This window comes from Haemaphysalis longicornis, unplaced genomic scaffold, assembly GCF_048455015.1.
Source record: "Haemaphysalis longicornis isolate Haplotype H1 unplaced genomic scaffold, Haemaphysalis longicornis Haplotype H1 scaffold_4, whole genome shotgun sequence".
Classification (NCBI taxonomy): domain Eukaryota; kingdom Metazoa; phylum Arthropoda; class Arachnida; order Ixodida; family Ixodidae; genus Haemaphysalis; species Haemaphysalis longicornis.
Genome location: NW_027526361.1, coordinates 119,701,007 through 119,845,185, shown reverse-complemented (window position 1 = coordinate 119,845,185; position 144,179 = coordinate 119,701,007). Strand labels below are relative to the sequence as shown.

The 144,179-nt window shown below is 46.6% G+C and overlaps 1 protein-coding gene across 1 annotated transcript; it reads right to left on the bottom strand.

Annotated features, from left to right (window-relative positions):
• Positions 1-86,900: 86,900 nt before the first annotated feature.
• Positions 86,901-141,647, bottom strand: LOC144180533 (uncharacterized). The gene is made up of 6 exons (XM_077708863.1): positions 141,134-141,647; positions 102,451-102,819; positions 94,721-95,059; positions 94,470-94,490; positions 92,867-92,961; positions 86,901-89,120 (listed from the first exon to the last, which is right to left on the bottom strand). Exons 1-5 carry the CDS (start codon positions 141,183-141,185, stop codon positions 92,870-92,872), a joined length of 873 nt encoding a protein of 290 aa, XP_077564989.1. The 5' UTR covers positions 141,186-141,647; the 3' UTR covers positions 86,901-89,120; positions 92,867-92,869.
• Positions 141,648-144,179: the final 2,532 nt, after the last annotated feature.

Below are 144,179 nucleotides of genomic sequence, written 5' to 3'. Positions count from 1 at the left end.
GAGCCTTCATAGCATTCACCAGACCGCTGATATTGCGCTTTCCACTAATGTATTTGTGTATAGTAGTGAAGCAACCCTAAAAATGGTCCCCTGTACAGCCCCGCATAGGCCATTGTGACCCCTGCATTGGTTCATAAAGAGGCATCCAAAAACAGGCGGTCGGGCCTTGATACTTTCACGGCGGAATGACCATATATCATATGCAGACTGCTTCTAATGTAAACCAGAGTGCTTAAAAATACCCTTCTAGCATTGCACTTAAGTCCAAACGTCAAGCTGATTTCACAGAGGCCCTCTGTATAGAAGCGCACCTTGAGTACTTATCAACAATTTTCTGCATATTTTGCTGTCTCATACGGGATCGACATTTTGGAGAACATCGGCACGGTTTTCGGTGTCAGCGTTTTGGGGTGTTTCACTGTGGTGACAATTTTTTGTCATCGCTTTCTTAAACCGATTTTTTCTTGCGCGTATTGTGCAGTTAAAAAAACTGCTATGACAGTACCTATGAGAACGACATATACAGGCAAACAAACTTTACCAACTACTAATACCAGTTACACTGTTCATGTACCAGCTTGTATAGAGCAAGAAAAATTTTCGGCACGTTGTAGGCTAAGCATAAGTACATAAACAAACAGAGCAGCGTTGTTAATTCTACAATACGGTGCATTGGTGTTCAAGAAGGACAATTGCAACGCCGAATTTGGGTTAAAAAAATGTCTCTGCATAGCTCAGCGAACCTGGGACATGCAAAGTGACAGCTTGGCTTAGTCTGGGTGAGTATTCATTTCGCTTGGATGAACCTCGATGTAGCTGTATTGCCAACCACGGCTCAAAGCCATTCAATCCCGTGCAACGCTCACAGAAGGAAACCCGCGCTCGCTTTTATTATCCGCAAACGTGACGTTCCTGTTTCACGGCGAACACGGCGCAAGATGAGTCATGTAGCCCGAGACGACCGCGCGGTGCATGCGTGGGAGGCTGTCCGTTCGGTCGGCGACCGATCAGCTTAGCGACCGCTCGCGTCGCGGCCGCCGCCGCTACGTGAGCAGAACGACTGAAAACAGCGCCTTGTGCGGAGCTCCGTTAGCGCGCCCGGCGAATCACGTGATACCCTTAGCGCGGTGTGTCGCCGGTGGTGTGTCTCCGGTAAAAATGTTAACTTGTGCATCCTCCGGGAAACCACTGGACAAAAGAAGTAAAGCTTTGCTTTAAAAACTGTGCACAAAGCGGCCACATAATTCAGACGAACCTGTCCCGGCCATTCGCACGAGCCGCTCAGTTAGCATCCCGTCGCGTGCCCCATCGCACCACTGCAAATAGCAGCGTCTTATCATCGATGTGCTCGCCTATAGCTCCGGCCCCGTCCGCACGCTTGACTGCTTCCATTTGTCCGTGCATTCCGATTTGCTTCGTCCAAGTATGCGCCAACTTAACTTGGATCTCGTGGAAACGAACTCGTAGTAGCCGCATCATAAAGACTCGCTTTATAAATTTATCGTTCGTAGGGAGTAGAAGATATAGGCTTCGTATCAACTAAGAAGCTATAACTTTTATCCAAGCGCCCATCTCCTGTATTAGCCCGCCTTGGGCGGGAAACTCAAAGCAATGCACACACGTATCATCGTAGAAAGCTTCTTCAAAGCCTGACGACAGAAAAGGACGGTGGCACAAGCGTCACTAGCCATTGACATCAATTTCGCTACAGCTGCTACAGCGCAGGCATTCCGGCGATGGCGTTGGTAGTGTCGTTGCGAGACTGCAGGCCCTCTGGTAGTGATTGTGCATACATTTATTGACGTCCTTAACAAAATAAGGTAGTTATGTAGGGAAAAAGCAGGGTATCAAGGGTATTCACGGGTATTCAAATTTAGTATAATTTGAAAAGAGAGTATTGAACTGCATTTCACACAAGCAACGATTAAAAGTGCAACACAAGTTTAATACATTTTTATCATCAGGATCTCTGTTTTGTCGGCATTTTCCTACGGCGGTTCCTCGATCACGATACGGTCTCCTGTGACATAAATAAAAGGTCAGAAATAAATCAAAACTGAGCTGTTTTTCCGTTTAACGCCCGCGAAAAATATTTGATGCTTTCATTTTCGTACTATCTAGCAAATACACCTGTCCAAGAGATCACACAATGCGGATGCTAATTTAGCTGGTGGCCATAACCCAATAAAGCTGCCTAACCATTTTTTCGACTTTTGAAGTTGCATTAGAGACTGTGAACCACATCTCGCCTCATCCCCACCGAGCTCTGTTGTACTTTGGTTTAAATCAATATAGCCAAGCAACTTGGCGGTTATGGCAACAGCACACTTTAACAACCCAAACTGAGTGGAAAAGAGAAATAAGGGCTGTTTTGAGCAGTATGTGCGCTGAGGTAGCATGTGGCTTTAATGACCACGCTCCTTTAGTTCAGTTAGAAGCGCGATTCAGCGCGGCGCAAACCAGGAAGCGATGGAGAGAAAAGAGAGAGTAAGAATATTTGCAGAAATCATTAAAGAAAGTAAAAATTCACCTCACCGTGGGTGCGGGCGACGAGACGTCGCTTCGGTAAGAAGGTAACCGGAAATGTAGTGCTGCGGTGGTCATCTGGCGAAATTGACCAAATCAGGCAAGATAGAAGCGGGAGAAGGGCGCTCGAATAAAGCTCCACAATAATAAAGCCTTTATAAGCGTGATTACAATACCAGCGAGTTTTTTGCATTATTCGGCTTTGAAAAGATGACATTGTCTGTTACTGTTGGCGACTAAACTACTTCCGCTCCGACGCCCTCATCTTATCTTTCCATCTCACCAAGCTTTTGCGGAATTAAATTACCCGTCGAGCTAGCGTTCTTTTTGGCCTCCCTTTTCTGACACACTATTCCTTTTTTTCTTCAGAAGCGCGTAGTTAAAAACTGAAAATCGAGGCAGTTTTCAGGAAGTTCTCGTTAGGACCAAATAAACTAACCAAAGCTTACTGGCAGTTTTTGTTCTCAAGTCCTAAAAAGATTTACCACCCGTTCTCGAAGAAAGTTGAGAGAAGGGCGAAATACTTCTGACGCTTAAACTGCGTCAAAATCGCAGTCAAAACCTGCTTTAAAAGGGAGTCCACCTTTCACTGAAAGAGCGTCTGATCCATCGCCAAACGTTCAAAGATTCAACTGGCAAACGAAGAACGAACCGATGCGAGCATTTTTCGCGCACTAAGTACCAAACGCATCTCCGAGCGATGTAACTGTATACCAACACGTGGTTTATGAGATAAAGGCGTGCTATTGAACGCCTTCTTCATCATCGATGCGTGTATTGTATAATATACAACCGTTCCTTTATCGCAATTTTCGAGTAACCGTTTTTCACACGACGGAAGCCTGGTTTCACGCATGCGCCGTGGGTCCAGAGATCTTATTAGAGTTTTTCCGTCGACCAACTGGCCTAAAGAGAAATGCAGCAGTTTTTGGGCAGGACGCCATCGGCCCTATTAAGAAAGCTTTGGCTTTAATAACACAATCAAAACAAAACAATTCGTTGAAGCAAATTTTCCAAAGAGCAGGTTTCAGTTCGAAAGCACGTGCAAAAGATCGCATGCATTTCGAGTCTGTGCTGGCGCTGCTTGAGTTGATTGAGTTGACTAGCTCGTATGGCTCGTTTTTGAAGTATCATAAGGTTATTTAGGTTTGCATGCGTTTTGGTAGACCATACTAGAAAACAGTAATTTAATCGCGAATAAAAAAGCGCGTAATGAACTTGACGTTTTACACTCGTAGGCACGTAGTATCTCAGCCGGTTTAATGCACCCACAGCTCGGCAAAGGTTTTTTCTAAGGGAAGCTATGTGTGGTGTCAATTAAAGGTTTTCGTGAAATGCTACCCCAGGGAAACGAATTGTCTCAGAGTATAAGATACTCTCGTCGTTAAAGTTTAACATCAGGATTGTAGGTATTTGTGTCTGTTTTAACGTGAATACGAGGTATTTTGTTTTATCTACATCTAATTCTAGCCCATTTGATCTCAGCCAAACACCTAATTTTACCAACCAATGATTCGCTTTTCTGTAGAGGCATTGAATATGCTTACCAGAGAAACCTGGAGAATTGGGGCAGAATTGGGGCAGATTGGGGCAGAGAATTGGGGCAGAAACCTGGAGGCTCACTAAGAGGGATCAACTTAAATTGAGAACGACTCAGCGTGCAATGGAGCGGAAAATGATAGGTGTAACATTAAGGGACAAGAAGAGAGCGGAGTGGGTCAGGGAACAAACACGTGTTAAGGACATATTAGTAGAGATTAAGAAAAAGAAATGGACGTGGGCAGGGCATGTAATGCGAAGGCAAGATAACCGCTGGTCATTAAGGGTAACAGAGTGGATCCCTGGAGAAGGCAAGCGTTGCAGGGGGCGGCAGAAAGTTAGATGGGCAGATGAGATCAAGAAGTTTGCGGGGATAAATTGGTCACAGTTGGCACAGGACCGAGGTAATTGGAGAATAATGGGAGAGGCCTTTGCCCAGCAGTGGGCGTAGATTGGCTGATGATGATGATGATGATGATGATGACCAGAGAACAACACGTTTGTGCCATCACCGTACAATAAACGTTTTTCTGTGCCCGGCAGATTTGAAATGCCATTAATATACAAGAGAAACAGAACTGGACCGAGAATCGATACGTGGGGCTCCTCATATTGAATGTACGTGGAGCCCCATTTAATGCCATTTATTTCTGTATACTGGAACGTGGACGATAAGTAACTTTTAATGAGTGACCATGCCACACCTCTAACTCCATAACACTAAAGTTTCCGTAAAAGCACATCATGCTGAATGCTAACAAATGCTTTGCTTAATACAAGAAATATGCCTAGTGTGAGTACTTCCATTTCGATGTTTTCTAGAATTTGCTATTTTATTCCGAGCAGCGCCACCTGAGCGGTATTTTTTATTTTGAATACCAAATTGCTGAGCTATTAATATATCGCTTAGTGGCAAGAACGCTATTAGTCTTTTGTTTGTGAGACGTTCTGGAATTTTTGCAAGCACTGAGAGCACGTAAATCGGTCGATAGTTATTTAAATTCTTCATTGGTCCTCCTTTAAGTATAGATGTCGCTCGAGCAGGTTTCATTTTCTCTGGGAACAGTCCTTGCGAAAGAATAAGTTTGCATATTTGTACAAGGGGAATACTTCACCAGCAGCAACAGCCTTTAGTTGATTAGTCTCAGAAGCTCTCGTCCACGCCGCATGGTCCTCCTACGGCAAGCCAACGCGGACTAAAACCTCCACAAGCCCACATGCTCGCGGCGGTGTGAGCGAAAAATAATGGTAGGGAGGAGTCTTCGCCGGAACATTCGTTTACACGTAGGCACTGCGGGGCCCATTCTATCATCACGATGCTCTTTTTCGTGACACAAAACTAACTCTAGCGCACTATTTGTTATCCCCTCCGTCTATCAACCCTTTAGCCTTATTTTACTTTCAGTTCTCGCAGCGCTTTAAGAGTGGTAAGATAAATCAAGTTCAGCTTGTACAATGGCGCAGGCCTAATGTCACGTCACAGCTGTGTTCGTCTCACCAAGCTAAACTCGACGAGCGCCGTATAGGTCACTCGAAACCAGTATATAAGGCACCTGTCAGCAGAAGACCAAATCAAACGCAAATTAAAATATATAAGTGACTATCGATAGTACCTCTCTAAGCCAGGGAGGGCCATTATAATAATAAAACTAATAAGTATAACATGTCTTCAGCCACTTGTTTGTTATTATATTGGGCAGTTCATCGTGAAGTGGTACATAATTAAGAACTCCTGCCTGCTGACAATACACGGACTTAAACCGGAGACGTGTCGTAGTATTGGGAAACGTCTGGAGCTCGTGTTCTACGGCAGCTCTCGCTAAACAAATTGCACCAAGATGGTGTGCTCAAGTGAGTGAGCATTCTATTCAGCCGGTGAAGTGGAGTAGTTACCTATTGCAGGCAGCCTCGTGATGAGCGGGCAGCTTCGCTCTCGAGGCCAACAGAATTTGGACATCCAGATAACTACTAGTCACCGCGTTCTCCCACAGCTCAGGGGTGGGAAGGGAGATGGAAGAGGGAGGAGATTGTGGTTTGCTTGCATTCTGTTATGATATGAGTAAGGCCGGGTTCAGGCTGCTGTCGCAACTGTCGTAATATCTTTAAATAATGACGTCATTTGACCTCCCAGCCACCCGAACTGCGTAAAACGCCGTTTTTTACGTCCATAGCGCACGATATGGCTGTTACGTCGGTAGTCTGAACATAGCCTAAGAGTGCCGGTTTGTAAATAGAACTTGCAGTCGCAAGGAGGTGGCGTTGGGAACATACGATGAAGGCGGACTGGGTGAGGGAAAATATTCGTACCCATGGGAAGTGTTATGTACGCAGGTATGAACATTGCTGGTCGATCACAGTTTATGATAAATGTGATCGGCTCGTACGGGAGGCGCATGGTTGCAGAGAGTGCCAACTGATGGCGAGCGCAATGCGAACGCGGGAAAATTCAACTGAATTCCCCGCCCAGCGGGATGCAAATTAAAAATTCTCGCGGACCTTTTAAATGCAGAGCATTTCTTTAACTCACGATGTCACCCGTTCTAGGCGTCCGTAGTAGTCCGCACCCCTCCTCCTACAGTATATAAAAAATAATACTTACCGGCGCCTGGTTTCGATCCCACGACCCTGCGGGCGGAACGCAAGGTAAATGGTGCTCTACCCACTGCGCCACAAAGCCGACACAGAATGGAAGGCTACGAACGCGCCTTATATCATTGACTCATTCAAACTACGTCAAGAAGCTGCTGATACAACGCATTCACTACCTGTTGGCGGAACGCAAGGTACATGGTGCTCTTCCCACTGCGCCACAAAACCGACACAGAATGAAAGGCTACGAACGCGCCTTATATCCTTGACTCATTCAAACTACGTCAAGAAGCTGCTGATACAACGCATTCACTACCATCAACTCCCCAAACACTAAACGTTAACGCAATACACCCACCCCCTATGCGACGCATTTACTCGAGTCCCCCTCGCGGGGAGATGGGCCCAATTTTTTTAGTCTCATATTAGTACAAAATCCTCACACCAAATTTTGGGCAACTGTATCGGCACCATTTGCAAGCGAAAACGAAGTGGATACTCGATCCCCCTCGCGGGGAGATGGGCACAATTTTTTTAGTCTCATATTAGTACAAAATCCTCACACCAAATTTTGGGCAACTGTATCGGCACCATTTGCAAGCGAAAACGAAGTGGATATATTAACGGGCTGTGTGGCTGTTGAGTAACGTGTAAAAACACCGCCTTCCTGAAATCTTGATTGCCTCTATTAGATGGGTGTCACGGGCATATGTTGTGTTACAGTGTTTAGATACCTGTGTCTCAATGGGCGTGCGATAATGAATGAATGAATGACATTTATTAAGATGGGGGAGGCCACATGGCCGTAGTTGGGGAAGGGGAAGAAGGGAGGAGGGGGAGGTGATCACTCAATCGTTAGAGATGAATTGTTGGAGATAGATGATCAGTGATTTCTTTGGGAGGGGGATTGTAGACCCCATCTCACACTACCCTTGCCAGGCCACTCTTAATGGAAAACACACCTAGAGCATGCAGAAAATTTGGATCTTCGTACGGGGAATCATCAGGGGACGAGTTGGGGGGCAGAGCACTGAGCAAAGAATCGCGAGAAGATGCGAAAGCTGCACAGTGCCAAGTGAGGTGCTTGAGGTCTGAAAAAACATTCTGCTGGCAATGCGGACAGTACGGGGTGCGATAAAAAAAATAAAATCTGAAAACATATTTCACCGCTTTTCACTCCCTCCGTGATGACATTTTTAACATTTTCAGCAATCTTGAACTCCAACACCGTAACCACAATGTGCTTATGAAATCTTAAGCCCTTTGTAGTAGCAGTTTGGCTAGATGTGGGCATCACCTGTTAGGCCTTTTCGGCTCGTCAGGTGTGTCATGTGGAAGAAAGGAGACCAAACCACAGCAAAAGAAAAAGTAACTCTATTTACATTAGGCTGACTTCCTTGATACTATCAAGTAACACGGCGTCCGCAGATCCTTTTCTTCATCATCTTTTTTCTTCTACAGAGTCCTGAAGTCATGTCCTCTTCATCTCGGTTATTTTGCTATGTGCGACACAATAAAATTTCACATGTCATTTGTAAATAAAATTTGGCCCTTTCACTGGCGTCGCCGGGCAAAATCCTTAAAATTGGTTTTCTGAATTCTTGTGAGTAACATATGTGAACAAAAACCATTTGGATAAATGAATCAGTGAAGCATTTATTGGAGAATATTTAGGAACACCCATTTTGTACCGGAACACAGAATCACCTCGATTGTGTTGGTTAGGGAAAAACCTTAAAACTACTATTTAGATATTCTGATAGGCTCCAGATATCAGCAAAAAGCAATTCTATATCTCAACAGGTGACCGAGATAATCAAAAGTTTACGAAAACAGAATTTCGCCTTTTTCCTCGGTTAGGAGTGAGATTTCCGAAAATCCCGCCTTAGTGGGCGTCTACTCTGTGACACAAATGTACTCACGAAATTTCGAGCCTCTAGACCTAACAGTTTTTGCTCGGCACTGATGAGTCAGTCAGTCAGTCAGTCAGTCCGGCACTTCTTTTTACAGGTATAGATTTATTTGTACAGTGCCCTCTTCAATCTTCGTATGCTTCATCGTCCACTACCGCCGCAGTCTTCGTCGAGCGCTCCCTCGCCATTGAATACCTGCACTACTTCTCCTTGTACTTCTGGGCGATTGCATTCTGGCTTGCCAGCGCGGTGCGCTTCCTGATAAACCGCTTTCTGCCGTCCGGATCTTCTTTGGTCGTCTTATCCTCAATGTGCGCGGCACAGTCGGAGAAAGTTCTGCCGCCGCAGCCGCCGCGGCGGCCCCTAATTTTATGAGTGCAGGTCGTTCCCCTAGCAACTCGGAGCGAGTGACATCAAGAGCAGACGACAGTCGTTTAGTCGGCAACGCTGTTGGATCATAGGGTGATTGCCATGCAAGCTCGGTATTTTTTTCTTTTATTTTTTGCTAGCCATTAACGTGGCGCTAGCCCACGTGCAAGCCTGCACGACGCCGGGCGCTTCTCACAAGACGCACGCTCACGTGCGCTAGGTATTTTCATGGTATTTTTTTTTCTGTTTATGGACGGCGCAACCAAGAGCTTAAACAGCTCTCGTGTTCATAACGCGGTCGTTAGTTTACATGCTCAGCCACATCCTTTTTTACACATGATTCAGGTGTCGCAGTTCGGCTGCCCAGGTTTTAGCCTCGCTTATTTGATTTTTACTTTCTTCAATCATTCTTCGCGTTCACGTGTCATCGCCGCGTAACTTGCGATTTATAATACTTACTTCCTAAGGGCCGTGGCGAGAGCATGCTTTGATACCGTATACATAGAAACTACACTGCGTAACCTGACTCTAAGCGCAGCGTAAACAAATGCCTTTTTTTCCTTTACCAAAACAATGCTTAATATTTTATTCCGGAAATCAGAAGAATTAATTTTACCGTAACACCTGTCTAAGTTTAGAGAAATTTCTTCTACTTTGAATAAGGCAGATATTTAAAAGAAATACAGACTGGTAAATATCCTGGCACCGAAGTTGCGACACTAGAGGAACAATTGACGTATAGTGCTCAACACAATACATAAATTAATCGCAGCTTCCCTATCACGTATGACGCGTTTTCAAAGTTAACACTTAGAGACTATGAACCAGGAACAACGATTTTTTTTGAGAAAGCGCGAGTGCTATTAAAAGGACGAAGAAACTTGGCGCTGGTTTATTCAGCGCGGAATGAACGATACACCAGAGCTTCCTTTCGTGTACTATGCAACTTTCTTTATTGAAATGGCAGCTAAGACTACTAGGAAGAAAATATGAATATACCGGGACACCAAGCGCGGCGAGGATTCTTGGCCTTGTTAATTAAACAAAATTTCGAGGTGAAGCAACGACCACATGGACGTGTAGAGCCGAAATTGGGTTGCGCGTACTGTGATAGTTTTAACAGTGGAGCTGCTGTAGGTCGAGCATTTTGTCCGTCTGCTGTATGCCTTGTGTCACGCAGTGGTAGGAGCAGTTCCCAGACCCGCCTGGGTACCGTCGGCCAGGCGGTTCTCAGAATTACCAATAGAGGGCGCAGCGATCTGGCAGGGGTGGGTTTCATCCCTCCCGTTAGTGGAGGAAGAGGGAAGGGAAGCTCTCGCGCCGCTGACGTTGCGTTGCCGATTCCTTCGCGCGACCCGTACAATTTGCGCGATGACGGCGCTGCCGTTCCCCGGCGAACGCTCGTTGACGTTCGAGCCGACACAAGAGAACCACAGGTCCACTGCTTCAGCAGATTTCACACTGGCTGGAACTCGGTTTTCTTGTATTACTTGGTAGAACATATACTATACAATCATGATTCATAGCTTCAAAGGGTGAAGGTTCTACTGGTCTAATTTTAGGCGCACCCCGAACAGATAGCTACGACTCTACGAACAAGCACAATCCTTTCTGTAAGTTCAATTCGCGGTGTTTTGAATTATACTTGGCATAAAACACCGCAGACTCGCGGCTGAAGACAAATACAAACAATAGTTGCCCGCAATACGCCTAACTTACGCATTCATCTATTGAAAGCTGTTGTTATTCCTTAGCTAGAACTCCCCCGTTTTCAATCTTTGAAACATTCTGGAGGATTTAATTACGTGAGAGGGAACAACTACGAAGCTTCCGGGCTGGGCGGAAGTAATATCGAGTCCCGTTAGGCTCAGCAGCTTCCTTTTCCCTATTTTTTCCTCCTGTCCGAAACTAGGTCGAAGCGTTGCACGTGTGCTCGGAATTTAGCTTGGCCCCGAAAGCGTGTTACCGGAACCAATAGGGCGAGAGGCGTACATAGCAGGAGAAGCATGTTAGAGAGCCTGCGCACGCTATTATTATGTTATGGAAGCGGCGCACGCCACGAACGCGCCGGGAACCAACATTTTGTCCCGCCGACGCGCTCGCTTCATCGTTGCATTAGTTGCGCGCAGTATCGACATTCCCCGCAAACTCACGGGTGAAACAACGGAGAGAGACAGATAGAACTAACTTTATTGAGCATCAGTTGAGGTAACTATGAGTGGTAACCAGCGCTTGGAGGGCGCCGGTGACCTGGGCTGCTCGTTCAGCGAGTCCTTGCTGGACCCGAGGCTCCAAGCTGTCTAACGATATCCCGCAGTGCTCCACAGAAGAGATGAGAGTGGATGAGTTGTGAGGTAATTAGAAGGATAAGAATGGGGTGGAGTTCATTCGGCAGGCATTCGCAGATAATCAACGGCAGCCTATCATTGTCCCTGAAGAGGAAAGTGTATGACAGCTGCTTCTTACCAGTACTCACCTACGGGGCAGAAACTTGGGGCTCACTGAGAGGGTTCAACTTAAATTGAGGACGACTCAGCGAGCAATGGAACGGAAGATGATAGGTGTAACATTAAGGGACAAGAAGAGAGCGGAGTGGGTCAGAGAACAAACGCGTGTTGAGGACATATTAGTGGAAATTAAGAAGAAGAAATGGGCGGGGGCGGTGCATGTAATGTCAAGGCAATATGCCCGTTGGTCCTTAAGGGTAGCCGAGTTCGTCCTCACAGGAGGCAAGCGTGGCAGGGGGTGGCAGAAAGTTGGATGGGCAGATGAGATGAAGAAGTTTGCGGGGATGAATGAATGAATTAATTTATTGATACAGGAGAGGTAGCACGCCTCATGTTGGGAAAATGGAAGAGCGGAGAAGGGGAAAAAATGCTTGCAGGTGGCATGGATTCGTTTCACACATCCACCCCGCACACGAACCACTTAGTGAAGGTCATTCGTTGGAAAGCAACTTTCCGAGGGAATAAATAAGTCGCAGTTAGCACAGGACCGGGATAATTGAACCGGGATAGTTGGAGATCTATACGGGAGGCCTTTGCCCTGCTGTGGATGTAGACAGCTGATGATGATGATCATGATGAGTTGTGAGGGCATAGCCAAATGATATGAGTGTGGTCGGGGCATGGTGGAGAGGGAAATGTAGAGAGATAAGTTGACGCTTGCCTTACTATATGGAACTCTACAGTGTTTTTTAAGATGCCTAATGATCATGTGTGCTAATGCGTATAATTCTTGTCTGTCGCATTCTAATGTGAATTATCGCATGAGATTTTTTGTGTGATTGCTTATGGAAGTTTCTGGCCCAGTGTATTGTAATATTTCTAACCCCTTCAGCGATTGTTACCTGTGAAACAGCCAAAATCCTAGACCACTGCTGTTGTTCATGCGTTGCTGTCTGCTGTCCTCGTAAACAGGGGGAGGGAGCTACTCAAGCTGCCAAAAGCCGCTTTTTCTTACTCCACCTCATGCCCTACTTCGGACACAAAATAAAGACTATTATTTTATATAAAGACTGTACGTGTTTCTATAATAGATTGAGTTCAAATTACCGCTCCGGGTTGTCTTTTATCTTCTTTATCCTTGTACCCATGCGGTATGAATTTTTCAACAGTGCACCACCAAATAGCCCAGGAATCGGTACTCGGGAACTCTGTTAAGACGCCTTGTAGTAGCCTTAACGACGTGCTTGCTTACTCCGTTCCCTAGCTCAGACCCGAATATGTAAGGCTGCATGCACCCACTCCATTCAAGACGGCTATCTTTCCCCTTCTCCCCGAACTCGTCAGTCTTTTTTTTTTCGGGGATAGGCGTAGGGGGGGTGGGGTGAAATGGGCGTGGTGAATGTGAATGGGGCCACTGCCTATCATCGAGCGAAGACTAGCGACAACGTTCTCTTTGTCACACGCGACTCTTTGAGCTCAAGCGTTGATGTCCACCTCAACCATGAAATTCAACCATTTCGCAATTCCCTGCGGAAAATGAAGATTAACAAAATAAAGCAAAACATCCGAAAAATTTTATAGGTAGGGCTTACTCTTTCCAAACGTGTTGTGCCTAAACTTTATTTTGGTGCTGGCAAAGTCTGTTTTATCTTTGTATCATGTTATCCCTTTTAATTTTTTAGGTGATTGAAGCATTGGCAGCACCAAGATGTTTCTTCCGGCTATTGCTACAGTTATAAATACAAGAGCATAAAATTCTCCGCAACTCGAATATCCATTGTTCCACGAAAAACGAGAATCTGATAATAAAAAAAAACTAGCGGTTTGCATCCCTCGAACTGCGGACAGCACTAAGGCCAGGAAGGGAAGTACTCATCTAGAACAAAAACTACGGTCGGGAAATTACAGCGCCGACTGAAACAAGCCCGGAAAGTTTCCATAACTGGCGTACACCACGCCACATCGAGCTGTGAACATGTAATGATTTCCGGAGGCACTCGATATGTGAATGAAGCAATAAACCAACGAGGAAGACGACGTACGCTGTTTTTTGGGCACTCATCGGCTGCCAACCTCGCTTTTTATCGACCAATACAGGCTTTCTTCTTACAACTGTGCGTTCCGCCGCTGCGCTCGTGAGCCACTTTTTATACGACTGCCACTTTCAAGTTCGCGTTCTCAACTTCATTTTCGTTTACTTCAACCGGAAAAGTTTCGGTGACGGCGCGAAAATCGTGGCAGTGGAAGATAGTGTTGTGTTGCGGGCAGAAACAATGTAATGCAATGCCAGCTGCTTGGAGGAGCTTGCTTTTGTTTCCTGCTTATTCTTCCTCTGGCGAAGCAGGTGGTGTTAGCCCACACCTTCACGTAGGGAAAGAAAAAAAGAACAGAATGATTTGCAAACAAGAACACCATTCTGCTCATTTACAGAACCGTGAAAAACTACGCCGTGGAAACGAAAATATGTTGTTGGTGGTTGTGTGAGGGAAAGGAAAAGAAAAGGAAGTGCACTGGGGATGTTTTCCTGCATACAACCCACTGCGTGGCAGGGAAAGTTGAAGGAGAGTAAAATGATGAAGCAGGGGGCGTAAGAGAGAAAAAAAAAGAGAAGAAAGAATAGAAGTAAGGCTAAGCCAGTTCGGGCACATCAGTCATTAACACGGCCGTCTCCAGGTAGTGGAGAAGCTGGGCGAATAATTCCTGTAGGGTGCCCGGGGTGTCTTCGCCCAGCTATGACTGCAATAGGGCAGCAATTGATCACTCCCTGAGATCGCAATCGAGTGCAGGCCAGGCGAAAACGAACCAAGAATATTTGCAATTGTAGAACGGTGCACGAAGAAGCCTTATATTGACAATCCAGCGCGCGAAAACACGGCACAAAAAGAACGAGAGTTAGACAGGACAGCGCTGCCTGTCCTGTCCTGTCTAACTCTCGTTCTTTTTGTGCCGTGTTTTCGCGCGCTGGATTGTCAATCATGAACTTTCACCAACTCGCCCAAATCACAGTCCTCTTGAAGCCTTATATGTTTGCTATCAGCAAACAATCGCGGCTTATCGAGTATGACCGTAGCACTAGGTCTGGGTTACATTCCGGGAAGGCAAAAAAAAAACAATGTTTTTTGCACATCTGTGAAACATCCAACGCACGCACTGAAAGAAGAAACTGTGAAGGGAGTTTGGGAACCGCTGAAGCCACTGTAGGAATGAATAAGACTAGAAAACGGCCTTTTCACTCACTCAGCCATCTATTGAAGTTGTTGCTCTGACCATGAAAACACTGGAATCTAGCGATGTCGATGGAGTATTTTTTTTTTTTTTGCACGCAGGCAGAAAACAAATGATGGCTCCCAAAGGCCAGTATGTCTAATGGAACACCGCGAAGCTTTGTCAATGACTAATACCAGCAGTTCTTCGTGGGTGAATATAAATCAAACATTTATCAAACATCGTGTTCTCGCCGGAACTCTCTCATCCGAAAGAACACCTGCTTTCACCATCTCCCAGAAAGCTTATTGCCGCTCGCCTGAAGCGACTTCTCTTGTTTCCTTCTTAATAATTCATCCAGAATCATCTGCCTGAGGCCAACACGAAGGAGAGGCTACAGAACAGTTCCTCTTTATTTCTTTCAGCCAGCACAAAGCCTGCGTACTCCATAGAAGCTGTCAGAAAGCTCAGTTTTTAGTTGGGAGCAACAAGTCTAAAAACGAGCTCGTATAGGGTTGGGAATTACTAATAGGAGTCGCCACAAAACAAAGGCGTACGCTATATCGTTTCTTCGTTTATGCATAGTAGGGTTTTACGCCCTTCCCGCCCTCCCGCCTTAAACCTGTTCGTCAACGCCAGACACCGAATGTTCCGTAGCTTCCAATAAGCACACCTACCCCCTGGCTCTATCAGTGCCTGCCTGTACAGAAATCCTAGGTATGAAACTGACCGGCACCCACCTTACACTATACGCTCTTCAAAAAACGCTCCCCCGGACGTACCCGGTCTTACTGTCCACGACGTTATATATGCGCATCCAGAACACGCAACCTCTTCATCTGGCGCTGTTCCTAGTTGTCCCTGTACCACCCTACCTTCACCAATTGTGTGGTTACGCATGCCGCTGGAGACGATTGTGGTGGTGGTGGTGATGTTTATTGACGGGTGGACCTAGCCTTGCGTGGTATGCCGGCAATTGCTCACCCGATGAGCACCTTTTACCGCTATGCGCGAGAATTCACCATGATTCGCTGAGGCTTGTGACCCTTAAAAATTCCAGCATCAAACGCAAGAAGTCCCTCCTCGTGATCCAATGGCTTTCCAGGAAAATTAAATCGTTCAAAGAGGCATGCGGAGCGGCTTTCCTTCGCAGTTCTTTAAACAAAGGTAACCGCTCCTCCGCATGCTCTCGGCAGTCCATAATTAAATGGTCGATGTCGCCTGTAGCACCACACGTTCCGCACAGAGGTGAAGGGATAATGTTCAGCTTATGAAGCCACGCCGGTGTCCGCGCTGAGTGGTATTAGTTTCTTTGGCTTGGTATGTTGGTCCCAGAAAGGTTTGATCACTAATCCTTCAATTTAGCCCGTGGCGATGAGGGCCCGTTGCCGCAGACAAGCCAGTGCCGTCGGGGCGTTGACTGTGGGTGTTGGGGCATCCCATGGGGGCCGGAAGGGGCGGCGCCAACAGGCGGCGCGCGAGCAGGAGCGGAAAGTTTTCACCCCTCGAAGTGATTACCAGCAGACGCTTCGCATCGATTAGAATGGGTAGTTTTGTCGGGGACGTGCAGTTGCAGGGCCTTCTGTGTTCAACGGCCGCTGCCTAGTCCCGCGGTTCTTTATCTTGCCTCCAGATTCCTCCCGCGGGTCTTCACCAGCTTTCGAACTGCAGACAGCTTGGGTTGTGACCTTGCAGTAGTGCCACACGTCGGGCATCCTTTTTTCTCGCGGCACATATTTTCTGACACCGCACGCAGTAGCATAAGGCTCGCTTCCGCCACGAACTGCCACTAACTTTCACCGTATCTCCGATTTGTTTCTTTGGAATTATTGGCACTGCGTCTTTTTCCTTCCGCTGCAGTGTGCTCCGCTAGCCGATTTTTGCTCGCACAAACTACTACAAACACTCTTTCTTCCATCGTACTATAAGTGAATGAAATGCGCTGCCTCCCGAAATGTTTATGTCAAGAAATGCACGTTGCTTCAATGAACGGTTACAAGACTAGTTCTTTCACTATATTTGTAAAATGATCACTCACGCTAACCCCCCCCCCCTTTTTTCTTTTTTTCTTTTTTTCTCTGGCGTGTTTAATCACGTGGGCATCTCTTGGTGTTTCGCCCCCCCCCCCCCCCTTGCCTTTGCATTTTGTGCAATGCACTTCTGTATGTTTACCCTTGATGTGTATTTTTATCCCAATGTAACAATTCGTGTACACTCCCACTCCTGCCTGGTCAACCTGTGGCCTGCAGTATTGAATAAATAAAATAAGTAAAATAAATAGCCCCATGGAGGCCAACAACACCCCCCGCAACGCATCAAGCACACATGTATGTAAAATATTTATGAAAAAATTAACATATTCTTCGGCTAGGCACGTATCATCCCTTCTTCAGCAAAAAAGACGGACGCTCAAAATATTCCCTTTTATATTTTAGGGTTTTTCCCCAAAACTAGAGTTGTTCGTCCGCTTTTCTAGGTTGTTATCCCCATTTTATGCAGTCTTGTAACCTCCGTACGTGTCCTATTCGTGGTTTCGAAATAAAGTTCTCGTGTCTTGCGTGTGATCAAATTATAGGTAAACAGAGGTGAACGTTCGAGCAGAAGATGCGTAGGGGAGTGAGAACGAAACGACGTGACGAGAGGCCCTTGAAAGTGAGTAGGCTGGGCTGTTCGGGTTTGCAGACAGTTCCAACCCGCGGCGTCTCTCCGACGAGAGGCACGCGTGCACGCATACGCGAACGTGATCCCACGGCGGGTGAGCGACCGTGGCACCGCGGTTGCGACACGTGGCACGGCAAGCACAGACGCGGGAAAAAAATTATAATAAAACATACACGCCGCAAGCGCATCACGACGCCAAACAGTGGCTTTTAGCCTCGGTGGGCCCGTGTCAAGCACGTACGCTTATGCAATTATCTGCGCCGAGAGAGCTTGCGCATTGGGAGGGAAGTTCACTGCGCCGCCTTTCTTACGAGCCTAGCTGAGTAGATGAGCCCGTGACTGGGCTAGAAGAAAGAATCAGTGTCACAGTGAACACTCTTATATAGACTTTCGAGCTGCTTTGACGGGTGGCGTTGCAACTGTGAGGTTTTGTTATGTCGTCATACAAAACGGAGATTACACAGATAACTTGTACCTCCAAATCGGAACTGACCGTATAATACTCCCATCGCCTTGGAGAAAAAAATTCATGCGCCCCACCGTCAAACGACGACGATGGTTGAACGCGAAGCTTTCTCGTCGCAGATTCTTTGGTTGTCGTCAAAGTTTTCCAAGCCGCTTCGATCATGTCGGGATGGCGCAATCGGGTAGACGCCGGCTTCATAACGCGAGGGACCCCGGTTCGACTCCTGCCACGGGAAGCGCTTTTATGGGCGAAGCACCTGAGGGGCTCAAGCTGTCGGCGTCTTCTGTAGTTGTATCGCGCAGTCACGGTAATAAAACACCTGAACACTTGATTTCCATCGCCTTGCACTAGAACGTAACGCGTACTAAAAGAAAAGTGTGTAATGGATAAAAGCAGTTCAAAAAGAACTGGTCGTGCGTTCACCACGTAGAAGAAAAGTTGAGGTGACCTCTACGTATGGGCCTTAAGATGCAAGACACGATAGCGTTATCTCGACTGCCAGGGAGCATTTTCGAACGCAGTTACGGTATTTACGATATATGCTTCACGAGCACTGAAGGTCAGCGAGGAGAGAGATTAGCAGCGAAGGGGTTTAATCGCATTGGCCCAGGAGAGACATAGTTCCTCTGCGTTTCTATTGCTTAAGATGTAAGCGTAAAAGGTTGCGCCTCTGGGTTTTTGGAGGTCTGTTTGAGAGAGAAGGTGTCACCGTCAGTCTTTCAAAGTGTTTATTATGTGATTCTTAAGCCGGAAGAAACGTTTTTCCGTTTTGCGAAGCGAGGGAGAGTGAGTGAGAGAGAAAGTGTGTGTAGGAAGATATTTATTACTGAAGAAATAGTTGAGCTTTAGGAAAAAGGTGGCAAAGAGTGGTAGGGAGCTCAAGGGTGAAACCTGATGTCTATAGAGCGCCAGATGCAGCAACTCGTCCCCTCCCCTCTCATCAGCTCGCGCTGACCTTAAGGTAACGAGCTGGTCAAAGATGCCTTCCATATCTTGATAGAAATGGAATATGCAATGTTTGAGTTGTTCTCCCCTGAGCATATCCTTGGACATAGCTAGGTTTCGTGGAAGAGGATGAACGTTTCTGATTTTAGCAGTGTTAATTTAATGTGTAATGTTCCCACCAAAAATCTTCGCCCACATATATTTCTAGATACTTGTGTTGGTTTATCCTCCACAGAGTTTGCGATTAAGGGAAAAAGTGTGTTTCTAGGCGTAGGATGACGAGTCATTCTTGGCGTTTTTCGCAGAGGGGAGTGTGGTAGTCGTCGTCGCAAGGAGCATGGTATGTGAGCTGCCGCGCCTTTTGGTCAATGCCTCGTACTCCTCCAGACCGTTGTGTCTGGGCGTCCAGGTGACGTTAGTAATTTTCTGAATTCTGGAAGGGAGATTATCTTACAGAAGCGTTTAGGTAATCTTTATGCATAAAACAGCCTAATGGCCTTTGAGAGCCTGTAACAATGCTGACGCCTCTATTGGATACTTCCGCTAGTCGGGAGGCCAAGAGGATGTCTCCAACTTCCATTTTTTGTTCCTGTACGTATAGGGGTCATGTAATCACAAAGATTGCCGAAGTAGTCAACTACGACAACTGCTGTCTCGTACTTTCGTACATGTCGAAGCCGGCGCATACTGTTGTCTCATGAGTTTGAAACATTCCTCAACTGAACTTGATCCTGACATACGCCTGTTTTTGTGTAGGTTTTGATCCACGTTTTTGGTGGAGGAGAGTTTTTATGCGGCGTAACTGAATCGGCGACCTGTCTATCAAGGCGCGCGGGTGTTTCTTTTCAAACAGGTTACCTGTGTTTCACACGATGGTCCGTCCTAATCTTGTTTTCTCAGCCGCTCACTTGGCGCTAATAGAGTGGTCTCCCAGATCTATTCAAGAGTGTTATGAAGACAGAATTTGAGGGCCTGTTCATCGTCATCTTCATCAACATCCTATTTGTCGACTGCAGGACGAAGGCCTCTTCCATAACCCTTCACTGCTCTTGTCCTGTGCTGCCCGAGTCCATTATTTGCCTCCGGACGTTACTATTTCTTCCCTCCATCGAATTAATGGCCTTCCCCTTCTTCTAGACCCATATCTGGTTGTCCATTCTTGTTACCCTGGTGAACAACCGGTTGTCAGTTCATCTCACGGCCAAAATTGCGAGGTTGAGGACTGCCCTATATGCTGTCCCGATGATGGTGTTTTTTTTCCTTCGGTGCGGGAAAATTTGTGGCACGGTAAGCTCTGCAATGTCCAGCTCATGATCAATGGCTGAATGAGCGCTGCCGCTTCTTTCTTTCCTGCCTCCTCTTGGTTAGGCGTTTGATAAAGTGCGCAATTGGCTACAGAGTTTCTCTTTTCTGGCGATTGTGAGTTAGGCTCTGCCACCCTACTTCAGAGCCACGCCCAGCACCCTTACGTGACTATTCTTTTGGAGGACATCCGCAGGTATTTAGGGCGATTTTTAATTTGGCCACGCAGCGCGCCCCGTCGTCTGCCAAACGGAGACAGGACCACGGGAATGTTGTAACGTAATTAAAAAATTCATGTTATTGGGACCCTTGGGTTTTATTTCAGTGCGTTTCTACTCATAGTCAATGCCTTCCGTGAATGCAGAGAGACTGGCGTTAATCCTCTGCCCACGTTTTCGTTAGGGGACCCAATGCTTGTTCCGGCATCAGTCCCGGTGGAAAACACTCCGGGGTGGCCCAGTGGGTAAGGTGTCGCGCTGCGGAGCCCAAGGTCTTGAGTTTGATTCCCGGCCGCGTGGCCGTCTTTCTAATTTAAGCAGAAAACCGAAGCGCCCGTGTGTCGACGTTTCTGGGCACGACAATGATCGCCAGCTGGCCGAAATTATTCGTGAAACTTCTTTGACGCCATGCCTCGTATCCCTGGTATAGCCTCGGCTCTTGAATTACCGTAATATTATTTTTATCTTCCGGTGGGAAGACGCTTTGATATGGTGACGTCAGTTGCGGGCAATGCTGGTAGTTATGTCTGTCGAGTGTGCTACCACCCATAGAGTTTCTTACAGTATACACTAGAGAGGAATCTGGCGCTAGCGTCTATGCGGCTCACATAGAAGCCGTCTGTGTCGTCATGTACCGCCATTATACACCGCGCTCGCCTTAGTTTCATAATTGGCTTGGATTGAAACGTTTTAGTGACCGCAAATATAAACAAAGTGCCACAAAAACGCGAAGAACAGTGTGCAATTATGTAAGTGGAAAATAAAAAGAGGCTGTTTTAAAACTAAGGAAAAATGAAGTAAAGCCTATTTTTACCAGAACGGTTGTGCCTGCTATTCCGCAAGCCAAGTTCGCAGTTACGAACAAGGTTAATATTTGGGGTCAAACTCATTAGAGACTCTAATTTTATTATTTTACCTATATTTCAAATAAGTTGCTCTAAGAGTTCGGAAAGTTTTTGAGCGTGCCTATTAAAACGTTGGCTTCGTGGTGGACTGGTGCACCAACCGCCAACTACTTTAACAAAAAAAAAAAAGAAAACGTGGCGTTAAACAGTCGTGCACGATGACAAGATGGGACGCATACAAGCGCCCGTGTCCGTCGTATCTTGTCTTCGTGGAAGTACGTGTGGTTTGTTCTTTTCGTCGGCTACAAGTTTCGCGGCGGCATATTACCCGCTCAGTGATGCGTCCTTCGACTGCGGCATGAGCAACGTCAGGTGCGATCACGAACTGCCTGCTGTTTCACCGAACACGGCTACCACAGAACAGGGATGATTTCGGCTTCCTTGTATAACGTGTTAATGCATTGTGAAGAAAGCTAACCCCAAAAACCGCTTAAGAATCCAATTGTCATAACAAGCCCAAGACACAAAAAAAAAATGTCCGCGCCTTCCCGCGAGGGGAACACGAGTAAATGCAGAGCATTGGGGCCTCAGTACTGGTTGAAGGCAGTGTTGCTTCCATCGCTTCTTCCGTGATGCTGGAGTAGCAGACACGAGTAAACGTGGGAGCGAGCGTCAACCAAGGAAGGAAGGAGCAACGCAGTGACTGAAGCACGAGCGACCGCTAGCCGCTTTATATTTGCAGCGCGCGCAGTAGAGGGAGAGCAGTACGGCGGGGAGAGCGCGCATGCGCAAGCAGCGTGCGCCCTTCCACGCCCCACCGTGCTGCTATCACGCACCTGTTACGCCGAGACCGCGACGGAGCGAACGGGCTGACTACGACGCATGCGCGCGCCAGCTGCTGTTGAGAGAGAGGAGGGGAGGAGGAGAGGCGCTCCTGCTGCGGACGCGGAGCTGTTGGCGCCGTCCGACGCAGGAAGAGGCAAGGCTAAGAAATGCTCTGCATTTAAAAAAAGGGGTCTTCCCATGAATCCCCACGACGACATGGCTAACGAGGGGAGGTTTCCTCTCTAGTATATTTACTAAGAAACTCTATGCTACCACCGACTTCGCGTTCAATAAACTTCACTGCGCAGGCGCGGCACATCCTGGAAGTGCGTGTCCTTTCTTTCCTCTCCACATAGTATCCCTATTCTCCTTTCCACAGTTCAGTTGCGCCTATTCAGGCCAGCCCTCGAATCTTGCTGCTTCAGTCGTAGCTTCCGGCTGGCAGCGATGACATATTTCCGTGGACACTTAATGAGCACGGCTGTTAGCGGACGGCTAGCAGCCACAAGTGAAATAGAAAAATGAGCCTGTAACGCTATCGCGTTAATAAGCCAGCATGATTTAAAGATTGCTAGAACGCTCCCTGTCTGCTTCAGAAATCGTCAAGCGCAAGCAGAAGCTGTTTGTAGGCAGGTTATGATTCGTGTTGCACTCAAATACCCAACGGCTCTCGACGGTAGGCCTCATCGTGTCGGGTGGTCGGCCGAAGCAAGCTGCATATGCTGCATATGCAAGTGATGGGACGCGTAAGCTTGAGGTCAAAATTGATTTTTTTTAACGGCGTGCGACCTTGATGGTGACCTCATGCCGATTGCGCGCACACTGGGACGTTTGTTTTCCAACGCCTCGATCTCCAGAACACCACGCGCTTCAAATACACGGCGCATTCTGTCCGCAAACGTGAAAAATACATGGAACCGTAGCCACATAAGCTGGGCTTCAGATGTTTCCCGTGTGTCTCCGGGTCTCAGAGTACCCTGTACTAAGGGAAGATCAAGGCTCCCTAGGATGACCGAAAATGACGGCCCATGCTGCCAATACACGCCCCCCCCCCCCCCCCCCCTTTAAAGCCCACACGTCCATGTATTTCCGACTTCCAGCCACCGTAGGAAAAGAGGAATACTAAAAGGACGGTTAGAAAGGAATCATTCGATAAACCACACTACGTAAAGACTGAGCCGTCTCTACTGTACTTGATACGGCTTCGGAAATCATTAAATGCACCAGCGTCGCCTACTCCCCTAAAATATTGGAGGCACCTCGATGGATGGCCGTGTTTTTGATTCCAAGATAGAAAACCAGGGTTCCGCCCTACAGTGTCTCAAACGGGTCAGCCTGACGGATTATGTTTTGTTTTGGGTATTTGCGCAAAGACAAGACCACCTGCACGCAAGATTTCTATCCTAAGTGCTTCGCTTTGTCTTTTGCTAGAAGGCAAACCACGCTCTTGCCCAATGTATTGATTGAATCTAGGGTTTAACACGCCGACGCAACGCAGGCGATGAGGCGTGCCGCAGTGGAGGGCTCCGGATTAATTTTGACCACCTGAGGATCTTTAACCTGCGCCGAAATCGCGTACACACGGGCGCTTTTGCTTCTCGCCTCCATAAGAAAAACGGCCGCCGCGGCCAGGAATCGCACCCGCGACCTCGTGCTCAGCAGCGCAACTCCTTAGCCACTGAGCCACTCTTGCTCAATGTATCTTGTTAAGGCTGCATATGGGGTAACCCCCATATGCAGCCAATGTTCTGTCCAATGAAGGGTCGTGCTGGGCATGGAATCGTTTGCAAGTTGTCAGCCAACCAAAATTAATGGTGGCCGCTGTCGTGTTTATATTCTTTGATTTCTGCCTGCACCATCGAATCGCTCACATTTTGGTCTTGTCGCTCAGTCTGCTCGCGTCTATTCCAAGACGGCCGCTCAGCCCGATCGCGTGAGACGACCGTTTGTAACAGCGATATCGAACGTGAACTACTGGCGAATAAACTAACATTGCAAGGCTTTTACAATTTTTTATAGTTTGCACATCACAAAGCGTCGCACTGCAACAGAGTTCGCTCAAAATATCTGAAAGTTTGTAAGGCAGCTCGCCGTTTTCCCGGCGCTTATCAGAAAAAAAAAACAGGGTTTAGTATATTACTTCGTCATGACATGGAACCAAACTCACGCGACTATAATAGATGCTACATAAGGTGACTTGTTGCATGGACATTATTAATTTACATCAGTGATTGATATATCGATCAATACGAAACAAACTCAGATAACTGTGGTAGACATTACGTTAAGCTAGTGCTCTCCTGCACATTATATATTTACCTAAGCAAATAACGTATCGATCAATACAATGCCACCAAGCACAACAATGTGTAATGTAGTTAGACTCCCAACTTCAGCATTGAAGGATAGCGTTGGTGCGAAACGCTAGTAGGCTTTTTCTTTCACGCCCGAACAAAACCTCATCGGGACCTGGAGCCAATGAAACAAAAGAACGCAGCGAGGGGCCCCGAGGTGCCAATGGTGCCAGGAAGGCAGCTTGAACAAAAAATAGGGGCGGGGTGGGGAAACGACAGATGGCGGCGAAAAAGTAAAGGAGTACAATGAACCAGACCCACGTGAAAAAAATGGAGTTGCCCTTTACCTGCCGTCTGCATCGAAGGAACTAAGAGCTGGTTCCTGAAGAGACCAAAAAATAGACGAGAGCGAACACATGCAATAAGTATACAGTTCCACAATGACATGCTTATTTTCTTTCAAAGCTGCGTGAAGCGAACTGTTCAGACCACCAGCACGCAGTCAAGCAAGAGCGCAGGAAGTCAGACATGAAGTCGCCCCTGCATTTCCCTGCAGATTGTCGGCAGGCTGGAAAAGACAGCCTGCCTGCCCGTCCCGAATCTTGTTTTCTATTCCGATGCCGAGCAGAACACGACCTCCCAATGGAGGCAACCGGAACACCATTAAAAGTTGGCGCGCCTTTCTGCAGGCAGGCATGGCGGGAAGCCTTGCAGCGAGAAAAAGAAAAAAAAAAGAAATAAAATTCAAAACGAGTTGTGGCGTTTACAAGAGAATGCGTGACGGTTTAGTCGAAGCAAATGGGAATGTGTGCGGGGAAAAAAAGAATGGGGAAACAGGAGACAAATTGTGTGCGTACACGCATACGTTGAACGGTGTGCTGCTTTCATCTGCCAAGTTGAAAGCCTGCACAGATGCAGAAATGCTTGGGATTGCACAACACAGCGAAACAAGAAAGACCACTGCTCCTTTGAACGGTGCGTTCAGCGTTTTGTGTTCCACGTTGCACGTCTTATTAAAAATGCGACATTCCTTGTTAGTTGACGAGGTCTGGTCTCGAGGAAGAGACCGATTCTTGGTATCGCTATTGGTATATAATCATCATCATCATCATCATGATGTTTGTGGAATCCCAATGATTTCCAGCAGTACGCAGGCGGTTGTCGTATTAGTTCCCTTTCACGTCACTCTTCCTGGTATTCCCGCTATACTCATCAGGAGTCCTTGCTTAGTGTGTCCTAGTCTTAGCGCTACGCGCACTAGTTCGGATAGTGCACAGCAAAACAGATGATCAGGCTTAGCATACGGGCATTTCCAAAGCCCCTTTCTTCCACCGAACCATTTTTATTCACGCCTTTTCTCTGGAGCTGCGTAAGTTCTGCGACATAGTTTGCTCTGGTCATAAAAATGACACCACCTTTGCTAAGAGAAAGATGATTAAAACAAGCGCAAAACTTTCTCCCGCGTAACATGGGTGAAAGTCAAAGTCCGAAATTCGAAAATAAATGAGCGGTGTCGAAGTGGCCCCACCGGATAGACGTCGGTTTCTTAACCCGAGGGAGCCTGGAGGTTCTATTCCAATTTCCCACCACACGAAGCATTTTTAAGCGCAGAGCACTTTGGGGGCTCGCCTTTTCGTCGTAGCTCGCTCGCTGGACCCAAGTAGAGCCACACGGCGTTCCGTCGCAGCAGCTGAGGTAGCGGCGTAACCCAGAGGCTTCGAAAGCCAAGCGGTTTATATAGTCGTAGGTGTTCGAAACCCGTGATCCCCTGGCGCTTGTTATATAACTCCCCGTTCTTTAGCGCAAAAAAAAAAACTGTACATACATTTTAGGCAAAGTTTACGCAATTAACCACCAGCACCCGCGTTCATTTAGTTACGAACCCTCGTTGGTTTGGTTTTTGCTTTACTAAGCTACAAAAAGTGGCAGTTCAACGGCGGAACGTGTGGGGGGAAAAGCAAGCACAGAAATAACAAAACTCAAGCTGGGGCAGTTTCAGGCAGGGGGCGCGCGAGCACTGCGAAGGCGGGAAATTTGAATTGCACTAAGTGGTAGCAGCGCAAAAATAACGGCGCTACAGCCCATTTGGGTGCATCACAACTCTGCAGTTGCGACAGCTTTCACATCGAGTGGAACGGCGCTATTTTTATTTTTTTTTTGAGGGAGGCCCTTGATGTGCCTTTGTGGAAACCCTATGTGTAAGTTAGCTTTCCTACAGTGCGCTTTGGGCGCAATGATTCGCATTTCGGGCTTTAATTTTCTGCCTCTGAAGACATTGGCTTTCGACCAGAGAAAGCTTCGAGTTTCAATCATCTTTCACTGCAACAACGATCATCATTATCGCCAGAGAAAGTTGGGCTTTCTGCAGTTCCTTTGGGGGCAACGTCGTCATTAGTGGGGAATAGCAAGCTTCGGTTTAAAAAGGGATCATGTCGGAATATCCGTGCTTCTCCCAGTGGTCATTACACATCGTGTTCATCGTATGATCGTAACACAAGGTGCTCCTCTAGTCATGGACAAACTCCTTGGAGGTAACTCAAGTCCTCCGTGGTACAACACGAGAACTGGAAGTGCGCGCTAAAAAAAATCCCTGGGGCACTTAGCCTGCTTACGTGTTTTGAAGGTGAAAACATGCTGAGACTTCGTTTCCGTCTCTTTCTTCGGTTTGGTTTCTTCGCCTTTTGGCGCTACTTCGGTAGGCTCCATTACTGCTACGTCGTGTCTGCGTTCCTTTCTGCGTCATTTTCGATTCTTTTTCACTGGTGCAAAATAATTAAACAAGCGGACTGGCGGCATACGACGTAGTTTCACCACAATTAGAGTTCTGCTCGGTGGAGTGGCCCTGTTTTACACACGTGTCGTAACTTTCTCGTGTCACTGTGAACGCACTCGAACTTTTGGTTCACCCCTGCCGACGGGCGGAGATAATGCGGCGTCAATAAAATGGGCTGCTACCTCGCAGGTTGGTTCAAATTCAACATGAATAAAACAGGTTTTAAAAACAGAGCACTTTAGGAGCTCGCCTTCTCGTTGTAGCTGGCTGGCTGCACCCAAGTAGAGACACATGGCTTTCCGTCGCAGCGGCTGTCGTAGCGGCATTCCGCAGAGGCTTCGGAAAAATTACACCATCTCCCCGAAAGGAACTATGTGGTGATGCAAAGCATGGGGGTTCCGTGTAGGTTCCACACCAGAGAAGACCCGACGCAGGCGGTGTCTCGGAGCAGACTGAACGCCGCGCAGCGCGCACACCTGCTTTTATACAGCTGGAGGAGAGGAGAACGAAAAAGAGACGCGCATGCGCAGTGGGAGTGTGGACGGCGCAGCAACAAGGGAGGGACATAGCCCCGACCATGAGATGGCTCCTGGAACGACAGTGCCGCCGTTGTCTTTCTGGGCCGGCACGAGACGAGCCGAGCGGCGGGGAGGAGAGCGGCGTTATCACAGCTGGCGTGAAGAGGGGGACGGGAAGGAGAGGTGCGGACGCCGAGGGACGACGGAGGGTCGACTAAGAGATGCTTTGCATCTAAAACAGGGGGTTTATATGGGAAGCGTTGGAAACTCGAGCTCCGCTGGCGCTTGCCCTACATCTCGCCGTTGTTTAGTGCGAAGAAAACTACACGTACATTTGAGGCAAAATATACGTAATTAACCGGAAGCGCCCGAGTTCATTTAGTTAGGAACGCTCGTTGTGTTAGTTTTTACGATATAAGCGAAAAAAAGTGCTAGAGCAGCACCGGCACGTGCGGGAGGAAAAGCAAGCACAGAAATAACAAAACTCATGCTGGCGCAGTTTCAGGCAGTGGGCGCGCGAGCACTGCGAAGTCGGGAAATTTGAATTGCCTTATGTGGTAGCAGTGAGCGAATAACGGATCTGCAGCCCATTCTGGCAAATCACTGCTCTGAACTTCCGATAGCTTTCGCATTGAGTGAAACGGCTTTAATTTTTTATTCACTTTTTTACAGCAACGGTCGTTTTATGTACCGTAAAACAACCGCAACGTCTGTATTTCGCAGAATGGGCGCTTAAAGGCTCTCACCTTACAACTGGTGATTGCTTAGGCTCTCTAGCATGCGGGTGTGGGTTTCGGTGACCTTTGCAAATACAATCAAGTGATTTCTCCGCTATCTGGTGGAAAGAGGTTTTTTTCGCCATCCTTCTGCCCTTGACTTTTTCCCATGTCCTGTTTTTACTACAACCTGTTTCATAAATGGCAGTAGATGCACTAAGAGGCGGGACTATGCATAGGGTTTTTTTTTTTTACTTCCCGGATTTACATAGAGACCACGAAGAAAACATTAAGAAATTCAACTGCAACGAAAGAATAAAAAGCGGGTGTGGACAGTAATGTTTTCGCATCGCACTCTATGTAGTTATGTACAGGGTGTTACACCGATAAATAGGACACGTTAAAAAAATTTCTGATCGAACCCCTGCTCCGTTGGCCTCAAACTTCACATGATGGTCGAATTTTGTGGTATATTTTGTTTGACACCGGGAACCACGAGCGTACTTAAAATCATCCTGTCGAATATTCATGGTGGCCATCAATTGTTACGTAGGAGCTAATACGAATGATAGTAAAGTATTTCCGCGGTTCATCATTGCCAATGCTAGTCATCTGGCTTCAGATCGTCGGTCGTCTGCTTGTCCAAGTTACCCCGCTTTCCGAAATAAGGCTCACGATTCGTCGTTCCCGTCTGTTGCTTTGTTATCGTTTTACTTGTATTATTCTGCGCGTGCTTGTCCGTGCTTGTAAATTGACGCAACAAAACGACAAGGCTGCCTTTTCGTCTTCTGTGACATAGTACGCACAATTTGACGTAGTACGCACAATCTTCAAAACAAAGTAGAGATTAAAAACGCTGAAAGATGAAGCCCGCACTTTGCCCGGACTTGAAGGATGAATTCACTATATACAAGTGCAAGAAACATTAATAAAAACAACCGTACGATAATGCTGGGAAACTTATTCCGGCGTTCATTACATTCACTTTCCAGTTTTTTATTGTTTGTTTGTCGGATATCGCGTGGTTAAAAAATCATGCTTACACAATTTACTATTTTAGGTGGGTTTACGGTTTTGCTAGCTTTCATTTTGCTCCTTTTCAAAGTTTTCTTTTCTCCTCTAACTTTAGGAACCATATGGCGTTCATGTTGAAGAGCTTCGAGATTAAGGCCTACAGAAGGTACGTCAGTGGTTGTTTCGAATGCTTAAAAAGGTAGAAAAATGACCGCAAGTAATCAAAGGGTTATTTTCAGACTATTTCTTGCAATTTAAACTATGGCTTGCGTCCTACATGGGGTCACCAACCTGTTATTTATGAATGGAACAACTGGTGAAAAGAAACACAAAAGTTCAAGAAAGTTACTAAACGTTAGCTTGGACCTGCACTGATAATAAGCCTAAGATGCGGGAACTCCGTTGAAATAAACAGCACAACACCATGGACTTCAGGTCGAAGTGAAGTCAGCGGGCCAACAAGACCGGCAGTACGCTGACAATAAGCTTGATGCTGGCAACGACCTTTCCAAGACAAAGGCTAATTATATCTGTCTAGACGCGGTCTTCTCGCTGCGTCGCCATTGATTCTTTCGGACTCCCGGCAATCCTTTTAGGGATTGCTTTCTTTTTTTCTAGAGCGGAGACCCCATGAAACAAGGCTGGTCTTCTCTTTGTGAATTAGTTGCAGACGTCTTGCCGCTATCCTGCTGCAGGGTTGTTCCTTCTTGTTGTTGCTCCGCGGGTTCTGTTTGCAGGTATTTTTCAGCGCCGACACCGCGTAGCTCTCGCAGACGATGCTGTAGAAAGTAAAAGGCACTGTCCCTCACCATATTCTGCTCTCGCTCGCATGCGCTTCGGTCATTAACCTCGAGGCTACGTCTTGGCGTATCTAGGGTCCTAATGAATTAACAACGGCGTACCCGGCTTCTGTCTTTTTTTTTTGCGCAGCTGCAAATGCTTACCGATGGAAGAAGAAAGGGTTCATCACTGGCCTCGGGGGGAATATTCTTTGATGACCCTTTTGCACGTTTTATCGCAACAGCACGTTCGACGCCTTTCTTGCATTGTTGCCGCAGCTCTAATGTTCCTGGTGAAGCGAGGCCAGGTAAGATGAACTTAGCTGTTAGCCATGCAAGTGAAGGGCACAACTTGAGATATGGTAAGGAAGATTCCGCAAGCAATGGCGGTCACTTTTTTGGGCAGCCACATGGTAAGCACGTGAGCACGCACAGTTCCTGAACCCCCCCTCCCTTCTCTCTCTGTTTAAACTACGGTACGACATTTGTCACTGAAAAACAACGGTTTTTCAGCCACATCCCAGAGGCCCTTTGTGAAGCCCACTTGTGTAGCGACAATTCTGGTGGGAAATGTCGATGAACACCGCCCTGTAAAGGGCGCACCCACTAACAAAAAGACATACTGCGGCAAAACACACTTTGAAAGGGTAGCCCATCCCGGCGCAATCGGCGATATTCAGCGCCGTTTCAACCGAGAGTTCATGGGCCCTGTGGGCATGGGCATCCCAACGGCGTAGCAAATAAAATTTATTGCCCCTCGAAATGAAGGCTATCCATTCGATTTAGGTTGCAGTTTGCTTCTTTTTGTAACCGGCCCCGCGTCACTTCTGTTTGTTACGGCAACGGGAGTTTTCTACACCGACGTCCGATTGACTGCTGTTTTACTACGACAGCTGGCGTAGGTCTAGTAACGAGCCAAGTGCTTAGGTGCCACATTTTCTGAAAAACCGTTGTTCCTATTGTTGCAGTTGTGTCCCTGTCAATAAAATGGCGGCTACTGTAAACAGCAAACAAAAAAGCGCATGAGCGTTTAGATAAAATCTGACCTCGGGTCTCTAGCTGCCCGATGTGGTGTCGCTGTGCTATCTCCGCACGTTACCAGCGGTAGAACAAAAGTTGCCGTTGTTGTTGGTGTTGTTCATTTCTTTGCGGCATAAACAAACCTCAGGCTTTCGCCAGTAATAAGAAGCTCTCAGGGCTAGCGTGCCTGCTTCGTAAAATAAAAGAAACTATGGATCTGAAACGTAAAGTTGTAGGACAGTGCGCGCCGCGTGACACCTGAACCTGACGGCACCTGAGTATAAAAGCATTTGCACAATGCGCAGCACACATAAATTAAATTGCGTTTTGCCCTAAATTTCCACTTTGGGCAAAACGCAAGTAGATACTGTGGCTCACAGTATTCTTTAATTAAAATATGCATTGAATTTTTTGTTACAATTGCAGGATAAAATATTTGGTCGTGAGTTAGCCAAGTAGACGAAGAGAAACATAAACGAAATAAAGAAAAAGGGGCTGTCTGGGCTAAAAACGGCGTCGAGGAACGCTGACATGAAAGCAGAACAAAACATTGGCCGCGCATCTGCTTACTACGTTGGAAATGTCGTCTAAAGATGATAGGCGTCTGCACCCCTGCCACGTAAATCAATCAAGTTTTCCACGTTCCACAGCTCCTCTCTGAGGTCCTTCTCCACGCATGGTTCACTCCCCTTCAACTAAAATCCCTTAATACTGTTGAACAACTGGAATGCCGCCCGGAGGTATAGTGATGCGGGTGACAGCAGGCGACTGTGATGATTTTTTTACAGTGGATGCAGCATTTCATTTGCTATTGCAAAAAGCAAGCGTCGATGAATTTTGAAGTAAAAGAACGCTGCAAATATCAATTAGGTATTGATTTTGCGCCTCAGATTTGCGTAATGTGTTGTTTTTGTTCAACAATGTTGACAAGTATGAACACTGCCTCCAGATCTAGATGCGTAGGAATGGTTGTGGGTATATAAACATAGTGTTCAACTTCTGTTCCACCTTGACCGGGCGGCCGAATCGAGGGACAGGCAGCGAGGCAGACAGACCGAAATGTCCGCCTTCCAGTAGCCTAAGAAAGACTATCGTGTTTAAAACAAAAGATGCGGAAACAGATTCTTTTTTGCGGCTACGCGAGGGGCAGCAAACGCAGCAAACCTAAAATATAAAAAGACCAGGCTCCATTGATAGCTGTGTTCGGCTAGTTCAAATCTTAAAGCAGGTGAGCTTCTCCCGGCCCCTTAAGAAAAGGTCGACAATAAATATAAAAGCTACGCACTATATGATAATACCTCAGAAAATAGTTTTTCACCAATTGTTTCTACCTCCTTTATACGGAGATCATGTTATATTGAAGGTTATTTGCTATTTAAATATTTGTATCGCTTTTTTATTGACCTGTTGTGACGTTCGGTAGCTGCCGCCAGCAGTTTGCGTATTTCTCGTACTAAGAGCTATCTGATTGTGATTTCCGTGCCTACGCTGATAAATTTTCCACAGCTAGTTCAAGCGTGGTACCTAGGGTGGTACCTAGCGGAGAACATTAGCGGTGTCATGAAACGCCTCAACTGAGGTAGCCTACAGGGTTACAGGACGATGCGAGACCGGCCTTTTCTTGCTTGTTGTGCCGCTATCGCACGCCTGTACCTCGTTTCAAGGATAAACAAAATACGTGCACAGAAGGCCGTCAGCACTTAAGTAACTGAAGAAGCCAATGTGCCTGTCAGCGTTGTTTGCTTCTCAGACCACGTCTTCTCAACGACCAGCGAGACTGCGAACCTCATTTTGTCATCGTGAGCCATCGGAACAGCAACTTTGCATGCAAATTAACCTCGTCCGCTTTAGAAAGCTCGCGTGACCCTTTCTAGGAGTTTAAACGTGACGAAGCCATTACGTTGTGTACCTGTGCGATTTTGCATATATCCTGGCGATAACCTCGTCGGGGTGGCTCGGTGATTATGGCGTTGAGCTGCGCAGCTCGAAGATGCGGGCTTGATCCCCGGCGGTGGCTGCTGCTTTTCTGATGGAGCCGAAAAGCCAAAACGCCCGTGTGTCGAGATAGTGGCGCGCGTTAATTAAAGATCCCAATGTGACCAAATTACTCCGGAACCAACCACTATGGGGCGTCTCATAGCCCTATTTTTGCTTCGGCACGTTAAACCCCACTACAAATAAATAAATAAATATCCTTGAGTGAATTTCTCATGAAGTGATATGGGATAAGGATTGAAGTAAAACAGGTAAGCAGCCGTCAACAAAGCAGAGCAAAGGTTTTTTTTTTTTTAAGTGAATCAGCCCATAACTATGTAACGAGTAAACACCGAATGCGGAAATTCGCATACCTGCAACCGTCAACATATGTAGCCCTCGTGTAGCGCCTGTACGACGACCAGCAACAGCAACACGAAAGCCTACGAAGTCGCATCTGCGCCGTATTTGGGTGGCGGCAACCGAAAAAAAGCTCTACGTTTAAACGCACGACAAACAGATTGCGGGTTACACTTTAAGACAGAGCTTCGGTTCTAGTACCTAGCATTCGACGTCCCCTGGTCATTCTCTGCCTGGCCGCTGCAAAGCCTAAAGAGAAACGCCGTAAATCTCAAAGGCTATGAGCGATTCGCTTTCAGTGCCGGAGAAAAATCCCGTCCTGCAGTGCGCCCTAACGCCTCAGAAACAAAAAAAACTGTCCCACAGCCTGAAGGCTCTATTGGAGGCGGGGGGAAGCATGCATTGCGCTGGAGCCTCTGAAATAAAAAAAAGAATAAACTAACACTAACTGGTAAGCCTTGACGATAGCAAGGCAGTGCACAACCTTCACGATCATTACGACGGTTTGAGTCCACGTTTGCTGCCAATTTGCTAATTATTCGCTGCCGCAAAGACATTTACTCCGTAATTGCTCCTATAAGTATGAGCTTCCTTCATTTTTTGGAAGGGATAATCATTGGAGACCACCTTTAAGGGGCGTACGCTAAGACGCGTCTTTCTCGTTCCGAGCAAGTGTTGTAAAGATTACGGCGATTGCTGGAGTATTTCTTGTTCCGAACAACTGTTGCCACAATTACGGCAAACGCTGGAGTTCTATTTTTGGCCAATCTTGGCCAATCTCCCTAAGTGGGTATGCGTGGCTCGCCAAACATGCGCCGGGGACGCTGGGCGGCCGTCGCGAGGTATGTGCTCACGTGCGCTCAGCTTTTCCTTGACATTTTTAACTGCAGACACGCAAAATAACTATTTGCTAAACATGTTTGCTGTTAAAAAAGGACGGTGCCAACAAGAACAAACTGCCCTACTCTAGCCGTCTTCCAGAGAGAAAAAAGAATATCCGAGCATGTAAAACGAAGGATCAAGAAGCAGGACCAAAGAAAAAGATGGTAAACGCCCAGGGAAGTCTTTTTGTTTTTTTGGAGGGAAGCATTAGGTGCGGTGAGACGCCAGTAAGTCAGCGGGCAGGCAGCATGCAAGGACGCAAGCAGCCCAACATGCAGTTGGAGGCTCTAACCTACCTATCGCACTAAACGAAAAACGGCCCGCTGCCGCCTTCTCGCTCGAATCGTGCATTCTATTGCGGTGCCGCCACGGAACAAAAGATCGGCCGGTGCACCCGGCACACTATTAAAAGTTGGCTCAGCCCACCTACGTAGCGGAGTTCAGCTCAGAAACACAAGTTAAAGATTAAAATAAATGTTGCGCTGTAGACGAAGAAGTTGAGGATGGTTCGTTGCGAAGAAGAGAGAAGGCGGAAAAGGGAAACGATAGAACAGGAAATGGAAGAAAGAAATACGACGTCTCCAGAGAACCTAACGGCGTGTTCTCTTTTCCTGCTCTCTGTGAGCGGTGCGTGTAGGAGAAAAGACGCATGTCCGGTTGTAGGCCTAACGTTGGAACTACCTATTTCTTGCTTGTCAGTCTGGAATTGTCAGAGATTCACCTTACATAAATAAAATAGCAGGAGCGTCGCACTTACAACGCAGAAGAGGTTTTCGGTAGCTGGCTGTTTTGTTACAGCCAGCTGGGTCTTATGCATCGTAACTTTATTGCTACTCTTAGGTCGTATTCTTACGGTTGTTGCGAAATCGATTTGGGATTGGACCCTAATGCTGGATACGCATCGGTATCTACGGTCTCCACGGACGCATCCTCTTCTCTGGCTACTATTTACTTCATTTTATTCGTCCCTGCAAGCCAATGTGGGAACACAAACTCAGCTGGGGCCTACGATTGTGCTTAGTTTGATGAGTTGATGGAACCGTCCGTGCGTTCGCAAGCTATTGCTTTCTGTCAGGAAGCGGAAAGCGTATACAACGGCACTTACGAGCGCTGTTGCACTGCTAGTGTACATTGCAAACTACTGGAGTGCATAATGATTCTCGATTATAATTGTGTTCATATAACGGCATACGGAGCGGCACATTTTAATCCAGAACTTGACTGAGTGTCGAAAATTGTTTCACGGAAGTATCTGCTCAAGTAATGGCTGTCAACACGCATTGTGACGCTCTTTGGTGAATTATTACCGGGAACGAGCACATGACACGTCTTTTGGAGCACAATTCTGAATAAAATACATGTTTCCAATTACACCTGCCACATCTATTCTTTACACTTCTTGAGGTCCTATTTTTTTTTTATGGGTGGGAAAAGCAAAAAGCGATGTTGCTCTGTGTTCATATCCATAGCAAGTGTTTGAAGGGGATATTGACGGAAAATAATTAAACGGAATTAGAAATCTTTTTTAATCAATTTAGATGCATCACTCACTTGTGCAACCTTAACCGCTCAATTTAGCGTGATTTTTGTATCAAGCCAGTCGCTTCCTGAACAGGCTGGCCAAGGCGGCGTGCATTCAGCACCTTCTAATGTGACGCGACCCTGTGATGTCTTCAAAGAAACCATTAATGCAAAATACAACTTAATTTAATTTCAAAACACCAGCCTTCTGTAACTCATTCAGCTCCATTACAGCCACGAAAGACGCCTTATTAACTGAAGAAACGCAAGGATTATTGAAAGCTCTTAAATTTCCCGTCGCAGTGACGTAATGTGTACAAGAGTGACGTATCATGTGCGAGAACAAATGACATTTATACTTGTTATTTAACTGTACGTCGGTATTTACGATCAAACAAAACTAGAGGTCCAAGTGCAACCACACAGTCATGCTTCTTGCCGGTGGGTTTTGTCGACGGCTGCCAATCAAACAAACAAAATTCTGAGACGTCTCAGAAAAATCGCTGTTAAATGGTTGGGGAGTCTTCACCGCTTCCTCTGTTTTTCTTAATGTCTCAGTTATTTGTTTGAAATTTGCGATAAGTTGGTATCATTTCTATCGTGCAAAGAATTATTTTGAATGTACGGAATTTGAATTTTTTCTTAATGAGACCTTTAAGGCGAACGCTAAATTTCAAGAAAATAATTCAGCTGTGGTACAAAAGATATAGCAACCTGCAGGTCCCTCAGCTGGCAGGGCCCCGCCGATGACGTGGTCCCGTGGAATATCGCAGATACAGAAGACAACGAAAGCAATGTTCTGTTTGGAGGTTGAAAGTTCGTTTGTTGAAAATGAGTTAATTGCAGCCAAACTGGTTGTTGCCAACCTTTGCGGCAAATGTAATCACTGAAATCTACGTAGGAAGTGCTAATGAGCTCATTCATAATGTTCCGGCCAGATATGGTGCACCTTACTAATAGGAGGTGAAATTCTCCCAAGGACGTCGTCACTTACAACGTTAAGTGCAGGGCGGCGAACTCAAGTAATGTGACCGAGAGAGAGCGAGAGAGAGAGAGAGCGAGAGAGAGAGAGAGAGAGAGAGAGAGAGAGAGAGAGAGAGAGAGAGAGAGAGAGAGAGAGAGAGAGAGAGAGAGAGAGAGAGGGGGGGGGAGATGGAGAGGGAGAGGGAGAGGGTAGAGGGTAGAGGGGGAAGGAAAAATAATAAATATTTAGTTGTCGACCAGCGGCGATGTTATGCGCTCCGCCCGGTCAAAGACATCCCTGGCCCCGGACTCCTTGCTTCGACTAAATGCCCTCGATCGTGCGACTGAGGAATTACTTATGTGACCGATGAATGACGGCGAGATCCAGAACAGTTCTTGCTCTAACTGTTCTCAATACCTATTAAGCATTGGGTCAGGCGTAACACAATTTGACTAGCCATCCAAGTCCTGGTTATGAGAGTTCACCGAATTTTTGTTCTCGTTCGAAAAACACATCCACTGAGCTTAAATCAAACAGCGTTGGTGGCGCTCGACGTGTCCAAGGTCTCAAGAAGCTGAGAATGCTCAGAGGTCTTCCGTGAAGCACAGTACGCGCAGCGTCTTGATTACAACGACAAGCAACAATCAATGCATGGAATTAGGCTCACATCACACGTAACTATCTGACAACCTACGAATTCTTTACGAGCCACTTCTGGAGAAAAAGGGCACTAACGAAAAAGTACTGACAAGGAAAAGGGGGCCTTAGGCAGAAAAATACCGTGCACATTAGAAAAATGAGTGTCCCATCGGGCACAGCCGCCGCGGCCGCGATCACCGTCGTTAAAAAGCCATGGTTGCGCAGGCTGCGCCACTCAGTTTCAGCGGTATCGAATAGGAGTTCGGGAAGAAACGTGCGGTGGAATCATTCTTTGAAGCAGCAGCACGCCGCGTCGAACTGTAGTCTAGATGGCGCCAACCACAGGCAGCTCGTTACTTTTCTCTGCGGCGATAAGTGAAAGACTCGATCGAATAGAAGACCCAGACGATGGAAATGGTTACGGCACCGATGTCTGGCGCCAGTGCCTTCCTTACTGTCGCCTGCGCTGCTCGTGATCGTAGCGGTTCCACTCGACTGATGTTCGTTGCCCGGAAAATGAAAAGTGCGAGAAGAAAATTAAACCGGCGGAAGAGGAAATTGGTGAAGGACTTTATAGTGGCGAATCGAACCGATGGAATGAGAGCGAAGTCACTATAAATAGTAATATAAAATAGCGTGGGTGTGGATGGTATGAGACGCGGTGACAAAAAAACACATCACTTTGAAGACTTTCATTTGCCGGAATTTAGCAGCATGACTCTCACACTGTAGCACAGTTTAGACGTGATTGTTTTCCTAAGGCCGATCGAAATGCAATAGATGTATTTCGACGTTGGCAAGTAAACGAGCACCTGCCTTGTAACGCCTGTTACCTGCACAGGAATGCCTTGATTAGTGGAGTGAATGCAGTTCACCGTTTTAATAGTGCAATAGTAGAAATCCTGTTAAGAAGCAAGAAAAACAAAAATATAAAGGCCACAAAGCTACAAACTAACTAACAAAATCACTGAGTGACTGAATTATCCTTATTGTAGGAAAGACGAAAGAAACGGAAGGGGGAGATAAAGATTACTGAATCACAGGTGGAACCCTTGGTCCGCGGCTCCAGTGACTTCTGCTCCTGCTGGTTAAGTCCTTTTGAATCTGTAAGTCAGGTCTGGCGAGGGAAGCCTCCCATAATGCGTGGTGAGTGAGTGGTGCGTCCTTTTGATGTTCGGCCCCGGCCCAGAGTTGTGGGCAGGCTCATGTGGAATGAAAGATGGTAGCAGTCTCTCCGCATAGCCTGCAGTCTTGTATATATGTCTGCCTCATGGTCGGGATGGGGAGTCACAACTTGGCCTAAATAGATATATTCGCTTACCCCTTCCACTGCCTCGCCACCTATCTCAAATCGCTGTGCTGCTCCGATATTATTCATCATTGCTTTAGTTTTATGCATATTAATTTTCAGGCCCACGGTTCTACTCTGTCCAGTGCGGTAAGCATGGTTTGCAATTCGTCCCCCGAGTTACTTAGCAAGGCGACGCCATCAGCAAATCTAAGGTTACTGAGGTATTCTCCATTAACCCTTACTGCAACCTGTTCCCAATCTAATGTTCTGAATACTTCTTGTAAACATGATATGAATAACGTTGGATAGATTGTGTCTCCTTGTCGGACGCCCTTCCTTATAGGTATTTTACTTCTCTCCTTATGGAGGATGATGGTAGCTGTGGACCCATTGTAAATATCATCTAGTATCGTTACATAATGCTCATCTAAACCCTGGTTCCGTAATGCCTGAGTGACTGCTGAGGTTTTGACAGAGTCAAATGGTTTCTCATAATCTATGAAGGCCATATATATAGGGGTTCAGAATACTCCGCGCACTTCTCTATCACCCGATTTTATGTATCACCTGGCGGGGAATATAGCCCGCGCTTTCTGGCATATTAGAGATATTCGCCTTACGTGGAGGTGCTAAGGTATCGTAGGGCTCGTTCGTCTCAACCGCCATCAGCCGAATGAGAGGAAATATTATTACCTTCTTTTTTTGTCTTACCTCATTTTTATGATCTCTTATCTTTCAATGTACATATTCCTTTTATGCTGTTTATCTCGAGCGGAAGCCACCTAAGATAACTGCGTTTTTATAAAGGTTTCACTATTCCATCTGCATATTTATCTCGCCAGTATGTGTGCATGCGCAACAACCATACGCGTGCATTGCCCTATTGCTGGAGGCACTACCATTTGTATAGATATATTTGTGTGTGTGTGTGTGTGTGTCTTTGTCAAAGCGAGTCATTTTTTTTTTCATCGTAAGAAATGACATTGTCTCTTTTGTGTGTGTGAGATGTGCAGATCTTGCGCCACCTGTTTCTTTTGTTCTTATTTTTTTGTTTTTTCCCTCATGCGCCAGCAGAAAGCCCCCCCATTTCCAGGTTGTTACAGGGCACAGTAATAACCATTGGCTGGTTGAATATTATTATTATTATTTATATTGTGAGCGATGTTTTCATACCTCTCGCTACAGTGGTCATTCTCCCCATTCATAGCATCCAGAAACACTGCCGTGATCGGTATCATCTTAATTCACGCGCCACCGGCAGTCACCCTGGCATCCCGTGCCTCGCGCGGCCGTCATTTTTTTATCTTTCTGCATATAAATAGAGAGGTGTATTAGTTTCCGGTGTTTTAAGCGGGCGCATTAGCCCTTCTCACGCCCGTTTCCTGGCCAATCCCCCACGTGGGTATGAGCCACATCGACAGGAACAACAACAACAACAACAACTTCGTCAGAGTGTGCGGTTTTCTCCTTTCGCAAAGCCGGAATAAACGTTTTGTGCTTCCCCGTGCCTTTGTATTTTATTATTATTATTATTATTATTATTATTATTATTATTATTATTATTATTATTATTATTATTATTATTATTATTATTTAGAAGGATTGACTGAAGGTCTAGCAAGGGTTGGCAAGAATAAAAACAACACGAAAAGCAAAAATGGATCATCTACGCTTGTAAAGTATTACCGCGGATTATTCGAACTTTGCTAGAAAGTGAAGGCGAAAGCGCGGTGTTTTGCTGTTGGACTTACTGTTGAACTTCGTGGCCGCTGCTGTGACCACTCGACCAGCCCCTTGGACAGCGCCCTCCACAGCTCGTTCCTCTCGCTGGCCATCGCCAGGAGCTTCCTGCTGGCCCCCATCGGTACCTTCACTTGTAAAAATGGCTTGTATTGTACGTTAAGCGGCAGGTTATTCTTCTCAAGAGCTGCTATTTCCTTTTTTCAAGCATGCTACGGTGCTACGGCGTCCTTTCTCAGCACCACCCTCCGGCACTGCTGTTTCCCGTTCCAGCGGGCCGCTTGAATTGTGCCTGTGATTTTGTGCACCTCACTCATTTAAGCATAGCGAAGCTAGGCTTTCTCATTAATAAAACGTTCAAACCGCCCAACGCATCGACGCCGCACAAAAACTAATAATTTGAGAAGTTAACACCTTCAAATGTTTGAGTAGTGCAAATTTACAGCATTGGTAAAAACGAAGAAAAAAGCAAAACTTTACCATGGGAAACGAAAACTCGTCAACTTGTGCTATTTATAGCCAAATCTGAATGAAGAAAAAGAATAAGTAACAAAGGTCCACATATTCCAGTCCAATGGTGTGGTTTACTCAACAGCCAATATATATATAACAAACATGGATCCCCCAATTAAACGTGCTATTTGTGAAACGGAGATGCGGCAGAAGAGCGCTTACGCTTTAGTAGGGAATTGTTAGAATTCGTGTGCCGTTTGGGGCATCCGGTTACGAAATACTACTTACACGACCGGTTCGGGAACCAAATCAGCTGTTCGGATATTGTGCACAAATATTTGTCCTACCATGGTTTAACGGAACAGCAACTGAAACCGAACGAAATAAAGCCGCCGGACGCTGACCCCAAACCGTAACTACCTCTTTTTTCTTTTGGAAGCCGTTGAGAAAAACAAGCTTCTACTTTCGTCACAGGCATAGAAGAGACATGTTCTGGACACTGTGTTTCTACGCACCTTTAGAAACTCTCAGATACAATGGTTTCTACCCACAATTCCTCACGCGGCCTGACTTAAAACAGGCATGAAGCTGCAAGCGCCTGCAGTGACGTTCACCTCAACCCCTCGAGCCACTCTCTTCAGTGGTTGCGTTTCAGATGGAGGCGGAAAGCGAAAAGGCCCGCCGTGTGTCGGTATTTGGGCGCACGTTAACGATCCCCAGGTGGCCAACATTCATCCGCAGCCCTCCACTCCAACGCGCCTCGTAGCCCAGGGGTAACTTCGGCGCGTTAAGCCCCAGAATATCACTTCCGCGCTAGTAATCGCCGCCGGTAGAATTAGTGCCTTTCAACTAGAGGTCTCAGGACATAAAGAATAGGAGAAAATAACGGGTAGGTAGTCGATATGTAAGAGTGGGTGTGGCGTCAACTCACGATGCTCAGCAGAAGTGAAGACGGCTCGCTTACGTTCCAGCCTGGAAGACAATCTGCAGCATCTACATAATTATCGTGTCCACTCGTGCCTCTCCCGTAGATGTCAAGGTCCCGTGTTGTATACTCGGCCGAACCTTTCCTTGTACACGTACCGCTCACAGGACGCGGGAACAACGGAGTACATTTTTGGACCTCTCTTACCGAGACATTTGTTACAATTCAGTCCTGTTTGTAGGCACGTAACAAGACATATGCCTGAAAAAAAATTCCCTGTGTAACATTTGGACGCAACGATTTATTTTTCTCCATCGTATCCTGTGCTCCTCTGAAATAAATTCTTGTATACAGACTGCCGGGGCGGGTGGGCGAAGCTAGCTTCCAAAGGCGTACACGTGGGCGGAGACCGTTTCGTCCTCTCTTTCCGTATAAGAACACAAAGGTTCCTGTGACAAGATAAGCTGTCGATCTGTTGGCGCTGTATTAGGCTTCTAGCCTGTAAGGCATGTCTGGAAACTTTTGCATTTTCTTATTTGCCTGACAGAATGCCTGCTCAGCCTGTTTGATTATACTCCGAAAAATACTGCCTTTGTGCCATTTGCGTTCTTTTCTGTTTATTTTTTATTATATTTTGAGTGAGCAGATTGTTCACGCATTCGCAACATGCTGCTGTTTCAGGGTAGCGGCATTTGTTTGCGTTCCCTTTGTGAAGTGTTCCTTAATAATGTTTTCACCATTCCTACTGCGCGCACATGTACTATTTCACTCCATCTGCCTGGTGTTTTCCTTTCGTTGAAGTTCTGCACGCCCGTCTGTGTCACCATTAGAGTCGCGCGATAGTTTCTTCTGACTTTTGTACACTGAGCCTATCCTTCCTGTCAGCGTAAACAACTGCCTATAGTAGAGTTTCAGGTGGGTGCTGTTTCGTTTATCGATTCCGGCTGGAAACAAGAGATTTACGGCAACAGACCTGCATGCATTCCATCGCTTTTGCATTGGTTGGGCTGTCATTAGGATTAGATATTAAAAACCTTTTCTCCTGCTGTTTTCCAGAACCTTTTTTTACTGTCATGAGTGATGTGCATGAGGTAAGGCTTTCTGAATGCATCAGGTAGATTTGAAATCTTTAAATATACGCGTACAATAATGCAACATGCACGTACTCCATGCTTTGTTTTGAATTTCTCGGGTCTTCTTTTCATTTCGAGATGGCTCCATGCCAACCCATACAAGGGAAGAGTTTACTTGGAGCTGTTTTAATTAGGTTACTTTACTCCCGAATTTGCTAAACTTTACCCTCGTTAGGCCTCATCCGATTGAACTTCCTGTGGGTGTTGCAAATATAGCTTTTTGAGGTTTCAGTAACGAGCTTTTAGAAAGCTTTTTTATTTTCACGTGCTTTTATTTTCTCTTGGGGGGGAGAGCTAATCCCCAGTGCAATTAAATAAATAGTTCAGCAGTATGAGTGGTAAACAAAAACAAATCAACACGCTATATTTTGCACCCATTACAGATCGAGACATTGATAAAGGAAAAAGAATTGACCATGCGCAATAGGCGCTAGTGTGGCAATGATTTTTATCGTGTGGAACCGATTTGTGGAGTACCTTCGTTTTTCGAAAAGCTGAATACGGTCGTCAGGGTGACGATGCCATCAGAAGGACGGATGACCGGCGGAATAAAGCAGTTTGCTGAAACATTATTGTTAAAAAATGTATGTGCGACTGCTTTGGTGGAGTTTTTGTTCATTGCAAAAACCGGCTGCCTTTTTGTCTGAGCTCTTGGAACTAGAGACACCTATATACCCGGGTACCTTAAATTTTAGTCTGTGTAGGAATATTACCCTATGCCAGTTCACATATTTTGATGTATTCTATAACTAGCAAATGGCTAATGACGCATACAGTGCTGGTTGTAATTGTTCATGTGGAAGGTTTACAATAAACAATTTCCCCCACCCGGGAGAGGCGGTGCACGAACCCAAGTTTCGGATTGCTACAGAACGGACACCCCTTTGACAAGGCACTCTTGAACGACATCACGGACATGCCGTGCTTACAAACATGAATTAAGTGCATCTGCCACACTACCGCGAAGTTCGTCGCAAGGAACAAAACACTCGATAGTGATGGTCTGTAGTCTGATGTCTTTTAAGGCGTTTAGTATTGTCACTGTTTTCGGTTGATCAGTCGGTCAGCATTGTCCGGGACACAACCTGTAAAGCTTTCATTCCCTTAAGGCGTGCATTACCCATCCCGAGCTGTTCATTTGGTCCCGTTCACACGTATACATCAAATTGTCGTGGTGTATGCCATTGTAGCTTTCTAACACTTATTTAAAGGAGGTGCGCCAGAGGTTAATGACTCGTCATTGCAATCCCTGAAGTAGATAAAGCATTGAGTTTCAATATTTCATCAGAATGTATGAGAATATAGATGGTCGAACATTTTTGTAAAAAAAGATACATACAGGACCCTAAGACAAATTGATAAGAAAGTGTGCCACTTTGCTTCAAGGTTGCTATAGAAAGTTGTACTCTAGCCATGGACCATTCCTTACTTAGATTATTAAGTAGTTTAAGAGCAGTGAAGTATGCGTCTTGTTCCACTTTCTTTTATATTTTTGCTTTCTTGATTGAACCTCCTTCCTGTCTGGCAAATCATCTTTGCGGACACTATTCATATTATTCCGCGTACACGCTTGGATTTCACTGGGCCTAGGACTAATGTACATCACTGAACCTGCCGAATGATCCAAATGTAATTTATCTGCAAAACCATCGGCTTGTTTAGAGCTCCCTTACGCTTCCCCTTGTTACTAGAACATGTATATCTGGCTGATACATCTCCTCCTCGTAGAGGGTTTTTCTGGTGTCAAGCATTTATGTCACATGCTAAGGTTTAGGCGCCTTGTGGCTTTTATTTAGAATACCTGTACTATCCCGCTTAATGTTCCGTTGTTACGACAGTCACTATACATTTGTTACGACAGACCAGCCACTATTGTGACTGGTCTGTTGAAAATCGTTTGTGGCACCGTTATTATTTCCTAACCAGATGTCTTTGATCACTGCCACACAATGCTAAGTGTGTGGTGTGATTTATAGCCTCATATATCTGATTGACTCAGTGTTTCACCGCAATCTAGGTGGCAATACAGAAAAGGCAACTATTGGAGAGGAACCTGGCTACTGAAGACCGCAAAATGTTCGCGGAACAGGTTCGTGATAATGAAAGTCGGCTTCACTATGCACGTCCTCATGCAGAACTGTTATTTGCCATGCCAGCCGCGCACGTTAGCAGGCAGGGTTTTTCAATCAACTAATTGCGGCTGGCTTATCTGCAGAATGCACGCCACGCTCCGCTTACTGGGCCTCGCGTCCCCAACAGTGCGCAGTTACGTCGGTAAGAGCGAGCTGCAGAACAGAAGTAGATCGATCATACTGTTTGCGGCTTCCCTAAACGGTTTGACTGCGGGTGCTATAAGGCCCATTTGCGGCACGTTTCCAATTAGGCGACTTGCATACGTCAAGCTGTCCAATTAAAGGGCGTGTCTCGTCGCCAGTCGCAAGGAGAAATTTTTGTCTCATTCGACATCTTTTCCCGGTAGCAGCAGATAGAGAACGACCGAGCGTTGAATTGATGGTCTTAAATAGTATAGGTAAAACTTGACAGAGTGAAAAGCAAGCAACACAGTCACGTTAAATAAAACTGGAAATGGCCTCGTGGGTGCTGTCATTATGACGGAAAATGGCGCCACATCATTTCTACTCCTTCCACATGAAGCCCCCATTCCTTAGTTCGGTTGCCCATAACGTATTTCGCAGACTAACTGAGAATCTCTACTCCTCCTCAATCCGAATTGACGCCAAAAGAAATATATTGAACGTCAAGCCGCAAATCGGTGTCTCACAAATTTGGGTGGCGTAGAGCTGGTGGCATGCCTGGAAACGGTCATGGCCTCCGACTAACCGGTGATGGCGTCCGTTGGTCCGAAGTTGGGACAAACATTGGGGCAGAGTAGGGCGAAGAAACTTTATGTACAGATATTGACATAGCGTTTGACTGAGTGAACAGGGTTTTGCGCTCCTGTGAGCGGGATATTAAATAACCAGGTTGGGTCCACCCACTTTAATTCTTTTTCTCGGTGAGGCCAGGACGCACCAGTCACGGAAATCCTTGACACTGAAATTGACGTCCACAGACGCACAAAGAAAAGGCACTTCTACTCTCGCACAGGTTAGCGTCCGGTTGACTCCGGTGGTGGAATGGTTGAAGCGACAGGAGACGGTTGTCGCAATGCCAATACGCCGATCGTAACATAAGCAACGCACCTCCCCGAACCCCCGCCTCCACATTGGCCATCGGATGTCGTCTTTAATAACAGGTTGTAACAAACGCTACTGCTACTTCGTTTTTGTGTATATTTTATGACACTTGCAGTTGTTTTAGGCTTTTGTTTGTTTCCTTCTCCGTAAAAGAGCAATAAATAAAGTGATATGTACACAATATCGTTCATTATTAGCACAAAAACGCTTCGTTCTTTCTGCTCTGCGTAATCTCCTACGCTGAAGATCCCTTAAGTGACACATTAGTTCTGTTTCCCAATTCAAAATTTATTTATACGCTAACTGATTATGCAATTTGTGCTGATATGCTCCGTACACTCAATTTCGGTACTTTTGTTTGAGCTGTTGTGTATGCCATCAAACTGCGACTGCAGAGGCTTGAGAGGCTTGTCAAGCGGTCGTTCAAACAGGTGTCCTTGAACCCCTCCGGAATCCTGCGTGAGGCTTGGAACAGAGTAATCGCTGTTTTGAACGAATGTAGTACCGTTTGTCGTCGAATAAAACTGGTTGTGGTGTTTATTTTGAAACATCTGGTTATTAAGTCTTGCAGGACGCAATGAATATTGTCAGCCTGCCTTAAATAACAAATGGAAACGGAACACATGAAAAAAGAACCATTTCAATCTCCCACAACGATAGTAATATAGATAGAAGAGTTGCTAATATATACCACTGCACCAAACATATATTTTTATGCATAAGGTTGCCACAGCAATCAAGAGCAAAAACTAATTGGGGGCATTATTCCCAATGTTATAGCTATCATTCTATGTGAGAATCTGGGCCTACAGCGCCAACTTTGTAACGCTCCGAAGTTGCACAAAAATGCATATTTGACATAGTTGCTCCACTTAACCGCTATAATAATGTAAAGGTGCTTCACTAGCGCAAATAAAAAAAAAAACTACGAAGCATAAAATGACTAAGGTATTCGGCTACTCATAGGGAATTGTGGCCATAAAAACTCACAACGATAACAACGGGTATCGAATGCTGCACATTACTACACAAGTACCTGAATTTCTGCACAGTTTTTTTTTACCTTGCCTTTTCAATCAAGCCACAGAAACGTGCAGCCGCATTTCAAATGGGAACAAATGTTCGAGCTTTTATGCCCTTTCTCCATACAAGTACGGGTGACTGTTTGGCGAGAGGCGGGTCCACCTTAACGTGCGATTCATTTGGGCGGAAACATTCCCTGATTAAAAACATCGAATGGAGAGAGCACGCGCCAAACATTTTGTTAAATGTTCTGCTCCGGCCTGCTTCTGCCTCCTTTTTGTGCTTGTCGTCTCGGCCGCACTGCGGTCCTACTACGCACTAGTGGAACGTTGGTTACGTCAGCTTTGCAAGCGGAATAGCTTGCCGTTATTTGCTAGAGTTTTCAAGTGTCCCATCTTAGGCTATGGGGGAAATCAGTCTGTGCCAACTCCCGTGCTCTGGAGCGGTGTTCTTATTCACGATAACGAGTTTATTATTAATAATTGCGCCAACAAATATGGCGTCGCCGTAGGCATCTGCAACCGTAAGAGAAAGAGAGAGAGAGAGAGAGAGAGAGAGAGAGAGAGAGAGAGAGAGAGAGAGAGAGAGAGAGAGAGAGAGAGAGAGGTTTTATTCTAATCCTTTATGTCATAAAGGATTAGAATTGAGTCTCCTACACGGATGAATGAGGTATAAAACATGACTCACAGTTTGTCCAGGGCTAGGAGGACGTTTTCTATGAGATTCCCCTGAACTGTGGGGCCTTCTACGTGGTCCAGACGAGGAGGTGCCTCAACACGAAGCTCTGCGAGCATATGGAGTTGGCCAAGTCTGCGCCTCCCCTTCTGGCTTTACGCTACCAGGATCATGGCTGCGAGGCAGTAGCCGCGCGACACCAAGGTCCCAAAGATACAGAGAGATCGTAGAGGCGTTTCACATTCACCGAATGAAGGCCACGTGCGTTAGTAAGCCATCTTTAGCCCTGAGACAAGGTGAAGTTGGTTTCCTGGAAAGGTCACTACGGGGACAAACAATTGATTGAAAGGAAGGAAGGAATAAAGGTATAGGAAAGGCAGTAATGTAAACCAGGCTGTGGCCTAGTTTTCTATCCTACACGTGGGGAAGGGGAACAATGGGAAAAAGAAAAGCAGTAAGAGAAGGGGAAGGTAAAGAGAGAGCGTAAAGAGGTGTGGCCAGCGCCACGACGCTATTGTCTCCACAGAGAGCAGTCTCTTCAGCTACAGTCTGCTGTGCAAGTTCGTTGTTTTTAGGAAGCACAGGAGCGCTTTTGTGCCCTTGTGTGTAGATGACGGTGGAGACCAGGGGCCCAGGATTTTCTCCTCAGAGAACGGCCTCTGAGAATAGAGCTTCCGTAAAGTTGAGGAAAGCTGCCTTCTTGCTTTGATTGACTGTAGGGTTTAACACGCCGACGCAATGCAGGCGATGAGGCGCGCCGTATTGGAGGCCTTTGGATTAGTTTTGACCACTTGTGGATCTTTAACGTGCGCAGAAATCTCGTACACACGGGCGTTTTCGCTTTTAGTCTCCATCAGAAAAGGGGCCGCCGCGGACGGGAATGGAACCCACGACCTCCTGCTCAGTACCGCAACGCCTTAGCCACTGAGCCACAGCGACGGGTGGGGACAAAAAATGATGGTGCCCGTTCGATCACGCCTTTCATGTGTAGTGCTTTATTTGTATTTCTGTGTATATTTTTTCTTGACTGTACTTTGCATATTTCAGTCTTGCCTTGCACGTGGGTATAGTGATGCGCGATTATAGGGACCGGAACCTGGAGTTTGCCGCGCGACACTAGCGCCATTTTTTTCCCGTAGTGGTGGAAAACGGAAGTTATGGACTAAAAAAAAAAGAACGTGCCGCAGCTGTGAGCGCGATGCCCACAGCTGCGGCACGTTATTTATTTTTTTTTTAAGCGTGAGCGCTTTTTTTTACTTGCCGCGAGTGTTTCCCGAGGCAGTAGGGCTCGAACGTTAATTACCTCATTTAGGTTAATTAGTTAATTATTGATTAGTCAGATTGGGTTAAAAGTCAAAGTGATGTCAATAGGGGTTGGGAGGTATCAAATTAAAGGTCTCGATTAGTGGAATCACGCGGTAATAGTCATGAGGTAATCACGTGAGTCATAGATTGGGTTAAAAGTAAAAGTGATGCGACTAGGGCTTGTGAGGTATCAAATTAAAGGTCACGATTAGGGGAATCACGAGGGAGAAATTAAAAACTGCTTACTGGTTATGGTCACGAGATAGTCACGTGAGTCACGAATTGGGTTAAAAGTCAAAGTGGTGCCACTAGGGCGTGTGGGGTATCAAATTAAAGGTCTCGATGAGGGGAATCACGGGGGACAAATTACAAATTGCGTCCTGGTCATAGTCATGAGACAGTCATGTGAGTCATGGATTGGGTTAACAGTCAATGTGAGGCCACTAGGGCTTCTGAGGTATCAAATTAAAGGTCTTAATGAGTGGAATCGCGTGGGATAAGCTAAAAATTGCTTCCTTGTCATAGTCATGAGACAGTCATGTGAGTCATGGATTGGGTTAAAAGTCAAAGTGATGCCACCAGGGCTTGTGAGGTATCAAATTAAAGGCCTCGATTAGGGGAATCGCGTGGGACAAGTTAAAAATTGCTTCCTGGTCATAGTCATGAGACAGTCATGTGAGTCATGGATTGGGTAAAAAGTCAAAGTGGTGCCACTAGGGCTTGTGAGGTATCAAATTAAAGGTCTCGATGAGTGGAATCGCATGGGGCAAGTTAAAAATTGCTTCCTGGTCATAGTCATGAGATAGTCATGTGAGTCATACATTGGGTGAAAAGTCAAATTGGTGCCACTAGGACTTGTGAGGTATCAAATTAAAGGTCTCGCTGAGTAGAATAATGGGGGACAAGTTAAAAATTGCTTCCTTGTCATAGTCATGAGACAGTCATGTGAGTCATGAATTGGGTGAAAAGTCAAAGTGATGCCACCAGGGCTTGTGAGGTATCAAATTAAAGGCCTCGATTAGGGGAATCGCGTGGGACAAGTTAAAAATTGCTTCCTGGTCATAGTCATGAGACAGTCATGTGAGTCATGGATTGGGTTAAAAGTCGAAATGTGCCACTAGGGCTTGTGGGGTATCAAATTAAAGGTCTCGATGAGTGGAATCGCATGGGACAAGTTAAAAATTGCTTCCTGGTTATAGTCATGAGACAGTCATGTGAGTCCTGGATTAGGTTAAAAGTCAATGTGAGGCCACTAGGGCTTGTGAGGTATCAGAATAAAGGTCTCGATGAGGGGAATCGCGCGGGACAAATTAAAAATTGCTTCCTGGTCATAGCCATGAGACAGTCATGTGGGTCATGGATTGGGCTAAAAGTCAAAGTGGTGCCACTAGGGCTTGTGAGGTATCAAATTAAAGGTCTCGATGAGTGGAATCGCGTGGGACAAGTTAAAAATTGCTTCCTGGTCATAGTCATGAGACAGTCATGTGAGTCATGGATTAGGTTAAAAGTCAATGTGAGGCCAATAGGGCTTGTGAGGTATCAAATTAAAGGTCTCGATGAGAGGAATCGCGTGGGACAAGTTAAAAATTGCTTCCTGGTCATAGTCATGAGACAGACATGTGAGTCATGCATTAGGTTAAAAGTCAAAGTGATGCCACCAGGGCTTGTGAGGTATCAAATTAAAGGCCTCGATTAGGGGAATCACGTGGGAGAAATTAAAAATTGCTTTCTTGTTATAGTCATGAGATAGTCACGTGAGTCACAAATTGGGTAAAAGTCAAAGTGGTGCCACTAGGGCTCGTGAGGTATCAAAATAAAGGTCTCGATGAGGGGAATCATGGACAAATTGGAAATTGCATCCTGGTTATAGTCACGAGCTAGTCACGTGATTTATAGATTGGGTTAAAAGTGAAAGTGGTGCCACTAGGGCTTCTGAGGAATAAAATAAAGGTGTCTATTAGGAGAATTACGTGGGACAAATTAAATATTGCTTCCTGCTTATATTCATGGGATAGTGACGTGAGTCATAGATTGGGGTAAAAGTCAAAGTGATGCCCTAGAGCTTGTTATCGCCCTCCCGAATGTAAAAAGCAAGTTGCACATTCGAGATGGGGGCTGATGGGGTGTTGAAAAGTGTGCTAGGAATGTGTGTTCGCGCTGGTAGTGAAAGCGACAATATCATATCTGCACAAGATCCCGGCATCCCAAAGTCCAAAGTCGGCCATGAGTCGTTCGGGGAAAATTCGTTTTTTAAGCTCGCCGCGAGCAGACTTGTTCAGTTTGTGCTTTGTTCAAGCTCCCCTATTCTAAGGGAAGATTTTGTGCGTCTTCAATATTACTGGGGACTTTCTGACCCGTTTCGGAATGAGAACAGAATGAGCTCTGCATGCTGAGTGGTCGACGCAGCTCCGGTGCTTCCGAATAGGACGTTATCTACCGGGGCCCGATCGCGAAAGGAAGCCACATCTCTTACCGCACATTGGGCAGGGGTCGTTTGCTTTCGCGAAAAAAAAGGCTGTTTGGGTGTATTTTCACAAGCAATAAACACCTTTTCCTGATTTAGCGTCAAGAAAACTATAAAGGAATGCTACCAACAAATGTTTTGAAAAGCTCTTCAGCAGCCCTTTAAAAGCATGTCGAGCTTTTAATATGTTTGGAACCGTGTTTTTTCTATTTCCGATATTTTTCTAAAAAAACATGAAAAGAAAATTTTTTTCATGCCCTTCACTATTTGATGGAAATTACAACTCTACTGTGGTGGCATCTCCTTGCAATTCGAAATGAAGCTTTTGTCTTATATATAAAAAATAAATATATTCATTTGTTTTGTTTGTTTATTGCTACTTTGTTACTTGTGGCTGATATGCCATGTGAAGCAACGTACGTAGCACCAACACAATAATGTACCAGGATGGTAAACATATCTATGGTGCTTTACGTTTTTATGGTAGTAAACAAAAATACACATGACGAACCAGCGCGCTTCGGAAGCCTTTTACATCCCCTGGCAGTCTTACAGCAGTAACTGAAAATAGCACCCGCTGCAGTGGCTCAGTTATGCTGCTGAGCCCAAGGACGCGGGTTTGATCCCGTTCGCGATCTCTGCTTTTCTTATGGAGGAGAAAAAAAGGCGATCGTATGTCGAGATTTCGTCGCGCGTTAAAAGTGCGCAGGTGCTCAAAAGTAATCCAGAGCCCTCGTGGCCCAGGTGCACAGCCGCGGCGCGTAAACTCTCATAACTTGAATTTAAAAAGGCCCTATATCTCCGTCCTTTGCTGAAAATGCCAACGAAAGACAGTAGTCGTCTGCCATCCGAGCCTGTAAAACCCCCTTGTGTCCCCCCCCCCCCCCCTGGTCTCTTCCGCTCCCCCGCCACCACCATAGATGCAGTCGAAGTTTGCTCAATTTGATCCGACTCTCCTGCGTTCGCTGCATCTGTTCAGAGCTCTTTTTTCTATGGCTCTTTGGCGCGAATTAACAGCCCCCCAAAAAAGCAACACGGAGCGCCTCAAGAAAGCAAGCAGTGCTTGCTCCAAAGTAGTGGATAGGGATCGTCGTGCTGCTAGGGGGAAAAGAAACTCGAGCCACCGTCGGGAAAAGAGTTGTCAATCATGAAGCTGAGGAATTTGAAAGGCCGGTGAAGTAAAAATATAATATTTTCCAGCAGTCCCATGACGGCACCTGATTGCAGCGCCAGACTTTCCTGTAGTGAAATTTGTTATAAACGACTTCATGCTCTAGAGAGTATGTTGCAAGCCACCGACAGAACGAGTAACGCCAGTCACGTGATGCGCCGTCCAGAATGACTGTCCCCAAGAATACTCGTGGCGACGTCACCCACTTCTTAGGGAATGCGCGGCGCAACAGCGCCATGATGCGCCCTGCAAGACGTTTCGAAGGGTTACTCTTTTAACGTGACAGCACTATACTGTCTTTTCTGCTCCTTAAAAGTGTAATGAATAAATCGACATGCATGTATTCCAATATACAGATACCTGTTTGTGTCGTCTCGCTACAACTATTCACAACTATCTGAACACTGGCACCACGATTTGTAAACTATTCCACCATAAAAATAAGGAAAGTTTAGGAGAGGCTGTGACCACCTTATTCGTGCAACCGGTAGGAGTGCACTTGTTCTTGTATTTTGAGCCCATTCTCCCTATGGTTCTCCTTAAGTCGCTTCTCGCTTCGTCTTCTCCAACTGTGCCTCTGAACGTGTGGAAGCAATTTTGTAGCTTCGGCAGCAACGAAAATTGATCACTTGGATTGTTTCAGCTTGTCCCGCAAAACGACATATTGCCGCACTAGCGACGCCGCAGCTGAGAATTCGTTTGTCAATTCGCACCATATAGAGCTGGCTTATGGCACCCTACTTGCATTTACGCTTAGGGCAATAGATCCATTTTTGCCACAAGTGTGGTTCCAGAACATGAATACTCATCCGCCCACTTTCATTCCAATACCGTATCAATTCGAGGCGCAGACAAAGAAGTGGCTATGATTATTATTGTAACGATCGTCCTTCTGCAGCTCCGCTAGACATCTTGTACCTCATCACATAGCTTAGCTTTGAGGCTCACTTCATTCGACTGTTACAGTATATATGCCCAAATCCGAGTAACGGTTTTTGCAGTGGCTCAGAAAAATCAGCCCGCATTTAGAAAGATCCCCGTACAAATATTTTCCCGGGTGGGCTGACAGCAACACATGTGAAGTTCCCAGTTCGTTCCCTCCTCACCCTTGTGTTACTTCACCATCGCGCCCCTCTTGGGCGAACTACATTATGCAACCGGCCAGCGCGGATGGTGTGCAAGCCGTGTATTGGCACGGAGTGTTCTGCGAAGGCCGCATTACCTTGGTTACACAAGCGGCTGCCATAGAAATGCTGCACCTTATCAATATTATTTTATTTTATGAGCAATAAAATTGATTACGATCGAAACTGTGTAGCATATGTTATACAACTCCCAGACGGCAGATCAAATTATCTTTCGAGCGAATGACATTTGCTTTATGTCAATGTTTCAGCGCTACACGACAACACCGAAGGACGTTTGAGATGAATAATATTTAGCGGCGAACCGTGGTTCGGGAGCTCATTCAGCGGCGAATAGAGTGGCCTCGACAGCAGTGCCGCATCAACAGTGAAGAAAGTTCACTAATACACCAAAAAATACGGTTTCTAAAAAGTGTCAGCAAACATTTTTCCCCTTCATATTGTGTTTAAAATAAAGAAAGGCAAACAAGTACTATCTAAAGATAAAATCGCGCCCACAATGTGCGCTGTACCCTAATACCGATTCTTCGCGGACTTGTGTCGGCTTGTAATATCAACTGATGTCACCTAAACTGGTGATCTTTCTAACTTTATTTAAAGATATTCCTTCGTTATCTTTTCAAAAAATAGATTGTATGAAAACATTCTAGATGGAGACCTTTCATGTGATCTCCCCCAAGCCCCAGTAGCGTCACACTCACGGTTAACCCAACCTATGACTCACGTGACTATCTCATGAGTATAACTAGGAAGCAATTTTTAATTTGTCACATGTGATTCCCCTCATCGAGACCTTTAATTTGATACCTCACAATCCCTACTGGCACCACTTTGACTTTTAAACCAATTTGTGACTCACGTTACCATCTCATGACTATAACCAGTAAGCGACTTTTAATTTGTCCATGATTCCCCTCATCAAATCCTTTATTTTGATAACTCACGAGCCCTAGTGGAACCACTTTGACTTTTACCCAATTTGTGACTCACGTGACTATCCCATGACTATAACAAGAAAGCAATTTTTAATTTGTCCCACGTGATTCCCCTCATCGAGACCTTTAATTTGATACCCCACAAGCCCTAGTGGCACCACTTTCACTTTTAACTCAATCTATGACACATGACTGTCTCATGACTATGACCAGGAAGCAATTTTTAACTTGTCCCACGTGATTCCACTCATTAAGACCTTTAATTTGATACCTCACAAGCCCTAGTGGCCTCACATTGACTGTTAACCTAATCAATGACTCACATGACTGTCTCATGACTATGACCAGGAAGCCAATTTTACTTTGTGCCCCATGATTCCACTCATCGAGACCTTTAATTTGATACCTCACAAGCCCTAGTGGCATAATTTTGACTTTTATCCCAATCTATGACTCATATGACTGTCTCATGACTATGACCAGGAAGCAATTTTTAACTTTTCCCACGTGATTCCACTCATTAAGACCTTTAATTTGATACCTCACAACCCCTAGTGGCCTCATATTGACTTTTAACCTAATCCATGACACTGTCTCATGACTATAACAAGAAAGCAATTTTTAACTTGTCCCACGTGATTTCACTCATTAAGACCTTTAATTTGATACCTCACAAGCCCTAGTGACCTCACATTGCCTTTAACCTAATCCATGACTCACACGACTGTCTCATGACTATGACCAGGAAGCGAATGTTACTTTGTGCCCCATGATTCCACCCATCGAGACCTTTAATTTAATACCTCACAAGCCCTAGTGGCACCATTTCGACTTTTAACCCAATCTATGACTCATGTGACTGTCTCATGACTATGACCAGGAAGCAATTTTTAACTTGTCCCACGTGATTCCACTCATTAAGACCTTTAATTTGATACCTCACAACCCCTAGTGGCCTCACATTGACTTTTAACCTAATCCATGACTCACATGACTGTCTCATGACTATGACCAGGAAGCAATTTTTAACTTGTCTCACGCGATTCCACTCATCAAGACCTTTAATTTGATACCCCACAAGCCCTAGTGGCACCACTTTGACTTTTAACCCAATCTATGACTCATATGACTGTCTCATGACTATGACCAGGAAGCAATTTTTAACTTGTCCCACGTGATTCCACTCATTAAGACCTTTAATTTGATACCTCACAAGCCCTACTGACCTCACACTGCCTTTCAACCTAATCCATGACTCACATGACTGTCTCATGACTATGACCAGGAAGCGAATTTTACTTTGTGCCCCATGATTCCACTCATCGAGACCTTTAATTTGATACCTCACAAGCCCTAGTAGCACCATTTTGACTTTTAACCCGATCTATGACTCATATGACTGTCTCATGACTATGACCAGGAAGCAATTTTTAACTTGCCCCACGTGATTCCACTCATTAAGACCTTTAATTTGATACCTCACAATCCCTAGTGGCCTCACATTGACTTTTAACCTAATCCATGACTCACATGACTGTCTCATGACTATGACCAGGAAGCAATTTTTAACTTGTCCCACGCGATTACACTCATCGAGACCTTTAATTTGATACCCCACAAGCCCTAGTGGCACCACTATGACTTTTTAACCCAATCTATGACTCACATGACTATCCCATGACTGTGACCAGGAAGCAATTTTTAACTTGTCCCACGTGATTCCACTCATTAAGACCTTCAATTTGATACCTCACATGCCCTAATGACATCAATTTGACTTTACCCAGTCAATGACCACTAATTAATTAATTAACCTAAATTTTACGTAATTAAAATGAACGCGCGTCGCCCGGACCTAGTTTCTGGCAAAAAATGTGCGTGTCACGTGACCAACATCATCACGGTAACGAGCGGTTGCACTTTTAAACTGCACGTAAACACGCGTGCTCCACATTCACACGCCAGGAAATACCCAGTTCAGTTTTGCGATTTTCTTCCGCTGGTGGCGCTGTTGAACGGCGCCAGCAGCGCCACCTGTCCCACGTTCGGGCCCCTATTGTATAAATACAAGAACTTGTAGAATAAATTTTCAGTTGAGTGTTGTTGCCTTGTGTGTCTTGTCTCTCGCACTGTAGTTATATCACAAAGAATTAGGGCGGGATGGGCGCAACCGCGAGCGTTGCGACGGCCTCACACGCTCGCGTCACGAGCTCGTTCTGGCGATGGGAGTCTGCCTGGCCCAATGCCTCCATCCACTGGTCAGGGAAATTAAGGGGGGGGGGGGCGGGGAGGGGTAATGGGTCATTTCCAGAATCCGACATTTGGTGTTTGACCGTGACACTTTCACCGCTGCGGGGTAGAGTGGAGATTAATAGAGCAAAGCGTGGATGTGATGGATGACTGCTATACAGGGTGGAGTTTCCGTCTGTAGTTGACGCCAGAGGTGTTCTTCATAGAGAGTGAGAAGCGGCTCCTAGACCACGTGCCTTGATGCGTAGCCATGCGCTAAGCGTTCGATATCACAAGCTTAAACGCGGTAGCAGAGAAAGCGGGCCGTACGCTATAGCACACCGCCGATGAAGTAAGGGAGCCGAAGAACGCAGCCAAGCAAGAAAGCAGACAGGAAGCAATATCTTCCATCGCCATCAACTTTCCCAATGCATGGCCGCAGGAATGAACAGCGGCGCAACACGTGGGAGGCAGGTCGAAGCCTTTCGAAATTGCGACACGGAAACTCATCGCGAATAAGTTCGCGTCAAGCAACGAGAAGACGAGGCCCTTCAAGAACGCGGTGCGGAAGCAAATTGTTCCAAACGTTCAAGTTGACACTAATGTCATTACCCTCATTACCGCTTAGGAAGTGTTTAGGTGCCGACGAACATTTTAGAGTTATTCTACCATGCAAGCAGGAGGCAGCCATGTTCTTAAGTTTTATAAAAAAAAGTACAGGATTACACCCACGTCGTGGCCTAATCCCAGCGTGACGGATGCAATCGCCAATCATAACATTTGCTCAGACGTCAATAATGTTCTGGGGAGACCTAAGGTTTTCTTGTGTGTGATGGAGGGGAGCGTTGCGGTGAACATCTATCTCTTACACGCGGATCACGTCAATTGTCTTAGAGCGCAAGGTCTCCCAACGAGAATTCTTTCGCAACACAGTTGGTATCTTGAATGTAGGGTGGCAAATTCTGTCGAGCCTATGTTGAACCCTTTCCGCTTCAGAGAACTGTCACAAGGCCTGCAAGCAGGTTTGCATGGAGGCAAATTGGTGCAATATTTAAGGTGCATGAGGCTAACTAATCATGGATTCGCACGCGCGCTCGTAAAGTAACAACCCCGGATTTTAGTTACACCTTGCACTGTAATATACTAGATAAAATACAATGAGGAACGCGCTTTGTACCTGCATCTGAGTAATGGCAAGTGCATCTGTCCGTCTGTCTGTGCGCATACAAGCACACGAGCGAAAACACATGGGCTCACCAGTTTACGGACGGGAGACAAGCGCAGTATCTTGTAGGAACTTGTGCCGGGTTCAGACTGTTGCCGCAACCATCGTAGTATAATTTTAAAGAATGACGTAATTTCCACTCTCAGCCAACCGAACTGCGTGACATGCCGCTGTTTTACGTCCATAGATCATGATATGAATTTTGCGTTGGTAGTTTGAACATAGCCTAATACAAAACAACAAAATAGCGAAACATAAATAACATTGAAGCATCGCCTCTCAAAAGAGATGCTAGCAACGCCGATGGTATTGGTGCGAGACCGGTGCCATGCCCCTGGAGCGAACCTGAGAGAGCGGTGGCTAGCGAAACACGCGTATAAGAAGGCAGCGAAGGCCGGAAAAGAGAACCCAGGGTATACAACTACGTACTGATTCCCAATGAGCACATTAGGGGATGTGTCCTTGTGGACATAAGTCATCATTATACAGGTGGCTATATTAGATTTCCACACAAAATCGAAAGGGGCACTTGTAGCATTAATTTGCAGTGACATTTTCAGCATCACTGTAAATATTGGTCGCACTGTTTAGGACATTACCTTGAAAGGTATTGAAATGACGACACACAATAAGATTATTGTAGTTCGATAAATTTAAGGTTTTTGAACAACTTTTGAATGGGGTGAGAAGTTGTACTGGTTAATTACCACCTGTCGTGATTCCCTCACAGACCTGCCACGGTTGACTCCAGCCCCCTGCAAGCAGAAACTTTAGCGACATTTTTGCCAAAAAATGTTCAGTCACCCCAAGCAACGTTGAAAAGGCTAATATCAAAACGATGATTTTATATGCTGGAATTGGCCAGAATGTCGGACTAAAGACAGACAAAAGTCATGATGTAACCTACTATGATTCTTGGGCCTTTATTTGCGTTCTGAGATCTGATGCTGCACCAGAAAAAAAATTTATTTTATTTTTCCACGATCTGTCACCCCCTGTTAAAAAAGAAGAAAAACAAAAAAAAATGATGCTTGACAGTGATTCTCAAACGGTGTTCTTTGGTCAATGATCGAGTAATCTGTGGCCTAGCCAAAACTTCAATGTTAGAGGACAAGTTCTGGTACTGTGGACCTATCTAAATGGACGAAACTTCTCGGCACCAAAATTCAGTGAGATGAGTTGTGAGTCCTGAAACGAGTCGTGGAACTTCTCGCGTATTTTTACAACAAACGAAAAAAGTGCGCACCAGCGAAATATTACCCGGCAGCAAGGGTTACGAGTTTTATCAGTGCGACAGGGAAGGACGAGACGGTGGTGGCACACTTTTTGCTATAGCGCATAGCATCCCGTCCTTCCCCAAAAATGTTCAAACAAATTTGGAAACAGTTTGGGCCTACGCTATTTTCTCTAACACAAAATGTATCATTGGTGCCTGTTATCGCCCTCCGAATCCGTCAGAAGGCTTTGTTGAGGAACTACATGATCTTGTAAATATTCTCGCCTCTCGGTTTCCTTCTTCGCAGTTAGTTCTACTGGGTGATTTCAATTTCCCAAATATAATCTGGTCTCGCCCGTCTCCAAATCTGAAACTGTTTTTTACGCAATCACAGAATTTTTTAAAATCTTTGTTCGTGTTTTCAACTAACTCAAGTGGTCACAGACCGACTAGATGCTTCCGCGATTCTTCTAGCACGCTTGATTTAATTTTGACGACTAACCCAGATATGTTGTCAAACATAAACTACCTAATTGGACTCTGTGATCACTACCTACTGCACTTTGCCTGTATTGTCTGTGCCCCACACAGTATAAACACAACGAAAGTAGTTGTGGACTACAGTAAGGCAAATTTTGCTGCTATCAATGCTGAACTGGCTATCCATCGCGACACACACATCTTGCAGAATTTCATCAGCGGAGCGTGCAAGAAAACTGGTATTTATTTTGTGCCAGAGTGAACGAACTTATATCTGCACACGAACCAAAGAGGCGAATTAAATGTAATTCTAGCGTGCCGTGGTATACCAAATCGCTGTCCAACTTGATGACAAACAGAAACGTCTATTCCGTATTGCAAAGCTAGCTAAGCGAGCGTGGCCTCATGTACCAGTTAAGAACAATGCACTTATCGTTGGCATGTCTCATTAGCCGGTTGAGAAGTTGTCAGTGGCTGGAAAAAAACCTAAAATAGATTGCACCCCGGTTACGACGAATTCGGTAAAGACGAACCCCATGGTCAGCACGAACAACAATTCCCTCTCTCGTAAAATTCGCAATGGAAGAAACCTCCGCCTAGAACGAATTTCTGATACTACGAACCAATTTTCACGATCCTCTCAAGTTCGTCCTAAGGAAAGTCGAGTGCACTGAAAATAATATTTAAAGTTGTTTTGTAGATAGAAAAGCAAACACCAAAAGTTTTGTCTGGGAGGGATTCGCTTAGAATGGTCACGCAAGGCGAACAAGAAAAAAGAATTTACTCCCTTTTTCTGGTTTTGGCTTGAGGAGCGATAACAAGCCATGTGGAGCCTAAGCAAGTAGGAGAGGAATGCTTCTAGGTACTATGGCGGAACCCACGACGGTACGCGATCGCAGCGACAGATTTCGCTCTAGTAGTAAGAAACTTCATGTTCTATCTTCAGGGGGGCGCGTGCTTCTGGTCGTCGCGTCGCCGTTTCAAGTTGGCGGTGATGGCGTCCTTCCGTGGTCGCTTGATGAGCCCGGTTGACAGCGGCACCCACGGAATACCGCCGAATGCGCCAAGGGACGCTCTCCAAAGAACGAGAGAGAGAAAGAAACAAAACCGCGGTCCCCCCCTGGAGCGCTGCCACTCGCATACATTTAACACTACTTTAAATTTTTTTGCCTACATCACTCACAAGTTTCACGCGGAATCGAAATTCAAAACAGTGCAAAAAAAAAAAAAAAAAGAACGGACAAGAAACGACGACACACGGCACTGACGATCAACTGGTTGGTTTATTCTCCGGTTTGCGAAATATACCAAAGGAAGGAAGGCGAGATGGAATCATGATAAAAAGTAAGTACAACAAACAATACACAGAAAGCGCGAGAACTATACACGTGCATTGATTACAATGGGAGGAAGGGTAAAGAGCCTTGCAATAGAACACGTGGTGCAAGGCGCGAGGCAAGGAAAGGCAACTGATTGATTGTAGGGTTTAACGCGCCGACGCAACTCAGGCGATGAGGCGCGCCGTAGTGGAAGGCTCCGGATTAATTTTGACCACCTGGGTATCTTTAACGCGCGCCGAAATCTCGTACACACGGGCGTTTTTGCTTTTCGCCTCCATCAGAAAAAGGCAATCCTATACAGTGCAGCTTAGTTTTTTTTTTTTAGCGAATCGAGATGAAGTTTGGTTTTTCTTTTGCGCTGTTTCGAATTTCAGTTAGTATGCTCCAATTCGCCAAAATTACCGTTCTAACGCGGAAATTCCCCGACCGTCACTGGAACTGCGGCGACATTATGCGTCATTGCAAAAAGAAAGTTACCCTTTAAAATGCGTACATTAGGGAATCATCTGCAAGCTTCATTTTATTCAAGAGGCGGTTGCGACACTAAGCAATGGTAGACTCGTCTAAATGTTATTAGAGGAGGTCCACCTGCTGCTAAACGACATTCTCCCAAGGTTTCAAGACCATCGACCCGTTGTGTTATATATACCGCAGTTGAAAACCATAAGCAGCCTCGTCACGTCTACACTACACGACAGTCAGCCGACGATTTCACAGGCCTGTCCGTGATGACACTGGTCTCGTCGTTTTTAATAGCCTACGGGATTGAGCCATGTCGACACGACACGGAGCGAGCGTGTGTCGACACAATTGCGAACGTGAGCTGAAAAGGCAGACTCTTTGGCAAAGCAAACGTTAATACCAAATGTAAAGCCCTTGCGCGGAGCCGTTGCAGCAACCATTGCTTTAGTTAAGTCCTTGTCTCTGTGAATTTGTACACTTTAAGGGGCATTGAAGTAGGTTCCAAAGATTGTCCGGCTACCTTACCACGCTAGAGTCCAGAATGCGTGCGCCACGTCGGGAGTTTGCTGGGCTGATTTACAAGCATTTTTATCGGGAAAAGTGCGTTGCACTTTCGACTACATCGCGCTAACGACAGAGCCCATTTGCTGACACCGCCTTCTACTACACAGTATCAAGTCCGTAGAAATAAATGTAATAAATTTCCTGCATACTTAGTTGGAATAATCTGTGCGAGAGCAAACATAAAGTCCGACTGTAACGATGAATTGGAAGAAAATGTAGAAGTTTTAAAGCTGCGATAAATGTGGACCAGTGCCACGCCATCAGTGCCGTGTTTTTGTGGCAACTGCAACCGGCGCCGGGTCTTTTTTTGGTTTCGGTGAGCAACTAAACATAAAAAAAGATTCTTTTATTGATTGATTGTACGGTTTAACGCACCGACGCAACGCAGGCGATAGGGCGCGCCGTTGTGGAGGGCTCCGGATTAATTTTGACCACCTGGGGATTTTTAACGTGCGCCGAAATCTCGTACATACGGGCGTTCTTGCTTTTCGCCTCCATCAGAAAATCGGCCGCCTCGGCCGGGCATGTACAGCCATTGTCAAAATTTTCTAGGCCCGGCCGAAAGAGCGCAGGCCGCCAAGAATTCAATGTACAGCTCACGCCCCGACAAACTTTGAAACGTTTTATGCCCGAAAGGTAGAGAAAACACCTTCCTTTCTTACTTTGATAAAATATTTTAGGACATTTAAAGTTAAAGCTTGTGCTTTGAATTCTTTGTGATCGGGAAGGCTCAGGATTGGACTAGAAAATTTTGACAAAAGGTGTATACGGCGGTCATGACAGAGTCCGTGTAAGCTACACGCACGAACCGGTTCTTCGTCGTGAGAGGCTTGAGCCCCAGCGCCATGTTCTGCTGCTAGCTTCTCGATGCTTTCATAACTACATAACGAAATAAACTTGTGTGCCCGGAATGCTCCACAATGAGATTTCGTGACTTAACTTCAGTGTCCTGGGAAAACAATGCACCAGTTCTAGAAAAAGAAAAGAAATAGGACCATAGACTGTTAAACAACTTTCTTTTTAAGCACTATGGTGTCAACTTCCCTCTTTGGTAATAGAAATATGATTTTAATGACTCTTTTGCTCAGAAAGGGTTCTCGAGGAAAAGCATCCTAGAGGGTCTACGAACCGATGCAGAGCAGTAGGTGAAAGCACCTTTTTTGCTATTGTAAAACTCGTTTAAAAAAACTGAGGGCGCAGCCCAACAACGTACCTACGGCATCCACCGTAAAAAAAAGAAGGTTACTTCGAAGTTAGTTCAAGTCAAAGCAATTATAAACAATCTGGGCTTCTGAAAATTGCAGAAGTAGGGGTAATCCGTCTTTACATAAAATATTAAAGGGTCCTCGGGCCTTTAATTCACTAGCTGATCGAAATTGTCTGGGGTGGCTTTTCTTAACTTTTTACACAGTGGCAGCTGTTCACTGAGACAAGTCCTCAACCCAAGCGATGCATACGGTAGTTGTATTGCCGTTTTGCGCTTAGCACACTGCTAGGGGAGGGGGTGAGGGGAAGCAAAGGCGTTAAAATGCGTCTAGCAGTAAGGTGATATTACCAGGTATTCGCAGTATCTAGATGCCCAGAAATCGATGAGGACTGAGTAGCGATCCTCATCCTCGCGTTAACTACTGAGAAAGGGCACAGGTCGTTACAGTGAAAGTGCTGCCGAATTTTCCGTAGTTGAAAGGGTGTCGGCAGAAACCATTGTGTCGGCCGATTCGCAATGTTTCCTTAAAATCGTCTTGTGTAATGCACCGTCCTTTAAGGTTCGGAGCAGGAGCTAATTCCGCCGTTGTTTTCGGTTGCGAATACCTTGGCTAGAAGAGCGCCGTGCTGCTATTAGGCAATTTAGAAAATAATGCAGACGGGAAGCTAAAAGAAGCATGACGTGTATTCTGTTGTCCAATTAAGTGGCGAAGATAATACGCAACCGATATTGTGAACCAGATCTAGCATATTAAGTACAACGAGTAAAGAAATCCCGTAATAAAAATAAACAGTTCAATATTTGAGCCCTTGTGCTTTACAATCAACTTTTAACCAACTTTTCGTACACTGTGTTGAACAGCTTGGTAGGAACGTGAAATATTAAGGTTATTTTCTCATGAAAGTGGAGCTCAAACTGCATTAGGAGTAGTGCTGCGACCAGCGCAAGCTTCATGTGAATTCCTGGATTTTTTTGTGGTGTTTACGTGAGTTAAAAGAACATGCTCGCAATCTGCATTTACGACGGAATGATCGTCTACAGGCCTAGCGACAGGGACAAAAAGGGGTATTTTGCATACATATTCTTGTAGGCGGCTTCGGCGTGCCATACGCTCTTGCATGATGACCGATCAAATTCACAACGCACCATCTGCGAATGCCGTATTCGTTATTTCCACTGAACGTGCGAACATGTAAGGAAATTTAGCGGCAGCTTCAGTATACGTTCTCAACTTTTTGTACTTCCAGTCGTTTAGAAGTTACGGCAAAGGGAGTGCTTTGATGAGATGTTTTCCAAACATGGTGAAAACATCCGGTGGGGACCACAGGCATCATTGCAGTAACCCCAGATCTCCACAGACAGCTGTTGAAGGCACGGCTACAAAACCAGAGTGCTTTCACGCATGAACAGAAAGTGCTCCCAGAACGCATCTTTTGAGCTACCACCAGGCAAAACGTGCATGTACGAGTGGTATTGGATACGTCTTGCCCTGTCTGTAAATAACGGCCGACTTGCTAACTAACAAATGCCCCTAACTATGTGGAAAAAAGGCTAACCCTGATATTCTAAATCCTCCTCTATTAGAGCTTCCAGTTAAGGAGGTCCTTGAAATCGATTTCCCCATACATAAGCATAGCGAATCCTCCCCTCAAATGAGAGGAGGGAGCAAATAGAGTGGAGAAAGGGCACAGAAAACGGTCCTTAAAAGTATTCTTGGAGGGAACTTAAAACTCTCATCACTCGGCAGGGTCGCTAACATGTCAAAAAGCACAATCTTACTTTACCGTGGAGTTCTGTTTACCTCTAACCTAACCTTGTCCGAACACAAACTGAAACCCGCTGCGGAAGAATCAAAAGCACTTGGCTACGTGACAAGAAACCCTTTCTGATATGCCCTCACCATCTGAAAAGGGCCTACACCCGCCGCGGTGGTTCAGTGGCTAAGGCGTTGTGCTGCTGAGCACGAGGTCGCGGGTTCGATTCCCGGCCGCGGCGGCCGCTTTTCTGATGGAGGCGAAAAGCAAAGACGCCCGTGTGTACGAGATTTCGGCGCACGTTAAAGATCCCCAGGTGGTCAAAATTAATCCGGAGCCCTCCACTACGGCGCGCCTCATCGCCTGCGTTGCGTCGGCGCGTTAAACCCTACAATCAATCAATCAATCAATCAATCAATCAATCAATCAATCAATCAATCAATCAATCAATCAATCAATCAATCAATCAATCAATCAATCAATCAATCAATCAATCAATCAATCAATCAATCAATCAATCAATCAATCAAAAGGGCCTACGAGACCTTCGTTGGAGGCAGGCTATAATACGCACGTGCTATTGAGAACGCTCAGGGGTCCACCTAGTCGACGCCATCGAATCGGTTAAAGTCGAGCATCCCGATTCATCAACGTCTTTTCTCAATATTACCGCCATTTTGTAGTCACCGACTTCGCATGTCCTCCTTGGCAGCTGTACGCAAAATTGGTACCATACGCCTCGTCCGCAAATTGCGGAATGACTTCAATCACCTTGGCACTTGGCTTGTGCTCACACCGCTCCGTTATTCACGTCGTCTGTTCAATTCCGCGAACACTCGAAGGTTGCATGGGTCTGCTAACGCGCATAAAATAATTTCTACCACTTGTCAATAAAACATAGCTACCAGAATCTGTAGTCCGCAAACGCGGCCCTGTTGCATTTAAGGAATGACTGTCACTTGACTTTGATATTTATTCATCAAGAATACCTATACTTGTTACCAGCTTCCTGCTTGGTTCTGTCTGTGTAATAAAAGTATTCTGTAAAATTTATTTATAATTATTTCACTAGCTGTAATGCAACTTCTGCTGCTTGCACTGCTTTTAGTATGTTGTTACCGCCCCCCACCCCTTCTGTAACGCCCCAAGAGGAAGGAACTCTAAATGTTGAGTGAATAATGTTCCTCGGGACAGCACAGCGATTTGAGATAGGTGGCGAGGGAGTGGAAGTCGTAAGCAAATTTATCTACTTAGGCCAAGTTGTGACCCCGGATCCCAACCATGACGCAGAGATAATTAGACAGACAAGAATGGGGTGCAGTGCATTCGGCAGGCATTCTCAGATAATGAATGGCAGAATATCATTGTCCCTCAAGAAAAAGTGTTTGACAGGTTCATCTTACCGGTACTCACCTACGGGGCGCAAACTTGCAGGTTCACTAAGGGGGTTCAACTTAACTTGAGGACGACTCAGCGAGCAATCGGACGCAATGTTGTAGGTGTAACATTAAGGGACAAGAAGAGAGTGGAGTGGGCCAAGGAACAAACGAGTGATAAGGACATACCAGTAGAAATTAGACGAAGAAATGGACGAGGGCGGGGCATGTAATGCGAAGGCAACATAACCCTTGGTCATTAAGGGTTAATGGTTAAGAAGGCAAGCATGGCAGGGAGCGAAAGAAAGTTGGATGGGCAGATGAGATCAAGAAGTTTGCGGGGACAAATTGGTCGCAGTTAGCACAGGACCGGGAGAATTGGAGAGTCCTTGGCTTTGCAGAAGGCGTAGATAGGGTGCTGCTGCTGCGGCTGCTGCTGCTGCTGATGATGATGATGAAATAATTGTAATGGAGCCCATTTCGTGCAGATTTGTCACCAACCGCAACCTGGATAGCATGCCTTCAGACTAGTACGGATGTGCGTTCGATCGTTTTTTGGTTCTATTTGTTGAAGCGATGACGTTATCAATTCTAACACACGCTTTTACTTTCCTTTCGCGAACGGGAGACGCAACCTACAAGCAGAGGCTGCCTACAGCCCATCCCCCCGGCCAGAGCCTATCTCTCACGTTTCCGCTCACCGCCTCAGCAAACACACACCCAGAAATGCTACGTGTCCAAGACAGAAGTAGCCCAACTGCTGGCCATTGATATTCTTGAGAGTGGAGGAAACATGGTGCGTTGCTGTATCGCTGACCAAACAGTGCTACGTGCAGACCTTGGTAAAAAATTCTGTTTAGTTCCGAACCGGCTAGCGAGCATTCGTCAATAGGGATATGCAGCGCCCTAAAACAAAGGGAGGCGTAAAGCCATGGCTCCCTGCATTCCATAGCGTGGGAGTGCACTCCAGGCGTCGCATAGAAGGAGCCGAGAATAGGAAAGCGAAACACCTCAGCCGCAAAAGCGGGAAAATAGTTGCAGCTCGTGAGTGAACCATGCGCAGCTAGGAAGAAAAAAGTAGGGAGGGGGGCATTAGTTCGCGAACAAGAGCGTAAAATTCAGGACCTGTTCTTTCTTAACATTCGACACGGTCGACGCGTCCTCGCCCAGCGCATTCGCAGTTTGTTCACGGGACTGGATCGCTGTTTGTTTTACGCCGGGATTAAATTTCGAGCCCTCGTTCAGCACACTCGTCTGCTTATTTCTTCCTATTCGGTTTTTTTTTTCGGGGAACGTCACTTCTTTGCGCCATTCACCAGCAGCGCGAATGAATAAGTCATAAGTCGTCGACCCCAACGGACTGCGAAAAGCAACGAACAGGCTGTTCTACAAGTGGAACACCAACGCTCACCAGAGACTAGAAAAAAAACAAAGATGGCAAGCTCAATGCGTCAACAAGGCTCGACTGAAAAATGCGGAGAACACGTCGGTGCTTATATAGGCAAAGGAAGAGGTGGCGGAGGCGCGAAAACCAATTTGGTTTTTTCACCGTTCAGCCGGTTGTCCCCACTTTCATCTTTCGAAGTTCTTTTTTTCCAACCGATGTTATTTCTTGTCGAAAGCTGTCTTGGACGCGCGCCGCTTCGTGTGAGCTAGCTTCTGCGGTGTGGATGGCTCTCTTGACTGGTGATTGATTTGGTTGCTGGGGTATGTATTCTGGCTGCTTTGGCAACTCGAAAGACCTAGGCGTTGTTGTCAACGATACTATGAACATAGTAGTTAGTGACAAGCGTGACACTGGTTTAGGCATTATACATTAACTGCTTTATAAAAATAAAGCGCAAGCAGCAACTGCAACAAGCGCTTCAGTGGTGTTTCCAACAAGCTCTTTCTTCAGGAACACGGCAATCGACCAAACGAATTTCCATTAAAATGCAAAGTGTACAAGATATGCAATGTCAAAACGCATTTTTTTTTTCAAGGTAACTACAAGGTAACCGGAATTTCAGTCGCATAAATCACTAACGCGAATACGTTTCCGTGCATAATTTTTTGGGCTGCTTTTATTAGGCACATACTCACACACAATTCGCCAAATAAAATATACGTGTTTCCTTTGTTCAACACGTTGCTAAAGATACATGTTGCCCACAGGCAAAACGTATACGCTAGATAAATGCAATAATTTATATACGTATTTAAATATTCGTCATGAAACGTATCTAAACAGATGTGTAATAACATGAACCCCCTAAGACACTGTAACTGTCAAAATTACCAGGCACTCATATAATATTCAATCACCTTATGTTTACTCCCGAAAGGCGTAAAAGCATGCCGCGACATCCTGGGTTGTTAGGCTTTATAATTATTATTGTCATTAGGCGTTAGATGTTATACCCCCTTGTTGTACTCATATGGGCATAAACTCCGTACGAAGTGTTGCGCATCTCCTCTGTAGTGGTAATCTATACTCGGTGACTACTTAAGAACGGCACCGGAAGTTGCCGCTGTGCCTTATCACCGTAGCCTGATGTTTCTCCGCGCGGCGCAAGTAGGGCGTTACTGGGAATATTTTGAACATGGCGGGAGCCGTTCCAGTGATTTTCTGGACTTAATATGCTTATAAACGACTCCAGTGACAACAAACAAACTGCGTGAGACAAGGCAGACGATCGCGCGCATTCATGGCAAACCCCTTTCATAACGCGCGCGCACAGACGCCACGGGTTCGGCGCTTTGGGGGGGTGATACACTACATGAGGTGGTGCCGTTCTTGAGTTGTAACCGAGTATACCCTGTGCTAGGCGTCGCAATACGCGGACAGGCGTCAAAGTAGAAACAATAATTTAGTGGGGTCGATATTCCTAGAGCTTGCCTTTACATTAGTGAGTTATTTATTGAAATCCTGAACTTACTGATATGCTTCAGTTGATTACCGGCTTAGAACTGTTCTCTCGTACACCTGTGCGAGTCAAATTTCAAGGTGTGTAACACTTCAGGCTTCGCAGTATGCCCCCACGCTTCACAGCACGCGAAGATATCTGGTTGACCCACCTCATGCTCGCTTTGCACACGTATCGTGAAGGGATTTTAACAGACAATGGAATCAGTTTCCCTCATTCGTGATCGACTGTATTGCGCAGATTAAGGCATGCAACCATGTGTTTCTCAGCTCAGTTTGAAGCCGCACTATACACGGAAAGCCCGAAACAGGAAACGGCCTGCCGCATTGGCGGCCGCTTCATGATACTGCGCGGCAACGGTTACACTACTCGAAGTGTGGATTATGTTATCACAAATTCAGAACCGTTCATGCTTGCTCGCTTCTTGCATGACGTTGATAGTGTGTATAGTCGGGGATATGTAATGAGGTAAAACAGCCATAAAATCTTAAACAGCGCTCTAATAACTTCCCCGGGGCATATATCGGCAAAACCGCTTGGAGGATGGGGCAATAAAACGCATATTTTAATAATTTTACTCGAAAGAATGTTCGCATCAGAAATTTTATTGTGAATATGACCGGTTATTTTATACTCAAATGTAACATCTGGTCCCTAAAGTGCCCAGGCAAAGTTTCTTCCTATTCGCCGTCACTTTAGGTGCTCGCTGGTCGCGATATCACTCTGCTTCAGGCAAATCTCTCTTTCACAGCAAAAACTGTGCGCGCTGTTTACTTCATGAACAAATCATTCCAGAAACCGCACTTTTTTAACCCCTTGGAGACCAAAAGGGCTGTCCGCCAGTTATCGTCAGCTAGCATGCCTTGAGCAAGGCCAGCGATAAGAAACACCAAACGAAGCTTCGCCAGCCAACAGCTCAGTGGATCCGGCTGTGTCATAATGGCTACATTTTGGGGTATTGGCAAACTGACCATGCGAGCTGATGCAACCACTTGCTTCATGTTCTACCACCGACGATCCTTTTTACGCTATTCTTAAAGCTCGCTGTTCATCCAGGCAAGTTCACTGCTTATTATTTCACTGGCTGGTTCCGGCAAACCAAATGGTGGACGGGGCTGATTTTGTTATGGCTGAGTATTCACGGAAGGACCGAACTGATTCATGTTGTACTATGTCAGCTGCTGCAACATGTCAAAGCTCGTTCGTGTAGCAAGCAGGTGTGGCTGCAAAGATATGACGTGGGACCTACAATGTCAGAGTAATCGAAACATGCTCCCGAGCTCCAAAACCGATCAGCGGACGGACACAAGGCCAAGCAACTCCCTATCCTGCCAGCAGGAGCGCGAAAGACACCTCAGCGAGAGCCTGGTCGTATCTGGACATGGACAGCGAGTGTCACTACGCAGCAGTCGAAGAGTAATGCGTGCCATGAATAGCTGACTATGCAACATAAGTTATATCTAAGTTACCCGCCAAAAAGTCCCGATGACACCTGTACCTTTCTTATGAGATTTAAATACAAAAGCGTGAATGTCCAGTTGAAGGCTGCTCAGTACACCTGCCTGATTGGAGCTGCGAGTAATTGTGGCTGCTGCGCCGCTGTTCCAGGTTAGAGCAGCCCGTGGAAGATAAGCCGCAGAACATTGCACTCGTGGACAAAGCAGTGACCTTCCGGTTTCCACGTGACTCTACGCAGGCCAGGAGCTTAGTACCTCAGTGTTTCACGTATGTTTTTATTCGATTGCGAAGCTCGCGCAGTAAAACGCGGAACGCGTCGTGCTTTGCACTGCTCCTCTAGGGGCCTTTTTTTCTGCCCCACCCGCCAACGGCGGAGGACGTCGTGTTTTTCGCGCAATGGGCCATTTAAAGCTTGCGAGTTAAACCCATGTTTTTGGATTTGGGTAGGGGGGGTGGCGATGCTCCTATGTATAAATTATATTTATCATCATTGTTTTTTATACCGCAAAGAAAGGCATAAAGCAATGCATTCGGCTTCACTGAGCTGCCGACGGTCAACCGATAATTCAGGAAAAAACTTGTTTATTGATAAGAGATAAATTCATGAGCTTTATACACAAGTTAATTGTGGTAGAGTTCACATGGTACAGACTAAATTAGGATAAAGCGTATCATCTTTCTCACTGTAAAAAAAAACGAGAAATACAGACCGCTGCTACATAAATGTGGAATTTGCTGTTATGCCCGAATACTATTATAGCTTACCCTCTTGGGGAAGATTAATCAGTCAGTCTCAAGACAAAATTAGATTCTTATTTGGTGTAAAGAAGACAGACAGCTCTGTGCGAACCCAAGGCGAATAATCCCGTGCAAGCTGTGCTGAACACCAATAAAGACTGGATGCACAAGCCTAGAAATTCCGGCTTCTTTGCTTGCTCGAACGCTGACTTGATTGCTCACTTGCTCACTTGCTTCCTTGCTTATTGGTGTAAACATACAGGCGGCTCATATATTTATTGTCATGCACTCAATGGCCCTGTTAATGAAATGTCGAATGTCAATTTCTAACATGCTGATCGTTCAGAAAAAATTCCCACCGAAACGGAATAAGAAATCTCTAGATCGATCTCCCATGAATTTTTACAAGACTTGATCACTGAATGGAATAGATAATTGAGAAAACGCCGATCCTTTTCCACTGAAAGGTCGATTTTCAATGTTTGGATGATGTCTTTATATAAATGCACAATGTGCAGCTGCAGTACTTCATGTCGATTGTGTATCGACAGTAACTAAATCGGGAAATCTTAACCTCAGCTGAAACGCAATTCCATACTGGAAATACGACGCGAAGGAAAATGAAAGAAAAAGGAATCAAAATCGCTGGAATGCGGTTGAAGGGGTCAGTTAAGCGGTGAAGCAACGCAAGCGAACTAGGGCGGCAGTGAAGGGCTTCAGACCGCGGAGAGGAAATGTGCGCAAATGCCCTGTTGCCGCGAGTGTGCTCTCGATACGAGATTTACAGACTGCTCGTATAGGTGCTTTGAACGGATGGAGTAAAACATGGAGCCCCGAGACAAAATGGTCTTGCGTGGAAGCGAGATGGTTTCGCCAAGTCGACGGGAGGATATGAAAAGATGCCCGACCCCGCTGGTTCGAAGTCTCCCGGTGAGTGTTTTTTGCTTCGGCATATCCGGACCCCGTTTACTTTCATGCCGACGGTGGTATTTCGTCGCTAACGAAAATAGGCAAAAAAGCAAGAAATGTGTTTGTTTTCGTTTAAATGAATTATGAATAATCACGGGAGACGAGGGCATGCGGTCGTGAACCCGCACAAACACAAGACACGCAAAAAAAGACATACAAGACGCTTCACATTTAACGGCGTGACGTTTGCTTTGATTGTGCAGATCCTTGGCACACAGCTCTCGAAAGAAAAAACGACGCGTCTTTCCATGCTTTAAGGGTGTGTTTCTCTGAGCTCCTGCACTCATATTTCTCCAAACATGTTTGTATTTCAGCTCTTTGAAGAGTCCCCATTCGTTAGTTTTGTGTTTTTCTTTCTGTTAGCAGCAACGAGCCACCCATTGTTTTCGTTTCCCACTTTCTCCTGTCGTTTTTACTTTTTTATGTGCCTTGGGTTTAATCCCAATCTATCTTCCAGCGTTGCTATGGTATGGAGTCCTGTTCTGTGTTCCTTCAAACAGACCAGATTTCGTGTACACCGCGAAATGTTCAATTCTTGGAAAATTAGCCATCTCCATTGGCATCGCTGTTTCTGATGCTGGATACGTGGTGCTTGCCTTCGGTGTTCTCCCTTGTCTTCATTATTGGTTCCGTTATGTTCTATCTTTCGCAGCTAATAACTGTAACAGCTCGGAAAGTAGTTCTTTTCCTTCACCAGGGTTACTCCGACAACACGACCGGTGACCCCTCTCCGCTTTAGAGTTACCGAATAGGCGGGCTATTATCTTTGTCAAAATGAATTTTTTAATATGGAAATTAAGTGGTTTTTATAGAAAGCAGAATCTTAATTCGCAATCTTTTATAAATGTCTCCACACGGAGAGTAGAACTGCTGGAGTGTTTAAGATACATTGGGGTCATCATTGCACAACCCAGAATACAAGGACTTGAGGGCGGACAGGTTCTGAAACACTAAGCACTGGCTGGGCCGTCTGAGTGACTGGCTGATTCAAACACACCCACCAATCGAATGTCCGGCCGACCGAACCTCAATAGCATAGCCACAAACGGCTTATCCCAGAGGCTTTGAAGTCGAAGATCACATTTCTCACCTGACGTAGTTGCTCATAACTTGTTTCTAGAAATTATAGAGAATTATTATCCCTTACTGAATGCAACTGACTTGCGCGTTGTTTATACACAACCACCCAACATACGTCCTTCACAAAACCACCAAATCATGTCACCAACAATGGAACGCAATTAAAAGCTAATTTCCTGAGACTTGATATTACAAATGGACGCTATAATGCTGCAGAATGGGGTCGCGCTGATGTCGATAATTCCTGCCCATCGCAAGGAATCCATTTAACAGCGTGATAACGTAGACGCTTAAAATGTTTCGAATGTTCGCCTGTCTCTATTGCGCAGAAATATCAGAGTTGTCGATAGCGAAGGCTTAAGGGAAGCGCTTCACTCCGTTTGAAAACGGTTTCAGCCGGGTTCTTCAAAGACGGTATTATATGGGGTATAACTTTAAGAAAGGTTGCAAAGAACCAGTGGCCCGAACACATTAGTCTTGTGAGGAACAGGAGAAAATAAAGGCGAGGCTGCTCTCTAGATGTGCCGTTCCTGGTTCAGAAGACACTAGGTTGTGGGGTCACCATTCTTTGGATCCGTTACCTGCACATACCTTTATCACAATCACTTGGAAGATATAATATAGCCTTTTTGCCAAGTATGAGGGTAAAGAAATAGTACGACTAGGTTTCCGAACGGCTTTTCGAAAGTGTGAAGCACGTGGAACTTCTCCCTACGCAAGAATATTACGTTTCATTTATCGGGAGCAGCCCTACAATACTAAACACAACAGTGAAGGACGATTACCTTCTTGTTTGCAAGCCACATCCAGCAAGAGCCAAAAGTTGTTCCCACTAGTCTCGGCAAGCGCCCAGTTACTCGTCGAAACACCTGAAGCCATAGCGGGGCTCCCATATGAGGTTTATTTTTCTTACTCGCCCACGGCGGCTTTCCCATTTACCTGAGCTGCTGTTTCAGTAGCATACCCGGCCCTTCTACAGTGGCGATGCGTTTTTGCTGCTGGGTTGCTCGACGAGAATAGCGCTCGAGAGTCTCTTCTGGCGTACTGTTTCCCGATGCGTCCACTCAGGGGAGCGCCAGGGAAAGCGCTCCCGGCGAAACGTTGACGGGAATGACGCCCGCGCCGTTGAAGGCGCTATTAGCGTCATTGTCCAACCCGCCCGCCGTAGACAGGCTTGCTGTGCTGACTGCGTGTGATGGAGTGGACGCTTTGGGTACACTGGTGAGGGAGACCTTCTCCAACAGCGTTGCTTTCATAGACACGCACGCATTAAACCACGGGTCTGCGTGCGGGCACTGTCCTCTGCTCTAGTTTTTGGCAACGAAACTTACTACCATCCCCGCCATTCTGCGACCTCAGGAGCGATAAAGACAGACACCAGAAAAGGAACAGGCAGAAAAGCCCGCCGGAGGCGACACAGAAATCCGAAGAACAAAATATTCGGGCCGTCATAGCTCGAGTCCAATGCAAGCTTTAGGAGTAACGTTGTCGGATTGGTAAAACTGACAACCATGAATCCGGTAGATGTCTCAAGAGAACCAGAGGCTGTCGCCTCCACTACATGATGTCCCGAACGGGTCGTTTCTGAAGTGCTTCTCGAAGGGACGGCCCACTGCGTGCATGGTCGCCCGGCTATGTCGCCGACGCTCCCATCTCCAGAATGGGTTCCTGTTTTGCAGCGATTGCGTGAGTCTGCATTTAAGTGTGGTGTTATTTTCTTTTAAGTGCGAATGCACTTCTTAAGCAAGCCTGAATCGTCCGCCGCCGTTGTCCGCATAGCAACAGCTGCGGGTGCGCGCGCTCCTCGTCTTCCTCCTCGTCTTCCCTAGCAACGGGGGGAGATGGGCGCGCGCTACTCTCCTCCTCCTCTCTCCGCTCAGTGACTGCGGGTGTTGGGCGCCTCCTCTCCACTTCGGGCGGGAGAGCTCTCGCTCGCGTAGCGGGCGCTCCGCATTCCGACGCGTGAGGGCGCTCGTGTAGCCCTCGCCGTAACGGCGGGCGCTACTCTCCTCCTCCTCTCTCCGCTCAGTGACTGCGGGTGTTGGGCGCCTCCTCTACACTCCAAGATCACGATATCCACCGTAATCGCGCAATCAACAACCGTGCATTCGCACTTACACACTCTCCCCCTCGGGGAAGTGCAAGGGAATTTTTTTTTATGTAGCAGTATGAGACTCACGCGTCTTGATATTACAACGGCGCCGGGCAAACTCGGCGCGGGGACGTTTGCGCTCATGCGTGCGCAGCTTTTTCGCACGGGTTAATAAAGCAACCATCTTGGGAAGGCTTGGTAAAGCTAAGCAGCACCGCACGACTGTAATTTTGTCGGGGGGAAGTGGTTTGTCTTAGCCAGTTCGTGACTTCACATATGGGAGAGTAAGCACATGCTCCGTTCCTACTCCGCACGTGTGCAGGGGGTTGTCGTCGTAATGTGCGTCACGGCTGTCGTAAATGGTCATCCAAGGAAAAACCTCGGCTTTGTTTAGTGCTCAATATAACACAAAGAACCAGCGTGAAAAGCGAGGTCAAGGGACAGTGACAGCGGGAAAACAGGGGGGATGACGGCTGCAGGGGTATGTAGATTATCAACCAGCTTAAAAACCTCGTCCCAGGCTCCATGTCCTACCCATCATCCATTTAAAGATTGCCTTAGCGCTGGTTGATGAGCAGTGTCCATGAGCGCAAGTTTTAAATTACGCACTCTCTTGCACATAGAACGAGTTATGAACAGCGACAGTAATGTGCGGGCAGAAGACTAGCGCGTGCGCAAAAACGCCGTGGGGTTTTTCATTAAGCGATTGCACATCCGTTGTGTTAGGCAAGTGACCGTGGCCATCATAGAAGGGGAAGTTGCATATCTTGATAATAACGTTTCCTGTGCGCAGTCATATGATTTTGAAATATGTGTTTGCACATGAGCATTGTGGCTGTTCTGTGCATTAATTACTTGTTTTCCTCTCTATAGGTTCAATTTTAAATTAAGGTTGTCCTGGTTGTTCTCTGTGTTGCGAGGTTCCCTTCTTCTTTGGGTGCAAGCCATGTATTTCCGGTGCGCCCCCAGCGACATCTACGAGTTCGCGTAGTGCACTATTCTTTTGAGCCAGTGCAAAATAAACTGCCCTGCTCGAGAGCAAATTATTGAGGTGGTTTAACCTGCTGATTGAGTAAAAATGTTTCATTGACTCCTCACTTGATGCGACCTTCCTAAAAAATGGACGTATTTCGTATTTTAGGCATGTTTTGTATCTAGAAAGAGCTACTTTTCTTTTATCTTTATAGGTGATGTAGATATGTGATGCCAATGTGGAAGATAATTTTTTCTTCCTAGCTCTGAAGATATGTTGGTTGAGGGAGGTGGCGTTTCAATTCCATGGAATAAATACAAAAAACGACCTCAGTATCCTAAGGGTATAATCTTGGCTTTTGGAGCGAACGGCCTGGGTTCGAGCCTCAGCAGTGGCGCATTTTTTTTAAGACGCGCGATTTTTTTTTACTGTACCAGAGTCAGCGGAATTCTCCGCATTCTCTTGGCAAAAAAGGGTGATTTCGTACACTGTAGGTCAGTTTAGTGGGGCAGCGGGTCATATCAACATGTTTAATTAACGTTCTGCATCGCGCGAAAGTGCAGGGCTAGTACCTACATGAAATGGAATATAACCTCTGTGTTTCGTCGGTTCAGCGATTGTCATTGTGCGTTGCAAAAAATGACCCAGATACACGCTGTGAACGTGGTCGTACAGCGACGCCAAATGTGTGCAAGAAACAAAGCACGGTTGTGTATAATTGACGATTTAGCATTCCCGACATTACAGAAGGTTGGGGAAACTTGGAAATATTACAGTTTTAATTATCTAGCATCGGTCTACCCGTTTCACGATGACATTGTGATGATTCTGGAAGGACTTAGTAGTGGCGGCTCTATGTTGTTTCCCACGTTTGCGTACTTGTTTGACTATTCACACGTCGTATAATTTGTCTCTGAACAGTTTTCATAAAACATGAGCTGCAGCTGTCTCTAGTAACCGTACTTACCTCCTAGATTCCATCAACTGGCAGCAGTAGAAAAATCTAATTGCCTCAAACTTGATGGTGAAGTTACAAATTACACAGAAATAAAAAACCTCGGCGCAATCATACACTCCTTTTAGCAACCAACCACACTGAGATTTTTCCTACATGTTTACTTTTGTAAACACGAGAGAGGCCCGGGAACCGTCTGTATGCATTCTTTAATGGCGAGACTGAACTGGACGCGTGCTCGCACTGCGAACATATCCTCTTCTTCTTCTGGGTAGATGATGATGATATATAACAGATTCCCGCGCGCCTAAAGTGCACAAGGATGGTCAGTGATGCGCTTATTTGAAGCAGTCCTTAAGCGGGTAAATGTGCTTTGTTGAACGCCATATCATCTCCTTGTGGCTTCGCCGCAGGAGACATTCTATCGTCTCACCGACACGTCCCGGACACTTCTTGATTCTACACATTTCCGAAAACGTTCGCGGTCCGGTGCCTCACGGGAGAACGACGTCCCCTTCCTCCAATGTTTCGCCTGTCGTCGCCTTTGTGCGTGATGTGACTCCGATTTCCTTCAGGTACTTTCGATTCTACCTTGCCCACCAAGTCGTTGTCATCCTATACCGTCTTCTCCATGCCCTTCGCTATCTCCTATGACACGTTTTGTATGTTTGAACTATCATTTCCTATATGCTAGTGGGCTTGCGTCGGCGAGAACGCGCGACGCCGAGGGCTCCCTCACATTTTTCCCCTTTTGAGCATAGCACTTGGGCACTTGGGGATCGTGCCTCTTCGATTGGAATTCTTCCACATCTCACATTTTTCGGCTGGTAGCGGGTCCTCCCATGTCATGTCCAGTATCCATGTATGTGCTCTTGAACCCTATTTGTTCTCATATGGCAAACGGTAGTTGTAATCCGAGCAGTGATAATAAACAACTTTAGAATGAGAATTACAGATTATTTCCGAGAAAGGTGGCTTTGTCGCAAGAGTTTTTTGTTTAGTTTTCCTACAGACACCGTACACAATTCAGCCACTGAGGCTCTCCGTATGCCGCTTGGCTGCACAACGGATGGACGGAGCTGCGACAGGGTGAGGACCGGACCACTGTGACTATCAGGAGGTAAAATGATACGCCAGCAAAGCAGAAAAAAAGGCTAAAGCTAAAGTTTGATTTCTGGACAAACATTTTGTGTGGCGGAATTTTCCCACACGTGGGAGTGGTTTATTACAAAGCAATTTTGTCTCCTGTACCACATCTGCTTCTGTGGCCGGCATAAAGTAAAGTACTACATATAGCCTGCTGGATTTGGCAAGCTTTCAACCTTAAGGAAAAGCGAACGCACATATTTTAACGTGGACGAGTTGGGGAAAAGTCGTCCCACTTGCTCATTTTACACGTGCTACAGTAGAGAGGTAATAGCTTGACCGAGGACACTATAATACTGTACATCGCTGCGTGGAGCGACGTCGTCATGACGAACGATGCCGCTTGCTTCCAGAGAAATTTCGGAATGCGGCCAGGTTACTGCGGAGTGATTACGGCGTGCTTGCGCTCTCGGAAGCCTGCCTGCACCCACACCTAACGCCAACATCTTTCGTGTCTCTTTTCCCGTGTTCTTGATGTCTATATGTGTGTTAGACACTGCCAGCCTTCGTAGCTCGCGAAAGCATTCACTGCTTTTTTTGTCGGCACGTTGGCGGGGGAAAAGTCATTTGGCGACGGTTCTTCGCTCGCCTCTGCTCGGTTGGATCCGAAGCATCGGGCTTGCACTCCATACGAACACACCTAGTTGTCCACAAGCCGGAACACGGTGCTCACTTTCGGCTGTGGTTCCTGCTTTCTTGTTTGTTGACTCTTCTTCTCCGTGGCGGGAAAGACAGAAGTGTGTAACGAGCTGTTGCCGCACACGCCCGCTGGCAGACGAAGCACCCCCGGGAAGATTTGTTTGTGTGTTGGTTGTATGCGCCTCATTACGAGCCTTTCTACCCCCGAGAGATGAGAGAAGCAGGTCGCCGACAATACGGTACGCGCCGTGACACGTGGATGCGAAGACGCTAGTATTCTGCTACGATTGATGACGTCGTCCCTGTTCGTAACGAGACGGTACCTGTGAGAACCTTTGATGTCCCCAGGGAAGAGGAAGCGGCCTCGTTGTACGGCACCGCGGATATGGGCCCGTTTTGACGTCTGAGACGAGCAGCGAAGACACGCTGTTTGTTCCACACGTGTAAAAATAAGGTGTACATAAAATGTTTCGCCTTTGTTCGTGTAGACCCAAAGGGATCCGGTTCGGACTGTGGCATTGCAGAAATCAAGAATTTGGTGTGGGGGCAGTAGACCTATATATGTCAAATTACAAGATTCGCCACAGTGATGACAACCAAGCATGATTGAATTAGATTACATGTACATAGCATGATTGAATTAGATTACGAACAAATGGTAACGCGACAGTGGCTGCCCGCGCTCACAACAATTAAGGTGACTATACCCACGAACGACAGCTGATAGGCCAAATTTTACGCGCGATTGAGTGCATTTGTCCCATCTTCAGTGCCCACGGGGAGTTCGGTGTAACGCACCCACCACCTAAATCTGTGCCCAAGATTGCTGGATAGAATGAAAGCGTGCATGTGTTTGCTTATTGAGTTGAATGACGGAGTTGATTAGCTGTGCATCCTACAGGAGAAACAACTCGCCTAGTCTGAAGGCATTTACCGCTGGAAAGGTCCCGGCGCAATAGTAGTTGTTTGTTTTCGCCCATAGCCCCCTAACAGGCTACGGAATAAAGACAGGAAGAGAAATTTTCTCGAACAAGCTGAGAAAGGAACATCCACGCACAGCATGAACTCAGGAGGGCTTCACGTTGCAAAAATGAAGATACACAAGCTGCAGAGATTTTTAACTTTGTCTTGGAGATACAAGAAGAGATCAGGCCTAACCCAGCCGCCTTAAAGGTTTGTCGGGTCGGTGCCTGAAAGGGCAGCTTAATGGATGAGCGCACTGTGGACGGGTTAAGACCCGATAAGGACTAAAAGCAGCACCTACAGTTCTACTGAAAGGTCTCCGTTCTTATTCGTGCGTTGACTTCAAACAACCCCGGAAGAAGAGCCGCCGAAACGTCGAAAGGCATAAGACTGAGGGACGTGCAGGGAGTCGGTGTCGATACTTTGTGGGAAGAAACAAGTGCGCCGGAATTAAAGAACGTGCTGAGAGCTTTTCCGCGTGCTGGAGAAAGCCAGGCATGGCGCATTAGGATATACTTCGAAATGCTATTCATGGAAGCGTATGGCTGTTTTGATTGTCACTCCGGCACCTTGACAGGTATTTTTTTTTATATACGAAACATACCCCGGGGAACCCTATTACATGTCTCGATGCGGATTGTTTTGTTTTCTTTTTTTATGATTTGGAAGGCCGTTTTGTGGGTTTTGCGACTGAAAGCTGTTATTTTTGCGGTTTCTTGTGTTTGAAGATGTAGGTATGGTGTGATGTAGGGGGAAGAGCTTGGACTAGCGGACAGATTTTCGAATCTGTGAGGCTTTGTTGTCGGCTGCGTATTCTGCGGATAAGATGGGTCAGGTGAGAAATGGAGGTCTGGAGCTGCGGAAGCAGCGCTGTACACGCGCCGTCCCGGTAGAACAGGATGTCGAGAAATCACAGGGTGGTCATCAAGGGATAAGTTAGGCTTTTACGGACACTCCAGGATCAGGGGTGCGAGGAGGAGGGCGCACGTCAGTGGGCCTGCAGGATGAGGCGGGCTGATTTTTCAGGTTCACAGGTGAGGACCCGGGATGCAGGTAGTGGAGAGTGGTGTCTAAAGCTTCTTAGAGGGCGTCTTGCTGTTAATCACTAGAACCAGAGGTGACCCAAATGGCGGTGTGATTGGCGTAGATAGCGTGCTGCAGGTTGGGTATTTTGTTCAAAAGAAGGGCTAGTTGAAGTAATGCAAAATAAAATGTAGGAGGGAAATACCCGATCCTGACGGTGTGCTTTTAAGGCCTGTTCTAAGTCGAAGCGTAGGTCCGAAATCCAAATATCCACCGTATCAGAATGGCGCAGTCACAAAGAAGTCGGCTTGATAACGCTAGGGACCTAGGTTCGATTTAGATCGTAGGAACCGTTTTTTTCTTGAGGCTCTTGATGTGCCTTCGTGTAAACCCATAGTGTACGCTGGCTTTCTTGCAGTGCGCTTTGCGGGATGGACGACGCCACCAGGGAGGCACAGAAAGCTTCGCTTTAAAACTTGAAGCCTGTCCCTACGTTTTCAGCGCCATCCAGATCACTCGCGACAAGCTCGGACAAGCTCAGTTGAATGGGGGTTTGTCACATTTGCTTTGCAGAATCGCTTACAACAAACAATTGCACGTTTCATGCGCTAAATCCCGTCTATTCTATCCAGTCCGGGGCCTTCAGGTTCTCTCTGCGCGGAGCGTGCCTTAGGTCGATATCTCCTACTCTCCTTTCGAGTGTGTTTTTTTCTCTTTGTGGAGACTGTAAAAAAATAACGGCAATATCGTAACAAGCACCTGCGAAAAGGGGAATGCGAAGATCAAGACAGGCGCAGTCGTGTCTTCCGCTTTTCAATAATAGGGACCGTAAACCGAGCGAAGACAGCGTATTTATACAGATGAGCAGCTCTATGTCTTTAAGGCAAGGAAACGATAGATAGGCAAGAAAGCGAGTCCATTGGCATGCATAAATAAAAGAACACTTGCATTAAGGCCTTTTGGTAATCTCTAAAGCCTTTTGTTTAGTTCATTCCTTAGATCGCACTTTAGAATCTTCTGGTGCTCAATCAGTCCCTTCCCCTTTCCCTCTCTCTCTCTCTCCGCCTGATTATATCCACCTAGTTCTTTTTTCTGTTCTGAAGCGTAGCTGCAATTACGGGTGTTGAGCGCTTTCACTTTCTTGAATGCGCGGTTAGGGTATCAGGCTTTATACGCCTCGAGCGCGGCCTGTAGAGGCGCCACTGAAATCCCCCTAGCGGCCCGTTTCGAAAGCATGCGCGGGAGTCTCCGTCCCGCTCCTCACTGTAGCCGCTGCTTTTTCGGCATGGTCACGACTGAGATTTCGCAATTGCGGGCATTGGAAATCCATGCTTATGTGGAGCAGTCACTCTGTTCGCAAATGGGGTGTGTTTACAAGAGTGTGTAAATGTTTCTGACGTGATTTTAGTGTGGTATATTCGGTCTGTATAAGCGCCAGGTGTGTGTCACAGGACAGCGTCGCGAAACCGGCGTATGCATGGACGTGATTGTAGTTACACTGCCCTAAATTTACTAGCGGTGTCTCCGTAGCCACAGGTTATGTTCATGCTACGGGTATATGCTACGATGTAAATCAGTTTGGTGCGCTTACATATTCAGCGGAACACTCATACCTGACAGCACGCCAGTTACTTTTGCCAATAATATTCCTCAGATATTGATCCCCACCATTTACAAGCCAGTGTGTGGTAATTTTGGGAATATTCAAGGTAAGTGTAAAGGATAATGCATAATTATACTCGGGGATCAGCACACGACAAAGAGTCGTCTTGCCGTGAGGTGAGCGCCGGCAAACATTCATCTGCAACATATATCCTCTGCGAGCAGCGCGCAGACGGGCTTAGAATATAATCGTTATCCGCCACTAAACACTTCGAAATATCGTCACATGGCACAGGGAGCCTGCAGAATAAAGGAGAAACTGAAATCAGAGCGCCTTATCACATACCACACTCTTGCAACGACACCTTTCATCGCTTGTGAACTGCCTACCCTTTATACTTCCAAAAATACGTCCGCCGAACGATCAGCTGTTCGTTGAAGTCGAAAGACAAAACGTCAGTGAACGCGAGATTTGTGTGTGTGATAACTAACGTTCATTGCTTCATTCCGCTATGCATTTGTACACAGCGTCCCCCTCCCCTACCCCCACCTATGTCTCGCGAAATAGCACTGCATTTCGCGTATAGTTGGTCTGGTGAGCCCTACCTGGCTTAAGTTTCGACGAACGTCTTTAGCATGTCAGAGGCGGCACTGTATTTTTTTTTTCATTTTCGTTAGAGCTATTATGTTTCTTCCGCACTTGCACAGCATGTATTTTTCCGTGGTTTCATATTAGATTGCCTTGGTTCTTGCTATAAGGCGTGTGTGGGATCATATTTAACGACGGCTTGGAATATAGTTAACATTTTCCTAGGGTTTATATAGTTATAAAAAGAATGAGTTATTGTCCGGGACTGGCTAATCACATTCCCGAAATATATTTTCCTGCGACGTATCTATTCGAAACGAAGCCGCATTCGTTGTCCACGCTGCAAAATGAAGCCAACCTCTCAGTGTGCCAGTATCAGGTCTAAACGAAACGACAGTAGAATTCATTTGTACCTGACGTATTTGGAGCTGATAGGGGTGATATGCTGCTACCGTTGCCGACGCCCGGAAGAGCGGCGACGATGCGCGCAGAACCGCGTCCCCGGGTAGCTCTTGCTGGCGATCGCGTGCTCTACGAAGACGCAGCTGCTTCTCAGAGACCTAAACGTACTCTTTGCTTATAGACGTCACCATAACAAATTTTTAGGTCGCGGAAAGGCGAAAAGAAGCGAAATAGAACCGAAACATTGCACGAGCCCCTATCAGACAAGCAGAACACATCCCGTCAACGCCGCAGAGAAGCGACGGCAGGCGGCGCGATCGCGAAGCTCGAGGCGTATACCTTTTCTTCTTGCGAGATGTACTACTCCAAAGCACATGGGCGGCTTTTCTTTACTGGATAGCATAGGTTTGAACTTTGAATTTTCAACTTTATTTGGAATTTTGAATCTTGAACATAATTTTGAATTTTGAATTTTGAAATTTTGAACTTAACGACGCTGAATTAGTATTAGGCACTCTTATCGGCCCCTTTCGTAGAGATATGTTCACCTAAAGGCTCTTTTAGAACAGGAGAAGTTCACAAGGAAAAAGAATAACAAGACTGTAATCAAGGGCACTACGGTGCAAGGACCAAATGCAGTGTTGTATTGTTTGCAGCTTGACGTTGGGACCAAGTTCTCGATGCCAATATTTTTAATAATGACTGAAATGGACGATCCGCAAATAGGGTGTCCGCTTAGGATGAAAGTCTTCTTACGGAATGTGTTGCGACCTCTATCGTTCCCGCACAAGGATAATCTGAACCGGCACACATCCCGCAAATTAAAACAAAAATACAGGGGACGGTAGGCGTTAACATAGGGGTAAGGAATAACAGTGCATTTGAACTGCTGGTTGGAGTACGTGTTTTATGACTGCTATCTACCCGGTTTCTTGAGCTCTTATTTTAGTCTGTAGGACGGTGAATATGAACACTGCCTGCGTCTAGATCCGTACAAATCAACTGGGCATTGTACGAAGTTTTAGTTTGAGTGCGTGAATTCCAGGGAAGGCTGCAGGCGTGAGAACGTGTCTCTGTGCCGCTCTCGTTAACATCCGCCTTCCGCTCCATTTATGACTTTGTGGCTCAACAGCGGACCCCATTGATGTGTTTTTTTTAAGTCCCGGCATCAAAACCGGTAATTACACAAACGCTCGGGCGCATACCGATTTCGGCAGTACGCTTTGTTTAGGCTAAACTGTGCAGCGTTTAACGTGTTGCCACCGTGCAGAATTACCAACTCTTCGAAATGCACATCTTTCTGCTTCGACTTGACCGGAGATATGCATTGGTCTTTGAACGCACCTCTGTGAGCCGTTGGAATCCTGCAATGGGCAATGGAAATCTGCTCCCACAGACCCTGACGGGGTGTACCTTCCCTCAAGCGAGGGCTGTCCGCTGCCTTTGCTTTAGTTTTACAAGAGTGGCACCTTCCACCACAAGAAACCTCTCCGGTACTCCGGGCGTGCCTTCTTATTAAAGGATGCGACCTTCATGGTGATTTAATCGGCTGCAAGGATGTAGGGCGTTGAATAATCCGGGTGAAAGCAAACCTTTGACTCTGCTGCATAGGATGCTTTGGGATGGCACAAGCGTCTTCTGTAACATGCCATTTCTGTACAGAAATTGTGACTGAGGCGACACTGGACCGCCCCTTGTCAACACGTCATTCCCTTCAAACGGCACGAGTTCACCCTGTGAGGGGCCTGGCTCATCACGCAGGGCGGCCGGCTGACCGGAGTCACGGAACACTCGGTCACAACAAGGGTACCTTTTTTATGGTATTTTTAAGTGAACCTAATTGGTTTAGGCTATGTTATGCTCTAGGACGCACTTGAGCCAAGTCTATCAAATTCGATCGTGTGCACATCAGTCTTTTTTTCGACTGATTTAGCCCGAATAACCGGACCACAACAAGCCAACCTAAGCTTGCAAAACGTTTTTCCTTAGAAACAAAAGCAACAGTGCTAACCAGTCACTGACCCACCCGCGGGTCAGCCACAGGACAGCACGTGACGCAGAGCAGAAGGCAGTACTGGGAGAAGCGCTGAGCAGAGAAATGGGAAGAATAGGGAAAAGTGGAGACAAATTAAGCGGAATAGAACAAAAGTGGCCGTCAGAGGGGAAAAACAGGAAGAATAGCAGGGTTAGAGGAAGCTAGGGAAAAGAAGGACAGTTAGGGGGAAGGGAATAGTGGAAACTGAAGGAATAAATTGGAGGAGTGGAATGAAGGAAAATAGGGCGACGGAGAAGCTTTACTTGTCAGGGTCGTAAGAGGCGCTATAGTATTCCAATTTCGCTTGCAAAAAAGCGAACATGTGTGCAGCAAATTTTCACGTGATGGGGTAGCGAGCTAACAGCGAGTATCCGTGGGTAATAGGCGTTCGCTACTTCCACGGTCCTCAGCCATGCTTATAGACATGCTAATCAAGTGCTCGAGGGAAGAAGTTATGATTATAAAAAGTAACTGTATCGCGTCTAAAATCTTAGGACCTAAATTTATGTTTCCTAAAAATGTTTATATGTATGATTGTAAGCTTAAAGCCTCTCCTCACCTTTCTAGTTGCCTGCGAGCAGAAACTTATATTGTCAGGGTTGTGTACTGTGTAATGTGTTTACGGGCACACAGAGTTTAACAACAGAACCCAGATTTATTTTGTGCGAGCAGATAGCGGAACATACGCTTTACAACACGCTCGGCCAAACATGATTTTTATATAAGTTGGTTGTGTAGGTTAATCTTTGCACAAGAAAATACTGTCTGGCCCTCTCTTGCCAAGTACTTCTGAGAAACAGACAAATCACTTAGAAATTTTAATTTCCTGTGATAAAGAACAACACTTCCTGCGAGCCAGCGAAAGGGTTTCTTTTGATTTAGTGAGGAAGCTTCGAATATCCTGCAGACTTTAACAGTTCAGCATGCTATCTGTGCGCTCCTCTGCATTGTATTCGGTCTAAACAGCAGTCGCCATACTATGTTATTGCTGATTTAAGTAGCATAGGCGTGATAATGCAAAGCAATATCGGTACGCTGGTGTTTGCAAAAAAGAACTAAAACAGGCGACGCACGCATTAGACAAAAACTTCATTCGGACAAGTATCTACTAAATCAATTCTGGAACCAAACGGAAAGTTTATATCACTATATTTCAACACATGGTCTGTGGATCATATCTGGAAACTCCATCGCACCAAATCTTTATGCTCTCCTGGACGTAAGGTTCGTGCTCCAGCCATGGACATTTCTTGGAAGGTTAGTACCAAACAAAAGTTTTGGACACTTGAAAACAGTTTAGGCCATTGGTAAGCATATGCTTTATTCCATTCAAGTAAAGCTGGTAAGCACCAAATATGGCATTGCACACAGACAACGCAATCTTCTCAACCTTTAAATCACCAACTACAATTTTTAAATACGCGCCTTAAGGTCAAGTCACTTGCACAAGGATTTTCTTCCGTAAGAGTTTTTAGAACACTGTGTGAAACTCTGACCGCTCACGGAAATGTCCAGATTACCATAACCGTGTTACATATGGTGGTTAAATTCGAACAAAAATATTTAAAAAAATGTTGCTGGGCCATACAGAAGTGGTATAGTGGTGAGTGAGACGCTTGCAAAACAGGTTTTTTTGCCTTGTTAGTTTAAGCTATGATACCCCTCTCTTCGAATAGATATAGATAATGTTCAGTAGGTATGTAAACCTGTTTTGGTGCCTCAGTGTTGGAGTTACGAGAAAATGTGAACATTGTTTCGGGCACCCCTGAGGGCAACACAACCTGTGGCCTTACAGGCATCGTTATGATAAAAAAAGCCGTAATGTGAGTCTGGTGGAGACAGCCATTTTTACTGTTCACTCCGGTGAAGTGAGCAACAACTTTTTCAAACGTCACTACCTATTAAGAGTCACCGGCAAAACGGCACCTTTTCTCTGTGCAAAACTTCGCTTAGGCAAAGCGCAGAAAAAAAGTGGTGTTGACGTTGGATCATAGATAACTGACTCATTTACTAATCTAATTTCAAATCACGAAGTGGTGTGCGAACAAAGGGAGCTCGAAAAGCGGCCGTGCTGTTTGGTCGAGTCTGTGCTACAAAAGTCCGCTCATGGAAACGTCCTCTCATGCACGTTATTAAAAAGATTGCTACGATGAAAGAAAGCGAAATTTGAAACAAATGGTACACATTAAATATTCGAACTAAGATATTACAATGCCAACTCATTGCTATCGTGACAGTTTCGGTTTCAATTTTTTACAGATGATTCGTTCTATATGAAGTTTGTCTCTCCTGTTACAATCACGAATATTCAACTGAGGTGTATGTCTGGTACTCGATTCCCGCAAGTCCGACCACACGGGATTTCAAGATTTCTGTTTCGCCATTCCTAGATTTCGTCATGGCTGTCCTGTCCCATTCTAGGCATTACGAAAGGGTGTTTGCAGGCCCCTAAAGCACACCACATTAATAGGTTCAAGCCCTTAGTCAAAGTACTCGCTTTTGGTAGCAATAACGAAAGCCGTGTCATCCGCATTCTCATCCCAACAAGCAATGATAGCCCGCTCAGGCGAAATATTCACATGTGCCGTTACCCTCACATATTTTTCGATCAACTCAAAAAGGAGCCGCAGGTCCACTTCTGCGACGATAGAAGAGACAATGGAACGGGGTAGCAGAAGATCCTTACAGGTCTGACGCTTCGTTTTCGCTGCTGCAGGCGGAGTCACATTTCATGAGACACAATGATTTTTTCATCGTTTTTTGCGCACCGCTGTTTTTGACACGTTTACATTCACAACATCCTGCCACGAACTGTGTTCTTCCGTAGAAGGCACCATTTCACCGTCAGCTACAGTGATGTAGCAACGATGTTGTGTTGGCGTACACAACACCCAGTCGCTTCCACCTCGGTACAGTGTCAGGGTCTTCAGCTCCTGCCTATAAAATAAAAAACAAATTGAAGTAATAAAGAGAGTTGAGAAAAGTGAACAAGAAGCAGGGTAATTTTTTAGGAGAATGGTGAAGAGGGTAGTGGAAGCACCAGCATTTATTTCGTTTATATATGCTAGTTATGTAGTTCTACATTCTTAGAAATAAACTAGATGACCGAGTGCGAATATTAATTACGCAAATAATTGTCCTAATTTACGCCAGATTGTTTCACGTAACTTAATCGTTTGTCTCCCATGGGTATACATTGAGTTGACAAGTCACCATTGCCCTAACACTAAATCTAAACATGTTCCGTTACTTTAACCTATGCTTTCGGATTGATTTGGGAGAGGCAAACACAGCCACGAAGTCTAAACTTCTGAGAAAAGGCCGGTGTTTAGTGCTGAAACACTGCATGCCTCGTGACGTTTTTTGGAAGGCTATTTTCGTGATGTAATTTTACCAATATCGACGGTTTGTTCCGGGCGTCAGTATTCGTGAAGACGCCGCAATGAAGTCATCAGAAAGTTGGTTCAAGGATGTTCTTCAGATTCTTCAGTTTACTCTCCACCATCCTTTTGTCGGGAGGTTTAATCGTTGAACGAGTTCCCCCGAAGCGACAATAAAAAAACACAGCCTTCCTGATCAAAATGACAGCCAAAATATGCAATCCCACCCTTTTCATTTCGAAAGCCTCACTTCTCCTTTCCTGCATGACGCCGTAAGGAGAGTTTCTAAGACTTGTCATCGCAACTACAATACACAGTTCATTTGTTCGTATACACCTACCTATAATAGGCAGAGAACAGCGCTGTTTACGTTTTTGTTCCGCTGATAGAAAAGTGGCGACAGTGATGTACTACGGCCCATTCGTTTTTTCACCTGTCAGTGCACTTGTTCTTATACTGGCACTAATGCCTAAAAGGAAATATGCTAATATGAACAAATTATTTCTACCCTATTCCTTAGGGTTTCCTACTTAGAAAGTAGTCTCTTCATTATGCTAATACGCACAAATCGTAACAGCACCAGCCAGAACTGTGATAACTTTCGGCCCTTAGAATTTCGGCCTCTCGTCGTTTATGAAATCTCGTGGAGAAGCTATCCACTCCTCCACCAGCCCTTTCTGGTTGTAAAACAAGGACAACATTTGCGTTTGATGAAGAAAAAAATTACCCACTTTCCCGTGAGGGGAACCCTGTGGAGATGCGACGCCACAGCGAGCATCGGCTGCTCGCTTCAACCGTTTTCGTTCGGTATCACGTTTACGAAGTTCGGAATCGGCTGCTCCCTTCAATCATTTGCGTTCAGCATCACGTTCACGCCGCTTCGCAGCCTTGTCTTCAGTGGTGCTAGCATTCCTGTTATCACAGTGATCGGTGCTTGTTACGGTTGCGCGGGCGATAGCAGAATTGTTAGGCTCCATTCAACGCATCGATGGAAATCGGAACGCCAGTGGTGGAACGACCGCGGCTATGACGCAACGTGGCACGGCTATGACGCAACACAATCCAACACAATCCACTTTAATCCAATCCAAATACAATCCAAGCCAAGCCAAGCCAAGCCAAGCCAACCCAAGCCAACCCAACCCAACCCAATCGAATCCAATCCAATGCCCCTCGCGAGAGAGTGTTCGCTATCGGAGGGGAGAGGGGGCTAGCGGCGGAGAGCGCAGCTCGCGCGGCGAGGAGAATGGGGGAAGGGCGGACGACAACGACGCCGACGCTGCATGGACAAGGCGAGTGAATGAGATGCAGTCGCATCTAAAAGGTGTATTAAAGAATTCACGAGGGTAATAGGGCATGATTACTAGCGAAAGCTCAACAATGACAACGAGAAGAAACAGTGAACGACGCTCGAAACTGGACAAGCGGCACCCAGTGTTCCTGCTTTAAAAAAAAACACCCTTTTCTTGAGTTTTTCGAGCTGTTTAGGGCGAGTTTTTTCCGCCCGTCGGACGGAAAACCACGAAGCCTCAAGAAAAAATGTGGATATGCGGGTCCGGGAATCGAACACGGGATCTCTACGCCGTGAAACGGGCAACCTAACCATTGGACAACCACAAAGGCCCGAAGGGTTCGGCTTAGCAGCGGTGGAGAACGATTAATGTACTATGAAACAGGTGTCTATGTGATTGAGCGGTCACCGCACGCCGTGCATACAGCATTTCTTTCTGTTCGTAGCACGGGAGTCGGCTTTGGAATTAGCCGCGCGTTCTTGCGCGTGCTAACGCGGTTTCACTTTAGGTCAGATGTGAAGGCCTGAGGAAGAAACGATCCGCGCCTGCCAGTGATGGAGAACTTTCAGCGGCAAGTTCGGAAATAAATGTAAGGTTCAACAGCCGGGTCTGCGATAGAAGGAGAGGGGCCGCAATAACTGCCGTTTCTCCAGCCTGGCACCACTGGTGCAACCTGCGCAATTTTTTTTGTCGGTGTCACGTTTCGCCAGTAATCACGTCCTATCACCCTTTTTGGCAAGTAGCAACGTTTCTGCATTAATGATAGTGAAGGAACAAGTGTCAGGCTCTTTCCATCTCTGCCATCCGCCAATGCCCAATTTCGGAAATATCGTAAATTTTCTGAGCCAAATATACTTACCTACAATTGGTGTTTAGGGCGAAAGGAAATCTTAAGCAAAAAGAAAAACCGGAAAGTCGGTCTCTAAAAAGGGCAATTATATTCACCACATGTTTGAGGCCCCCTGCATGAACGTAAAGTTGGAATGCAGTAAATGATCGCGTACCATAAGAGGTAGGGTTGCCTATACGTCGACACGAATTTCGGTAAAAAAGTCGACCACGCACCTCGAATGTACCAGTATGGTGCCCGCAAACCTATAGAAAAAGTGATCACGTAAAGCTTACTGTGCGGCCATGGTAAAACACTCCACAGCTGCTACATGTAGTAGCGTCAAGAATAAGCGTAATTGAAAGTAGGATAATTGCAAAGTCTAGGAAGTACTTCCCTTTGATAAGGCAGAGGGTGCAAAACGGGGATGAATAATGTACCTGACAAATTAGAAACACTGTATTATTTTGCTTTCTTAAATTTATTTTTGCTTGTTGCTCCACGCGGATTTGACCAGGAACTATCTTAGCGCTTCAATACCAGCATTGGCGCCGGACGTGCGCGCACATGGGGCCTTCGTTCGCTTTCAACTATTGTACGGTGCCGTAGTTTATTCAAAAGCCTGGTTTCAAGAGCGGCCTAAATATTCTTTGGGGAGAAAGAGTCATTTTCGTTGATTACAAAGACTTTGTGTTGGAAGAATAGTTTTATATAAAGAGAGACTCTTTGGTCAAAAAATTTCTGCCAGGACTTCCTCCTGGTGCTTTCGAAACAGCGCCTAAACGCCTAAACGAACAAATGCCGATAGAGAATCGTATTTTCAATACGTTTACGTTGCCCAGAGATCTTGTATCGTGCTTTCGTTGCGGTGAACAAGACAACATGATTCTAGCATTAGGATAATCTATACCTACCGCCAACGCACACTTAGCATATATTATGTCGTAACAGCACACTACGGCTTCTAATTCATACGTTAAACAAAACAAACAAACAAACAATAAAGTCTGGGAAAATAAAACAAAAAGTACCCATCAAAAATAAATACAGCTTGTTTTAGTGTTTTCACGTAACTTTTGATGTAGCATTAGAAGCGATATTCTTTTCATAAACATGAGCCTGTCCTGTTTGATGGGTCCAATAACTGAAGGGCACGATTTATTTTAACGTCATGTGACTCACCGTCTAATGTGGCACGAAAACGATATAGATGCTTAAGGTGTAGGTGAAACAAGAGAGCAGCCACAGGATCGACATTGACGATGCCTTGGAAGCACCTGGTCGAACATTGAAGAAAGATGAAGATTTAGTACACATCACAAGGATGAAAATGGCAAATTACATTACATCGCAGTTATTCACTTGGATGGCCTTAAAATCAAACTAGGTCTACTTCACATGAACTCAATTCATCCGTTCAATGGAAGCCAAAAGAGACATCAAATATGTCCGGCTATGCGTTACAGAAATTAAGCTAATCCCTTTACACTCTAGGTATAAAAGCGCGTGAGCCTTTTCTTCGGAATCGCTTTTAAAAGTCGCAAACTAAACTTCAGCTTGCTTAATTTTAAGTAGCTGCCTGCGATATTGGCGTTACCAGTCATCTAAGCCAGGCGTCAGGCATGCGAATTAAACCTTAGTCTGCCATTATTCACTCAAAATGATAAATTTATTTCACCCCCATATAACTTATTTGTGCGGTACTGAAGAAACGGCAGCCGCAATTCGAAGTACTGTTTGCTGCAGCCACGTTTGTTGAAATTTCTTCGACATGATAGACAGGAAAGATTTGTTATATGCGATTTTTCCATAACGGTCGCCGGCATAAATACGGGAAACGTATTAGAAATACAGCCTACTATAACTTAGTAGTATTGCTTTTGTTGTCAGAAGTTCTGAGCAGATGTTTTATTTCCAGCACTTAAACGGGCAACATTGTGATACAAAATTTTTATGAACTTTAAAAACGCGTGTGGTTTTATTTGTTTCCCCACAAAGTTTACCGTCCACTTGTATTCAGGCCTGACATAGCTCTTAGGTAAACGCTACTTATTGTACATTTGGCACCAGCGTCAACTGGAACTGCTAGACGTGCGGCCTTTCTAGATGGCATACGGATTGTAAAGTTATTGGCGGATCTAACGCCCTATTCGTGAAAACGCTGTTGTTTTTTCGCGACGACCCAGTACAGAAAACTCCTGAATGTTAGCGTGCTCTCAATTTAAAACTTCTGCATTGCACATGGAAAATGTCGGAACAATAGCACCTGTAGCTGAGCAAAAAATTCAATAGTAGAATATGTCAAAGTCTCCTCAATTCATAAACTATAATCCGAAAGTTCGTTTGAAACCGTGCCCCGTAGGCGCAAACGATTATAGACCCTGTCAAACAAACCCTCCTGTACACTAATGTGCTTTTATGTCAGTACTGATCAGTGCCGTTGGAGTCACTGCACACCAATCCCGAATACTCCCTTACACTGCACAGCTTTTTATTCGTTTCAGAGCTAGTTCTGCAGGGCTTGTTTTCATAAGCCATGTCCACTATCACTCCTTGACCATGAGCGTCCAGTTTCAACTCAAGCAAGAATTTTCAACACGGCTACAGAACTGGGCACGACAGCTTAGAAAGTGTAATAAATTTTTTTATTTAGGCCGGCGGAATTTCGCGGTGGCGAGACAAAAAAGAGGGCGCTAATTTTCTGCTCCCGTGAACGACGATACCTGTCTTGTATTGCCAGTGAACAAATACAAGAAACAATAAATATTGCCAAACAGCAACTCACCATAGGCTCCCCAGGTAAGCTCTGTTAGGAAAGAGTGAGGGAAAGGAAGAAAAGTTAGACGGCGAGGCAAGGAGAGGCAACTACGCTGCAACATCACTACGAGCACTGCTCCTCACGATGCTTTTTGGCTGAGCTTAAACTATAGGGACACTCCAAAAAACGAGTATTTTCAAGTATCACCAACCCTAGTGACCAGCGTACCGCTTTTTGCATCGTGGAGACCAAACACGGGTGGGGGCTTGGCCACTGACCGTGTGCAAGGCTAATCCGACGTGTGAGCACGTAGTTGCTGTGAGGAATGTCCAACACGCACTCGAAGATGTCGGCCAGCGACGGCAGCTGGTTCTCCACCATGTCGGCGTGCAGTACCACGTCGAACAGCCCCTCGGCTGAGGCACGCGTGAATGTTCGTATTACGGCTTCTCCGACGGGCCTCCGCCTGTCTCCTTCCAGAACGAAAAGCTTCAGTTCGGGCTTCGGGAACAGGCCATGGCCCGCGCACACGAGGCTCACGGTTCGGGGCTGTGACTGCGGCGTCTGGTCCGTGGTGGGAGAGCTGCTGTAGTTGAAGGAGAATGACTTGGCCGGAACTGCAACGAGCATAGAAAGAGAGGAAGAATCTCAGGATAGGATATGAACCTATTAGTTGCGTCCAACTTAGGTCGGACCTATAGCTTGAGTTTTGTCCATTTTAACCATTCAGCTACCGCACGCTTCCATTGAAAGAGTACTGAAAGAGGACTCCCCAAAGCTTCACAAAATGGTGTGCAAGTAGCCTGAGAATGATATGTATCTGATGCGATGATAACTGAATAATCTCGTTAACAGCCTGCTGGCGTCATTAAACATTTACGGAGTGCAGTTGCGCCTGAAATGACGATTGCTGTATATATTCGTCCACAATTTTGTTGCAACATTGTTACGGGTATTTCAAGTGGATAGGATAGCCGAAGAACATCGTGGTAGTGACGAAGGACGTAGGTAACAGAAATATCTATGGGCGCAGCAGCATCATGTAAATGCGGCCGTTCCTCCACGGTGAAATGAACACTTTATTAAACGGGCTCATGAACTGAAACCCTTTCCGTTCCACCGAGGTATAGCGGGTAAATTAAATACATTGAAAATGGATGTATGGATTTAAAAAAAAATGTAAAAAGGTAATTAAACAAGATAATTGCGCAGAAAATGACTTACTAAAGAACAATGTTAAATACAAAATATCTAAAAGCTATTATCGCGTTATTTGCCGCTGACTTTGTTTCTGCGTGTGAGTGAAATTGTGACAAAATATTTGAGGGGTTAGTATTGTTGAATATTAGCGTTAATTAGTATTGTCATTGCTTCTAACATTTTTAATGTTTTTTTATGTTTTATTAGCTCAGTTGTCCGTCTTACGAGATAATTTATATGGATACAGTATCTTCACTAATGAGAAATAAATAAGTTTGGCCCCTGTAAACTTTACGACAAGGTACAACCACGGGGAAGCAACTCGTGACATGCCATTGCCGCCTTGAGGCTCAAGAACACCGCGAATTTTGAAAACATCTGTCTAGGTTGGTTTACGCACCCCACTTACAGCTTCTCTGTGCAAACACCTATTCGCAAATCAATGTCACTCCCTTTTGTGCCTCGTTTAACTTAACTATCATTAACCTACTGCACGCAGTGAGCAGCCATGGTGTCAGTGTACAATCTTGCGACCACGGGTCACATGACGTACGTATGTTCGCCTGTTTTGCACGTGCAGTTACAAGCTTTGTAAATATAACAAGGCTTTTTGGGTCCAATGTGGCTGGTCATCAGAGTGCTACCTGTCTGAACCTTGCTTGTACTGTGATCTTGCCAAAATTTTCCTCGCCCTTTTATGGGCTGTGGTGGCACATTCCAAACGCAGCCGCACTCCCCGGCTCTCGTTCTAGAATGCCCATGCAACAAATTATTAATGAGCACCACCATTGGGTAATCGTACAGTCTCGCTGCGACCGGGTTTGCGGCTGTGCACTTGTTGTCCTAGTCCTAGGATACTAGGATTGTCCTAGGATACTTTTAAACGCATGATACTTGAAATTATTCGCTTTATTTATTTTGCGCCTGAAAGAGAGACGTGTATTTATTATAAAATTTATGTATTGAAATTCGGGTTGTTTCCTATAGATATAACAAGCCAGGTCCTGGTTTTAGCAGCCTATGCTAACCGATGTAGAGATTAAACGAGAAAAAAATGCTGTATTTTTTTGTGTTTCCCCATTAGCGCTGAAATGGAAAACGGAACACATATGCTGCCACTGTGCCCTGTGTGGATATCTCACTATAAAGACCTAGTATATGTGAGTATCCTGTGGGCTGATGCAAATCTCAACCCACCAAGAATATTATTTCGCCCAGTAAACACAATGTCATTAGGCAGCATGTATGCCTTAAAATGTGAATCTTCAGCATTTGGGGACGTGGACAAGTCTAGTAGGCGAAAAAGCCTTGCTGGATATGTACAGCAATATGGGACGTTCAATCCTACCGTATAATGCGGAATATAGGTCGAGGCGGAATATAGGTCGACCCCCTTACCTTGTAGCCGAAAAATGCAAAAAAAAATAATTGGGTACCAACCATTGTTTTATTGAGACTATGACTTGTTTCGTCTCAGATTACTCATTTAAAACTGTCTGAAGTATCGTCGGACGACTGCTTCTGGCTCGCTGTCGCCCACACAGCAGGTCGTCCTCGGTGCAGTCCAGGGAATTGCTTATGCAGCACTTCTTAAACACTCGCAAGACCATGTCATCGTGAAGCGAGCGCAAAGCATGGGACACTCGTGTGCAGACCGTAGCGACCGCCAGTCTGTGCAGGCGGTCAGCAAACATCTTGGGGTATCCATTCGTAGAGACATCGCATGGCGCTAGCGGACAAAATTTGCCCCTTTGTACAGCAGCACAGGTGCACAGAGCAGCGCCCATGAAGCGAGGCCTTCCGAGTGTTGCATACCGAGAGCTGCCCCTTCAGCTAACGCCGCTAGCAACACTTCTTTTGGGGATACCGAACTGGCGCAAGGCGGACACGTCATTGGCCTTGGAAAACCCCCAACTTTTCTTTTAAATGCTGCTGTGAACTGGCACCAAGTGCCTAAACTCATTTTGAGCAAGAAGAAAATAGCACGCACACATTCGCCGACAGCGAGAGAAGCAACAAAACAAAGATGGCGTCGCGTCCGATTGATGGTGGTGGCGATGGTGCCTTTGGAGTTTGGATGGGCTCGATAGGCTGCCCGGTCGCCAGATGACAACTGCCAAATGACTGCAATATAGGTCGAGGGGTGACTTTTAGGCAAATTTTTCTGTAAAAAATCTCGACCTATATTCCGCATTATACGGTACTCGCTTTATTCTGTTGTGCCTTTGCATAAAATCAAGCTATCATTGTTCCGGAATAAACTTGGCACGACCCATGGAACCTTGCATTCACCCACGTGTACATGGCGAAATATATCCGAAGTTTCCGTTTTATGTGTTTTTTTAACATGCGGAGTAGTATATCGTAGTGAACTCCGGCGAGTTCTCTAGGGTTGCTTTTTGAAGCATACTGCAGCGACGTTTAAAGCAAAATATTTAAAGTCGCTTTCTGAAGTTGCTTCTAAATCGCGTGAAAACTCCATGGAGGCAAGCAGCCTTCCTAGGACAAGGACGTTTACGAGCGAGTCCGCTGCATATTCTAGTGAAAATCGCAAAATTGCTCAGCAAATTTTCACTTGCAGAAAATTTTAAACGCATGGAAAGAGTTCGGCGCATTTCCGGGGAACCATTCGTACGGAATGGTGGTTTTCCAGTCAAGGCTCATACCAGTTATCTCAGCAGACGACAATGTGAAGCATTAAGCAAGGGGTGCCTATGAAATTTACGGAAATACGATATAGCGCAGCAGACAAGGGCGGGCGGCGAACGTACAGAATTGGTGCTAACTTGAAAGTGGATTTTACTGCTACTACGGCATGCATATATACTGTCGGCGCGATCGCACACGTGTGCAAAATATCAAACAGTCATCTGGTGATGGCACACATTAAAAATATAAAGAAAGTTATCAAAAAAGGCACACTCGTTGGCGTAGATTGACAGCAATGGCATCTCCCTTTCGCTTGATGTAGAAAGCTTTCGCTACTTCGCGTGCCGTGACGTCCCGACTTCGTTTTAGAATCATTTAGATGCGACGCATCTCTTGCTCTCGCGCTTGTCCCTCCTGCGTCGTCGTCGCGGCGTCCGTCCGCATCACTCCTCCTTTCTTCTCTCCCACAGCTGTGTGCAACGCTCTCACTCCGGCTCATTAGCATACCACAGCTGGTGCGCTTGTTTGGCGCGCTCTTCGCTGCGTTAACAACTGCTCCGGTGCGCACAAGTGCGCGCATGCGCGACTCTCCTGCGTTGTCTCCTCTCCTTCAATCGCTGTGAATATAAAGCGGATATCGCGCCGCGGCGGTTCAGTCAAGCACTCGCTCTCGCACTGACCTGACCTTGCTTTGACTACTTCGTTGAACCCCCCGATGCGTCGCATCACACCAGGGTTCCCTCGCGGGAAGATGGGCGTAATTTTTTTTTTCGATTGGTTACACAGTGGCATCTGTTACAGTGGGGCGGCAAGTGTGCTCCGGTACCCTTTCGTTTTTGTAGAGGGCATTCTCTCTCACTCGGCCATTCACACATAGACCAGTTTTGCCTATGTATACTTTACCACAATTCAACGGTATCACGTACAAAAGTTGGCGCAGTATGTGCGCGAACCGATCGCCAAAAAGAAGCCTCCCAAAACGTGCGATAAGAAGCATGCAAAGCTTTTGATAAACTGCACTGAAGGTGTTGTGTACGAGATACCGCAGTATTGTGGTTTACATCGGCCAAACTAATCGATGTGTCAATGGCCGACTGCGAGAGCATGCGAGCAAACACAGATTCGGAAACGAAGTCGGGATGTCACGGCACGTGAAGTAGCGGAATCTTTCTAAATCAAGAGGAAGAGGACGATTGCGTTAACGATCCATTGCTGTAAATCTACGCAAAGGAGTGTGCCTTTCTTGACAACTTTCTCGATATTTTTCATGTGCGCCTTCACCAGATGCCTCTTTGATTTTTGTACACGTGGGCGATTGCGTCGAAAGTATAAATGCATGCCGCTGTTTCAATACAATCCAGGTGCGGGTTAGCGCCAGTCCTTTCCGTTTGTCGGCCGTGTCTTCGATGCGCTCAATCTTATTTCTGTTATATGAGCCACTCGCCCAATGCGTTGGTCCCACTACATGGATGTAAGTTGATTGAGGTACACTGAAGTTCGGTTCTTACCCTTGTAAAAAACCCCGGGAAACGAATCGGAAACTGCGTTTCACCAACTTGCCTTCCTCTTCCCGAGTTCAGGTGTTTAATAAACGAGCGGATACAACGGATGTTAAAGGGGTGGTTTAAGTGTGCCCATACCAACGCAACGAAGGAAATCATAGTTAGAGTGTGCAAACGATACGGTAATAAAGGTTGTGTTGTAGCTTGGTGCTGTAGCTTGGTGTTGTAGCCTCTTTTAGGTTCCAATAAGTTGAAATTAGGATGCCATCAAATCTGTCGTCATAGCGCTAGTTTCAGAGACCGCAAATGGCGCCTGGTTTTAAGCTTCTTTTAAGCTTCCTCGTAGCGCTTGTTTCGGAGACTGCGAATGGCGCCTGGTGTTTTAGCTTCTTGTCGGCTTCAATGAGTTGAAATATGGATGCAAGGTAATGGGGCGTCACAGCGCTAGTTTTCGAGACCGCGAATTGCGCCTGGTGTTTTAGGTTTCTTTAGGCTTTAAAAATATACTAACGCCCTCGACGGCTTCCAAATAGTGAAATCAAAACGGATATGAGTGGACCTAGGAACAGCAGCTAAAACACGCCTGATAAGTATTTTAACTCCAGGGTTAACAAAACATGCATACTGGAAAGCCTGACATGGAATTCAAAGATTTCGGGGGAGGTGTGAGAGTGACCAAATGAACTGCTCTGCTGATTAACCCTTTTCCCCGTCTCCGCTGTCACACAAAAGAAAGCACAAGAAAGGACGTCTTTAGCGGAATTTTTATTTTTTTCCCCTCTATTCGCGCTCGAAGAAGCTATTAATACTTACATGGTACCCCCATAAGCGTGACGGCAACAAAAAGGCTCAACTATACAAGTCAGGCGGAGCGCTTTGGAGCCAGCATGGTGCTACGTGTGTGGCTATACACAGAAAGAAAAAAAGTGAGCATAAGCAACGAGACGCAAACATACGCCCATGGTCGCAAATGCTTTCCCAAACAAGCAGCGCTCGTGTGCGCACGCCCGGATTCCGCCAAATGACATGACGGCACGCGATACATACGGTGACGGTAGGGCTGTGGCGTAACCTAGCTGTTCCCACCGGGATTAAAGAGAGCGCTGAAAGACGACAAAGAGAGAAGGAAATGAGGTCAACCGCTTAGAAGGTAACACGCCTAGTGTTGACACACAGAGAGTGAAGCTGGGGCATTACACGGGCAGGCAAGTAGTTGCGCCATCCTTCGTCCTCAGGAGGGAATGGCGCCACCAGAAATGGCTGTTCAGAAACACGGAATGGAGGCGTGATTTTTCGCTGTGCAGATCCGAGTGTGGTGTTCGGTTCCTACCCTAGGCGCCAGACACACGATACGACGAGGGAGGATTGGTCAAGAAGGACAAAAGCGAAGGTGCGCGTACAGAAACATTAGCGCGATAATTAGGAAGGGGGGCGATAATTGAGCCGTACACGCCACCGGGACTATGAACTGAACCCCCCCCCCCCTGGTCTGCGAGGAGGCTGCTGCATGGCGACAGAACAGGCCAACGCCCCATCAGCCTGAGCTCTTTAGGCACCACAATGCCCCCGCACGCGTTGCGTCGAGGTTCTCGCCTGGCGAAAACTGCCGAGCCAGGGGCACGTTGCTGGCTCCGCTATTGAGTGAGCGCCTTCATGCACGCGATGCAGGTCACAGCATTCGAGAGAGAGAGAGAGAGAGAGAGAGAGAGACAGAGAGAGGAGCGGTAAGCCAAGTACTCTGCATGGCGGAACCGTAAGCTAATCTTGTAACAACGAGATTTGGGCGCACGTTACAGGTCCCCAGGTGTCCTAAGTTCATCCAGAGCCCTGCAATTCGGCGCAGCGCAAAGACGAGGTGTGGCTTCCGAGCTTAAATCCCTCAATCGATCGATCGATCGATCGATCAATAAATAAATAAATAAATAAATAAATAAATAAATAAATAAATAAATAAATAAATAAATAAATTTCGGAATAACAATTTAGTCATTCTTAAAAACTCAAGAAACAATTTTGTAAAAGATGATGTATATGATATGGGAGGGAAATACATTAAAAACGCTCGTCCAGTGGTGAGCTTCGTCTTTTTTTCAGTGTGAAAATAACCATTTGGTAGCACAAAAAAGGAGCGGATAAGGAGGAATAAACCCTTCTTAAAGCTTGGAGAAGGAATAAACACTTGCTATCGTGAAGATTACGCCAACGTTTATTTAAAAGAACGTGTAAGCGGACGCGGGAAGTACTGCTTAGGTTTCTATATCTACCCTGAAACGCGCCTGAAGTGTTTCGTGCGCTAAAGAATGGGGACATGCAGGGCTGAAACCAGGAGTTCTATGGTAGTCTGGAACAGTTAAGCCTATATATAATCGTTTTTGACAGATAATGTGAACTTCTGACCGGGAAGCTTAATCGAGGGACGCACAGACAATCAGACGGACCAAAATGTGCGCGTTTAAGTAGCCCAAGTAAGCCTATCCCCTTTGAAAAGTTGATGTAGTCTCTCAAGAGAAAACCATCGGGTGCACGAAAGTGCAATGAAGTGGATGTGGATTCTACTGGCCGTTACAGAACACGCAGATTAGAAGTCCTTCCGAGAGACTGAAACCAGAAATGACAGCGGACAGATCCATGAAGTACGGAGGGGGAGATGTTCTCACCGAAGACGGTCATGTCCTGGTGCCGGGCGTCTTGGCCGGCCAGTGAGGCCACGACGCAGGTGTACTTGCCGCTCAGCTCCATGGTGGGCCTGACTATGCGGATGGCCCGGTACTGCGAGTAGCGGTCGCGCGAGTTCACCGAGTAGGCGTCGTCCATGCGTCCCTGGAGCACGCCGAAGGCCTCTCTCACCCTCATCTCGGGTATCCACTGGTAGACCGGCTCGAGTCCGTCATTGAAGAACCACTTCACCACCAGCTTGAGGTCGTTCTCGTTGTACACGTAGTCGCAGTCCAGCACCACGGGCCTGTCTGTGCCGTTACGAACCCAGCGGGGCACGCTCAGTCGACGGATCCTTACTCCCCGGCAGCCTGCGTACGGCAAGAGAGGGAAGGCGTGCAAGATCCGGAATATACATGAGCATTCTCAAAGATCAGATTCGGAGTGGACAAAACAAATACATTGCCTAAAATTCCCCCAACTTCACCAATACGGCCGAGGGACTATTGATTATGCGTGTCTTATCCGTTTAATCAGCCCTCTTTAGATGAGCTTAAGGGCAGAAGGGGTTGGTCCTCGCCAAGTGGAAGGTGGTCCGAAGCCAAGATGCTTTGACATCCACTGGCCGTCCTAGCCCGCGTCAGAAAGGTGGACCGAACGTACAGGGATCCGACCTGTCTTGAAAGGCCCTCCGCTGCTCGAAGCAGGACATATCAATTGGAGGCATGTCTGGGGTTTGTTGGCAATCACGCACGATATGATACAGGGGTTCTGTTTTGTGGGCAGTAAAAGCAGTGGAATCAGCCTTTAGTGGATAAGATGAGGCTTAGACACGAAGTGTGAAGGGGAAATGCGAAAACGTGCTACTGTGTGTATAAAAATTTGTAGTCAAAATGAATTACTTCAACGGATTACCCCCAGGCGTATATGGAATTCACATTTATGTGAATGCCTCGAAGTCCTCACGGGCAAATTGTTGCCCTGGCTCGTGTCCCTCATCCTTCTGAGGTGCGCCTTCAGTTAATGCCCTTAAGTCCAGGTTGACCTCAAGGCATCGGCCATAAGGAAGGTCTGTATGCTTCTCGGAAATACACATGTGGTGACAAACACTGCTAAAGCCACGACGGAGGGAACAAAAGCTGTTTTCTAAATAGCACGGCAATATCATTACCGACCTAGCCATGTCACCAGCGCTACACACACCTGGCTGCTTTACGCCTGTGCTGTGCGTTGATTTTACAGATACCGCGAAGGTCAGTTCGTCAACCGGGGCCTTCCCGTTGGGTGCACGCTCATTGCCCGTTTGTCGCAAATATGAAGAGGGGGTACATTCTACGAGTTCGCTTACACGCTAGCACATTTGATAGCATTTTCAATTAACAACGACGGCAACCTCAACGTAACACTCTCAGCCGAGGGGAGAAGCGAAATTACTTTGTGAATTTTTTGTTACCCAACTTCTTAGCCTCCGTGGAGTTTGTTAAGTTCGGGCTCCGCATGTAATTAATGAAGGCCGCCGGTGGCCCATGTATTGGCGTCGCCTCCGCTGGTGGCTACTTTCCCGTGTCCCTTTCATGTAGCCGCGCGGACGCCAAGTTCGGAGCCGCGGAGAGCTGTTGTGCCCGTCCTTTTGTGTGTCAAAGGATGGGGGCGATTAGCCTGAGTGCCTCTGTCGCGTCGAGGGTGGCAGGGTCATTCGGCATAACAGGCTGACGGGCGGCCAGATGATCGTATCTCTTAGTGTTGAAAGCGCGCGCGGTGTAAGTTTGAAAAATCTTCGACTCCGGCGGCGGGCGCTCTTCGTCGACGGGTCGTTCGCCTCGACGATGGTCGCCTCGGCTGGCAGCGTCTCTCCCCGTGGTCTGTTCAGGTGGCCGGCGGCGCCCCTTTAGTCTGGGAGGGAATTAGCAACCCTCATTGTCACGCCGCGAGCGCAGACGCCCGACGTCGTGGGAGGCGTCGCGCGGAGGGAGGTCAGCCGCGCGAGGACCGCTCCGGGCCCTCGGCTTGGCTGTTGTTTGTGCAGATGCCGCTCGCTGAACGTAATGGATGGTTTACTTAAGGCCGCAGATGTCCTGTATTTTCTGGCCGGGTGCAACAGCGTGCGTAGGAAACGCACTTTGAGTGCATAAGAGAGAGGGTTGGGTCACGTGACCGCAGGTGGGGACATGTGTGTGATTGGCTGATTCCTGTGGCCAATCAATGGTTTGTATTAATTGTTTTGGAGGGTTTTTCTCTCTTTCTTGTACGCCCCTTTTTTGGAGGCGGGGTTTTTGTTATCAAAACCAGAGTGTTGGGTTTTCTCGGGGGTCGGTCGAGAGGGGATCTAGTTTAGTATAGATCTCGGCCGAACTGGCTGCTGCTGTCAGAGTGACAATGTAGCCGTCACTCTGACGTGATGTAAACGTGGAGTCATGTAACTAATGTAAATAAACCTAATATCCAGCAAGGAAGGCAGTCCTCATCCCTCACCCGCTCCAAGCATCGGTCGTCGGTCATCGGAGCGAGTCGAGATCGTCCTCTCGGCTCGCACATCAAAAGAACATCACTATTTCGCCTCCATCAGTTCGCCAAGAAGATGGAGAGGTGAAATGGGTGTTAAGTTCGGGCTCCGCATGTAATTAATGAAGGCCGCCGGTGGCCCATGTATTGGCGTCGCCTCCGCTGGTGGCTACTTTCCCGTGTCCCTTTCATGTAGCCGCGCGGACGCCAAGTTCGGCGCCGCGGAGAGCTGTTGTTCCCGTCCTTTTGTGTGTCAAAGGATGGGGGCGATTAGCCTGAGTGCCTCTGTCGCGTCGAGGGTGGCAGGGTCATTCGGCATAACAGGCTGACGGGCGGCCAGATGATCGTATCTCTTAGTGTTGAAAGCGCGCGCGGTGTAAGTTTGAAAAATCTTCGACTCCGGCGGCGGGCGCTCTTCGTCGACGGGTCGTTCGCCTCGACGATGGTCGCCTCGGCTGGCAGCGTCTCTCCCCGTGGTCTGTTCAGGTGGCCGGCGGCGCCCCTTTAGTCTGGGAGGGAATTAGCAACCCTCATTGTCACGCCGCGAGCGCAGACGCCCGACGTCGTGGGAGGCGTCGCGCGGAGGGAGGTCAGCCGCGCGAGGACCGCTCCGGGCCCTCGGCTTGGCTGTTGTTTGTGCAGATGCCGCTCGCTGAACGTAATGGATGGTTCACTTAAGGCCGCAGATGTCCTGTATTTTCTGGCCGGGTGCAACAGCGTGCGTAGGAAACGCACTTTGAGTGCATAAGAGAGAGGGTTGGGTCACGTGACCGCAGGTGGGGACATGTGTGTGATTGGCTGATTCCTGTGGCCAATCAATGGTTTGTATTAATTGTTTTGGAGGGTTTTTCTCTCTTTCTTGTACGCCCCTTTTTTGGAGGCGGGGTTTTTGTTATCAAAACCAGAGTGTTGGGTTTTCTCGGGGGTCGGTCGAGAGGGGATCTAGTTTAGTATAGATCTCGGCCGAACAGGCTGCTGCTGTCAGAGTGACAATGTAACCGTCACTCTGACCTGATGTAAAGTTGGAGTTTTGTAAATAATGTAAATAAACCTAATATCCAGCAAGGAAGGCAGTCCTCATCCCTCACCCGCTCCAAGCATCGGTCGTCGGTCATCGGAGCGAGTCGAGATCGTCCTCTCGGCTCGCACATCAAAAAGAACATCACTATTTCGCCTCCATCAATTCGCCAAGAAGATGGAGAGGCGAAATTTAACTGGCGCAGTCGACAGGATGACCACGACCATCGGCTGGAGCTGGTGGGGCATTGCGGAGAGACTCCTTCAACGCAAGGTTCGGCTCCGACTAACGACGAGCCAGACTCCAAGCATCGACGGGGCGACACCTCAGCGGGAGGCCTCGTGAGTTCCGGCTCAGTGCGGCAGCAGCCGCGATTCAACGGCAACGGGGCGACACCTCAGTGGGAGGCCTCGTGGGCTCCGGCCCAGGGCGGCGTAAGCCGCGGTTCAACGGGGCGACACCTCAGCGGGAGGCCTCGGGGGCTTCGGCCCAGGGCGGCGTAAGCCGCGGTTCAACGGGGCGACACCTCAGCGGGAGGCCTCGTGGGCTCTGGCCCAGGGCGGCGGAAGCCGCGGTTGAACGGGGCGACACCTCAGCGGGAGGCCTCGTGGGCTCTGGCCCAGGGAGCACGGCCCCATCCCAGCGGCGAGAGCGGCGCATCGGGTCCACGAGCTACTGCACCAGCGACACTGCGACCCAGCCGAACCCGGAGCGGGCACAGGTGGGCCCTGACTTACTTTCTCCGGGTTCACCATGGCCACTATGCTAACGGGATGCCGCGGCACCGACCGAAAGGTTAGTGCCATTGTGCTCGAGATTGAGGAGTTGAGAGCGGAGATAGCTCTCAAAAATGCCCAGCACGCTTTAGAAAAAGCAAGGCTAGCGGGTAGCCGGGGCGCGGGTAGCCCGTCCGCATGGGCAGCTGAAGAGCTTAGCGCTCAATTAGCCCAAGGGCGAGCGGAGATCGCTTATGAAAAAGCGAAGCTTCGCAAGATTGGTGGCCTCGAAGAGGACGCCAATGTCTTCACCGTGTTCGTTCCATCATGGGCGTTTCGAACGCCACAGGATGAGGAGAGTGGGAATGCAGTTGAGGGGGCTGAAACCACTCCAGTTGTAGAGAAACCCCTTAGCGTTCCCACTGCGAGAGATGAGATTACGGGACTGCGCGAGACAGCTGTCCCAGCTCCGGAAATTCTCTTTGTGGAGGCGCGCAATGTACAGCCGTCTGCCGCCGAGGCAGCACAAGGGGCATGCAAGGGCAGCGGAACGGCGCGCCGTATTGTTGAGCTTCCGTGCGCAAAGCATGAAAGAGCAGGCGGCCCGCGGTGTCTCGCGCGTAGGGCGATTCAGACGGGCCCAAGAACGCGGAACGCGGGGGCAGGTGTGGCGGCGCAGGTGCGACATCGTCGTACGCGCTACCGCCGAGTAGGGTGTTCCTTTTCTCCCGGGAGCAGAGGACACCGCGAGCCAAACCAGGGTTCGTGTAGAATCAGCTGGTGGCGCATGAAGCGGAATCAGCTTCCGTGCGACGGTCGGTGTGTGCCGCCGTGGAAAGGGGTGTTTGCGCTGAATAGTAGTGTGCAGTGCTAGACAGAACGGTTCAGTGTTGTTTGCCGCACACGTAGTTGTTAGCGTTTTTTTTTTGTTTTTTTTTTAGGTGTGTAGGGTTCACCCAGATAAGGATTACTGTTAACTTTACCTGTACTGTCGTTCTTCCCCTTGTTATTATTCTTTTGTGTATGCGTATTTGGTTGCGTTCAACTGTCGTAAGGCGTGTGCTTTGCGAGTAGCGCAGCTGGGTGGTTTTAACGCTTTATTCTTGAGGAGTAGAGCCGCTGTTACAGCGCGGTAGGGAGTTTACCTCTGGGTACAATGGCGAGTGCATTCCTTTATTTGCGCTCGTTGGCATGTGGTCATGGTAGGCCATGGAATGTGCAGGTAGGGTCCCCTTGTGGCGCTTGCGTGCGAACTAGTGTCTGAAGTACTGAAAAGTGAACTTTCAGTACATCGCATGTGGACAGCAAATGAACCGCAACCAGGATGAACAATCTGTGGTGCATTCTGAAAGAACCGGCGTCCGCGAGTGCGTGAAGAGACGCTGAACTTCCTTAAACGTTTTTTTATTGGTACCGGAGTAGCCTCATTTTGAGCGTTTGGGTTTTGTTCGGGTGTTGTTTTTTTTTCTTTCATTAGAGTGAAAGAATGTTCCTACATGCGCTGAACGGTTTAGGATGGATGGTGTCATTCATCCAGTTGTCAAGTTGTAACATTTATACCCTTCGTGGGGTTGGTTGCCTTTAATGGTAGAGGGTGCCACGAGTTTGCTCTCATGGGCCCTGTAGTTGAGCGCCTTCGTTTATTGTTTGATGTTGCGCAAGCCATGGCTAGGCAAAGGCACTGAGTATGCCGTGTTGTATCCGTTTTTGGTGCAGGTGGCCGGCGCTTTGTGCTGGTTGGGTTGGTGTGTAGCGGGTTAATTTTTTTTATTGTTGTATTGCATTGTATTTTGTAGTGTACCCGCGTAACGGCTTGAGCGCGTTTCGTTTAGTTCTTGCTCTGCAGTAAGACATAACGTGCAGTGAGAGTTAATGTTGTACGTACAGCTAGTGTACGGACAACATTCTTAGTGCGGAGGTGTTAAGTTCGGGCTCCGCATGTAATTAATGAAGGCCGCCGGTGGCCCATGTATTGGCGTCGCCTCCGCTGGTGGCTACTTTCCCGTGTCCCTTTCATGTAGCCGCGCGGACGCCAAGTTCGGAGCCGCGGAGAGCTGTTGTGCCAGTCCTTTTGTGTGTCAAAGGATGGGGGCGATTAGCCTGAGTGCCTCTGTCGCGTCGAGGGTGGCAGGGTCATTCGGCATAACAGGCTGACGGGCGGCCAGATGATCGTATCTCTTAGTGTTGAAAGCGCGCGCGGTGTAAGTTTGAAAAATCTTCGACTCCGGCGGCGGGCGCTCTTCGTCGACGGGTCGTTCGCCTCGACGATGGTCGCCTCGGCTGGCAGCGTCTCTCCCCGTGGTCTGTTCAGGTGGCCGGCGGCGCCCCTTTAGTCTGGGAGGGAATTAGCAACCCTCATTGTCACGCCGCGAGCGCAGACGCCCGACGTCGTGGGAGGCGTCGCGCGGAGGGAGGTCAGCCGCGCGAGGACCGCTCCGGGCCCTCGGCTTGGCTGTTGTTTGTGCAGATGCCGCTCGCTGAACGTAATGGATGGTTCACTTAAGGCCGCAGATGTCCTGTATTTTCTGGCCGGGTGCAACAGCGTGCGTAGGAAACGCACTTTGAGTGCATAAGAGAGAGGGTTGGGTCACGTCACCGCAGGTGGGGACATGTGTGTGATTGGCTGATTCCTGTGGCCAATCAATGGTTTGTATTAATTGTTTTGGAGGGTTTTTCTCTCTTTCTTGTACGCCCCTTTTTTGGAGGCGGGGTTTTTGTTATCAAAACCAGAGTGTTGGGTTTTCTCGGGGGTCGGTCGAGAGGGGATCTAGTTTAGTATAGATCTCGGCCGAACAGGCTGCTGCTGTCAGAGTGACAATGTAACCGTCACTCTGACCTGATGTAAAGTTGGAGTTTTGTAAATAATGTAAATAAACCTAATATCCAGCAAGGAAGGCAGTCCTCATCCCTCACCCGCTCCAAGCATCGGTCGTCGGTCATCGGAGCGAGTCGAGATCGTCCTCTCGGCTCGCACATCAAAAAGAACATCACTATTTCGCCTCCATCAGTTCGCCAAGAAGATGGAGAGGCGAAATTTAACTGAGTTACCCTCAACATTTCAATCAATTAGGGCTCCGCTTCATCTGTTGCCACGTTCCCGGATGTACTTACGCTCTTCGTACCACTGAAGGCTGCCAAAATGACCTTTAATTTGCTTCCACCTCTTCGACCCAGTGGGCACGGCATTAGTTACCGCACCTTATGCATTCACACTGAGTTGAAATGTACTGACCCTACAGTTAGCGGAAGCCGATCGGTGTAGTTCAGTGAGGGAGCGAGTGAATTAACGTTATTCCAACGAGCTTAAAATTATCGCTACTGTGCCCATCCATCATACCACGAGCTTTACTGTGGACATGATTTCAGGAAGTTATAACCGGCCATAACCTGCCACAAGGGAGCGTTTTATCGTGCTTTCTCGGGGCTTTCTGCAGGGTGACTTCGGTGGAACCCAGCCATATTTGCTTTTTGTGTCTTACTACTGTAACCCAACCCCTGATTACTTCCTGAGTGAGCAAATATCTCATCGACGCGGCAGCACGCCAACCGACCGACACCTTTACTTTGTGTCGAAATGAGGTGACACTTTCTTTTCGCCCCGGAACCTCTGTATCGTACCATGCCGGCACGGGACATTGTATGCTGTATGCACCAATAAAAATTCAAGCCCTGCGGAAGTTGCCCGGTTCTTCCTGCACGGTTTATTTGTCTGGCTGTTCAGCTATAGAAGTACGATGGTGAAAAAGAACTGTCAGAACATCTACAGCCGCATCGGCACATCAGCTAAAAAGAGGAGGCTCTCGGAAACCGCGGATCACTGACATCAGGTTTAAATCGTTGTCGCGTACAGCCTTCCACCCTAAGTCGATTCGAATGCACATTTTTGTATTTACCAATTTAGAGTTGCAAGAGAGTTATTAGGTCAAATAAATTGGCGGTACAGAAACACAATAGGTGGAATTTGAAAAAGCTTCCTGCATGATCCGCAGGGATGAACTTGCAAAACACAGAGGAATTGGCGCTGGATAAAAGCAGGGATTAGAATGCCAACTGAGTGCCAGGAAATAGCCCGTGGGTTCAGTGTATAAAGCGGGAGTGGACAAATTCTAAAAAAGAAACAACGAAGGGCACAAAAGTCATTAAATCCTCGTGAACTGTTTGCACCGATTCTGATTTCACGCACAGCATCGTTTTCAGTACACCCGTTGTGACTTGCCTAAGCTATGTAATTCCAAGCTAGAGGTACGGGTGGTTTTTTCGTTTCTTTCATGGAGCTAGGCCGGCTATTCTTACAATTTGTTGTGTTCCTTGTTCGGGGTCATGCCGACGAACGCGAAGTAAACAGCACAGCATGACCCCTCCGCCAGTCGCTCTTGAATATCCGGTTTACCGATTACTTTGCGTCCTATGCAAATGGCACGCCTTTCACGTCTTCACCATGGCCGGTCCAAGCCCAAGCGCGTTCGTCGCGTTGGCCAATGCGACGCGCAAAGAACTACGCATCTCTTTTTCGGTATCTATACCTCGGCGGCTGGTGCCTCTTCATATCTCCTACTCCAGAATAAGATTGCTTTCTCCCACTGCATTTGCAGCCACGAAGTACATTTACAAGAACGAAGCCTATCTTTATTTTCGTTTTTGCGGCCTTCGTGCTTTCGTGTGCGAACATTGGCTGCAAGAAGTAAAAAAATAAATATGTTATAAAACAAATATGATGTTAGTTTCTCGTTATTGGAGATTATTGCCTCGTCGCGTGCAGAAAATAATATGAAAGCAGAAAAGAGGGGAAAGTGATTCAAAGTCCGGAGAGCAAAAAAAAAACCAACCAAGCAAGAATGTCACGAAGAGAATATACATCTACATTAGAACTCTTCCTGTATTTCTCCTGATGAGGATAAGTAGTTGCAGCTTGTTTATCGGGTGATGTCATCTAAATATATAATAAAGTGGGCTACTAGCCCTTTTCAGATTTTGAGCACCCTGGTTATAGCCTTCAAACAGCACAGGTCCCAGTATCAAACCTTCGGGGCTCCACCACGTTCGAAGGAGACGGCCATTGACAACGTAAGATGAGGTTATCTGAATAAGGTGAGCGTTAAAAAACTTTCGAATCCATGTCTGCGTTCTTTTAGTGTGATATACTTGCGCCCAGGTCTGCAAGCATAGCTGTGTGATCAAGGCGGTCAAATGGTTTGGGAAGATCTACGGCGAGGATGAGGTCTTGGATGAACTGTTTTTATAAGATCGGTTAAGGACCGGGGAAGCAGCCGAACAATATCGTGGGGGCCTAGGTTGGGACGAAAACACTGTACCCGGTGGAAGTATCCCTCTATATACTCAAGCTACTATAGCGGCGATTGTTTACGAGGCGCTCGAAAAACTAACGGACAAGTGTGAGTGACGTTGGTCGATGATTGGAGAAATCGGTTGCCCTGAACCATTCTTCTTATGGTTTCGGAATAGGAAATAACACGTGGAGCTTGAGGCAGAGGGGCACACATCCCGATTCTCCCAACAGGCTGATGTGGTCAAGCAGGTCAGTGAGGGTTAGTGACGGAATATTGCGAAGATGTTTCTATGTAAGAAATTGTGGCCTGGAGCCGATCGTGCTTCGCCCTGGGTTCTGCAATAGTAGTGAATTTCACGGTCATTCCGAACGTTTAATTGCCTAGACCTCTGAAGAGCACTAGGAAAAAGAGTGACGTGGCTTTTAAAAAGCGAAACTAGCCAGAGCAGACGACGGCAATGAGTTGTGTTGTGGTGCTTAAATGTGCTGAATTTTAACGCATCCTCCTTTGCTACATATGGTTAGCAATGGCAGCAGAAATGTAATAGAATTACGTCCTTGTTTTGAATAGCTCTGGTTTTTTAAGGGGGTGAGAGAAAACTACCGCAAGACCAGTTACAATAATATTCCCCTAAGCCCATTATAACCTGTTCGCTCGCGAAAACCGACTTAACGAGGCCAAGTTCATTTCGTCAAGCTAATAATGTCTAAATTGTGCTAGATATATGCTTGTTAACAGTAGTGATTTTAAATCTCACATTCAATAAAGCATTACGAAGGGTACTTTGGCGCCATAGTCAGCGTGCTGGTGGTTGGCAATGCGAAGAACGAACCGGTTTTCTTGAGGTCAGCTTGTCACCTGACCCTCCGCCCAGCATTTCTTCTCAGTAAGTTTTCTTTTGAGATAAAAATTGGCTCCTCCTAAATTCATTATAATTAATACGCATAAATATCAGCAACGCAATGCCTCTGTAACAACCTTCAAAAAAATTTTCAGTTTGTTCTTACGTTCCTTCATCAACCCATTTGTCATGTGTAAATAAAAACATGTACGTTCGTTCCCTATAAACACAACTACGCCTCACTTAGTTCACCTGAGTGGAAGGAAAATAGTTCGAAGATTGTCAATATCCCCTCGTCCTCCACTAAGTGCACACCGTTTGCATTATTGATCCTAAGCTTCATGTCTTCTTTTTCGTCCATTGTTTAGAGAACAGGTTTACGCGTGTGACATTTCAAAGGATTGCATGGAACCCCGCTTCGTAATATGAAATGCTGTTTTCTTTTTTATAATGGGAAGCCTTATTACTCAAGTACGCTCGTTAGAAAGGCCTGAAGAGCTGGGCTTAAATATTCGTAGAACCGGCATGCCTGTGAAGGATGCTCCACAGCAGAAAGAAAATTAAGGCAGGGAAGCCAATGTTATTCTTATTTACGAAGCAAATTTCCACGAGTCGTAGTCGTACGACAACCATTACTCGCACTTGCACTCTTTGCCGTCGCAATCCTCTCACTATTCACACACGTCCCACTTCCCCTTAATTCTTAAGGTAAAGTATCCAGGAGATTTCAAAGCGTTAATAATCCTTATGAGTAGCTGCTTTCTTGATTGCACGGCCAATACCTTTCCTATGTTTTTGCTCAAGTTACTTTCTTGCCAGTACTTCTTGCGCCGTTCTTTGCTATCTCCTCAGTTACTTGGAATGTAAACCTGTGGTCAGGACTTCACCTTATACAAAGCGCCCCAAGCGCAAGAGTACATATAATTTGTAGTTGCAAAAAAAGTAGGCGATATACATGAACTGTAGCCGACCTTAGCGTAGAATGGGGAGACTGCAAACAGCTTTGTAAAATAACTGATGTGACAGAAATGATAAAGAGAAAACTTATTGTTGCCGTAAAGAAGACGCGAAAGCGAAGATGTATTTACAAAGCGTATATTTACAAAGCAGAGAGAATCGCACAGATTATGAACGCGAGATCTTTGTCTACCTCGTTTTCTAAATGCACCTCAGAGTCTGAGAGTGCCCAGCGTCCCTTTTAGGCTGCGGTCTAACACATCTCACCAGGCTTTGCGTAGGCTGTGTACTGGCGTCCTGTTCTTCCTCTGTGGCTCTTACATTGCAACATATTCCGCGCGGCTGAAAGCGCCGTCCAGTTCATCATTACAATGAAGTTAGGTCGAGCCGTAGTGTGCTTGTTCAGGGAAACATGAATAACGGCCGTTGTGAAATGGTGTGAATAGGGCGATGATAAAACGAGGGGCAATACCACGCACGTGACATCCGCGAAGGCGCATGATCGCGCTCGTTCACATGCCTCGCGCTGTTAGCATTCCGAATCCCGACGCAGCAGAAGCAGTCTGTGATAGAATACACCATCAGTTTCTCGATGGACGCTCGAAGAGGCACCGCGGCCACACAGTTCAGAGGCATCTTCGAAGGCGACGAGCCGTGGGAGGACGGAGATGTCACAGGCACGCTACCGGGTCGCATCAACGACGCCGACTGCGCAGCCTGCCCAAACGGTCGGAGATGCGACTCCGAGTCCTCGCGCCCATCTTTCGGAGGCAGGGACGGTGTGAGGCGTTCCTGCTGCTTTTGCTCATACGAAGGGGACCACGCGGGGAAGCCTCTCTTCTCGTCTCCCTGTTTGTGCGCCAACCTGTTCCTGCATGCAGCACCGGCGGAACCGCAATCGAGGCCATGCTTCGCGCCCATCCTCCAAGGCCCCCTACCCGGTGCAGTGTAGCACCAAGCCCATTTGGAAATGGTTTTGGGAGGAAGAATCGCGGGACCTAGCTTTGGTGTTCGCCGCTACGGTGGTCTTCACCGTGGGAAATGTGGCTGCCATGGCAATGGCCTTTATGTACGTCCTGTACGAGTGCCATCCCCTGTCCGTGCATCCGGCGGCTAAAATTGCCTCAGCGCTGTTCGTGCCTTCCATGATTTGACTGATTCGTAATAACAATATCTCCTCATTTTGCCTTGCTTTAAGCTCGCAATAAATGGTTTACGATGGCAGCAGTGCATGGTTACGCCACAAATTCAGCATAATAATGGCAGGGTTTTGTCTCGGAGTTCCCGTTAAAAACAAAACTCTCACAATCTGCGGGCAACTGATAAACTTGGTGCATGAGTGTTGCTATTGATGCGTAAGCTAGCGCGCTCGCAGAGGTCAAAAGAAAGCTGCAAAAGTGTTGGTTTGGGGTGCAGCCCAGGGGAATGGTTCCTTCTTCCCTGGAGCCCATATGCAGTTCGCTCTGCCTGTGTTGTGTCCACCAGCTGAAGCTGGGTAGGCAGAGAGGGGCTGGGTAGGCAGACAGGTGGGTAGCTGACGGGAAGGGAGAAGGGTGGTCTGGGCTAAAGTCGCACACCCCGACTTATGAGCAAAATTTACATTCAGCCTCATAGCGATTCGGGTGCATTAAGTGAAGACACGTCGGGTGTGGGAAGGAGCCGGATTTGATGAGCCGTAGGGTAGTCTGTTGTTCCCTGGATAGGTCAGGGTCAAACATTCCGGGTGGGGCGGGTGTAGAGATACAGAGAGACTGTGCTCCGCCTCACCCGGAATTATTGAGCGTTCTTTGCGGCTGCGTGATGAGAACGAGCATTGAAAATTATTTTGACATGCATTGAACTATCCTTAAGAATGCTTGAGGATCTCATCCCTCTCGTTCATGGACTTGAGCCTCGGTTCGATGCTCCCGCCTTCTCCGTCTTCACAAGTCTTCAACGCTTATCTTGCAATCTGGAACGCAGCTCTCTCCAAGGGGTTTAGCCACTGTTTCGTTCTTTTCTCTTTTCTCGCTCGCTCTGCTGGGGGACTGACGTAAACATTTTGCTGACGTGTCGCATACATTGCTCCCACAATAATAAACGAACTGGTGCAAACGCGAACCAAGTGTGTGGTGCCCCTATATCCAGGTGTCATTGTGGCTGGCTGCCTTACCCACGTGGTCGGCCCGAAAAACTGGCGACACCTGTCTCTCATTGCTCGCAAAAAATGATTGCGAAGTGTGCCGATATTCGAATTAGCTGATCACTCTCAAACTACCTGGTAGACGTAACGAGGAGTGCCACCAGAAACACATTGCGGCCGTATTATGAAATGACGTGGCGTTGAGTTTTGGAGGGGAGGGTTGTATTGATGATGATGATGATGATGATGATGATGATGGTGGTGGTGGTGGTGGTGGTGGTAGTGGTGTTGATGATGCCCTCAATGTTTTTGGCACGTACGCACAAAGGGGGCTTGGCCCAGACTAAATGCCTTCCTGTAATTCGTGAGGCCCTCAAAATACTAATTTATCTCTGGAAAGACACAGGCCGTAAAATGGAAGTTCGTTATAAATAAACCCAGACTAACCGATAATTAGTATCCTTCAGAAATTAAAGCAACCTGAAGCAGAAAGGAAAGCTTCAATGAAATTATAGATATCTGTTTTTTGCATACCCCAAATTTGTTTCCCGAATAGATAATATAAGTGGGACAGATATAATCAGCAGTTGGCTAGCTGCCGAGAAGCGGCCACAGGCGAGAAAAAAAAATGTTCAGGACACACATGCTGCTCTTCTTTTCGTTAGGGTGCCGGGCGGGGGGGGGGGGGGAGGGGAGGGGGGTGCGAGTGTCTACCTGTCTAACCTGAAGCAACATGACGTGTCTTCCGGGGGTTTTCGCTTTGCGATCGGGTCGTAAATTTCCAACGTTAAAAATGGCTGACACTCAGCGTGGTGTCCGTTATTGCGCAGCCATGCTGTTAAAATAACAGTGGTCATGGTAGTATCAACCGCTAACAAATATACTTTAATTCGCAACATGACAATAGTTATTTACGAGGGTATTGACCGGTTGCTGTTCCCACAACTGGAAGAAAGGAACGCCATTGTTTCTCGTATGGTATTTAGCATTCTTGCGCAGTGTTTACTTAAATGATAATAGAAAAGAATTAAGTTTTATTCTCGGAGCAGACATGGGGGTGGGCTTCCCGCATCGGCATTGTGCTGCGACTAGAATGGTTTTGTAACGGGGGTTCAGGCTATTTTCGCTAAAACTTTCACCCATCACCCCTGTTGAGACAAACTTCTCGCGCGTTGTTTAACCGTAGGGCAATCCGGCGACATATATGTGTTTCTGAATAGTTCACACAAACCTCTAATTACAGCCGTTTTTTGTAAGCATGCACATACTGCAAACGCCCACGCACTGACAGCCCACGGGAATTTTAAATTGTGTACAACTTCCCGGTGAACAAATTATTATGACAACGAAATGATACTAGGCGACATGCCAGGGTCGTTTAGCGACCAATTGCACATTTTTACAAGATACACACCTTCGATTGAGAGCTACAGATCATTCGCGAGAAAGTTGACTTTGCCTCAAAGCTATTTTATTGGCAGACCATAAAATGAAATCCCAACAAGTGATCTTGTTACGTGTCACCTCAGTGAGTGGAATGGACTTTGGACACTCAGGGATGCGCTATGGAGAAACTTTAAAGAGACTTTAAGATAACATCTCGGGAAATACCATGTACAGCATTGCTGTAAAAGTAGAGGTGAACGGCGACCCCCGCGCATTGGCTGACGCATGATTCAGCTTCGCTTGTGCGATAGACGATAGCACGAACCATAGTGTGTTTTGGAGTTATGAAAGTTTGGTGATTTAAACTTGATTCTGTCGCGCAGGCCAAATTCCCACTGTCTCATACGCTGGCACTTGATAGCTGTCATGGTTTCCGTAGACTCGACACATGGTGCGTGGTGGTAATTCTGTCCTAATGTAGCTTGTTTAAGGCTTATCCATTTTACTATTGCAGAGAAACCCTTACACCGTGGTCCAAGAGAAAAAAGGAGTGTTTCATCTACCTCAACTCCAGCTCCCCCTCAGCATATGTTACTAGTGGTTTGTGAAGCGGAGAGCATACATATCAGCCATTTACACGTGTGTTTTGTTCATTCAGAAGCCTTGCACTCTCAGCTATGTCAAAACCGAAGAACTGTATTGATATTTGCTGGATTGGATTTGCAGCGAGCGATGTAGAGGCGTAGCTGCGATGCAATCAAGGCCTCTGTGAGACACCAAATATTAAAAAGGTATGTAGAACGACGTCTTTCTGAGGGTTATTTGGTCTTTGGACTCTGAGATATGCTCAATACAATGTCGGTGTTATTAGTAAACACGGTAGCGAGGAAATGTAGGTGTGCTGTCCGTCTCTAGCTGGATTGACCCAAACACATTTCTTGTGAGCCTGATCACTTGTGGGTGAGTGGGTCATTGGAAACTAGTCGGTTAGTTATTGGTGAGGGAGAGATGAGTGTAGCAGGGAGAACAGGCGGTGAACACAGTAAGCAGGGGGACACATAGAAAAAAGGAGAGTATGGGAAAAAGATAATGTTGTTGGAATAAAACGGCGCGGGGGCGGGGGTGATGCAGAAATTTGCCATGTGTCATCCAATTTCGTTTTCGCATGCCGTTTCACCTTGATAGTTGTTCTCAACTTGAACTCTGTGCCGCGCATTCCCTTCGTGGTAATATATGTGCTCGCGGTATAGCGGCTCGTGCCTGAAGCTGCTGTGGGCTGAACCCGCGACTGAAGTTCGTTGTGAAATCGAAGCCTTGAAAGCGTACTCAAACTCTAGCCATATCACCAGGATGATCACTGTTGCAGATAGCTGATTGGTACGGCCAAGACACGCACCCTACCACGAAGAATTCCGCAACCACACCGCTTGGGTCCTCTTCTCAAGGGAAGGCGCGCTCGGGGAAAAGGGGCCGCAACGATGGCGGGTAACATACGACATCACCGGAACTTTTTGCACCCGCATTTTTTCGTTTACGTTGCTGGTATGCGCGTTGCGGTAAAATTTGGGAAAGCCATACGTTGATATACGTCACCTTGCAGGGAAAAGGCGTAGGGTGTGCCTGTTGCTGTGCTCGCGTAAAATCAAGACCATATTCACCGCGTGAGCTAATGGCAGGTGGGGAGAATGAAGGGGTTGAAGGCACCCTCATCCCTATGGAGATTTATCAAGTAAGCAGGCTCCCTGGCAGGTCTTCACCGTACACTGGATGCAGTGCAGTCAACAGCTGCGGCGCAGCGTTGCGTACCTGCGCCGGAAACGGCACTCCTTGACAGAGAACACACTTTTCCCATCAGCGCTGTCCAAACCGCTGTGCTTGGGATGGTACAATGCTTCTTGATGTGTCTTCGAAGGGAGAGCGGGATAATGCCCTTCGCACAAAGCAGACGCCACGCAATTCAGGCGAGGTTATAAAGAAGAATTTTACTTAACGTTGTTAATGTATTTCTTACAGAAAGATGGGCGATAATATGAGTTGTGAAGCGTTTGCTTCGTGTAATAGGGAATAATAGGAATGAGATGTAGCCTGTGATATATTTTGACAGTGTCGAGTTCACATTTCGAGGGAAGGTAAAGGGAAAAGATGGCGGCGCTTTGTTCGCACGCGCTGTCAGGAGCTATTGTGAGAGCACCTGCCATCGTATGTGCTTGTCGTCTGCGAAAGAAAAAAAAAACAGATCTTTGAAACATGTTCTCTGTATTTTCTCCACCACTCCTTACTGCTGCAGTATTGCACAACGCGATATATACTATACTCTCGTACATACTATACGTTTGGTAACGGGAGTTAGATTTCGCCTCTCCATCTTCTTGGCGACTGATGAAGGCGAAATAATGAGGTTTTTCAAGAAGCTTGAGCCGAGAGGACAATCTCTACTCGCTACGATGACCGACGTCCGATGCTTGAAGCAGGTGAGGGATGAGGACTGCTTTTCTTGCTGGATATTAGGTTTATTTAGACTATTTACATAACTCCAAGTATTTCAATCAGGACAGAATGACGGTTACATTTTCACTCTGCCTGCAGTATCCTGTTCGGCCAAGATCTATACTGAACTAGATCCCTCTCGACCGACCCCCGACAAAACCCTGACGCTACGGTTTTTATTCCAAAAACCACGCCTCCAAAGCTGGCGTTCAAGAAAGAGCGAAAACCCTTTTCAACATGATTCATATGGGGCCACAAGAACCAACCAATCTCAAACATGTCCCCACCTGTGGTCACATGACCCAACATTCTCATTCATGCACTCATAGTACTTTTCCCGCGCACTTTATTGCAACCAACAAGCAAATATAAGACATCTGCCACCTAAAGTCACTGACCACGCGGAGTGGTCGAACGATTACGTTAAGTGGGCGGCACTGCTGAAAGCCAAAGCCGAACGCTTGGAGCGGTCTTCGCGCGGCTAGTCGTGGCTAATCCCTTCCCCAGACTAAGGGACGCCGCTGGCAGTAGCGTGACTGGCGGGAAGAGCGCGCCAAGCCTAGGCGAGCGTTCTCGAGGCGAATGACCCATGAACGAACAGCACCTACGCCGGCTTCGCAAATCCTCAAAGTTTACGCCGTGCGCCTTTTCGACACTAAAGCCCCGTTTACATTGACCCGACGAGGGCGTATTGAGTCGAAAAAAAAACAGGTTTTTTGAACACGACACCCCCATGTATAAGCGGACGGGTTGTTTTGGAGAGCCGTCGCGGCGAGTCCAGTCGACCCGGAGGCAGGGGGTGGGTTGGCTCCTTCGTCGGGCTGAGTCGACGGGCCGCGGGGAGCAGAATACCGTATTTGCGCGATTCTAACGCCCTCCCCATCGTAACGCGCGGTTAAGTTCGCGAAGGAAAATTCGAAAAAAAAATAATTTGACACTAAGGGTACTGCGCCGATGAAAAAGACATGACACGACGTGCCTAGAATTGGGGGATTTCATTTGGCGTATGCAGCTGTGGAAGCCAAAAATGAATTGTGCTTCACAAGGGTTCTTATCCAGCTGCTGCTGGAAATAAAGTTATAGCGGGGAACATTGCAGGTGTTTGCGATTTCAACTGTTTTGATCTTCCTAATTCTAGGTGTTACAGGCTAATTTCAGAAGCACAAAAAAATGTGCAACATCTGACCAAGTTACGCAGCATGCCATTGAGGAATTAGTGCGCTGAAATTTATTCACGTGGGGTTGACGGCTTGTTTTTATTGGATTGATTTGGATTTTGGCGGGCTTCGTGTACGCCGCATGGCAATGTTGCTGGCCGCTTCAAAGCCTATCTAGGTTTTGAGCCCGATTATAAGGCGCACACAAATATTTAGGCTACCTTTTAGCAAAAGAGGGTGCGCATTAGAATCGTGCAAATACGGTACCCCTCCGCTCCCCTCACCTCGATTCTTTGAACGGGGTACGGGAGGGGTCGAGATAGCTCAACCAGCCAGTCGACTCGACCCTTTCTCGTCGAAGCCATGTATCTGGGGCTTAAAAGACGACATCCTTTCGCTTCCCGTCAGCTCGTCACTGAACGACTGCATACCAACAGAGGTACTCGGGCTAAGCACGACCGTCTTTTGCCACACAGAAGGAAGAAGCACAACGCATGCACTCCGCGGCCCCCAACTTCCCGTCACTGCGGTTGCATGGAAGCAACACAGCATGACTGCTACAAGCGTAGGCGACGCCGGTATATGAGCCACCGGCGGCTTTCATTAATTAAAGAAGTAGCCTGAACTTAAAGGGACACTGAAGTGAATTTGTCAAGCTCCCGTTTTTGATTGCACTGCGTAGACTGGCTCAAATTAGCACACTTTTCATGGTTTATCCGGCTGACAAATCGGTAATTATTTTAGAAAGCGCAAAAGAAGAAAAACTACCATGCGCGGTTTGCGGCGGCCGCACCAACTAAGCTGTGAAATTGGGAGGAGGGTGCACCGTGATTGGACGATGCCCAAGGTTAGCAATCAAACAAGTTTCGGTTTCGGTTTCGGTTCTGTAAAACAACATGTTTGACATCCGATGGCGTCGTTGGATGGGCATTCTCAATATCCCAGTAATCGTAGTACCACACTTCTACCATGTTGTCGGCTGTAAAATGCCTAAGATAAGCCTCCCAGGACGGCTTGGAATCGTAGATTCGTAGCATTCACTAGCTGAGGCCTACGCAGTGCATGAACGCCCTCCGCGTCCCCGCAGACGCTCAAATACATGCGCTTTTCCCCCATATTTGGAGCTTTCCACACTCATGCGTGTATCGTAAAAAGCGCGTTCGCACCAGGCCAAGGGTCTGTTGATTCTGGCCTGTGCCCGCTGCCCGCAAGCAGTCGGTGCTTATGGCAACATCACGCCAACGAGAACTCGCTAGCGCGCCAGTGCCAGCCTGCGCGAGTTCTGTGGACTAGTTCGTGGAGCAATGAACGTTGCGGCCCAAAAAAAGATGAACTCAGTATAGAAAACATCGGCGAAAAACGAATAAGTTAACTTATAAAAAAAAGCATGTACCCGCGAGGATTCGAACTTGCGACTGGCAAAACACTCGTGATGACATACCTAGCGCTCCAGAACCCTAGGCCATGCGCGGGGGCTGCACGATGGTTGAAATATAAGGTATATAATGTATAACCACTTTACACTTTTATTTAGTTTTAGTATTTCAAGCAGCTTAGGTGACTATTTGTTGTATTGCGCTCGTGCAGTAAGCGTCCCCCGAGTTTCCACAATAGCTCACGTCTAGGAATTGCATTTCGTAGACGGAAAAGCGTTCGCAGATGCGTAGTCGTGCTGCTGACCGCTGTGCCTGTTCGCCCAGCGCAAAAAAGTGCTTCCCGCACCCTATATTTACGCTGTACGGTAAAAATATCAGTTGATTTTATTTCCTCAGTACCTATATTGACTTCGCTGACTCTTCTCCCCCTTCAAGAGGCCTTATATTTTCCTACTGGCGTACTAGTCAGCGAAGCGTCGCATGTGCGCTTGTGCAGCGCTTGTGTGAAGCGACATTGACTTGGAGCTAGATACAGTGTACAAACTAACGAAGTAAAGAAAGGCACATTCTTCCATTCCCAAACGTGTTGTGGCTTAGTTCCAACTGATCGAGCGAATTGCGACGACCCGTCGGCGGCCGGCAGACTAAACGTTGGGCCGACTGTCTCGGTCGCGGAAGGTCGGCGAGCCGTGCAGTAGCGCAGCCAATTGCCAGCTCCTCTCCTGCTGACGTCACACGAAAACGCCACAGAAAATGGGCGAGAGTGCAGAGAGGAGGACAGCATTTTCGAATTGATTTTTCTATAATAAATTCGCGTAAACGTGCTCAGAGTGGTCGAAACAGGGCCTAGGGACTCCGGACTACAATTTGCGCTCGTAATCCCGCATTGTTTACAAATCACTTCAGTGTCCCTTTGACACCTCTGCACCAAGAATGTTGTTCGTACAGCAGCTGTACTTACAACATTAATTCTCACTGCAGGTCATCTCTAACTACAGCGTAAGAACTAAGCAAAACACAATCAAGCAGTTACGCGAGTTGTACGCGCAACATACCAGGTAATAGGCACGGTTACAAAAGGCCGTCGCCAGTCTCTTCCACGGTTCCGAGCGTCGCCGCCAAGGCCCGGGGCATCGTTGCCAGCACGGACTACGGTCTACCAAGCTCCGGCGTGCCGAACGACGCGTGACCGGGCGCGAGGCGAGATCAAGCTGTCAACTGCTTCGGCTGATATTCTTTCCGTCGTCGCAACCTGTGGAGTCAACCCCGACAACGCAAGCACCGCCACGAGGGCGGCGTCGGCATCAGCGTCCTCATACGACCGACCGTGAGCGGGTTCTGTTCTCAGGACATTTACGCGGGGACGGTCGCGGACCTTCTAGTTGTGGGCAGTGGAGCGGGCCACTTGGGTTGTTTTCCTTAGCTCAGTGTCCTGTCTAACGTTTCGTGTGTAACCTTTCATCGCTGCTTCAAAACCTCCGTCCTGTGACATCTGTAAATATAATGTCTTCTCCTCGTTCGCACCAAGAGCATTCTCCCTTCGTTTCGCGTGATCCGGCCCATTCATTACAAAAAATAACATTCCCCGTCGCCTAAGACATTACAACAATACAACGGCACACACCAACGCTACCAACACTAACAGCCGGCCAACTGCACCAACAACGTATATCACACGGCACACTAAGAGCCTTGGCCTAGCCGTGCCTTCCGCAACATCAAACTATAAACGAAAGCGCTCAACCACACGTACAGGGCCCGTGAGAACAAATTCGTATCACACTCTACCATTAAAGGAACCAACCCCACGGAGTGTGTAAATGTTCAAACTTGACAACTGAATGAATAACACCATGCACTCTTAAACGTTAAACGCATGCAGGAACATTCTTTCACTCTAAGGAAAGAAAAAGGCACCCAAACAAACCCGAACGTACAAAATTAGGCTACTCCTGTAACAATAACAAAACGTTTTAGAAAGCTCAGCGTCTCCTCACGCACTCACGGACGCCTGTTCTTTCTGATTGTTAATCCCCGTTGCGGTTTACTTGCTGTCCACTTGCGATGTACTGAAAGTTCCTTTTTCACTACTTCAGACGTTCGCACACAAGCGCCAGAAGGGGTCCCACTTGTAGATTCCATGGCGCACCATGACCTCATACCAACGAACGCAAATAATGGGCGACACAAGCCTTTGTACCCAGAGGTAAACTCCCTACTGTGCTGTAACAGCAGCTCTACTTCTCAAGAAGACAGGGTTAAAACCGCCAAGCTGCGCTACTCGCAAATCACACGCCTTACGACAGCTGAATGCAACCAACAAAGGTACTCGGGCTAAGCACCCCCGTTTTTTGCCACACAAAAGGAAGGAGCACAAAGCATGCACTCAGCGGCTCCAACTTCGCGTCCCTGCGGTTGCATGAGAGGAACGCAGTATGACAGCTACAACCGGAGGCTACGCCGATACATGAGCCACCGGTGGCTTTCATTAATTAAATGAGGAGCCCGAACTTAACAACGGGGAAGACAACATTGTCATATTTTTACCGAACTGAGGTGTCTGCTAGAAGCCACGACTGGCTCATCGGCAAAAAGAGGCTCGCGAAGGCGAACTGTGCATCAATCTGTCATGGATGCGTATATCGGGAAGATAAATCGCGCTTTCTGAAGGCGAATTTGAATGAAAGTGAACAGTTGCTTGCCGGCATGGGTGTTGCGGTAAATCTTCTGTCTGATGTTGAGCATGTGACCTTACGATAGCATGTCTGGGTCCTGCAAATAACCAAAGATTGTCAGTCTGCACGATATGGTGTACGTTCTGTCTTTACCGACGTTCAGCGTAAATGTTTGATGATGTCAGACCAACTAACCCTCTAGACAGCTTTGTATTTCTGCGCGAAAACTGTAAGTGTAATATTCGCAGCTATTTTTTTAGGCTTGCTGTTTTATAGAATCCTCATGCGTATATGTCATCCCCTTCGCCCCCCAATGCGAACAAACACACAGACACTCGCCAAGGCCAGAATTCCCGCATAAAACACGGCCAGGCCCCGTCCTTTTCAATTACAATGATGCCCTCTAATTCCAAATAATTGTTCCATGAGTGTTGAGCTTTTGTCAGCTTGAGTTGTGGTTATGAAAACTATATGGGCAAACTATGGCTCATTGAAAAAATGCGGCACAGAGAAAAAATTACACCCACCTCCCCGAAGGGAACCATGAGTAGGATGCGGAGCGTCATGGGGGTTCCGTTTGCGTTTCCGTTGTTTGTTAGCCAAATTTGGTGGAAATGTAGTGAACCACGTAATGCTCATATATCCTACTCATGGTTCCCTTCGGGGAGGTGCGTGTAATTTTCCTTATTGTATGCGTATATACGCGAGTGAGACGAGATTGAAGTGGTATCTAAAGGTCTTTATTTAGGTTTGCACATCTTCTTACTGTGAGTATGACGGCCTTATGGTCGCTGAAGTGCACAGTCAGTGGATCTCGTAGCAGCGGTTGTATGCAGTCGTCGCCGTTGCAGTTGATAAAGACGAGATCGATACACGTTCCGTGGATTGTAGTTGGGTGTAATTGCTGGTAATGTTTGTGCTGTTGCTCTCACTTAATTGCGTCAGCACACTCACTGACGGGGCTGTTGCTTCCATCCTACTTCATCTGAAGAATCACGGAGTCTGCGCAAGCACAACCGGAGTTGCTGTTGTTGTTGTTGTTGTTGTTCCTCTTCTATGGCACGTACCCACGTGGGGGATTGGCCATGAAACGGTGGTGTGCGGACGCATGACCACCGCCGACGCCGCGGGACATACCCCCGAGTATAAGACGTGGGGGATTGGCCAAGAAACGGTGGTGTGCGGACGCCGGACCACCGCCGACGCCACGGGGCATACCCCCGAGCATAAGACGCTCCGCATCTAAAAGTTAAGGGGCACCTTTCCGACATCACGACTCCCGAGATGGCCGGGCTGACAGCCGTTCAGCGGGCTGTTTGATGGCTAGAAGCACAAGACCGATTCAATGAATCTGCGATCCTTACAGACGCCATGAACATCCTGCGCCGGCTAAAACGACCAGATGAAACTTCCGAGTTCATCTAGAATATTCAGCAACGAGTCATCACGATTCGGACCAGTGGACGTATCGTGACCTTTTTCTGGATTCCAGCTCACGCAGGACTCCATCACCCAGGCTCAACCCGTCTTGTCTGAGCATAAGTATTCCCCTAAGCTTTCTTTGGTCATACCACCACCTGGATCTTAAGACGAGCACATAAATGAGGACTATGAGAAGACACAGGGAGAACCTTCACCTATTTTGAGCTCCGCATTATACACCCGCTTTATGGGGAAAAGAACTCTCAGCAATGAGCGGCTCTAGGAGTGAATCGTCCAGACACTCCTCAGCACCGACCCAGGAAATGGCGCGCTGTAATTCCCAGTATTAGAATTTGTTAGGAAATCTTGATGATTCCGAATATTCACGTTGCTCAGCGAATAACGACCCTGCACACATTCTGGGAGACTGCTCTCGCTTTGCCGACTGTCGACAACAAGCCTTCAAAAAAGTAGTATTGTGAAGCCAATTATTGGCTTTACCGAAATCTTAGTCCAAGCTGAAAACGGCGTCTTCTGGCCGATCCACGGAACTTCCTTGAGACATACAGCCCCTATCACTTTCTTCAGCTTCCTACCAGCAGGGAGCATATATTTTATTTTTTCACCAAGTCCTATAACCCTTTCCCGTACACACCGAAATTCCCTAAAGCGAAAGAGGGCGTCATTGTACCCTTTTTGAATACAAACACGTGTTACCACCACCTGTACCACAACCACGAGATCTAGGCTCGGGGGCGACCTTTTTTTGTGTCTTTTCGTCAAATCACTGTTCTCAACTTGTATGTTTTATTTACTATCGAAAAAATAAAGCACCCATGTATTTTTTTAGAGGCAGAGCATCTGATTCACTCGCCTTGTCCCTCCGGCGTCGTCGTCGTCGTTGTCGTTGGCGTTGTCCGCCCCTCCCCCATTCTCCTCGCCGCGCCAGCTGCGCTCTCCGCCGCTCACCCCCTCTCCTCTCGGATAGCGAACACTCTCTTGCGAGGGGCATTGGATTGGATTGGATTGGATTGGATTGGCTTGGCTTGGCTTGGCTTGGCTTGGCTTGGCTTGGCTTGGCTTGGATTTGGATTGGATTGGATTAAAGTGGATTGTGTTGGATTGTGTTGCGTCATAGCCGCGGCAGACGCGCTGGGGCCGGCGCAAGTGCAGTACCCTCTCATCCGCGGTTTCCTCTCCTTCGGGCGCGCTGCGCATATAACCGGTGTGCCGTTCTCCGGCGAAGCAACATCCAACGTCGTCATCGACTGGGACCGGCTTACTCAGTCCCCTCAACGTTATGCGCGCTATAAAACGCGGTCCCTTCGCCGCTCCGCCTACGCGTCGCATCTACACAGGGGTTCCCGCGAGGGGAGGGGAGAGTTTTTTACATTAATAAACACTTGAAATGCCTCTTATGTATTGATGTTCTGGCTCGAGAATTCTTAATGTGCTTTTTCTTGCTCAGCGATGTTTACAAATATGAAGAATATTTTCAGATTTAGTTGTTCGGCAAGGTTCTGGCTTATAAACTTTTATTTCAACGATTCTTTTAACTTTTGGCCGGACGGCTCAATCGAGGCACACAGACTGACAGACAGACAGACAGAGAGACAGACAGACAGACAGACAGACAGACAGACAGACACCATAATTTTCGGTCTTAAGTAGCCTAAGAAAGAATATTGTCTTTAAAAATAAGTGCTTTTGAAATGTCGTAGTCATTCATTCGGACGGTCGCTTGTTTGGCGAAGTGTCACACGGTGGGGGAATTAACAAGGTGACAAGGATCAAACATCTCATTTCACAACAGAATCCTTCCTAGAGAAGAGATCTTGATTGTCCTTCCCTTGTCACGTCCTTGTCACCGCTTGTCTAATAATTGTGGCTATGCTCCGAACTAAAATTCCGAGAAAGATATAGCATTAAACGTATGTTTGCTCTTGCGAACCTTCATTGACAAAAACCACAAATACTAACTGCACGTTCTGAAATACTATTGTTTGTAAATTACGTAACAAAACACAACAGGCAACTTCGCTGGACATACATATCTTGACGGCTGCAGTGTATCCTCATTCTTTTTTTATCGAACGCACGTTACAAGTTGTAGTGAAGCTTCAAAATTTCTCCCAACCATTACTATTACTTGTCGCTCCCAGAAAAACGAGGGCAAAAGACTGTAGGACTGACTGCGATGGTAAACTACTCGGGTTTCATCAACAGACACTGAAGCAGAAATGCTCTTGTAGTGTTTACGACCCTGGGCCCAAAGAACACGCGAGCATACGCAGTCAGGGGCAATCATAAATCGCTATACCAAAGTACTTCTGGCCACAAGATATTAGGAAGCCAGATTCGTGTTGCTGCCTTATATCAGTGACGTCACGAACAAGAACTTGCGCAATCACACACAAATCGATATTTTCACTAGATGATCTTGCGGTTTCTAAGGTTGGCAAAGAGTCGCTGAGTGCACTAGACAACCGATGAGATCCCGGACGTTCAGATTTCACAGAAATGCGTACCAAGGCACACAGAAAACAAGAAACGGCCGCGTTCAATCTCTGTGGTGATGCTCTAGCACAAATCACTGGCCCACTTAAAGTGCTGAGAAACACAAAGACACGTAATCGCAGAAGCACGCCAAATTGAATGAACGCCATTGAAGGAGGCTAGAGCTAGCAGGCCACACCAGAAATGTGCTGCGCTGCTCATCTTCGCTCAAGAGAAACAAAGGCTTTTATGAAGGTGACGGGAAACAACCACTTCACTAGTGGGACACATTGCACCATACGCTATTAGTTTGGCCGTAACACAACCCCAAAACTCATCACACGGACAGCGAACACAAACGAGGGCTTGCCTCTTCATGCATTTCTAAGGTCGGAACGATCAGGAGAGAAAAATCTCCGGTTACACGGCAAAAGCCATGGGGCCTCCTTACAGGCGAAACTGTTGTGTGGCACACCCTAAGAAATCACCTCAGGTGGGATTCACCTCAACTCCTTAAAATGACCACTCAGTGTGAACTAATGAGTGGTTTTGGCGAATGACGAGGCGCAGCATGATATTAGAGTAAAAAATACAATATTCGCAGACTCTGATCGCACGCTTGGCCTCGTCATTCGCAAAATTCTCGCATTTGGTCAGGCTGACTGGTAAGTTTAGGGTGTTGCGCTTCAACCCACCTGAGGCGACTTCTCAAGGCTTTATTGTTGTTACACCAAGTTCATAATATGAACGAGGGTGCTGGGCGTTATTGCATGCTGTAAAGATATTTTTTAAGGAAAGTGGGATGAGTTAGAGAAATGCAAACGACGAGTTCAGTTGCAAATCTCAGCGACGCCCATAAAAAACAATAAAAAGATCCTCACATTGCGCTGTTTTAGAAACGACGACGCATAGGCACGCGAATACTTTCTGCATGAGCTGCGTGTTCAGCGAGGGTTTCAACATCACGCCTCCACGTTACTTGTGCCTATAACGTCGTGTTCCGGTGGTGTCATGACAGTCGTTTCACTGCAGACGTTTGAATTATGACGCCCACTCCATATTTGTGGCGTCTCGTGTTAAAAACGACTTGCCTCAGCGCTCTCTATCATTCTGTTAAACGCATGACGAGCGCATGACTGCGGACTGACGCTTTCCTCTTAAATTAAAAGAAAAGCGTCTCTATTCCTTGTGCGTACTTTTGCTACGGATATAACTTGTAATGGATACTTAGCGTATGTGTATGATCCCTACGGCAGGCTCCGCATACTGTAATACAGTGGTAAACAACTGCCCTGCAAGATAGAGGCGTCACACCAGCCTAGTGCATGAACGTGGCTTGTCCGTACTAAATTTTACTCTTAGGTAGGCTATAGGGAAAATGCACCGCCTTGTCGCCCCGATAAACAATGAAAAGTTTGATTGGATCCAGTCTCCACAGCGCAAGCAAGAACGGGAGCTTGACAAATTCACTTCAGTGTCCCTTTAATGCCCAGAGGGCAACAGCAAGAGCACTCTACTGTTACTGCTCAAGTAAAAACGAATGAGCAACTGTGCGGTGCGATCTATGCACCAGAATTTAATATGCTGTGCTAAAACGTCCCCTCTTCAGCAAACACAGCTTCACACACCAGATATGACATGCCTTTAGAACCATAACAGAAATGGCTCTCCAAGGTCAGACTTGTGAGCGGCTACGGCAGGTGACTCGTGCGGCAAATTTCAAAATCATGGGTTTGTTATTTACTACTTCATCAAGAAGTTAGCACATTCATGATTCGACAATGCCTCCGTCGGTTGCGACCGTGGTGCGCGTGTCCTTCCATATTTTATGGCGTCTGGCCTGGTTTCGATCTAAGGCACGCTGATCTCACCTCTCCGAGTTAAAAATACGCACAATATCGCCAAGGCTACCAGACCACTTATATCTCTCTCCAGCTCGGTCCTTCGTGTTGCATTTGCGTAAACTTAGAAAACAATAGTTAGATCTGCTTGAGCAGTGTTTTATGGACGCTTCTTTGATTGCTGTGGTGGTTAGTAGTCAGGATAAGAACTTTCACCGAAAATCTATGCGGCGCCTCTCTAATCGTCAGACTAGAATATTTGGTCACGGTGATAGTCGTTGTGTAGCTGCGCATGAAGCACACCAACTACGAATTGTTAGAGTGCAGGTGTTTTTCTGGTTAATCCAGAGCAAGTAGTTGTAACATAATATCAGATAAAATTGCTAGAGAGGAGAGCAAAAATACAGATGAAGAAATTATCTTTATCTCGGCACTGAATTATCAACGAAAAATCTTACAATATTGCAGCGCTGGTATGCAACATAGCTAACAAGGACAGATGATTGGAGATGCACAATGTGGGCTTTGCACAAATGTACATTAGCGGTAGGGTACGACTAGCTGCCTTCATACTTTAGAATTTACCAACGCGTGAGCTGTTCCAAAAGAAAATTACTACGGTTATACTTGCATTAAGTCACGAGAGGGCAACTGGAATTGTCCTGGGCAACCTCAATTCTGTTGTTTATAAATTACACCTTGTCGCCGAGTAACGCAGCATTGGTAATCCTTATATCATACCCGACTTTCTAAGTGTTCCGAACTGTCGGTGAGACTCACTGCAGCAAAAGTAATCCATCTCAGACACTCGCGAAATGCATTGTTGGCACAACAGAAAAAAAAAAAACAGCTGCGGTCGAAACGTGTCAAAAGACTTCCGGTAAAGAGTCCGCGCAATGACGTCTCCTGCTCTGCACTGGTTCCGTTAACGAAGCTGCACATGCATCGACAGCGACAGGCAGCGCCGCTCATTTACCTAGCTTTCTTGGCTACTGATCGCCCCTTGTATGACTAATCAATATTTCCGAACTGAAGGCACAGCTGTTTTATCGACGCGAAACGTCCGGCCTATTTGAGAGCGCCCCCTCTGATACCTGCGCGCTTTTGTTTGTTTCACGCTGCGCGACATATTGTGGTTCACTTGCGTGTAGTGGCGGTGTTCTGTGGGCGGTTGACAGCAGGCCAAGATTAGAGCGAGGGGTATAAAAGCGGTTGACCGTACCATCCGGCCATTTGAGATCCGGTAAAAAATAAACTTCCGGCGACCGGTGCGTGGAACGTTTTGAAACAAAAATACCACAAAAATATTATAGCCAACAACTTGGAAGCCTTCGTCTACTTGCACAATGAAAAAAAAAATACAAATTCGAAATCGTACGAAAATTAGTTTTGCCACGTTGCTGACCAAATTGAAATGATTAACGGGAAGACGTCTTCACTTTGTTTTGGGTCAACGATTGGCTGATTGACCTCCCTCCTCTCGAGTGCATCGCGATCGGCCAAGCAAAAGGTGAAAGGTCAAATCGGCTAGACACAAACATGTCGTAATTCTTGGTTAAGGAATCGCGTACGTACTTCACGTTAAAAGAACGTGAGCAAAAAACGCTGACTCTTTGTTCCCTCGTCCTTGTTATTATTGCCTTAGTAACTTTATAATTGACAAACTTAACGTCAAAGTGTGTGCGTGCGTGCCTGCGTGCAAGCGTGCGTGCGTGCGAGTGTGTGCGTGTGTTGACACACACACACACACATACACACACACACACGCACACACGCACACACATTCACACACACACACACACGCACACGCGCACGCACACACACGCACGCCAAGGGGCTAACGTGCTGAAAGGAAGCAAGGAGTGGATTCCGGAGGATCGTACGTGTGGTTGGCTTCCGTTGCGTAATTTGTTTTCTTCTATTAGGCCGAGACTCATCTTCTCTACCCACCTTCAACTTCTGTCCATTTCCTTTCTTCTCTGGTTGACTTCCTTATTTTCCGGTTTGTTGTAGCCGCAAGAGCACGAAGCGACATCGACAGCGTGTAACGAGACAGATGGCCGGAAGCGTTTTGTTGTTCGTGCTGTGCTTGTCGATGTGGCACGGCCCATTTCTAGGCCTGCGGTATTCATTTTTATGTGTTTTTTTTTTGTTTTTTTGCTGACTGCTTTCTTTCTGAAGTCAGACAAGCGCATCTCTTTTTCTCTCCACTCCGCCACCGCTTCGGTGCTTGGTCCGTCGACTCCTCTCGCACTATTTCAATTTGCCCCTTCTGTCCGGTGTTGTCAGCGCTCTCAGTGCTTCTTTGCTTCCGTTGTTTTGCCACGCGTCTCTGCAAAGGTTTACGTGGCTTTCCGCGCTCACTTGACTCTCCGTGGTTGGACACATTGTAGGCTGGCTACAATTGAGGGAACGTTACGCAGAATGGGAAAAGCTGCAATAAATGTTTCGGGACAGTGTGAAATGAAGTTTTGATGCTTAGCGTTGCTGGGATATTACTGCTAAGCTGTTTATGCCTTCGGTTACGTGAATTGTTTTTTCCGTGAACAAATCTGTGAGTACGGAAACTCATCTCCCATGTCTGATGCAAAAGAGCGAAGAGTTGATTAGCGCGGGTTGGTCTGTACGGGTTTATCTTTAAAGCTCATGGCGGATCATAGCTTAAGGCTTCCGTGTGGGTATTTGTACGTCTTTTATTTTTACCCGCACTTGCTGAGTTCAACTGTACAAGTGGCCGTCCTCCATTTTGAATTTCCTTTCCCCCTTCTCTCATCGTGATGATAAGGCCTCGTATATATCCGGTTTGCCGGGCGCCGGGGGCGTCAAAATTTTCCAAGTATGCGGGACAGTAAACGACTCTGTGCTTAAACGTGCTCTGCTCCGATTTTTCGTCACAAATGGATTCGTTTACTCTCCGATTCCAGACCATCTACAAAGATTAAATGACGTCGAAAAATGGCTATAGTCCCAGCACGACTTCCATCACGACTTCATACCTTTGCTCGAAATGGTGTGTCACCTTAGCTTCGGTAGCCGTCCACCTACACATATTAAAATGGCTCGTGACTTTTCAATGCAGATTTCCAATTCTGTCTCTAAAACTGTTCTCTCGCGGTAGGGAATCGATTAGACCTTAAGCTGAAGAGAGTGAAGTTGTTGTAGGATGTATTGAAGAAGCAAGAGAGGGTGGCGCGAAAGGTAAACTATAAAAATAAGCGTCTACCGCCTGTAACAACGCGGCATCCTGTGTTATAATGTTTACCTACTTCCGGCCGAACTTTACAGCTTTCGCCAGCTAGACTTACGAATGTCGACTGTATCCCTGATGGCGGCCCTAGGTAGCCTACTGTGACTGGCGGATTTTTAACACTTTAGTTTATTTCGCAGGCCAGGAATACTCACTGCCATTTTCTTGTTTAGTGTTCTCAACAAAATCGCTTGTCGTTCATTTGAGCGGGTGTTGGCGTGCCATACCTGCCTTTTTTCTTACAACGCTTGATTGGCTTTAACGCCCTTGCTGTGACGCGCTTAATTAAAGAACGCCCTCGGGAAAAACTGCCAGAGCATTTTTCCGAGCTCCCACGTAGAAGGCATTATTCAAGGCAGCTAGTGCCAGTGCTGTCCCTTCTTTCTCTGTTCGAATTGGGAGAAATATTAGCCGCAGGCAATGTTTTAGGATTAAAAGACAACTTTGAAAGTGAGCGACAATGCGCCGAACAATTTCATTCCAAATCTTCAAGAACAACGGCAGCGGAACGAAAACCAATGACTAACAACAAAATTAGCACCGCAGAGTTCGTGTTCCAGAAGCAAAGATAAATACGCTTCCGAATTGTGGTTCCGGTCAGCTTAGTAGGCATAGAAGTAAAAATGACGGAACATATGGCAGAAAATTAGGTCTGAACACCATCCTGATAAATAGGACAGAGGCACAGGCAGGGCTATGATTAAATTAATGTGCTGATAGTTTTGGCTGGTGTGTATTGCCGTAGCGCCAGCTTATATGTGAGTCATGATTACAGGAGTTATAAAATAAGGAGCGAATCTCGCTCGCTTCATGTGTGGACATTGTGGCGCATAACTCAAACAAGACAAAGAAGTAAGAGCAGAGCGAAGACAGTAAGGACGTTGTGGGCGCAGCCCATGTGCCTTCTCTGGGGACACAAAAACAAAACAAAAATTCGAAATGTCAATTGTCATTCCCTTTGCGACGGTGGACGACCAGAGAATTTGTAGATAACACACATCACGCATGTGTTTAAGGAATGAAAATTTATTCTTCGTTCCCATCAAGGAATATTAATACTGATTACGGCTTTGTAATTAATCAAAAGTGCAAGGGGTGGGGTTATATCATAAAAAGGAAAGCAGGGGCTTTCCGTCTTACTCTGTCAGAAACTCGTGTAACTGTCAGCAGACGGAAATTCAGTTCCACGCTGCCCATTTGAAGTTTTAAATGTACACTTTCTAATTCTAATGAAAACGTGAATGTACTATCCTGCCTAATTTTAGTCATACATGAGCTGCAATCGCTCACGACTAGAAAATAAGTCTTTGCATTCTCCGAACGGCCATAATTAACTGAATTAAGGAATACACAGTGAAAGAAAACACTCTCAAACAAGCGGAACAGCAGTCAAGTTGGACCAAATGGGTGCACAAGCGCAAAACTATAAAGGAAAACCAACTTGCTGGTCCTTCACACCTACGGTCCTCTTCCGTCTGTTTAGTGTTCTTTTTTCCGACATGCATAGCAACCAATCATACGAGGTACCCTGTTCACTAATTAAATGTTGATTAGTTACCGAACCTCCCCGGTATTGATATTCTCAGAAAGTGTTGCACCAGATATAAACATACTCTGTTCCCCGTAAAAAGAGACATTTTAGTATCGTCAACGTAATCATTCAAATATGGTGCATCTCACATTTCGATCGTCGCGGTACATTAGTTTTATAGCTCCACGTTTAAGCTTCGTTTAAAGCCATGAAGTACTTCCGTTTTAGGGGTAAGTAAAGCTACCACAGCAAAAATTTGACTACGAGACAGAGACACTAAACCTGAAAGAAGCTCCTGAGCGGAAAGTCATTGCTTTGTGTCATCCCAGAAGAGCGGTAGTTTTTAAACAGCTAATCTCCAGCCATCTCTTTTTGAATCATTTAGGCGTGCGTTTAATGTAGCATAGCTTTGAACAATGCAGTCAAGGGAAGCGCGCTTTCTGCGCTACTGAACGCGGTACTCATCTTTCAAGTTTTGAAAAGACGCGTTAATTTCGTGTTTTTATAAAACTTAGTTCCTCATGCGCCTTTGATATACAGTGCCAGTGCGTTAAGGCAACGCTTTTCGCAATTTTTGTCCTGATACCGTAGCACGATGAAAACGTTCCTCCAGTTTATGACCCCCGATGTGTTCGATAAAGCAATCCATGGCGCTGTTTGTTGATCGCCATGGCGCTTCTTTCTTTTTTTAACACTGCAGCCAAGGCCCCAATTTGATGGTTTTATTTTATTTCATTTCAGTACCTTAAGCCGTGAGCATCCCCAACGCCAACGGTGGAGAACTAACGGCCGCTACAGGTCCCACGACATCTACTGAGGCAGCACAAGAACTTGCCATCCGTTTGGCCGCCACCACAGGGAACGATTATCATTGCAATCACAGAATCCCAAGCCGCCTGCCGCAACTTCCTGCTAGGTCAGATATCACTCGCGACCCTCAAAATTCTGCAAATTGTGAGCCAGCTGCCGGATATGCACAACATCTGGGCACCCGGTCACGAGTTCTGCGAGGGATACGAGGCGGCACACGCCGCTGCCCGCGTTCCTACCCTTCGGTTATGTCTTGTATTTCTCACAATCTGCGATTACGTCTCCTATTTGCTTACGTACTTGTGCTGCTCGCCATTCTGAAGAAGAAAAAAAACAGCAACTACGCCAAGCACAATAACACGCTTCTACAAATGCCACGCGGGAGTTGATGTCAACCCTGGTATGCAACGACGAAAGCTTCGCGCTATTTAAATTCCTTCATGTGCGTGGTATCCGCCAATTTCATTTGGTGAGCGAATTTCCTTACTGAGGGGCACTTCAATGTCGCAAATGCTGTATCAACGGTAACTAATATGAGCAGACGTCCTTATCAGCATAAGTACAGATTCGACTAGCTCTCGCGTAGCGAAATCCTGGTGTTTGAACAGCATTTCCGTGTGTCGAAAGCCTCGTTTACAGCCGCTATTGGTGCATTGCAAAGAGTTCTGTGTAGCGCCTTCACTTTAAGGATGACTTTTATGCAACGCTATGTGTGACCCAACTACACGTAAGAATACCATCCAGAACGTTCTTCTTGCACACAACGAACTGCAGTGTGTGCCGAATGGTCCAACACCTTGCTGAAAAAATTCCACTGACATCCTCATTGCTGCTAATCGTCGAGCCTGAACGGCCAACCTTGTTCCTGGGAGAAAAAAAACCACCCTTAGACCGAATATGCCATCTTTTTCCAACGATGCGACACCTCATGCACATACGGAATGACCGCCACTTGGTACCTCTGGTGCAGTTACTGCTGCATATGTACTTGTTTTCTGTGTTTACTTGTTTCTATTAAAGCACTGGAACTCACGAGTGTCGGCAAAATATCCAGTTAGGACTGTAATTTCTCGAAGTAGTTAGTATTCTATGATCAAAAACCTTCAAACGGAAAAAGGAAAAAAATTCCCATACCTGAAACACTCACCCTCTTAAAAGCAATACAAATAGGCGAACACTACTCAGGTGATTGAGCCTATGTTCGCTATTTTACACAGCAGATATATTTTTTCCTAACTTTTTTCGCCGTAAGGCTTTTCAATGAGAAGGTGCGCTTGCAGTGCAAACTTACATTCCGACAGACCAGGTGAATAGAGGAATTTTCACCTCCCCCAAGACAAGCCCCCTGTACCCATCAGCTTGGCTTGAATTTGGATAGCCCGCCGTATTCCTTACCGCGATGGGGAGCTCATAACCGCGCTAATCCTACGTAGACTTCGTTTCACCCTTCCATGAGGAAACAGGAGCTTTTCTTAAGTATTTTTTCTAGTACTTCTGCGAGCGGGATTAGTGCTCCATTTGTTTTCGCGGTGTATGGTATTCCGTTTTCCTACCTTCGCAACAAGCTACCATCAGCCGCCCTCTTTTGAGCAGCAGTGACACTCGTCTTCCGCGCTAGAGTTCAATTTCGTGTTCCATAGCCTGATGCAGCGAGTCTTGGTTTCCCAGTTTATTTTTTGTCTAGCATGACCTGTGAAATATGCGTGGCCAAGATTAAAGTAAATAGAAGCCTCAGCGTATTGTTTCTGCTACATGGCATCGTTACGCCCCAAACATTGAGCAATATACAAGAGAAGTACAGATTTTTACTTTGTTTATTAACACCCTCACCCTTGACTTTATACAAGACAAACAGTCGGGTTGTGTGATCCTACAAGGAAACGTTGGCTTCTGAAAATAAATACCCAATTTTTGCCCCCTACATTGACAAAGGTTGCTGATCGCTTCGGGTTATTCACGTATGTATGATATTCAAAGTAAAAAAAGAAAACGCTTCGCACAGGTGACGCCTAAGAAAGATGAAGTCAGCCCGATGATGACGGCTCCACCTATCTGTTTCTTTCCCCCTCTCTGTACCATAATTTTATGTTTAGTAACATCCACGAATACTTGCGCTCGAACCACCACGTCAGTCTTGCGTACACCAAATTCGCACTTTTACCTTTTTGCTGCCAGGCGTCGCATAGGCCTTTTTTACCCACTGAGTGGCTTTCTGCTCTTAGCCGGTACCCCCGTTTTACCGCTGGTTCCGCTCTTCTCGTTCGGTTGGCACTAAAATCCTCAAATACGCATTGCGTGCAAGAGGCGCCGTGCGTGCGCAGACGCCCACACTGTTTGCGCAGTCTTGGAAACACGGGCAAATCTCAATTTGATTGCTACCCGCGAGAGCCCGTGTACGTGTTTCCCACACGATATCCGTGCACTAGCAACGCGTACACATGAGAAAGTGCGCGCTGTTAAGCTGTAGTGTGGTGAAAGGCAGGTCCCATTGATTCCTTCTATCTTTGAGTGCATCTTGTTTGCTATTATTTATTGTTGTGCTTGTTTCTCGACTAATTACTGTGGACAGTGTTTCCTAGACTTCGTCTTTTTTTTCTTTCTCTCTCTAATTGTGTGTGTTTTCTTTAGTATCCTCTCTCTCCTTTGCCCCTCCTCTCTACCAGCTTGTTATTTCTTCCCCCTCCCTCCACCAGAAGGTGTTTCTGTGTCCACTCCTAGGTTGGAGAAATTATACCGGCTGGCCGGCTTTACTTTCAATCTTTTTATCGATAAATTTCTTCATTCAGTCATTTTCTTCCTCGGATACCACAAGCGCGAGTTTGGAGGGAAAAAATACTGCATTTGCGTTTTTTTTTGCCGACGAACCTAGAATATCAAATATTATCCAATCGTTAGTTTCCCAGGATGCGTAAAGATCACAAGTTTGTAACGGCCATTCATTGTCTTACGTTGTTGTCAGACGTTAACCAGAAACTGCAATAACATGCACAGGAATTCACCTAACAAGGCCATAATTCGTGCTTTGTAGCTCCAAACGTTCACAAGTAAGGTAAGACACTTTTGAGGCAAGAAAAGTAACCTTGTCTTAAATTTGGAAAAGTTCAAAAAAAGAAAACAGGATAGCCTTTTATTACATTGGTTTTTAACTTAGAGAAAAATGCCCGTCTCATTTGAAAAGCAGTGCATTTTCCAAATTGAGCCATTTCTTTTACGAAACCAAAAGTAGCATGATGAATGAAAAATGATGGACGAAAAATAATGAAATATCTAAATCCCTAGCTCAATTAACTACAAAAAAGCATGACACGACCTTAATTTGCGAACATTTTCACTGGGAATAGTTTCTTCTACAAACCAAAAATAAATAGGTAATTTTGTAAAATCTGCAAAGTATTCGCAGAAAAACATCCGAAAATAGCTTCAATAGTTTTCATTTTCCAACGGTAAATGTTTTTAATTTCTCGTTAATCATCGAACGTGCCTGTGACACGAGCTGGTTTAGAGATTTTTTTCATTTGAAATAAAATTGAGCGGCCGAGGTTGACTTGAGAGGCCGACGTTCCGAGCGACCTTTTGTTGGGACGCTCGAATGTTGGTATTATACAGATTAAGACGAAGCACTACAAGCAGTCCATGTTTATCAAAGGTGGGTGGTTATCTAAACAGGGACGGGTAAATGTCCAAGTGTTGTAATAGTATTTTTTAGTTTAAAATAAAACGTCGACCGGACACACCTGTGCAGTCTCTCGTGAAAACAATCCAAACTGTTCTCTATGACGACGTAAGGGCTGGCTGAGAAAGGGTATAGTGAATTGTCCTTACTTCATCTGTTTTCCTAAAATAGTTGCTAAATTGTTGAAAGTTGTTTCTTTTTGCAGTGCATCACTCCTATTGACAAAAACCGTCATTGTTAATTTTCATGCGCATTTTATTATTTGGGTCACTTTAAGTTACTAAACATTTTTTTTTACTTCCATCATAATTGAACTCATCGAACCGGTTGGCGAACAGGTTCGGGAGGGTATTTAGTCGAACTGGACCTGAACCCGAACAAAATAAATTCACCGAACCCGCGCCGTAACCGAGCCAGCCTTTTTTTCAGTTCCACAGACTGCTTTTTGAGCAACAATCATTGCCGAATAAAAGTTAGATTTATTAGTTTCCCTTCCTGGCAGGTGAAACTGAGTCTCTTTTTTTTTAAAAAAACGAAGAAACAAGTCACCTTTCAAGCAATAAGATCTATTCCTTTAATTGCCATGTTATAAAATATAAACACACCAGCCTCAAAGTGAGGGGTGCCCGGATTACAGGGCCAAATAAATTGGCCCTGTAGAACATGAAATTTTTCTTATTCATGATGTCAGGCTTTCAATGATACCAACGGCGAACAGTCGTATTTAACACCAAAAAACCAGGTGCGTTAACAATTTATGCATCCATCCTTCTTTTTTTCGCATGCTTAAGGCCGCTTCCTGGATGTCTCATCGTTATTTTTTTTTTTTTTGCGTAAGTCAGAGCGATAAACTGTCCCACAGTTTTCAGTTATCAGGGCATGAAAGTAACACCCAAAAATGTACTTGTTCTAGGAAACGCACGGTTAGCTCAAATACAATCGAACAGTACACTTTAGTTTAGAAAACACCGAAATAAGATTTAAGCAAACGAATGCCCATTGAGAAAGCGTACCACAAAGCCATAAAACGTCAATACACACGCGCACACCAAATGCTAGCGATGAGAAATGCACGTTACTTCCATTCTCTGCGTTCAACCAGAGGGCATCGACAAACAACCGCTTGTAACGGAAGCTCACCTCGTAGTAACAGAAGAATGAAGACAAGCACTGCTTCCGGATGACAGTGCATCGTTGGTTATGAACCGGCGTCACCAGCACAGCTGTTCGCTTTTCGGCACGTCAGAACTGGAAAAGATTCCTACCGCATCGGGAACTACGTGGCCCGCGCACGTTTTGACATTGGGTCACAGCGCCAGCAAAGATTGGGCACACAGGTCGACGAGGCTGCGATATCCGCAGAACGGGGTGGTTCGTTTGTTGAGGTTGCAAGAAGCGCGTAGACACTGGCACGTGGCATGGCGAAGTCGACCTCGGTGGGGATGAGTAGCCGTGCGGGCGGCGAGTGAGAGGGGAGCGCGAACACGGCGTCGCATCTTCGACCGCGGTTTGGGGCTTACTCCCGCTCGGCAGGCGATCCCGGCTTCTTTTGATACCGTGGGAGGGTCCACGTGGTTCTGTGAGCTGCTCGTGACGTCAGGTAGCGATCGGAATGCGCTGGCGCCCCCTCGCGGGGAACGAAACGGCGCCGTGCGGCGGCCGAGCTCCAGTTTGCGCTGGTCGGGCTCGGCAACGGGGCGCTTCTTCCGGCAACGGGCTCGGGATAGCAGGACTGAACGCGCTGCTCCGGTGCGTCGCGTGTGGTGCCGAGCTTATTTTGGGTGACTGCTTATGTCCGGAGCGCTTCATTGGAATAACTTAGACATGTGTGGGTGTGCGCGCGTGTGTGTCGACATGATGCATTGAAGAAAGAGTGGTTGTATGGACGCATGGTCAGGATTTCCTTATGCGTGCAAGTACATAAGCATAGTAATAAGCAGAATGTCATAGATGGGTGACATGTAAATCATGAATAGAAAATTACATCTCCTCTAAAGGCACCGGCTGTGTTTGGCCTTCGTGTTGAACAATTTCTTCAGGTTAGGGGCACAAGGTAGTTTCGAAAATGAATGTGTCGTAGCCTCCAGCAGTGTGACATATACGAATCTGGTTAAGTCTGCCGATTCTATGGCTGAAGCGACAGCGAGTGATTTGTCCCAGTCGTTCTGGAATGAAATTACAAAAGATTGCAGCTATTTTTTGTCACAGCACTCATACAACATTTAACTACTTGTGCCCTCCATGTTTCTTGCCTGGTTAACTGTTCTGTTCCGGTTTACTGTTTACAAAAGCAAATAAAATGTACTTTTCAACGTTTTAAACGGCCACATGCATTCCTGGGCTCACACTTGCTTTCGGGTTCTCCTGAAGGTGAGGCAGGAGATGGCAGCGATCGTGTGGCTGCAATGAAGTAACGGGTCGAGTAACGAGGCGGTCGCAGACCCTGAAAGGTTCGCCTTGTTCGCCTTCGCCTTTCTCGGGGGTGAGCTGAAAGCGTCGATGTAAATTTATTTGCGTGTATAGTTAGATGAACAGGCCTGTGCTCTCTGGTACCAATACAATGGGAACCGGGCTCGCAACATCTCCGGAGGCCGAGCGGGCATAGATGTTTACGCAGCGCATCGACCACATGTCCTAAGGCCATCCAGAAGGCGGTACAAAACTACCTCGAAGTATCGGTGTTCATGGAACTTGGGCTTTAGAAATAAATAAATCCAGTGTCAGCGAGATAATGAAGGACGAATTCATAGTGAACTGATTGGAATGTATGCAGCGGAGTACAAACGCCTGCTTATTGCCTAATACAAAGCTTTTTTTAATGACTAGGCATTCTTTTAAAATGTATGAAGTAATACTACGTGGTTTAAAACGGGGACAAGGTTATTGGCGAAGTTCCCTTGCTGACATTGGGTGGTTGCACACCCTGGCTGTATAAAAAACAAAGCAAATACAATGGCATGAATCCGGTGTCTCGGTGCTCGCAACAAGCGACACATACTGTGGTGCCTAGCAATTTTCTACCGTAATGACGTACACGAACACGTACACGAACACGTACACGTACACAATGACTTGGCAACACTTGATTCAGCAGTGAAGGTGGCATGCGTTGTGTTTGCGCAATGTTGTACCTTCTCTGAGGGGTGCATTTTTACTCTTCATAAAAGCACAGTTTCCAATCATTGCTCCCCCCATCATAGTTAAGGAGGGGATATTATCCGGTATAGACAGCGCGTAAGACGGAGCTGATAGCGCCGCCAATAACGGACAGGAAAGATCGCGGCAAACGTACCACCTTTTAGGGCTTATGTGTACAATTCCGGAAGTGCGAATTTGGCACCCTTATTAAATGTGGTTTGAGACGGGTCTTGCATAAATCTTATGCCACAAGAAAATATTGTAAAAACACTTGCGTAGTTGCAGAACTCAAGCAAACTGGTAAATAATTTTGTTGAAAACAAATCCAGCAAATTTGTCAAATATTAACGTTGAACACCACCACCCTCACTGTAAAAGTTTGCTCTGCGAAATTAGCCATTTTGTTACAATTCCGCACCCACTGAATTTGTGAAATTAACAACAAGGCCAGCAATCACGGGTTTTCGTAGTTATCTAAAGAACGTAATATCCGCCATAGCTTCCTGCTTTGTTGAGAACTGTCTTATGCATGTAGAACGCCCTGTGTTCTACATGCTAGTAAATGAAAATACCAGTAAATGAAAATTTCGGCACCTTCTAGGTGTAATGAGGGCAGAAGAATGAAAGAATGGAGAGACGAAGAAGTTGTTTGCTCGAAGTCGGCGATGGTAGTGCGCCGCTGCCAGATATTTGAGCGAAACAATGTGCAAGAAAAAGCAGGCTACAACGTGGCGCACAGGCTATTTCCTTCTCTATCTCTTTGCGCGAGTGCGTAGGCGAGCGCCCACATACATACGCACACACTCACGCACGCGGTCACACATGCACGCACGCACACATTGTCCAGTCGTAGTGCTAAGCCAACCGTACCCCATTTAACAATGAGACACACACTACAGCGATACTTTGATCTGTGTTGCTTTTCATTTTTTAACGCACCCAGTCGTTCTGGGACCTCTAACTTACACTCGGTCCACCACCTACTTAAACGCCTGTGAGTCTGTTACATACCTGACGTTATTGGCTGATATAACCACTTCACGAAACA

What these genes read in the sequence shown, in the direction of transcription:
- LOC144180533 (XM_077708863.1), bottom strand. Translation starts at nt 141,185, where the DNA reads ATGCACTGTCATCCGGAAGCAGTGCTTGTCTTCATTCTTCTGTTACTA. An exon ending in CCAGGACATGACCGTCTTCG is followed by an intron (nt 95,060 to 102,450) that starts GTGAGAACATCT and finishes TGCTCGTTGCAG; the next exon opens with TTCCGGCCAAGTCATTCTCC. An exon ending in TCGGATTAGCCTTGCACACG is followed by an intron (nt 94,491 to 94,720) that starts GTCAGTGGCCAA and finishes CTTTCCTAACAG; the next exon opens with AGCTTACCTGGGGAGCCTAT.